The 144,179-nt window shown below is 37.4% G+C and overlaps 4 protein-coding genes across 8 annotated transcripts in view; all 4 read left to right on the forward strand.

Moving 5' to 3' along the window:
• ZNF770 (zinc finger protein 770) overlaps positions 1–6,113 on the forward strand; it is a 9,404-nt gene extending 3,291 nt beyond the window's left edge. Inside the window, exon 3 of the mRNA XM_021401052.1 lies at positions 2,005–6,113. Within this exon, the coding sequence (XP_021256727.1) occupies positions 2,137–4,032 (1,896 nt within the window). The 5' untranslated portion in view covers positions 2,005–2,136 and the 3' untranslated portion in view covers positions 4,033–6,113. The remainder of the gene's footprint in view (positions 1–2,004) is intronic.
• Positions 14,082–67,649, forward strand: AQR (aquarius intron-binding spliceosomal factor). 2 transcript variants are annotated; one of them, XM_021401050.1, is made up of 35 exons: positions 14,181–14,267; positions 14,777–14,833; positions 16,441–16,481; positions 17,380–17,415; positions 19,092–19,212; positions 21,082–21,222; positions 22,083–22,151; positions 22,622–22,722; positions 23,413–23,489; positions 25,313–25,377; positions 27,191–27,307; positions 28,096–28,209; positions 32,520–32,623; positions 33,136–33,238; positions 34,178–34,298; positions 35,180–35,321; positions 36,072–36,250; positions 40,424–40,591; positions 41,028–41,197; positions 42,011–42,252; positions 43,661–43,804; positions 45,238–45,307; positions 47,478–47,588; positions 49,446–49,555; positions 51,025–51,160; positions 52,438–52,647; positions 52,937–53,074; positions 53,981–54,052; positions 58,499–58,686; positions 59,709–59,880; positions 61,051–61,221; positions 61,930–62,015; positions 62,835–63,009; positions 64,046–64,159; positions 66,584–67,649. In XM_021401050.1, the coding sequence occupies exons 1-35, from the start codon at positions 14,181–14,183 to the stop codon at positions 66,827–66,829; spliced, it is 4,398 nt and encodes a 1,465-aa protein (XP_021256725.1). In that variant the 3' UTR covers positions 66,830–67,649. The 2 variants fall into 2 exon arrangements, with proteins under 2 accessions (XP_021256726.1, XP_021256725.1); XM_021401051.1 differs by lacking the exon at positions 28,096–28,209 and having other exon boundaries at positions 14,082–14,267.
• ACTC1 (actin, alpha, cardiac muscle 1) lies at positions 70,075–93,009 on the forward strand. Of its 4 annotated transcripts, XM_021401053.1 has the most exons (8): positions 70,075–74,039; positions 74,368–74,423; positions 88,756–88,904; positions 89,743–90,067; positions 90,716–90,877; positions 90,991–91,182; positions 92,168–92,349; positions 92,701–93,009. In XM_021401053.1, the coding sequence occupies exons 3-8, from the start codon at positions 88,776–88,778 to the stop codon at positions 92,842–92,844; spliced, it is 1,134 nt and encodes a 377-aa protein (XP_021256728.1). In that variant the 5' UTR covers positions 70,075–74,039; positions 74,368–74,423; positions 88,756–88,775; the 3' UTR covers positions 92,845–93,009. The 4 variants fall into 4 exon arrangements, with proteins under 4 accessions (XP_021256728.1, XP_021256729.1, XP_021256730.1 ...); XM_021401054.1 differs by lacking the exon at positions 74,368–74,423; XM_021401055.1 differs by lacking the exons at positions 70,075–74,039; positions 74,368–74,423 and adding an exon at positions 88,200–88,260.
• On the forward strand, positions 112,453–114,234 carry GJD2 (gap junction protein delta 2). Its single transcript, XM_021403269.1, has 2 exons — positions 112,453–112,584; positions 113,066–114,234. Exons 1-2 carry the CDS (start codon positions 112,514–112,516, stop codon positions 113,907–113,909), a joined length of 915 nt encoding a protein of 304 aa, XP_021258944.1. The 5' UTR covers positions 112,453–112,513; the 3' UTR covers positions 113,910–114,234.

The raw sequence follows: 144,179 nt of genomic DNA on the forward strand, positions 1-144,179 counted from the left end.
GTTATATAGGAAGCAAATAGAAAAGGAAAAGTTGACTTTTTCATCTGCTCCATAGTGTTAAGTCTTATCTTGAACAACTGAGATTAGATTACTCCTTGGTACAATAACACCTGCGTCTAAGGCACACATCCAAACGTTATTTCATTAAGTATCATGCCTGTGAGAGATGGAAAGATCCTACAAGATGACCAAGTTTCTTTTTGTTGAACCTAAGAAAAACCTTGGTTTATCATGTATTTTTATTCTCTTATGCATGTGTCTTAAATCTCATCTCTTGCTTTACATTGTAGTAGGCTTTTATTCTTTGGAATTACTTTAAATAACTTTTCAGGTATTTCAGAATTCTTAAAAAATAGGGACATCGTCTCTTTGGGAGGAGACAGAGCTTTTAGAAACACTGAATAAATTATTCTTTCTACATGCCACCAGAATTAAACAACTTGTGAGTTATAGTATCAAAATAAATTTTCACCAACTATAATTTGTGGTATTGTGTACCTTGAAGTTATTTCATGCCTTCTTAAGCTTTGTTTTGAAGTTTTGTTCCTTACATCCCTTTCCCTTTTTATTTAAGGTGATATAGGTAATTCCACAGAAGTATTTTCATGCAGTTATTCCAAACCACAACAGTAAGAATACTTCATCTGTCTTAGACACTGCAATTTAGGATGTGACCAATTGAAGTTAGTCCAGAGATGATTAATAACACCGATCAGTTCTTTCTTTTAAAAAGTGAACCTAAAAGAAACACTTGGGGGGAGGGGGAAGAACTTTGTATGTATTTATTTATTTATTTATTTTTGTAATAGAAGAGTAGTGTCAGGGAACAACTTCTAATTGTTTTCTAATGTTCATAGGGTGAAGAACAAAATAAGTAACTTTCTAGTAAAGAAAGGTTCAGCTGAGCACAAGGAAAGCTTGGTGAGAAGGACAAACATTGGACAGGGAACCCTGGTGAAGTTAACTCCCTTTGGTAGAAGTGTTTTAAGTTTCTTTGGAAGCTGTTTCTGATATGAGTGGAGGGCTTGAGCTAAATGGTTGCTTGAGATGTTCCTATGAATATTTTATTAAAGATGCGAGTAATTAAGTGCATGAGAAGTTTCTTATTTTCATGTCATTGTGCTTCAGCTGAGACACAGCATATTGCCTAAGTGTGTTCTGACTTGAAAATTTCAGGGGGATAAAACAGACTGGTTCATGACTTCGGTTTATTCTAAAACATTCACTACAATGATTTAAGATAATGTTTATGTTTACAATGACATAAGAGCGTATGCATGGTTAAGTATTGTAACTCAGATGTGCTAGCTTGGTTGTGGTACAGTAAACAGCCTGAGTTCCATCCGCATTCTGATGATATTTAACAGTTACATTCTGCTATACTCAATGGCTGGCTCTTGTATGTGCTATTCTGAGATAAAGCAAAAATGATTACTGTTCGTTCTGCATACAGAACACACAAAAGTAAATAGTAAGTCTGTGCTTTGTTTCAATGTCTTGTTTATTTTCACTTCCTACAAACATTGCATTCACTTAATTTTAATTTTTTTTAAGTCCAAGAATCCCAAGCTTTTACCTCTTTATATCATATTCATAAATTCCGTATATGGGATTTAGAATTCCTGTTGTAGGGAAGAAATTTACTGTAATAAGTTTTGTTGATTTTTTTAAGTATATCCTTTATTTGTAAATAACCTAAATGTGGTAATGTAGCTGAACTATAGGTAACTTAAAAATAACAGGTAGGATTAAATAATATCTGTTTTACAGCACTGGTTACTTAAACTTGCTTCTTCTGAAAAGTAGTCTAGATTTCAGTATTATGTAAAATAACAAGTGAATACTCTGTTATCAGGAAAGCATTTTAAACTAAATTAAATCAGGAATATTGTTCTCTGGATGCTTTTGGTCTCCTATGGAGAGGGGAAAAAAAAAAGGGGGAGAGGGGGCAATCAATCTTGTATTAATATAGGCTAAAATACTCTTTTTTTTTTCTTATTTTAGGGACCTGTGGGATCTCTGCTGAGAAAACATACTGCTTCTACAGCCTGCCACTTAAGTGCACAATTGATGATTTCACTTGAAATATTCACCTGAAGAAATTAACAATAGGCAAGGTATAACTGCTTTTTAACAATGTTAAGAATTCAGCATTGTGTAACAGCTAACAGGATACCCAAGAAAAAGCCATATATTTGTGACATTTGCTATAAGCAGTTTGAAACTCCATCAAAATTAGCAAGACATTATCTGATACATACTGGTCAAAAGCCATTTGAATGTCATGTGTGCTATAAAACATTTAGGCAGTTGGTCCATCTGGAGAGGCATCAGTTAACCCATAATCTGCCTTTTAAGTGTATTTTTTGTCACAGAAACTTCAAAAATGTAATTACTTTATTGAAGCATCAGCAGCTTCATAATGAAAATTATCAGAATAGTATCAAACAAGAAGAAAAATATGTGAGTTCTGAGCAGGACAGGGTCACTTGTGGCGTATTTCAACGTTCTGTGTGCTGGAAGTCTTTCTCAGCTGAAGAGAGGTGGATGCTGTATCAGTGTCAGAAGGCAGATCGTCTACATGGTACCGGAAGGAGAAAGAAAACTCACATTTGTGAATCATGTAACAAGACATTTCCGTCAAGATCTAAGCTAGAACGACACTTCCTTATTCACACTGGTCAGAAGCCTTTTAAGTGTTCTTCTTGTGGCAAATCTTTCAGACAGTCAACACATTTGAAAATCCATCAGCTCACACACACGGAAGAAAGGCCTTTTCGGTGCTGCTTTTGTCAGAAGGAGTTTAAAATACAGAGCAAACTCATGAAGCACAAACAACTCCATGCCAGAAATAAGACTGTCTCCAATATCATATACAAAGGAAAAACTAAATATCTCAGACTACAGAAACTGTCAGAAAGAAAGATGGATAGTTTTGAGAATGCTGACACACTCAAGTTGCTGGAGAATGACCCATGTGATGTTTATTCGATTTATGTCATACCGTTTCAGTGTCCAGAGTGTGAGCAGTGTTTTGAAACAGAGGAAGTCCTAAATTTGCATAAATGTTGTTATCTAAGAAATGAGAAAAGCTCAAATTGCACAACAGCACGCAGCTGCACAGTCAGCATGAAAAGTAAGATCCTGATGAAGCTAAAGTGCACTGGAGGAAAGGTATCAGATTTTTCTGTGACTGGCAGAGAAAAAATGAAATCAGGTCACTTTAGGAGTCCTGACCTGGTTGCAGTTAGAGATCACCATTCTGATAAGAATGTTTCCACTAAATCTTTCAAGGACTGCTGTAGCAAGCTTGATCTGTGCAAGGCAGTTAGTTGGATGAAAAGAAGGTTTGCTGTGCCATTATACGGGCAGGAGCACCTAGAACCTCTCAAAGTAGGAATTAATTTAAAAGGTGTGCTTACTGGTGAAAGCATGTTAAGCATCAATGATGCTGTGTGTAATAGGGGCGATGCTTTTTATGGTTCATTGGATGATGGCTTCTTTGATAATCCAGAAGTACTTCACTATGCTTTTTCAGCTCCTACTAAAGATATACATAACAGACACAAAGTGTGTAAATGTGACAGATGTGAAAAAATATTTCCATCTTCATCCAAACTTCAAAGACATTACCTTATACACACAGGACAGAAGCCCTTTGGCTGTAGTGTTTGTGGGAAGACATTCAGACAGTCAGCTCACTTAAAAAGACATCAGCTCACCCATTCTGAAAAGAACTCCTATCAAGGCCCTGTTTGCCAGGTAGAATTTGAAAATCTGAACAAACTTTTCAATCATCAGGAAGATCACATTGAATTTGAGTCTTCTCAGCCTGTAGGTTATTCAGGTTATTCTCAAGCACCTTCACAGGCGCCTGGCTTTCAAGAATTTGAGCTGACTCAGTCAAATCAAGCAGCTGAAATCAAAGTTGAAATTGAGTCAGGGGACATTGTTTTTGACACTGGCAGTAGAAACACAGAGCCTTACTTGTGTAGTAAATTGTTGGAAACAGAGCAAAGCTGTTATAGTTAGTGGCACGATTTTTCTGAAAGTATTGAAAAAAGGAAATTGTATCAGTGCAGTCTCTGCTTTAAGACATTTAAATCACCTTCTGAGCTTGAAAGTCATTACTTGATGCACTGGACAGAAGCCATTTGAATGTTCAGTTTGTGGTAAAAATTTCCGACAGTCTCCACATTTGAAAAGACATCACCTTACTCACTTTAAAGAAAGGCTAAAGCTGAGTTCCAGGCAGCAACAACCAAAGACTATATTGTTTTTGTTGAACCTGGACACTGTCCCCTGAAATTATACATTAACATTTTTGATTGCATGATTATTAAAAGGATTATGCTAAACTGAACAGCTGACTGAACAGGTTTATCTTTTTATGTTGTGAAGCCGACCTGATGAAGAGTTAATTTGCTGTTTTCAGAACTGCCCACTTGATTATAATATCTGGTAACTATGAGAAGACGGTTAAAAACAAAGCAATAAGAAAGCTACTTCATATTTCGTTTCTTAAAATGTATTTTTAAATACACATTTTTACTGCGTTGATGGTGTTGTGGCATTCTGCAGTGCTCCATACTTTTTCCTGTATAGTATTTTTATGATACTAAGCTGTTCAATGATAATTTTCAAAAAGTAAAGACAAAAAGGCAACTTCTGGAATACAGGAGAAATGGTCACACTTTTTTCTTCTGGCTTCCTGTACATTGCAAGCAAGTATTCAAATGTTGTGTACATTTGCTGTATTTAGTTCACGCTTTTTTTCAAAAAGAGTGAAAGTTAATTTTAGATGAACAAGATGCAGAAAAAAGAAAAAGCTGAAGAAGTGGAAAATAATATTTAATGAGGAAAAACTGTTGCCTAGCATTATAGAACAGTTAATACAGAAAAAAACCAACTCCACATTTGTAATGTGCTTGGAGATCTATGGGTGAGAAATTAGATCTTTTCCTTATTTATGGTAAAATGAATAGATAGTGCTAAACTAGCAGGGATTATATTCAATCCCTTTTACCACATAGTTATTTCCACTTCTTGCAGTATCCCTTTTCTATATTTTTTTCATTCTATATTGAATTATTTTTCTGCGAGCAAAAAATTATCATGGATAGTACACATGCAGTTATCTGTTCCTTCTGTTGTGCATATTGCACCAGTAAAAGAAATGTTCTCTAAGGTGTGATAAAGCAGGCAAGTAGTTTTGTTGGGAAATCGTGTTCTTGTTACATTAAATATAAGAGACTAAAAATGACTTTTAGCTCAGAATAAGTAGTTTTGGTTTTGTGAGTAGAATCTGTGGTTATAATTCTGGTAAGTAGAGAGCTTTAGCTGCTGTTCATGTGGGTCTGGCAAAAAGTGTAAGTGCAGTGGAGCTTTCCTCGAGAAAAGAATGAAGTTTCCTTTTTCTTTTTCTTTTTTTTTCTGAAGAAGAATCATAGAATCACAGAATGGCTTAGGTTGGAAGGAACCTTAAAGATCATCTAGTTCCAACCCCCTGCCATTGGGCAGGGATGCCATCCACGTCCCCATCCAACCTGACCTTGGACAACCTCCTGGGATGGGGCATCCGCAGCTTCTCTGGGCAGCCTGCTCCAGTGCCTCCCCACCTTCTGTGTAAAGAATTTCTTTGTAACATCTAACCTAAACTTGTGGTACATTTTCCTTTGTCATGCAACTCCTGAATATTTTAATCCTGAGGTTTTTTATCCTATATCTAAATTAACAGAACTGTAAGTTATGTGGCGTTCTTTTCATTATTTAAATATTTAAGTGAACTTTTTTTGTTGTTGTGATGCGATTTCTCTAGGTCTTGTCGTGGCGTAAGCTTTGTAGTAGTTGATATAAACGAAGGATGAACAGAGTTCTTACCATATTTTTGTGTGTGTTATTATTTCCCACTTTCAGAGAGAATGAAATAGTTACTCTGATTTTTATATGATGGGCTAATTCAGTATCATAAGAACGACTGTTGTTATATACTAGATTTTTTTTCTTTCCAGGTGAGTTGTTTTATACTGAAAGAAAATACTTCATAAAACATTTTGCAAGTGTATTGTAGAGCTCTTAAGATACTTCTAATAAACTATTTTATTTATATTGCACTTTTATTGTATACTTTATGTGTATGTCAGTGTGTTGAAACTATATAACATTCAGTATGCAGAGAAGTTAAACTAGATATTGGAATAATTTAACACTTTGCATGTTAGAACAAATAGGTTTTCTTTCAGATTTTTTTTGCTATATAAATAAAGTTAAATATTTTGAAAGAGTAAGTCTTTTTTTAAGAAGTCACAGTCATTTGAAAAATTATGTTTAAGCATAACATTTGGAGAAAAATTAACTTTGAATGTTTTGAAAATATCAATTTCAGTGAAATGGGGGAAAGATAAATATAGAAAGCTAAATTTGAGGGACAAGTAGAAGAAAAAGAATATTGACGTCTGATTCATTGGGTAACTAAGGTAATATTTGGGCTCCATGGGATTTTTAGAAGGGCAGTAATGGCCATTTTGCTTATATGGCTCTGTTATTTTTATCAGAAGTTTTGTGCTAGTATAAATTCACAGTTTTAGGGGAGTTGTAGCATTAACCAACTAGACATAAGTAAAAAGTCGTCTACAAGTCAGGGGAAAAAAAAAAATCTAAGGTTGAAATCCTGCCTCTTGAAGTTGACACTAAATTCTCCAAGTACTTTTGAGAATTTGAGCTAGAGTTGATTTTTCAAAGTGTTAAGAATAATATGCATGTTGTTCATTATTATATTAGTCATTTTCCATCATGCTTCCAGGCAAGTTCAAGCCATCAGTCTCTGAAGTATATTTGGTGGCATAAAGATTGCCATGGAATGAGCTGATGGATAGCAGTAATAACCTCACAGAAATGTAGTGGTTTTTTGCTTTGTTTGTTTTAAGAGTATGCACAAAACTAAAGCATACTGTAAATAGGAAAATGGTAGGTCCCCCTATGATAATAGTGAACTTCTTTCAGGAGAACTTACAAAACTGCATGGATTCAGCTGTGAGGAAGTTCTATGTGACATAAAAGAAGTAACAAATATTTTAAACAAAAGAAGGTTAAAGGGATTTTTTTCTAAGGCAAATGAAGTATACAATACTAAATTCACTGGAACTGCAGTACTATCCAATCACAGTCCATTTTCTGTCTAGGAAAACAGCTGTGGTTGATTTTAAAACAGTTATGATTTTATGTGGTTGCCACGCTATCCTTGTGATGCTTGCAGAAAGTCACAACTTGAATATATATATATATGTACAGGAAAAAAATAATTAGAAAAAAAAGAAACTGTAAGAAAACAGGAAAAAAAAAAACAATCATTTTTCTAGTTACCTCTCAGTAAGCAATTAGGTTTTCACTTGTCTGTGATCTCTCACTATTATTCCTATAGCCAAGAAGAAAAGTTAATGAGACAAGTGGGAAACAGATACAAAAGAAACTTAATTGAAGTTAATGAGACCTTTAGGCTTTGAACTGTGATGCTGGATTTAATGCTTAGTTTTTCTGGCTGCTTTCTAGCAACAGTACCTCACTTGAGTAATGCTTAGATAAGTACAGTTGGATGACTCTTAAATCAAACGGACTACAGATTTGATCTTTCTAATTGCCCCTGGTAATAATGTTCCAAATGTCTAGGTGTCCTAAATAACTAAAGAGGTCATGGTTCATGTTTCTAGCGCAAGGTTTTGTGGATTTTTTTAAATGCAAGTCTGAACTTAACAGCCTGGCTTTTATGGTCTGATGGCTGAGAAGCAGTTATAAGGAAAACGGAAATTACAGAAGTGACTTTTCTCTGCTCTCATATACCTTATGTTCTCCAGGCTGAGCTTACTAATTATACTTCTTTGTATAAGTCTGTCAAGCAGCTTTTACGCAGCAGCTTTTTTAGCATCTATTTAAAAAGTGAATCTTCCAAGTCCGTTAATGTGTTAATCATCCTTGTATCAACAAAGTCACACACAAGTAGAATTGATCATTTCCTTGTTCAGAAGCCGCTGTTCTAGCATGAACGTTTTCTGCCACAAGTTTTTAAATTCTGCTCTGTTTGTACACTCCACCATTTTAGTTCCCATCCTCTTCCTGGATCTGCTGATGTACGACTTGATTCTGCTATGTACCTGATGTAATTTTTTCCTCTTCACTGGAATTCTTCCAGTATACCTGATCCTAATGTTTATGGATCTGTGAAACCCTGTATGTGACTTCACAGAGTCATGGAGTTGTTTGTCACATACGTGCTGCCATGGTACGCAGAATAGTGCCTTGGGTACCTGTCCCAAAAAGCTCCACAGTTCTCTGATAGTCTAGCTACAGTGAACTATGAGGAAAATAAATGTTGGGGCTGTACGTGAGATGCATGAGTAATGAAGTAGAATATGGTATACAGAAGGTGATTAAGGCTTTTAAATTGGAAGAGTTTGTAGAGGAGATGTGTGTGTCTTGACAAGAATGTATGTGAAAGAGGTCCGAGGGCCCATGTATGGGTCTGAGGAACTGGTGAGTTTGGGGCCACACACTTGAAGGAGTGGTATGAGAAGCAGAGCATGAGTATGCCAGAAGGTGACCAGCCATGATGTAAACAGTGGAGCGTGTCCTTCACTGCAAGTGGTTTGGGTATTTAGGGTAGTTAAGAGCATATAGAAATGGTGGCTACCTAGCTTTGCCTCTTCCTGCTTCGCTTGATGTGGCACTGGAATGCAGAAAATTATTTTGTCACTATTATGAAAAAAAAAAAAGAAAATATATACCCATGCTGTCTCCCATGTATATTGCTAATGCATTGGACTAACTAAATTTCTACTAAATTCAAGGGAAACACTACTTTCTCAGCATGCAAATTTGTGTTATCTATGCTTTTTCTTTCTTTAAACAGAATATACATTTTAATGCTTTGTATTTGTTTGAAAACATAGCTTGCCGAGCTACAGACACTCAACTGATATCCTCAGTGTTTACTTCATTTTTGAAGTGGATCCAGTTTGTGACAATGAAATCCTACCAAACTTGAGTAGAAATCTGCTAAACCTTCTGTACACCTCAGGTGTCTGTCAATTTGAGGATAGTTTTTAGGACTGATGTTATGATTTTTTCATGACATTGCGAACATCTTTGAAGTTGTATCCTGGCTGCTTTGTTTGCCATAGCTAACTCTGTATTGTACTTTGTCCTGTATGTCTTAATATCAGCAGCTCCTTGGGTAGTGAAAATAGCATCATAAGAATTTTCTGAGGAATTTAATAGTGTGTCTGATGCCAGTGCAGTTAGCAGAGGAAAAGTCTTTGACAATAAGCTAAATTTTTTTTGTTACATAAATTGCTGTTTATATTGCAGTAGTTTTTTTTTTTTCCAGCAAGAGAAATTATTGAATTATTTTTCAGTATTACACCAACATGACTTGCTGTTTTCAGAAAGTATTATGTTTTATTGCTATTTTATCCTTTCTTAAAATCCTGCTGCCTTGCTGAAAATGTCTACCAAAAACCTAAAAAAATATAAAGGCAAAGATGAAAAGTTCTAGAAAGATATCCTACTGAAAACTCAAGGACAACTGGAGATAGCTCTCAGCGTCTTACAATTGTTCTCTATTAACTTTTATGGTACATATTAGACATGCTTCAGTTTTCTCTGCAATCTGTTTTTTCTATATTGTGAGAAAGGATATATGATTGAAGGTCTACTTTTCCATTGATTCTCTAAATAGGATCAACTTTCCATAACATTTTTCATGCAAGCACTAGCAAAAAGGAAATGATTTGCTTTTAGAATCTCATTTCAGTGATAAAGGTCTTGTGTTCTTCCATCAAACAGATGTATTTCTCATTAATTTTTTTCGTAAGAAGGAGGAATTGGTGCTGTAGCATTTGTAGGTTGGACAGGATACCACTTGCAATGCTGAACTGATAGCATTGCTTCTGAAAACACATCAAGGTGCATGTATATATTTCTTTTTCATTACTATTACTTTTAAATCTATGGTGTCCTAGAACTTCTTTGGTTAGAGTACTAGGAAAAAAGGATCTGAGTTGGTTACTGAGGATGTATGTATTACAGGAACTCAGTAAGATTAAAATCTTCCCTGTTAGAAATATTGAATCTGTGATGTAAAGGACTGTTTGCTCTTTGGTCTAGTCAAAATGCCATCCTGTGCCACAGTGAACTTCTTTATGATTAATAGCACAAAGTTGAGTAATCAGGAGAAGGCAAAATAAAAGACTTGATACTATACACAGATGTGGAGAAAAGCATATCCTGGACACCCTTAGTAGTAACTAGTGACAGAATTCTATGTTAGTGTAGAAACTTTGTTACAGGCAATCTAAGTCATATTTTGAAAGGTCAATCTGAAATTTTGTTGACTTTTTATGATACTGTAATAACTAAAAGTTTTTTCAACTCATATTTCACAGTTCTCCAAATCTTCTAAGAGGGTTATCTACCTTTTTGTTGTTGTTGTTGTTGTTGTTGTTATTTATTTGTTTGTTGGTGGTGGTTTTCTCCAGTAGGGAATTTTTACTAGATGCAGCATTTCTGTTATGAATATCTGGTTTCTGGGACAGATAGAGTAGCGTAAGTAAATGCTAAAAAAGAGAAAACGTTTTTGAAAAGCTATAAACTGTAGGTTTGAAGAGGTTAAGCTGCACTATAGATTTAAGAGGGAAAGTTCCCCATAGAAATGTTATCATATACCAGTCTCGCAGGATTTCTAGCAAGTATTTCTAGAGCTTTAAGTACTGGCCAGTGGTTTCTTATGTTTATATCACTGTTCTGTTCCAGTTGGTAGGAATCCAGGTGAAAGTATCTGAAGAGAATTATGGTAGCCCATTGAGCTGTTAGACAAATGTCTATCCACCAACAGAAAGCTAAGAGTGACATAAATTCCCATATTTCCCCATCTCCTTCATTAGAGGCACTGCTTGCTGTTCTGGAATATAAAAGCAGCTGGGCTGCTGAATTAGCCATATTTTTCTCTAGTCATGAGCTCAGAATTTCCATTGAAGTTACTGTAAGTTTTGCACAAAAATCAAGGGCAGTACATTGGCCAGAACGTGTGATAAATAAATATTTATACACAAATCAGAATGCTACTGATGGCTTCTTTACACTTTAGAATTCTAAATATTTTAAGAAGCATCTGTTACTAAACTGAGGCATCATTTCTGAAAGTACCCATATTTACTTAGTGGAAGTACGCATACTTGGAATTACACATATTTACTGAGATGAACATAGTGACAAACTCTTGGACTACAAGAATACACTTAAAATTATAAAAGCAATATAATATGATTAAATTAAAATTATAATTAACAGACTGAATATTTAGTCCATGCAAATATTATCTACTATGAAAGATTAATGGAATGAGTAACCCCTAATATTGTGCTAAACTTTTTACAAGCTGAAAGATTCCTGTGATCGATTTTTGAGAAGCTTTTCTGATTTATTTTTATATCTGAAAGCAAATATAATCAATACTTTTTTTCTATTACTTCACCAACTAAGAGTCACAGGAGTTTTCTTCACAGAATCATAGAATATTCTGAGTTGGAAGGGACCCATAATGATCACTGAATCCAACTCCTTTCTGAAGGGCAGGGTAATGACACTGCAACCTGAGGGAAGTGCTGATGTTTATTATACACTTTGCAACAAAGCTTTCCCACTGGTAGATACAACATGTTATCCACACCGAATCTGCATTCCTCTGTGCTGGGCTTTTTATTTCTAAGAACTGAAAGAAAAGATTAAAAGGTTTAATTCCTGTATTTGCTTGAAAGAGTAACAGCAAAAAGTGAAACAACTTTTAGATTAGAATACGTAGCTGCTGAATCTAATTTAACTGGTCAAGAAATTCTAGTCTGTGTGTATACTGCATCCCCACAAGTAGGGTGGTCATGGATTCTTACCCCTAGATGTTTCCAGTTAGCAAAATTCCACAGGCATGGATTCTCTGCTAGACTAATATATTAGTATGACTTGGAGTAAAACCAGGCAGTAATTCAAACATGGCATAGCGTGTGTATATTACTGAGATTCTTTCCCACTAAAAGTGAATTAAGAATGATATTTACTCCTTACATAATACATACAAAATTCAAAGCACTTTCCAGCTTTATAATGTCCTTGCATTGCTAATTAATGGTTAAATAATATATATACCAAATTAGCCTCACAGCCAAGATACAAGCCCACAAATTTATTACAGAAGTGTCGTCAAACAGCTGAATTGTTTTAGAGAATCAAAGCATCAGCAGTTTCCTGTGAATTAACTCATGTCTCACTATAGACCCTAGCATAACAATTTTAAAAGAATCAATATTTTAAACATTTATAGATGTATTTGATGGTGTGCTCCCTGCCCTGCCCCTCCCCCTCCCCTTCTTTCTTTTGTTCTCCCAACTCCCTCCTCTGGCCTTGCCTTGCACACAAGGCCTTGTACAGGAAGACAATCAGCAACAGTACTGGTAACGCTCTTGCAAAAACAGATCAACAACCACAAATCTGTCTCAAACAGGGGCTGAAAGAACTTACAACAGACACCTGGCTCAACAGCTGAGGGCTACTTAAGCATATGCCTTTTTTCAAAACGAAGTATGACTATGAGTCAATCATCCCATAAATAATGAGCAGCTCAAGAGCCCCTTAAGTTTTCCTATGTGGCAGCTTAGTGCACAATAGGATCCTCCCTTGAGCAGGGATGCCTTTCAAGGTTACATCTGCACAGAGATCCCTTACACGCTAATGTCAAGACACCTTGCCAGTACAGATCCTTGGTAAGTGACTAGTAGTCGCCACTGCTGAAACACACTCCTCACCGCCTCACTGTGCCGACATCCACTGTTTGATCTCCATAAATGTTCAGCAAGTGTCACTGAATGTCAAGAGGTGCCATTTTTCCCACATGAAGGAATTCAGTGACACACCTTTACTTCATACTCACTTCCATGTTAGATGCCAGTTTGTCAGACTGCTCCTCTGCTGCCATCTGTCACACAGCAACAAAATGTAATGGAGTACTGGAGGGAAAGTTCAACCCCTCCTGCCATACCATCAACCTCTGGCATTGTGGGCCAACATGATCAAATAGGAGGCATTTACTTTCAGAGCAACCCTCACATCTTAATTTGCTTATTTTTATCACAATTTAAGTGTCAGGGTACAATGGTGTAAGTGTATTTTAATTGCTTTGCATTTACAAATTTTCATTAATTGTAGATCTCTCTAAAGGCTTCAATCATTAGATAAGGTGGTGCTCAGCCCTTGTTCAGAGAACTTGGTTACCAGTACTTTTGTAACTTCTTTGTTTTACTAGTTTCCACACAGAAAACTTAGCTTTTCTGGAACTTTCTAACCGAAGGCATAAAGGAGGCATATTTATCTGAATACAGCCGTTCACCGATCCTATTCAAGGTACCGTCATTACTTTTTTTCCATTCCCATTGCACATTCTAATTCAACTTCAAAAAGAATATTTAGTTTAACCTCTGCTTGAAGAAATGAAATGGCGATCACCTTGATATCAAAACAAAGGAGGTCACGTTCAAACAGACTTCAGTGGTGTCTGCCTGCAAATGCTCAGCTGGCAGGTGCTGGATAACGAGCACAGACACAAAGCACTGGAACTTCTCTAGGGATTCTGCTAATTTCCTCCTTAATTAATTCATTTACCAAGTACAATAAGTTAACTGCTAACTGTTCTAAATAACTGCCAAATTGCTGACCTCAGTAAACTTGAAATTTTTCCCTTTTCCCTTGGCCTCCCGTCTGCTCCACGAGTTGGCTGAATGATGGGCACACGGAGGAGACAGACACACAGCTGTCCGTGGCTCTGGGTGCTGCCTATGTGATAACAACAAGAGCGGAGGTGCTCCGCAGCTCCTGGACCGCAGCGTGTGCTCTAAACAACAAAACACTAACGTTCAGGCTCCCCTTGTGGTACGCGGGTCCCAACTCCCGCCATCCCCGGCTGCAGGGCGGGGAGGGCACGGCAGGTGGCGCCACCGCCGCCATGGAGCCGCTCTAAGCGCCCTCCCCGCGCCCCGGAACCGCTTCGCGGTGCGGCTCGTTTCCGTTCCGCGCTGGCACGCAGCGGGCGCGTCGCTGCTGGGCGGGCCGCGGCGGCTCTGGCACTGCCCGGAGCTCGAGGCGCGATGGCGGCGCCGGCGGCCTCCGTAACGCCGCCGAAGAAGATCGTGGCACCCACCGTGTCGCAGATTAACGCCGAGTTCGTCACCCAGGTGAGCTGGCCGTGCTGAGCCAGGGCTTGGAAAGGCCGCGCTGGAGGCTGCCTTCCGTCCTCGGGAACCTGGCTGCGGCGTGGGGGCCTTAAGGCTGCAGCACACAGCCATAAGATAGCAGGTCTTGACGGGCCGTCTTTGCGTCTTGTCAGATGTCTCAAAGGGGAGCGTAAACGTTTGCAGCCCCTGATAGGTTGTGGTCTGCCTTTGAGGGATTTGCTAGAGGGAACTTAAGAATAGTAACAACAAAAAGTGTTTATTATATAGCTGCCTCTGCATCTGAAACTTCTACAGAGAATTGCGCTTCTGTTAGAAAGTGTGTAGGTGTAAAATCTTTAGTGGTGAAAAGCACTATTGTAAAAAGCACTGTAGTTACATGTAGTTATTGGAAGTTGTGATTAAACAAGAAACTAGTGTAATAAAATGTGAGGTTTGGGTCTGTTACAGAGCTATCCTGTCATTGCTGGAAAGTGTATATGCTTACCATGTTTGTTTGTTTTTCCATACAGTTAGCAAATAAATATTGGGCTCCACATGCGAAGAAAAAGCTGTCTTTTGATTCAAAGGTAAATACTTCCATTGGAATTGTACTGGGGTGATGATCAACCCTTTTCTGACACACTAACCTCTGATGGTGCCTATTGCATAAAAGTGTATGGAAGACTGTTTGGAAGGTCATCACTTAGCACACTGTAGTTACCGGTTATTTTTTTATTTATTTGTGGAATAAAAATATAGGGGCTATCATGAAAATGTGTTATAACAGTGCAGTTCTTTTGCGTCCTGTTTGGTTGGTTTATTTTAGCCAAGAAGTTGTGAGTTAGAAGATGTTTGGGATGAGGATACTCTTATAAATCAAAGAAGGGTGAAAGATATGTTTGACTGAATGGTAATACTTCTTAAAAGCTTCTCCTGAGGGTTTAGATTGGAAAACTTTAATACTGTTGTGGTTGCTATCTTTGTTTTTAATGTGTAAAACTTAGCTGTATGTGTTTGGTCCTGTGTTGGCATTTTGTAGTACAGGATCCTTTAATGTTTCTTTCCCTTGTTGTTATTTGGCTTAATCCCCCTTTTCAGCCTCTGCTTGCTTGCTCTTTGTAGTATAATGGTGGTAGTATTTGTATATGATTGAGAGAACTAATATGTAGATAAGCAGTTGAATTGCAAGTCTTTGTCATGTGATGTCAAAGTGTGCATATTGCAGCAGATAGAGCAGATTATTTTACTCTTGTTGGAAAAACTGGGTACAAATGGCTGGTTTTGGTTTGATGCCATTTAGAAAAGACAGCACCAAGACAAGCACCTATATCACCAGGTTGATACAGGCTCTACAGGACTGTTTTAAATTCAACAGTAAAACAAAGATTAACAGTAAAAAGACTTGCATATCATTTTGAATTTTATATAATACTCTGAGTGAGATGTAGGTAATTTCTTCTTTATCTCTGAAGCTTTTGGTCTCGCTAGAGCTGAGGCATATTTGGTATGACATATTTTATCAAATAGCACTAAGCAGAGGGTAACTAATTGTCAACAGTTTACAGGCCGTTTCAGCCCAGTTCCATGACTAATGGGGCAGGGAGACCCATGGACCCATGCCCCAGGAAAAGGGAAAAGGTGAAAGGGTAGGGAGATGGGCCTAAAAACAAAACAGTGGCAAAGACCTGAGGAGAAACAAACTAATTTACTAAATAAAGTATCGGAGTGCAAGGTAACACAATATCATGTAATATAATTGGAATTGAGGCTAATAAATGAAATAAAATGAGAGAGATACTGTCCAAAAACTGAAGACCTTACTCTAAAGCTGAAGGCGAGACGATTAGGGAGCACACTTGCTGCTGGGACGAGCAGAAAGGGAAAAGAGGGTATCTTGTGACCTGCAAACATTTTTTATCTTTCCCTCAGAACGGAAAACAGAAATGCAAATTCCTCTGGGGTATGTAGTTCTTCTCTTCTGAGACAGGTATACCTGGAACTATCCATGATCCATGGGACTGGAGCATTAACTCTTTAACTCCCAGTGCACTATATGATGTTATGATGTGGAATACTGATAATGAAAATCATAAAACCATGACACTAATGGACAGTAACTTGGAATGCATAAAATATCTGAATGCGTTTTCAGTACTTCTATGAAGTATAATTTTTAAATTGTTCTTACCCATAGGTTATTGAAGATGTATATGCAAAAGAAATTGTCAAATCAAAGTAAGTACACTGGTCACCCTCGGTTAAAGATGACCATCCCAACATTATGTGTATTGCAGTTGTTACTGATGTTTAACATAGTGCTTTCAAATACATTCATATGTTGAAAGCAGATGAGGATGACATAAATGCCTTGCAATATAATTATAATTATTATGTTATTTCAAAGATCAAATGTGACAAAAAGAAAGTTCATGAACTCATAGTCCTTGTATATGAGGGTTGGACGTAATATAATATTGTTTGGCAGCTCTTGTTTGATCTGGCACTGTATTGTGATTTATGTTGGTTTTGTGTTGTGATGCTTATAGGAGGCCGGTCTCTTTATTATTGTAATATATGTAAAGAAAAAACTCAGTTAAGGATTGTAGTGCCGCTAGCTTTTTGCTTTTTTTTTTTCTTTTTTTCCCCCTAGTTTTTGTAACCAGATTTGAAGCAAGAACCTTATTTCAAGTAATTTTAATGTTGAATGAGGGAGACAGGGAAAAAGAAAACAGTTCTTCTTTTACAGCTGTGTGTATAGAAAAGAGTGGTAACAATAGGAGTTGGAAGCTCTTCAGGAAAAGTTTGAGTTTTGAAGAGAATCTTCTTTATTATTGGTTTATGAAAGTACTCTAAAAATTGCCATGCAGAATCATAGCAAACTTGCATTTCCATTAACTCAGAAACAATGCTGTTACAAACAGAATAAACATATAGTCAATAGTTTTCCAGAATATGCTGTCAGCTTCTACCAGGTTATGCCTTCAGGGCTGTAGGACATGGTGTCCTCATACTTGAAGATCTAGATGGACTTGCTGTATATAACAAAACAAGGGGGAAAATAGCCACTTTCTGTGCAGCTGTGCACAGTGGGCTTTCTTTGCTATATTAATTGATTACTTTTCTTCGTTTTTAGGTTTGCAATTAGAAAGATAATGCTTCTTGAATTCAGGTAAGCTAAATGGAGTAAAATTTTAAGTTTCTTCTCTATAGAAACCCACAAAGATGGGAAACAAATGCAGAGCAGTGAATCTGCTTGAAGTTAGTATACTTACTTGCTCTGTTTCTGTCTCAGGTCTTATGAACAGGCAGAATTAGATTTTGGTTAGGATAGTTTAGTTTTTGGTTAGGATAGATTCTTTGCTTGAAGAGGCTGAAATACATATGCAGTACCGCTAGCTGGAAAAGTAGGATAAATTTTCATGTGTTTCCTGCTTCCTCTTTAGAAAATGCACAAGAAAAAATAAAAGCTGTGATTTTGGAGTTTGATAGAGCAATACCATGGAGTTTCTGTTTCAGTCATTTTTGTGAACATTCTTAATATTGTCAGTTTGTAATGTGATATAAGTACTTTTCATTATATAGCCGTATCTACTGCCACTTGTTCTGTAAGTCATTTTCTCTTTTTCTTTTTTCTTCTTTCCTTTATCTGTCCCTCAGGCTCTCCTGCCTTCACACACATGAAATTTTTCCATTCTTACTCACATAAATGTATCCTCACTTAGGAGCATAAAAATATATATTTTTAGATGTATTGAAGTTTGTTAGGATTCCTGGGTGAAATGAAGTATGGAACTCTCTCTGGATTTGGGAGAGGGTACAGGAGTCCCCTTCTCCTGGCAGATTTAAGCTCCTGGGAAGCCGTGTTCCATATTGTGTTCCATATTGTATGTGTCTGAAGTTCTCATTTGCTTTATCTGATGCTACACATCGTCTGAGGAATAAGCCACCGGAAAGTGGCTTATCTGACCGTTATTGAGACTTCTGCTCCTGGTTATATATACATACAAACCCTTGCCGTTTTTGTTTTTTTTTTTTTTTTCCTCACTGTCCCTGGCACTTGTCTTACCCAAAGTAACTGAATGGGCTCATGAAGGAGGGAAAAGAATGTTAGAGCTGGCATTAAGATGGGAATGGGTGAGCAATTGAATTAGGAAGAAACAAGAATTTCTGGAGGCGTAAGGTGCAAAAAAGCTGTTGAAAATATTGGATTTAGAGATTTTCTGCTTGGGAATAGCTATCTTGCGTAGCTTCAAGGGGTAGCTAGAGGAGGGAGGCAGCAGTGTGTTGAAATTGCTTCTCATCTCTAAGCTCTAGTTTTAAGAGATTGTTTTATGAGAAAGGTACTATCTTAATGAAGAAGAAACGCTTGTTGCTGGGTAGCTGCTATTTCCCATTGTCCAGTATTTTTTTCTGTTTTCTTGAATTCACTTAATAATTAAAGGTCATGTAATTATTCAGATAGTGTTACACAGTAGTTGTCCTTTGCATCTTATGCTAGAAGTGCTGCATGTGACATTCTTTAGTTAAGTAAATTTTTCTTTTCCTTCTGGAAAATCAATATGAATTCTTTTTCTGATTTTGCATTGAGCTATGTCTACTTACTGCATTTGAAACCACACTTAACAGTTTGTCTTCCTGATGAGAAACTCATCTGTCTCTTGTAGCAGTTATGTGAATCTGCCATTACCAAGTTTTGCTGCAGTGACCTGGATGAGAGTTAGCTTCAGGAACTACTCAAACTATAAAGATGACAAACCAACCTCCCTGTGGATAATTGCTTTTTCATATGAGTGACAGATTATGTGGGTGGCAGCAACTAATGAAATATTCTTTGTCTTTTCACAGCCAGTACCTTGAAAATTACCTATGGATGAATTATTCGCCAGAGGTGTCCAGTAAGGCATATTTAATGTCAATCTGCTGTATGGTGAACGAGAAGTTCAGAGAGAATGTCCCTGCGTGGGAGGTAACCAATTACAATTACAGCTAGAATTGACTTTTATCCACAAGTTGCAGTTTCTGCAGTGTGTTCTCTTATACTGATGGAAAGCAGTAAAGCTTTCAGCATTTAAAGTAAATGGTACTTCAGCTAGAATATCTCTTATTATATAGTGTGAGTTCTTTTCTGAGAAAGCAGTACATGGATGAAAGATCACCTGATTTTTTTTTTCAGTGCATGAATCTTTTGTTCTGCTGCCTTATATCAGTGACACTTTACTTTTTGGCACTTGAAAAAGTCTGGCACTTGCAGAGAAGTTATTTCTCTGATACTGAAAGGAAAAAGAGGATTTTTATATCTGCGCATGTAAGAAGACACCACTGGAAGTCTGACACTTTATCTAGTGTTATCTTGTGTAAAACCTGTGAATGTGGTTTTTGTGGCTATATTGCATGAAATTTTAAACTGAATCTCTTATGCTGCTTCTGTGTATTGTCTTATTTAGTAGTAGCTTCAGAAATATTTCAGTGTTTCTACAAGTGGTCCAGTTTTCATGGTCTGCCTCAACAACATGAGCCTACTCAGGAATTCTGTGAGGCATCACATTAGAAGCACTCTTACTCTGATAGTTACGCTGTTACTTAAGTACTGACAAAATGCAAAGGGTGAATAACTTACACGTTTGTCAACAGTTTACAGGCCATTTCAGCCCAGTTCCGTGACTAATGGGGCAGGGGGACCCATGGACCCATGCCCCAGGAAAAGGGAAAAGGTGAAAGGGTAGGGAGATGGGCCTAAAAACAAAACAGTGGCAAAGACCTGAGGAGAAACAAACTAATTTACTAAATAAAGTATCGGAGTGCAAGGTAACACAATATCATGTAATATAATTGGAATTGAGGCTAATAAATGAAATAAAATGAGAGAGATACTGTCCAAAAACCGAAGACCTTACTCTAAAGCTGAAGGCGAGACGATTAGGGAGCACACATGCTGCAGAGATGAACAGAAAGGGAAAAGAGGCATCTCATGATATGTGAACAGTTTTTATCTTTCCCTCTGAAAGGAAAATAGAAACAGAACAGTGAACAGTCCTCTGGGGTAGTTCTTCTCTTCTGAGAACGAGGTACCCGGAAAATCATCAATCCATGGGACTGGAGCATTAACTCTTTAACTCCCAGTGCACTACATGATGTTATGATGTGGAATACTGATAACAAAAATCATAAAACCATGACAGCGTTTGATGCCAGTGTCTTTTATTTTTGTCTGGCATAAGTACTGGAAGCAAGATGACCAGATGCAAGTTACCATCCATACAGTTTAGTTAGATCTGTTATTTGGTACGTGTTTCTTGTAAAGAAACAGTTTTATCTCCACAGTTACTCAGTTTATCTTTCCCTGGCTAAGATAGCTGAATGCACCTTCCACAGCTACAGTTAGTCTTTGATGTTTCTACTTGCTCACTTTTTGTAGATCACTAAAGAGCTGTCATGGTTTTGGTTAAAATCTACCAATTTTATGCATCTAAGGGAATTGTTCTAACCTGTGTCATTTTACAGTAATACTGTATAATCACCAGGTTGAGCACTCTCGGAACACAATCCACTGCACTTGCACTTGTTGCTCAGTTTGTCCTATGCGTCATCAGTGTTAGAGGCCAAATAGAATGCAGTAGTCCCTCTAAGAGCTCGCCCACATACTGGGGAATCCCTGATCAGGAGGTTATCATTAAGACTGTGTTTGTGTTGCCTGGTAAGAATAAATGTCAGAAAGAGAAATTCTTCCTTTCATACATTTGAATGAATCTTGAGATCTCAAGTTACGCTACATGAATGAAGTTTGAAATAATTTGTGTCACCTTGACTCAAGATTAACTTCCTTTTCTATTCCTAGACATTCAAAAAGAAGTCAGAACACTTTCCGTTCTTTTTTAAATGCATTCTGGAAGCATCACTGGTTGAGAATGACAATGAATTCTCTCTACATGAACAGACAGTACTCCTACTTTTCCTTGATCATTGCTTCAATAGTTTGGTATGTTAAATATTACTCTTATTATATTCCCAGTGGGGTTATGCCAGTCTGTGTTAACGGCAGTTTAGTTTTAGCAATTCCTTACGAGACAGATAAAGCAAAATTTCCATGTAGAGATGATGGTGATACTGGAGAGTTTTTAGCCTTCTTTTTGACACTCATGTGGTCTCTATCAACACATTTTTGTTGACACAAAGTTGTAAGAGACTCAAAATTTGAAGTAATGACACTGCAATTTAGAAGCATGTACTCAATTACATTTGAAATGGTGCTTAAAAATATTTTTATTTAAGAATGTTTTACCCTTAAAAACGAATTCCTTCCTACAGTTCTCTTAGTTTGGTTGCAAAATTGCATAAAACTATTTTTAACACATTGCTGCGTGTTATGATTTTTATTATTAAGAAAGATGGTAGTTTTTTCACCTTTGAAAAGAGATTTTAGGTTATAATTATATCTGCACTTTTTATATGTTAGTCCTAAGGAACTATTTGACCAGATTGTTCTAAGTCTATAGTAAAAGCTGGACGCAATTTCAGATTCAAAGTAGCAAGTGTAGAGGAGAAAAAAAATATATATATATGAAACATGTCTCTGTTAACTCTCTTGCCAATGGATGTACCGGACACAGGATATATTAGTCAAAATCAAGGTCTGCACAAGCAGTGAACGGTTCTAAGAGTTACTGGGGAGAGATACCACATAGTTTCCTGTTAGGAAGCTGTGAAATCTAATGCAGCAGCATACATTCAGATCGTAAGGTACATTGTTTATTTTGTGAGAATATACTTGCAAGACAGGCTCATCAGAAAGGATAGGAGTCCTTAAAAATACTTTTTATGTTTCTAACTTTCTAACAGGAGGTGGATTTGATAAGAGGCCAGGTGCAGCAGCTCATTTCCTTACCGATGTGGATGGCTCTACAACCTGTAAGCATCTTCTAGGCAGTATGCAAGTTCTGTAATGTGAATTGTATAGTGACTGTCCAGCATTTGAAGCTGTCTGCATTACAGTGGGTCTATATTTTTGTGTTCTTGGTAAAACTCTTTCCTGTTTGTTGCAAATTTCCATGTAATTATATTGTTCATTTGCAGTTGTATTTTTTTTTCCCTTCACAAATCTAAGCTTTATGGCTCATAGCTTTTTTGAAGTATAGTTTATAGACTAGGACATGAGAAAGCTAGGACTGGGAAATTGACCTGATACGTGGAAATGGAAAGCACTGGAGTAGGAAACTGAGAAGGGTTTATATGGTACTACTGAGGGAATAAAGTTTAACTAGGTGTGTGGTGTGTGTGTGTGTCAATGACTTCTACAGACATTTTTCAGAATTACTTGATATTATTGAGTTCTAATATTTGCTTTCTTTGTCATAACAAGAATTCTTTTACCTTTTCAGAAACGACTGGAACAAGAGCTGAAAAAAACACCAAAACTAAGAAAATTCTGGAATCTAATTAAGAAAAATGATGAGAAAATGGACGAGGAGGCAAGAATGCAGTATGTTACAAATGACTTTTTTCCTTCTAAATCCAAAGCCCAATGTATTCATCATTATAATTCAACTAAGTGAAGTTGTTATAATAATAATATGTGTAATTAAAAAAAACAAATGACCAATCAACAGTGTGTAAAGATCACGCGTAAGGATTGATCATATTTTGTTTCCTGGAAACTATTTTGTTTTCCAGTAGTCTTTATGCAAAATAATGTTACAGAAGCAAACATTTTATTTGAAGTGACTTTATGATTAGAAATTTTAGAGCCAGTGGATGAGAGCTATATGAGAATATTATATATTTACTCATGTATTTTTTTCATAACTTTAAGCAAGGACTTCTCTCTTGTGTGAATTAAAGTGCTTGAATAAACTTGTGTGTATCTTACCGAAGTTAAATGTTCCAATAACTTTTGTATTATAATGTGGTAAGGTGTAGGTGCTGTCATGCTTCTCTTTTACTCAGTAGGAGTATGGGATGTTAATGTATTTTTTGCTGGAAGTTAAAAACAGATTCTGCTAGTCTGTCTGCCTGAGTGGAAGAAAAGTTATCATCTGAGCAATTTAGGTATGCGTCAAAACAAATTGTTACCATTATTTATGTCTGAAAGCAGCTAACTTTGAATTTGTGAAAGATATTTCTAGTCTTTGTTTCAGGAATATTAATTTTTTTGTCCTATATTTGATTTTAGAGCGTATCGAGAGAGAAGATTTCTTTCACAGCTCATTCAGAAGTTCATTTCTGTGCTAAAATCAATACCTGTCTCAGGTAACTCTGGTTCTTGTGTTATTTTATTATCTGGTAACGTGTCTTAAATTCTTTTCTTTTGTTGAAAAGTAACTACTTAGGATACCAGCCTGAGGTTGGAGACCTTATCTATCTGGCGTTTTAATAATAAGCCTGTCTGCATGGATTTCGTGTCAAAGTTAGTATTCATATTTGCATATGCTTTAAAAATGAAATAGCGGAAAGTTACTTTAAACACCCTCTATTTAGGTTTAGTGCAGACTTAAAAATATGTTTTTGGATAGTGATACTCTTAATTGTGTACTTACATCTTCCTTATAATATTAAAACGTTTCAATGCATACTTAGGTGGATTGTTATAAATGCATATCATAAGGCTACATTCTGTCAGTAATGTTGATTTATGGTGGGAACAGAAACATAAGTGAAGTTAAATTCTGTGAAATTTGACTACTCTTGATTTATAAGAAGTTACATTGACAAGAAAGATTATATGCTTGCCTGACTGAGAAAAGTGTTTCTACAGAAGGGTATTAGCATTTTCGATAAATAAATAAACTGCTTATAATCCAATCACAATTTGGGTGACATCACTTCCCAGAATTCTGCTTTTTGCTCTTAGGAGTTGAAGCTTGCAAAGAGTTTATGTGAGCTGTAAGGGGAATTTCTGTTTATCAAGACTTCCTCAAAAAAGATACTTAACCCATCCATCTTCCCAGCTGTGCAAAGATGAGTTTTATAAAAACTTGCATTAACAGTATGCTGGAGGCTTTAAGAAATAGACATTCATTAAAGTAGGCTTTGTATTGTGTTCTGACTTGATCGTTTTAACTTCTTGGCAGTCCACTTAAAAACTGTACGCTTTGCTTTTGGCATTGTACAGTGTAGCTCTTGATGCTTCATTTTGTGAAGTTTCAGTGTAAAATGGATAAGGTACTGGTGAAAGTACTAATTCTTCGATCATATTGTTTCTTACTGTTTAGATCTAAGCTGGTTCATCTGTCTGCTTCATTTGAAGAAAGTCTTCACCCCAATCTCATTTCTCTTTCACACAATGTAATTTTTTCTTCTTAAGAGTGCTTCATTTAAATGTTTTCACAGGGTTGCAGAATAGTTGAGATTGGAAGGGACCTTTGGATGCTGTATATTCCAACCCCTTGATCAAAGCATGGTTAGTTAGAGGAGGTTGCTTTGGACCTTGTCCAGTTAGACTCAATTATTTCCAAGGAAATATAACAGACAGTTGGATGGTCAGTAAGGACTTTCAGCCAGTTGACCGCACTTGTCACATACATACCAGAAGTATTTTAGCTGAAAACATTTTAGTGGGAGTGTGGTGAGATGTGGAAAGAGATTTTTGTGAGCATAACATGGCTGAAAGATACTACGCTTTACCTGACTATATACACGAGACCATATAGGATGCAAAATAAATAGGTTGATCTAATGCAGCATTCAGTAACTTTGAATTTTGTGACAGCCTTTTGGCCAGACTTGACTGCAGTTTTTAAAAGGTAATCGATAATTTTTTTTAGGACTTTACATGAAAAGTTTTGAAGAAATGTGGCAGGCCTGGTGTCGTGATGAAAGTGAGCATTTTTGTGTGGCACGTTGTGTTTTTCAGTGGATAAATTCACTTCTAAAAGTCTGGTTTCATTTATTTCTTATATCAACTGTTTTCTGGTTTACAGTGAAGGAAAGCATTGTTTGAGGAAAAAGAGAAGAATGTGCTGGTTAGTTTTCTAATCTTGTTAGTAGCTGATACTGGTGTATTAGCAACGTTTTAGTATTTTTTAAAATATATTGTGATATGGATCAATTATAAATATTTTAATCCTACCTAGGTCCTGTTTCTATGGACAAAGTTCATTATTGTGAGAGATTCATTGAACTCATGATAGATCTTGAGGTAAGTTGATTTGTTTCAGCCTGTTTCTATGTGTGCTTCTAGATTTTGTATCATGAAGTTGTCATTTTAGCCTTATTACAATTAACAGGTAGTTACATAACAGCTGTGGTTTTCCAGCTGTAAATAGGGGGTTGTAGCAGTGAAGCTACGCTGGGACTTGATGTAGCATTTATCTGATTTATAAATGATTAGAGAAATCTAAGATCCTAGGTTGCTCTGTGAAGTCTGCTAATGAGAACAGTGATCATTTCAGCAATTGAGGAAAATGTGTGCATCTAGGAAGCTTCCTCTCAAAGCATGATAGGCTACTTAAAGTATCTTTTGTGTTGCGGATTATGTTCCCAGAAGGCATGGTAGTTCTGAAGTGCTAGCTATTCTTATTTGACTAGAATTCATTATTTACAAGGAGCAAATACAAGGAGGCCAAGTGAGGTTTTCTGAAATTTATGTGCAGATAGTGAGAAAATAGGACAGTTAAAAGCTTTGCAGTACCAGAATAAAAAGATATTAATTGACACCTTCGCACATGAATTACAACTTAAAGTGATTTCAGCCTGAGAAGACATTCTGGAATAGGACAGTTTGCTGAAATGTTAAGCACAGGAGATTTTAAATGACCTAACCTTGAACTCATATAGGTTAACTGTCCTCTACTAAATTCCTTAGGTAGCCTGTGCTTATAGCTGCATAGAAGAAAAAATGCTTTAAATTAAGAGGTGGTTGTCCTATGGACAAAATATATTTTCATAAGGGAATGATATATTTGATGTTAAGCTTAAATCTTGTTTCTAGCCAAACCACTTAGAGGCAGTATGTTTAATGTTGCCATTAGGTATTACAGGAGAGCTGGAATTCAGAAAGTTTATGAAGCCTGTTTAAATGACAGGAACAAGCATATGAGAAATTAGCTGTAAATCCAAGTTCTTTGCCTCTGTAGCATGTATTGTGTTAATGGATTTTTTTTTAGCTATACTGAGGTACTTGTTTCTATTAAAGTTTACACACTAAAATAAAAACTTAGTGATTTGGTAAGTTGGAAGGAACAATTTCTGTGAAAGTTCTTTCGTTAGTTGAGTTTGTTTTTTTGTAGTCATTGTACTTGACAATTAACGTTTTCTACTATAAATTCTTTTATTATCTTTATCTTAGTTCCAAAGGTCATGTTGATGTCTTTTGACTTTCTAAATTCATGTGTACATTCCATTGAGGACAGCTCCTTTTTAAACAGCTTAAACTCATTTGTAAAGCAGCTTAAACAATTTACATTGAAAATAAGTGATCTCAGCTTTTGTAAGCTTGAAATTATTAATAAAATTGAAAAATTATTAGATCTACTGTGCATACCTTATGAATAATAGAAGATAAAATACTGTAGATAGAAAAAAGACAGTTCTCAGTCCTGAGAAGTTCGAGCTTAAAATAAAAACAAAATAAAAAGACTGAAATGAGTATAGAATGTGCACATTTAAAACAGTATTGCAGCAGTTTGATGTATCACATGTAGCGCACGATGATTATGTAGACACTGCTTTATTTAATCTTCTTTTATTGCTAATAGGGTGTAATCTCACTCATGATGAATTTGTGCCTCACTGCCAGACTAACAGAAGTTCATAGCAGCCTACCTGCATAAAATCAGTGTCTTGGCACACATAAATGCTGCCTTGGTCTGAGGACCTCTGTTAGGGTATTAGATAAGTAAATAACTGCAGCAATCTATCTTGATCTGCCTTCTTGTAATAGAAATTTGAGAAACCAAGATTTCTTTAATTTTGAAGAATTGTTTGTACTAATATGAGATTATTTACTACAGGCTTTGCTTCCCACGCGACGCTGGTTTAATACAGTGTTGGATGACTCCCATCTTGTTGTTCACTGTTACCTGTCTAGTCTTGCCAAGAGAGAGAAGGAGGGTCATCTCTTTTGCCAGGTGAGATAAGAAGTTGTTTTTTATTCTGAGGTGACTCTAAATTTTGCAATTTTTTTATTTTACATTTGGTTGTTAAGACAGAATTTTATGAAAATTTCTGATGGATGCAAACTACACATTTATTGAAATCTTTCAGACAGTAATCCTTTCTTGTCTGTACCTACATGTGTCTGCTTTTATGTTTATGACTCTTTTTGAGTTTTGAAAAGTAGAACCTAGAAAGTGGTGCCATTTGTAGGTTGTTTTATCCCAGACATAGACAGTCAGTTGTTCACAGCAGGATCTGAAGATCTCTTTTCATCTGCATTTTTTGCTGTCTCCCATCTCTAGCATTTGTTCAGTGTCTCTAAGGATCTTTGTTGATGAACCAGACGTGCTTCTGGCTTTCTGTTCAGTTTTCTTCTTTTAAGTGGCATACTGTCATTTAAAAGTTTGAAGAATTCTAGGGCTGGCATGAGGGAAGGCAGGAATGAGCAAGACTTTTTCCTTTTGATAGCAGCAAGCCATAAATTGTCTCAGGGAACCTCTGGCTAGGTCAATTCAGCACACTTCATTTCTAGTATTGTTGTGTAAAAGAAATGATGTTGGCTGTTGGCTGTGCTCTAATTCCTATGACTGTATTTCAACACTATTCCATGCATCAGCCAAACTTAGATATCACTCCCTGATCAATTTCTTTAAGTACTTTGACAAACTACTGTTTGTGCATGGATTTGTTGTGTTAAATAGCATTTATCTTTGCGGTTGAGGTATTGTTAATCCGTTTAATTAAATGCACGATGTCTCAGCTTTTAGATATGCTTAAATTCTACACTGGCTTTGAAATCAATGATCAAACTGGAAATGCTTTGACAGAGAATGAGATGACAACGATTCACTATGACAGAATTACTTCTTTACAGGTAAAGTGTTTGAGGAAAGGAAGGGATGTAGTTTTGCTGTTGTAACTATTCTGTATACGAAGTAGAGTATTTCCCAAAGCATGCCTCTTATTATTCATTTCCAGTATCAGGAATGGTTTTAACTTGACTCTTTATACTGTGTGGAAAGTTTCAATTTATGGATGTGACTGTGACAAAATAATAGACTCTAGCAAAACACCACCACTTTTGAGACTGTTAAGGTGAACTGCTCCTGTTATATCTATTTAGAAGGGAATATTCAGTGAAGTTCAAATTTGATTTGGTTATGCGGTAGGTGGCACCATTTCATCAAGATCAGTACATGCGTGATAGCAGTAGTGATCCTTTGTACATAAGAGATAGAAAATGAAGATTCTCATCCTGTGTTCTATATAAAGATAGTTATACTTGTCAGAATTTTTCACATCAGATTTAACAACAAAATTCAAGGAAGCACGGTGAAAATAAACTTCTTCCTTGTTTTTCCTAGTTGACTAAAAGGCTACATGTCTGTCTCTTACGTTTTTGTTTTAATGATGGAACAAATACTAATAGGAGCTGTATCAGAAAGACAATATGTCAGAAACACAGGAATACCAATTATCATAGAATCATATCATAGAATCATAGAATGGCTTGGGTTGAAAAGGACCTCAAAGATCATCGAGTCTCAACCCCCCTGCCAAGTGCAGGGTCGCCAACCACTAGACCAGGCTGCCCAGAGCCACGTCCAGTCTGGCCTTGAATGCCTCCAGGGACGGGGCATCCACAGCCTCCCTGGGCAACCTGTTCCAGTGCGTCACCACCTTCTGTGTGGAAAAAGTTCCTCCTAATATCTAACCTAAATCTCCCCTGTCTCAGCTTAAAACCATTCCCCCTTGTCCTGTCGCTGTCCACCCTCACAAACAATCGATCCCCCTCCAGTTTATACGCTCCCTTTAAGTATTGGAAGGCCACAATGAGGTCTCCCCAGAGCCTTCTCTTCTCCAAACTAAACAAGCCCAGTTCCCTCAACCTTGCCTCATAGGAGAGGTGCTCCAGCCCTCTGATCATCTTGGTCGCCCTCCTCTGCACTCATTCCAAGAGCTCCACGTCCTTCTTGTGCTGGGGGCCCCAGGCCTGGACACAGTACTCCAGATGGCGCCTCACAAGAGCCGAGTAGAGGGGGACAACCACCTCTCTCTCCCTGCTGACCACTCCTCTTTTAATGCAGCCCAGAACATAGTTGGCCCTCTGGGCTGCCAGCGCACACTGCTGGCTCATGTCCAGCTTCTTGTCCACCAGGACCCCCAAATCCCTCTCCACAGGGCTGCTTTCAAGTACTTCTTCCCCCAGGTTGTATAAATACCTGGGATTGCCCTGGCCCAAGTGCAGCACCCTGCACTTGGCCTTGTTGAACCTCATTAGGTTCTCGTGGGCCCACTTGTCCAGCCTGTCCAGGTCCCTCTGGACAGCTTCCCTTCCTTCCAATGTATCGACTGCACCGCTCAGCTTGGTGTCATCTGCAAACTTGCTGAGGGTGCACTCGATTCCATCGTCTATGTCATTGATAAAGACATTGAAGAGCACCGGTCTCAGGACTGAGCCTTGGGGGACACCACTCGTGACCGGCCTCCACCCTGACACAGAACCATTTATCACAACCCTTTGGCTGCGACCAGCCAACCAGTTCTTAACCCACCGAACAGTCCATCCTTCAAATCCATACCTCTCCAATTTGGAGAGAAGGATGTGATGAGGGACCCTGTCAAAGGCTTTGGAGAAGTCCAAGTAGATGACATCCATCGCCCTCTTCCCATCCACCAATGCCGTCACTCCATCGTAGAAGGCCACCAGATTGGTCAGGCAAGATCTACCCTTGGTGAAGCCATGCTGGCTGTCTTGGATCACCTCCTTGTCGCGTATGTGCCTTAACATGTCTTCTAGGAGGATGTGCTCCATGATCTTCCCAGGCACAGAGGTGAGGCTCACCGGCCTGTAGTTCTCCGGGTCATCCTTTCTCCCTTTCTTAAAAATGGGAGCAATGTTTCCCTTTCTCCAGTCACCGGGGACTTCACCAGACAGCCATGATTTTTCAAATATGATGGAGAGCGGCTCGGCAACCACATCAGCCATCTCTCTCAGAACCCTAGGATGGATGTCATCCGGCCCCATGGACTTCCACACATTCAGTTTCAAGAGAAGGTCTCGAACTTGTTCCACTGTTACAGTGGGACAAAATCCGCTCCTCTCACCCACACCTCGAGGTTCAGGGTCCTGGCAGACACGGGGAGCCTGACCACCAGTGAAGACCGAGGCAAAGCACTTATTGAGCACCTCAGCTTTTTCCACGTCTGAGGAAGCCAAATCTCCATCCTCATTTACCAGAGGGGGAACACTCTCCTTGACTTGTCTTCTCTTGCCTATGTACCTGTAGAACCCCTTGTTATTTTTCACACTCCTAGCCAAGTTCAGCTCTACCTGTGCCTTGGCTTTCCTGATCCTATCTCTACACATGCGGACAACAGCCCTGTATTCCTCCCAGGCTACACAACCCTGCTTCCACTTTGCATACATTTCTCTCTTTTCCCTCAGTTTAAGCTGTAGGTCCTTGCTCAGCCACGCCGGTCACCCGCCTCCTCTGCTCGATTTCTTTTGCTGGGGGATGGAGAGCTCTTGCGGTCTCAGGAGGGTGTCCTTAAAGAGCTGCCAACTCTGCTCTGTTCCTACGCCCTTAAGGACAGTTTCCCAGGGGATCCCACCCAGCAGTTCCTTGAGCAGCCGGAAGTTTGCTCTCCTGAAGTTCAGGGTCCTGACTTTACTCTTTGCCAGGCCTGCATTCCTCTAGATCACAAACTCCACCAGGGCATGATCACTACAGCCCAGGCTGCCTCTTAACCCCTCTAATGCTCTCCTCCACGTTGGTGAGCACCAGGTCCAGTAAGGCTTCACCTCGGGTCGGTCCTTCTAATACCTGGACCAGGAAGTTATCCTCAACAGACTCCAGCAATCTCCTGGATTGTCTGCTGCCTTCCGTGCTGCTATCCCAGAAGATATCCAGGTAGTTGAAATCCCTCATCAGGACAAGAGCCTGTGAACACGGCATCTCCTGCAGCTGGAGCTAGAAGGCCTCGTCAAGAGGCTCCCCCTCATCAGGTGGCCTGTAACAGACCCCAACCACTAGATCTCCTTTACTGGACTGATCGCTGATTTTAACCCATAAGCCCTCAACCTGGTCATGGCTGTTACTCAGACACAGCTCTTCACAATCTATCCACTTCCTAATGTAGAAGGCAACTCCCCCTCCCTTCCTGCCCTGTCTATCCCTTCTGAAGAGCCTGTAGCACTCAATCAGAGTATTCCAATCGTGGGATTCGTCCCACCACGTTTCCGTGATAGCAACCAGATCATAATTTTCCGAGCACATCACAGTTTCCAGTTCCTCCTGCTTATTTCCCATGCTGCGTGCATTAGTGTAAAGGCACTTCAGCTGGGCTTTCCGGCACACTACCTTTCTAGAGGGGCCCTCCCTCAAACTTCCAGAAGAAATCTGAAGTTCTCCCCCACTGCTTCCTAAAGCCCCAATACCATCTTGTCCATGCTCCCGTGTTATCAAAGCCACCAACCTCACATCATCCCTTGTGTTCTTCCTACAAAAGGGTGCGTTGTCCTCCTCATTCCTCCCACAAGACTGTGGGATCTTACTAGCACAAGCCCCTCCCAGAAGCACTGGCTCATTACATACAGGGTCCTTACTAGTGACCCTGGTTTCACCCCCACCCCCCTTCATACCTAATTTAAAGCCCTTTCAATGAACCTTCCCAATTCCCACCGTAAAACCCCTTTCCACCAGTGGGATAAGCTATTCCTATCAGATGCCAGCAGATGCCATCAGATGCCAGCAGGCCCGGTCTCGTGTAAATTGAGCCGAGGTCGAAAAACCCAAACCCCTGCCGGGGCACACCAGGCTTGGAGCCAGATATTAATCTGTTGCCCCATTATGTTTAGTCTCTTATTATTCCCTATAATTGGAGGGATAGAGGAGGGATAGAGGGATAGAGAGATAGAGGAGAACACAACTTGTGCTCCCGAACCCTTGACCAGACGCCCTAAGGCTCTGAAGTCCTTTTTCATGGTTCTAAGGGAGGTAAGAGGTAATTAGGTGGTGCTAAGAAAAACGGAGATTTTGCCTGCTTTTATTTCTATCCTGGGATTGTCTACAGGATACTAGGAATTAGAAAAGTCTATTTTTTGTATAAATGCTTATATTGCTATTAAATTGTTTCATTAATGTGCTTACATTCCATTTTTTGGGGGTGGATCTTTTATAGAGAGCAGCATTTGCACACTTCCCGGAGTTATATGACTTTGCGCTCTCAAATGTAGCTGCAGTAGATACTCGTGATGCCCTGGTGAAGTTATTTGGACCTCTCAGGTAAGTCATCAAAATGATATTTAACATCAAGTTGATATTCTTTGTTCTCAGTGTGTTTTAATTTAATAAAATTCTAGCCGTTTTTCTTCATGACTTCTCATGTCAGTGAAATCAGTTAATATTTTTATATATATATATATTTTTTTTGTTCCTGTGTATCTTTTGAAAATATGGAGAAACTGAGTTTGGCTCCATTAGTATAGAATCATAGAATGCTACGAACTAGTAGTGAGTTACTGGAATTCCAGCATAAGAAAAATATTGTTCCATTTTACTAATGAGCATGAAAAGCAGTAAACTTCTGGAAAATAGCTAGCTGCTTTTAAAAATTAGAGGTTAATAACTGTAAGTTAATTACTGCTTCAGTGATTTTTAATTCTAGTCCTTTAATGAAATTTCACTGTTGAACTTTTTTTTTTTTTGAAAAAAAAAAGTTAACTATAACCAATCTTTCCTAGGCTTCAATGTAATTATTAATACAAAATGATATTTTTTACTTTGTACTGTTGCAGCTCAAACATGCTCCACCAGGTGGCATCGTACCTCTGCTTGCTGCCTTCCCTTCCAGATGGGAGTGATACCAGCTATGAGAAGGAGTTTCTGCTAGAGCTGCTGGTAAAACCATCATTCATGTAATTTAGCAACTACACTGTCCTAAAGTAGCTGTTTAGTACCTTGGTGAACCACCTGGGAACCACAGTAGCATTATAACAGTAACTTAGATAATAAGATGGAGCTTAGAGAGATACAAATTAAGTATTTGAAAATGTTGAAATGTTGAAAATGTTTCCTAAGAAACTGGTATGTGCATATTTGGCATAATTAAGAGGGCCAGTAAGCAGAGCCTCAGCAACAGTTTTAAGTTCTTTGGGGAAAGATGTTGTTTATATAATTACCTGTTTTTGTTTTTTTTCTTAAAAAGACTAAAAATGTTAAACCTGTTCAGTATTTGTTTGGTTCCTCAAGCCCATTTGTATTTATAATTGATACACAAGATGTTTTTTTTTTAAATATTCAGTGTATAACACTTACTGTAGACATCTAATCTTTTTACATCTTTCATAATTTTTTTTTGGATTGTTATTTCTTCAGAAATTGTTTGCATGATTTCATAAGGTTTAGGTGGTAGTAATATGATGCTTATTGATACCATAAATAGATATTTGTCCTGCTGACAGTATAGTAGTACTGGATGGATTTTTTTCTCCCAAAGGGGAAATTAAGATAAGCTATTACTGGATGACCAGTGTTACAGTTAACTACTGAACATGTATTCAAGACAAAAAAAAAAAAAAAAAAAAAGCAAACATTTTTCATCAGTGGAGAAACCAGATGTTTCTTTGAATGACTGATAGCTGGAATATATGCTTGCTCATCTTTCAGTGTCTTTCAAGGATTTAGTTGTGCTTGATTGGAGGAAAAAAGAAAAAAGAGGTTGTTAAAACAGAGGACATGGCAAGTGACGACCAGCATTCTTGTGGATAAATGCAAATGTTTTAAAGATAGCTTTATTTTCCTGTTTTGATTTACAGAAGTTTTTAATGCATCCTTTAGGTTTCCCGTCATGAGCGACGAATATCTCAAATTCAGCAACTCAATCAGATGCCTCTGTATCCCACAGAGAAGATTATTTGGGATGAAAATATTGTCCCAACTGAATATTATTCTGGAGAAGGTATGATTAGCAATTTAGTAAAGGCTGAAAGGTACAGTAAATGTCCAAAAAAGGAGCCTGTGCTTATTCTGTCTTCAGAGTTCATGCAATCATTTGATATCTTTTAGCGAATAGAGTACTTAAAAATCCAAAGGTTTGTGTTTATGCAAAGCCACTTCCTTACTTGTAATCTGTAACAGATATGCCATTATCACCAGTTGCTGCAGCAATACAGGAGTCACCTAGATATGCATGCTCTGTGTGTATATACTAATCGCAGGTATATAAATAAAGTATATAAACATACCCTAATCACAATATATATATTACTGCTGTTGGAGGAGGAAATGGAGTGGAATATCTCATTACACCTGTTTCTGTGCTGCTTTGTAAATTTTCAATAATCCTTTTCAGAATTTTTATTAATGTAAAATGTAATGTGAAACGTATGAAACATTTGTTACCTGTGTGTTGGTAGTGCTCTTGAGAAGTGTTTCTGTTTCTGTGAGGTGATTACAAATATTTTTTGTTTTTGTTCTCTCAATTTCAGCTTACACTTTCCCTTTTTAAACACAGTGTATTCTCCACCATTATGTTTCTTTTCTGTGTTCGTTAAGACAGCTAAATTTTTCTGTCAGAAGGATGAAAATTGTTTTAATCTTGTGCAGGTTCATCTAGAGAGAACTTGAAAATTTAGAGAAGGAAAGTATGAAAATGTGCACTTGTTAGGGAATTATGTCTACAAAAAGAGAAATTCTTGGAATCACCTATAATAAGAACTCCAGCAGTTATGGAATAATATGTTTATGTATTTGTAGTTATGTAGAACCAAAATATTAATTCATTTTCTTTTTTGTTTATTCACTGAATACCTCTTCTCTCCTGATCCTACCCCTCCTTAGGCTGTCTTGCGCTTCCCAAACTGAATCTACAGTTTCTGACTCTTCACGATTACCTGCTAAGGAACTTCAATCTCTTTCGCTTAGAGTCCACTTACGAGATCAGACAGGACATTGAAGATAGCGTCAGTAGGATGAAACCATGGTAATATTTATTAAATGACCTGAACCAGTCAGCTCAGCTTCAATTGTAAACAAAATGCATTTGAGAATGAAAAACGGATGTTGTGTATGTACTAAATGCCTAATAATGTATTTTAAATTATTATAAGATACTATGTTTTGCACTAACCTCTTCCACAAGATGTTTCCTTATTGTGGGATATGTTGCAAGAATGAGTTGGTATGTATACCTGTAGTCTTAGCTTGAAACTCTTAACACTAGATGTTAGATGTTGACAAACAATCTTTGTGGTGTTAACAAGTATGTGGTGGTTTTCTAAAAGTACTGAACATTGTCTGACTTTATGAAATACAGAAACGCGACCTCCAGTTCTTCAGTTATATAAAAAGTTTTATGGAGTGTTCTTGAGTCTGCTATATTTTGATCCTGTTTACATTTCAAGGGATCATTTGGTGTGGCATCTCTTATACTCAGTATTTGCTTTTTGTAATCTCACCTTTTTTTCTCTCTCTGTCTTCAGTTTTATTTTTTTAATAACACCAGCATATGTTGCTCATGTATCTTGAAATGTAAAAAAAAGAAATATATCAGTGCTTGTTATACAGCTTAAAAAATATGGGATTACATGAGTCCAGTTCAGTAGCATGTAAAATTAAGACCTTTTTCTTTGAGTTGACTTTGACGTGACTTGTTTCACGCTTCAAAAACTGAATCTGTTATCAGATAATAACTAACAAAACTTATTTCTTATTTTTTGTTTGTTTTTTTAAGGCTATCAGAATATGGAGGTGTGGTCTTTGGTGGATGGGCTAGGATGGCACAACCCATTGTGTCTTTCACAGTGGTGGAGGTTGCAAAGCCCAATATTGGTGAAAACTGGCCCATGCGAGTACGAGCGGATGTCACAATTAATTTGAATGTTAGAGATAGCATCAAAGATGAATGGGAAGGTACTTGTCATGTTCTGTGAAATAAGGTGCTCAAAATAACTGTTTATCAAAAAGTCCTTTGCCTTGATTTTATTTGTAAGAAAGATTTTGTGTCTGAGGTAGACTTGCAAAACTTAGTATGCTTCAAAAGTATGTTATTCAAGTTCCAATTCTAAGAAATCTAGACTTTTCTGAATATAAGATTAAGATTATTTAAATATTTACACTTATGCTGGGGTAAGAATATTTACCATTTCACAATGATGTCATTCGGTTGGTAACTCTGAAATTTCTGCACCTTAGAGGCAAAATGGAAAGGTAATTTAGCATTTGAAATTAACATGCATTCTAACCATGTCTTACTGCAAAAGTAGCAGGGAACGTGATATCTCTCTAGTAAAAACACAGTGAGCACTTATTTACTGTACAGATCACTGAGCACTGGCAGCGTTTGCCTAGAGAGCTTGTGAAGTCTCCTCTGTGGAGATCTTCAGTAGCCACCTGGACGTGGTCGTGGGCAGCCTGCTCTGGGTGGCCCTGCTTGACCAGGGTAGTTGGACCAGGTAACCTACAGAAGCCCCTTCCAACCTCAACCATTTTGTGAAAAATGAAGGGTACAGATCTTGATTTAATTCAGGGTAGTGCATGTTATTAGTATTCAGTATATTTAAATATATTTAAGAAGTGCTGACTGTACCAAATAATGTTTTTTCAAAGTATCCACAAGTGACACTTTTTTGCTTGAGGAGTTGAACTTTACTTGACCATGTTGGCAAGCGGCATAGAAGCATGTACTTGTACTTGGATTATCGGTAAATGTCACTTCCTTTTCTTTTGTAGAGAAACATAAGTTAAATGTGCTGGAGCTGCACAACGTGATTACAGGTCACATAGCAAAAAAGTAAAGTGGGAGCATATAATAAACAGATACAAAATATTTCCTTACTAGTAATGCTAGAATTATTATTGTCACATGGAGGATGGAAGCAAACTTCACTATCATGAAGGCAGTTAATGGCAAGTTTTAGGAATTTCCAGAAGCTTTGATCTGAATGATCAGTTTCAATGGCAACAAAGTGATCTTCAGCCTTAACATAATCAGGCATCCAGCTTCTTACGTATCCTTGCAGAGCATTTAAGGAATTTTTATTGAACTTGGTACAAATCCCCAGAACCTGCAGTGTTTTAGAATAGCTGTTCTACAGTTTCATTCTCAACATTTTCCTATCTTTGGATATATTATCCTAATCATCGTGAAATGGGCTTTAAAGATGATCCTGTTCCAACCCCCATGCTTTGGGTGGAGTTGCCACTCATTAGATCAGGCTGCCCAGGACCCCATCCAACCTAGCCTTGGGGATTTGTCATCCCCAGCTTCTCTGGGCAACCTGCTCCTGTGCCGCACCACCCTTTGAGCAAAGAAATTCCTCCTAACTTCTAATCTAAATCTCCCCTCTTTCAGTTTAAAACTATTCTGCCTTGTTCTAACACTATTGAGCTGTGTTTTTTTTGTTTTGTTTTTTTTTTAAAAAGTCAGTATCTTTCTGTTTAAAAACTAGAATGTCACAGTGAGGTTTTCCCAGAGCCTTCTCTTCTCTAAGCTGAACAAGCCCAGCTCCCTCAAACTTTCTTCATCTGGAGAGGTGCTCCACCCTTCTGATCATCTTTGTGGCCCTCCTCTGGACCTGCTCCAACAGCTCCATGTCTTTGTCTTGCTGGGGGACCCAGACTTGGACGCAGTACTCCAGATGGGGCCTCATGAGGGCTGAGTAGAGGGGCATAATCACCTTCTACACCTGCTGGCTGCCCTTCTTTTGATGTGACCTGGGATACCATTGGCCTTTTGGGCTTACACTTGCACGCTGTTAGCTCGCGTAAAGCTTTTCATCCACCACTTTTCATCCTTCTCTGCAAGGCTGCTCTCAGTGGGTTCTTCTCCCAGCATGTTCACATACATGAGATTGCCATGAACCCAAGTACAACTTGGCCTTATTATCTCATTAGGGGACCACTTTTCAAGTTTGTCCAGGTCCCATTGAGTGGCATCCCTCCCTTCTATTCTGTCTTTGTTTCTTCACAGAAACCTTCAATATATACAACTTCCTCTGATAGTAACTTCCCATTTTTATACTTAATCTCTTTGTATTTTCTGTTATAAGAATGATACAAATTATAGTTACTAATTTATAATTATTTTGAAAGCACAGTCTTCTCATATGCTTTGATAAGGTTTATAGTAAGTAGCTAGTCACCATTTATCTCTTTCTCTGTTAGGTCCGTATTTGTCAGTAATATTGTAATGTAATTATTTAGCCTGCTTTTGCTCCAAAATAATTTTATGTACTTTTAAGCACTTTTAAAATTAGGTTATATAGTTAAATGACTTGGATACATTTTTATATTCCATTATTAATCTAGTTAATAGGATTAACACAAAGAAATTTTATGTCCGCATATTCCAAAAAGCCAGTATTTGCCTCTAGCGTAGTTATATTTTTCCAGTGTTTTTCAGTTATTTTTACTATATTTATCTTTCTTTTTCATGTATAAGTATTTAATTGATGATAGTAAAACTCTGCTATTCAGTAACATATTCTGTCCTAAATATTGTTAGATTACAGAAATATTCCAGTAGCTAATGTCTTTTCTGTGGCTCTTTTTTGCCAATGTAAGTAGATTTATATAGTAGTTCTTAATACTAGTGTAGCCTCTAGAAGTTCAAAAGCAGTAATGCTTTAACTTAGGTAAATATTTAAAACTATTGCTGAATTAAGACTGTGGTGAAGAATTGATAAATAATTGTCTGGCATAACAAGGTCTTGATGACCTTGTTCAAAGACCTTCAAGTACCCTCTTCAAATACATTAAAGGTGATTGCAGTGAGAGCGGGTTTGGTCTCTTTTCACTGGTGACAGGACAAGGGGAAATGGCCTCAAGTTGCACCAGGGGAAGTTTAGGTTGGATATCAGGAAAAACTTCTTTACAGGAAGGTTTGTTAGGCACTGGAATAGACTCCTCATCCCTGAATGTGTTTAAAAACCATCTGGGTGTGGTGCTCAGGGACATGATTTAGCAGTGAGTTGTTAAGAGTTAGGGTAGTATGGTTGAGTTGAGATTGGATTTGATCTTGAAGGTCTTTTCCAACCTGAGCAATTCTATGATTCTGTGAAACTTAAGAGGGATAACAGTATTCCGTGAATAACAAGAGAAGTATCTGCCCCAGGAAAAAAAGATCCATCAAGATCTTGAAGGATTTTTTTCTTAACTGTGTTTGAAGTTTCTGCTAATTATCTAGGAGAATACTGTGTATGTTTACTAAATTTTGGAAGTCTCTCAGATATGTGTGAATTGGGTAGATATACTGGAAGAAAGGACTGATGTTCAAAAGGACAACAATGAATTGGAGAATTGACCTTTTAAAAGTAGAGTGTAATTTAAGAGAGATGAGTAGAAGATACTAAACTTAAGCAAGAAAATTAGCTCCCCAAGTACATCTTTTGAAAATAATTTGTTAGGCAGTAGCTGTGCATGAGGGAAAGAGTCTGAGTTCAATATGCTACTGCTGAGGGAAAAACACTATACCAGGTCATAAACTGGTATATATAAATATTTATATGTTTTATAAACTTTATATATATTTACATGATTTATATATATTTACATGATTTATAAACTGGAATATAACATGGAAAACAAATAACATGATTAAGTGACCTTCTGCCCTACTAAATAGATAACTAACTTTGTTTGGAATTTTGTGCCTTGTTCAAGGCGCTACACTTAAATTGTTGGAAAACAATTGAAAGTAGTCCAGAAGAAAGCAGCGAGAATAGGAGATTAATTTACCTTTCAGATACAATTAAATATATCTAGGTTGTGTAACTTAAGTAAGATTATTGGGAGTGCAGTAGTCTAGGTATGTGGAAGCTTGTTGTCATGAAAAGAATTAGTTTCTTCTCTTTGTATCTGAGGTCCTAGTGGATTTTAGTGTGTAAGAATAGTGGAAAAGACAACTGTTTCCTATGGTTCTGTATCATCAGAGTTAAAGGCATAGTTTGAAACTGAATACATTATGATCTAAGTAAGTGGATTTTTTTAATTAAAAAGTCAGATATTTGATTGTATATATTTTTAAAGAATGGGAGAGGAAAATGGCATTTAATCAATTCACTGAAAGTTCCTTTTTGGAATCAGGTCTACGGAAACACGATGTCTGTTTTTTGGTTACGGTACGTCCCACACAACCTTATGGCACTAAGTTTGACCGAAGACGACCTTTTGTTGAGCAGACTGGCCTGGTGTATGTTAGAGGCTGTGAAATCCAGGGCATGTTGGATGAGAAAGGACGTGTTATTGAAGAAGGTATGATACACCAAAACTTCTTTGAAATATGGTTTTTGGGTTGTTGGTTTTTTTTTGATTGGTTGGTTTTTGTTAACAGCATAGTCATTCACTTGCTTCTCTTTTGAGTGGTACTCAATGGGTTCATTATTTAATTGAAAAACAGGAATACTGATTTTATGAGCAGTCCTTGAGAGAGGTTATTTGTTTACCTCTGATACAAGTTGATATAATGAAATGGCATTCAGCACACTTGAGTTTTAGGATTAAAGTATCGTATATTCTAAAACACTCCTAGAAATGGGATAAAAACATGAAACAATACCATCCATAAAATAATTCCATTATATGAATACATCTAAAATCTGTTTCAAGAAAGATGATGGATGACTTATTTGAGTACTAATCTGCTTTTGTGCTATATCAAATTCCAATTTTACTGTTTCATTATGGGCAGGACCTGAACCCAAACCGAGACTTAAAGGAGACTGCAGAACATACAGAGTATTTCTGGACCCAAACCAGTATCAACAAGACATGACCAATACAATCCAAAATGGAGCAGAAGATGTATATGAGACTTTTAATATAATAATGAGAAGAAAACCAAAAGAAAACAATTTCAAGGTAAGGTACTGCTCATCAACACTTAAGCCATGCAGGTGAACAGTTATCCTAAGGATTACTGAGACTTGTTCATTTTAGTTGCATGTGGGTGAGCTTTTCAAATGGAGTTAGATCGTTTCAGCAAGTTACAGCTTGTCACCAGGTGATAATTTCCTCCTTACAGCTAAGTGTTAGAGTAATTGAAAATCAGAACCTAACTCAAATTGAGTAATAATAAAAAAAAAATGAAACATTAATTTATAATTTTAGTCTTTCACTGTGTAGCCTACAGTATAGTTATATTTGGCCTTTGGAGGTGGGGGAATATGTGGAATATAAGCCCTGCTTATGATCATATTGTGTAGACTTGCTGATCTTCTAATGCATTTCTATACAAACAGGATGGTCTGAGAGTCCTGGAGAAGGATACAGAGCAGAAATATTTGTAGCTATTGGCATGAGCTGGTAACTTACGATCCTTGAAATCCTGATTTTATAGTATCAGACACTATTTATTTTCTTTATAGATACTTGAACTATGCTTTTGTTGTTATTATTCTCCTTCTCTGAGTGTTCTAGAATGAAAACTTTACTGGTAATTATGGTACTCTTTGCTAGCTCTTTACGAAGAGGACAGTTTAGGATTTATACAGTTTCACACTGGTGTTTGTTTTTTGTTTTTTTAATATATACAGTACAAGTATACAGATATAGACTGTAACTAACCAAATACCCATAAGTGAATGACCGATTAGTCTTCTGTGTGTCATATTTACTTAGTTAAAAAGTCACTCTCCATTCTGTTTTTTTTTTCCTGTTTTTTCTAATTTTCAGGCTGTTCTGGAGACTATTAGAAATTTGATGAACACAGATTGTGTGGTTCCTGACTGGCTACATGACATCATTCTTGGATACGGAGACCCAAGTAGTGCACACTATTCAAAAATGCCAAATCAGATTGCATCTCTAGATTTTAATGACACCTTCCTGTCCATTGATCACTTAAAAGCTAGCTTTCCAGGGTACAATATCAAAGTGACTGTTGACAATCCAGAGCTACAAGTACCTCCCTTCAGGTGATCTCAAAATTTCAAATACTTGTGGTCTGGTATTCTTGCTGCAGTGCATTGTCAGATGGATTTGAGTTCATTGGTTGAAGGGAGATGCTCTTTCTTTTAGGAAGAGATATTCATATGTTAATATCAAGACTTAGTTATAGTGTATATATATATAAAACCATATATATAACTGTATAGTACAGCATTGCTTGTAAATTGGCCTATTGAATTTATGGGAAAAGAAACTGTAAAATGTAATCAAGACATGTAGTATTTGCTTCTCCATTGGTATCTAGCCTCTTCAAGTTGAACCTAGTAATTTTTAAGCTAAATAGTTTTTAGTTCACATTAAAGTAACTATAGCAATTTCATCATCCATTAAAGTTTGAGCTTTTGGAAACACTGTTCCGTCAAAACAAATAATTAGGTTTGATATTTCATTATGCTTACTTTATTTTAGAAATTATTTCTGAAATAAGATGCCTATCTTTGTGACCAGTAAATGAGATTTACATACTTCGTTTCAGTGGTGCTGTTGTTCAGCCCAGAACATTAGTGATTCATTTTCAGTTTTGAAAGTCATGTCCCTCATCGTTTGCTTCTTTATACTTATGCAGTTGAATTTTCCATTGTACATAGCTTTAACAGCTTTTTTTCAAATATTGCATGTGGAGTATATGTGGTGAAGGCAATAACGGTATATAATTTATATGATAGTAGTTTGAAGGAATCACAGAAAGATACCACACGCAATTTCCTGTGGTGAACTATTGTTAGCTTTCCCATTTTTTTCTGTATGAAGAAGTATTGCTGTATTTGTCGTAGAATAATACGTTATTGATGCTCTAAATGTCTCCATTGTTGTATCATGATGATTGGATTGCCATTGGAATTCCTCCTCCATGATTTGTTTCTGAATTAAACTATAGATGCTTGATAATATTTATTTACCATAGGAGGCTAAAAAAATAAAGCTGAAGTGAGAGGATGAAAGTCCTTGTGTTGGAACAGTTTAGAACACTGACACATTTTGTAAAGAAGGTGTTCATCAGTTCTAGAACAAAATCAGGTTATTACAGCTGACCAGACAGTGCCAGTGGCTTTCTGTTCTGTCTTGACTCCTGTCCCTTCCAGTTTCGTTTTTGAACTCTCTGCCATCAGCGTTCTTCCACTTGTCTTACAGCACTGCTCCTGTCTTTTCAAGCTATGTGAAGTACACTTTTGATGTGCTTCTTGTCAAATACACTTTCTTAGTCTGCTTAATCAATTTATTTTTTATTCCTTTTTCTTGTCCTTGCTTATACTTTGTCTGCATCTGTGATATGAAAGTATCTCAGTAGTGACAAAATCTTTCTGTATGAACTTGTAAGACAGTCTGGTGCCATAGTGCATGTGTTGAAGCTTAGATTTAAATCATATGTTGCAGGATAACTTTCCCAATAAAGGGAGGTAAAGGAAAGAAAAGAAAAGAGGATGGGAATGAGGAAAAATCTGAAGAAGCTAAAACACTGATTGTGGAGCCTCACATCATTCCAAACAGGGGACCATATCCTTATAATCAACCAAAACGGTAATAGATGTATGTGAATTTGGTTAAAAGGAACTGTTAGCACTTTTCAGAACTAAACACACATTTATTTATTTTTAAATGCAGTTGTGATTTCATTACCAAAAGACTTGAATATAGGACTATTTTCTTGGGTATTTAAATCAAATATTCTACTACAGTCTCTCTGTTTAAAAAAAATTCCATTGAAAAGCATTAAGAGAAATATTCACTTTTAGTATTATCAAGACTTTCAATATTAGTATAGAAAGTATAACAATTCATGTAACTGCCCTTGTTTTCTCCGCATTTTAATGACTTTTATAACAGCTGAGAGCATAGGAAAGAACATAATGGCTGAATATTTTTCTTCTAGAGGTATGCAAAATACTTATTTTTGCCATAACATTAGAATCTGAATCATGAATGAAGCTTCCATTAGAAGTTTCTATTTGTTTTCAATAATTTGTGTTAAAAGCAGTGAGAAATACAATAGTTCTCATGCTGTATGGTATTTTACAAGTTGTTTGTCTTGTGTCTGTGCATACATATAGCTCTATTAAACATATGACTTAAGAGTCTTTTGAAGGTTTTCACCTTTCCCATGTTGAAGATGGGGATAAGGGAGGACTGGAGTGGAGTGTAACATCCATTCCTAGTTGCAATATCTGCAAGAGTTTGAATATGTTGGGGAAGGAGGAATGCACGTGTTGGAATTCAGCAGTTCTTTGGAAAACTTCCTATTTCCCCTGTATGGTGAATTTGCTGAACAGTGCAAAGTAATGCTGATCACATTTGGACTGTTTTAATAATTAAAATAACAGGTTACTATTCCTTCTTGGTAGGAATAGTAACCAAATAGGTTATATTTTCCTTTATTGAATGCAAAACGATAGTGTCAGCAATAACTTGCTGCAATCAACTAAAAAGAAATCTATGTATTTACTTATGAAACTCTCTTGATATTGCTTAAGTGTTTAAACTTAGGTCTGCTCCTGCTTCAGGTTAGTGCCTTAGGTATGCAGAGTAGAGATGGCCTTGGTAGAACTCTTCTTGCTTGCAGTATAGCAGTTCTGGATGTGAATTTTTGACAGGTGTGTGTCAGATTGCCTTACTGAAGGGATAAAGAAGTAATTCAATTTTTCTCTATACCCAGGTAATCTAGTAATGTCATTTAACTTGGTATTTCAACATGTCACTATATTACTCAAGAATTAAAAAGGAAAATTATAGCTAAACAATTTTGCAGCACTCTCAGCAAAAAGTAACCAAAGACTTCATTTTAGGTGGATGATTTTGTTGTCACGTGGCCAATATGATTTAGTCTTGTTTAGAGGGATGCAGTTCTGGAGAAATGTGTAGCCAATTATATTAAAGCAAATTTGTTTTTAAAAAAATTACTGAAACTGTTGGCAAAATCTGTCAGTTTTCTGATCTTTTTTCTTGCTTTGTTACAGCAATACTATTCAATTTACCCATACTCAGATTGAAGCTATACGTGCAGGAATGCAACCTGGACTAACTATGGTGAGAATATTTTAAGCTGCTCTTGTTTATTTGATTCTAGCTTTTAGGTACATTCAATTAAACACCTGTAATGCCTTCTTCGGTAGCCTCTCTGAGAGTTCTTACTTATTAATAGATTAGAATGTGAGAAAATAATATATAAATATTTCATATTTGATCTCTGTATTTGGCTGAATCCTGTCTTAATGACTGAAGACTTTCCTCAACAACTGAATTTATTTTTATTTATTTTTCCAGTGGTTGGATTGATAACTTCAGACTTCCAGTTTTTGCCATGTCTGCCATTTTTTAACTGTTTTAAATTACTTGCATCAGTTAAAAGAGTTGTAGATTTGTTAGGAAAGCATTTTTTGATCAGTGAATTTCTGCACGAGTCACCAAAGCTTACCTGACTACAAGTGCCTGTATTCCAGTGAAGTACAGACTATCCCAGTATTGATTCGTCTGTGGAGTACTTGAGTGACTTCTCTGCTTGATGCTGTTAATCTCTTCTTGGACTATATGGGCATTAATGCTAGTTCTTAGGATTGATTTTGTTGGAACGTTTTTTTTTTGGCAGAAGTAGTATTCATTTGTACATATTTTTTACCGCTCTCTAGACACTGTGTAGCTCACACAGAATATACAGCTTGAAGTAGAAACTAAATTTCAGTAGAGTTGTTGCATGCCTTTTCCCTTTGCCTGATTAGGTGTGCTGAAACTAGTATTGTCTTGATCTGTAACTAGAAGTTCCTGAGTTCACAGTGTTTTTGAGTGTGGTGTGTTCTCTATTACAGCGCAGCAGAGCTCTCTGGTTGTTGATAGGGTACCGATTTTGAGGCTTATTCATACATGAAAAGTCTCTTTTTGAATGCTGTAAAATGCCACAGTGACAAATTTAAATTTGTTTTTTTAACATTGCTGGGGGGTAGGGATTTTTTTGGAGTGAACTCGATGATCTGAACTGCTGGGTTTTACATAACTAGAGTGTTTGTTTAAGAGCACACACAACAATGAATAGTAGTATTGTTTCATTTCAGTATTACGGTCAACAGAATGAAGACTGAGAATTTAAGATCTTTATTACCATTTTTGACTATATAATTAACACAAAATACCAGAGCCAAGGGGAAGATTATATTCCTATCACCTAGTTTCTTCTTTGATCTTATTTTTTAAATAGCATTGCACACTGTTTATTATTATCACTTAATATTAGTTGAATATAAATGACTTTCTAATGCGACTGTGTAATGCATCATAATCTACCACATGTGTCATGTTTGGGGGGCTTTAAAGTGGTGATGTGCTATGCCTAATAATCTATCACTTTACGTGAATCTTTGAGAAGATGGTCTTTATACAGTTCTAACTTCACTGCTAAAAAATAATTTGTTAATTTTTTTGAAAAGGAGTCACAGGATGGAGTCTGGTAGATCTAAAGGGAAATCAATGGCAAAGCCATTCTCATTGGAGAACTGGGAAAACAATTCTCAAAGCCATTCATTCTCAGATTTCTCAGTGTTCTTACAGTTGTGGTTTTTTTATTAAAACATCTGCATTATTTTCTGGAGAGAGTGGAAACAGGCTGCTTGAGAAACAGTTATACGATATAAACCTATGCTTTATTTTCCGTCTTTGTCACTTGTTTCTGTCAAATATGATTGTGAAATACCATCCAACTTGTTTTTAAGCCTAGCAATTAATGGGATGCTCTGTCTGAATAAAATATGATTTTCTGCAGTTTGTAAATTTTATATGTAAATATATATGAAACGTGCTATTCTTTCTTCTGAAAAAAATATTTTGAGGTAGTTTATAATACCTACAGTGTCTTATGTATAAAATTTCTTAAAGCTGATGGTATACTTGAGCCTATAAAAACATTAATTCTTGATATTGTATCACCAGTTATAGGTTTTTGAGTAAGTGAAAAGAGTGAAGTCTGTCTAATATTCTTTATCTTATCTTGTTTTTTAGTTATGTTTTCTTATTGTTTCCTGTATGTGTAGCCTGTCTTGAGGCTGAATTGAGTGGGTTTTTTTTTTGTTTTTTTTTTTTTTTCTTGTATGAGGTCTAGTGAGATTGCTCTGCTCTTCCTGGCAGGCTAAATTTCTGTCCTGTGGAGTATTGTGTTAAATTGTTTACATTTTTTGTTTTTCATGTCCTTATTTTTTTTGCTTATTTTTAGGTAGTGGGTCCACCTGGTACAGGGAAAACTGATGTTGCAGTCCAGATAATATCCAATCTCTATCACAATTTCCCAGAACAACGAACTCTTATAGTTACCCACTCTAATCAGGTAAGAGTAATGTATGAAATTTTCCTGTAGTTAAAATCAAGAAGAGCAGCAGATGCTCTCAGATTGCTCTCTAGAACTGCCTGAAAGGAGGTTGTGGCAAGGTGGGGGTCAGCCTCTTCTAGCAGTGATAGGATGAGAGGGAATGGCTTTAAGTTGCGCCAGGGGAGATTCAGGTTGGATGTTAGGGAAAACTGCTCAGAAATAGTGGTCAGGCACTGGAACGGGCAGCACAGGAAGGTGATGGAGTCACTGTCCTTGGAAGTGTTCAAGAAACGTGCAGATGCAGTACAAAGGAACATGATTTAGTGGACAATTTTGGTGGTAGGTGGACAATTGGACTAGATGATCGTAGAGGTCTTTTCCAACCTTAATGATTCTATGAATTCTATATTGAGATCAGTAGATTTGAGGCTGCAGTTGCCTCTTAGAAGTGAAATCTTATGATGGCTTGTGAGCAGTTTTGCCAATTCTAAAGTATGAGATGGAATTTTTGAATTTCATGTGAGTAACTGTGAAGTATTTAGCAGAGGTTTTCAGGGTATTTAACTGTTTAGGAGATTTGAAATTAGGAATTTTTTTTTGAGAGGAAGGAAGCGTATCCGCAGTTTTGCAGTCACAAATATACATATGCCAAACTTGACTTCAGCTAACTAGTTCTCTCAGGCGGCTTTTACTCTGCTTCGTTCTCCTAAGGAAAGGCATGAAAGTTAGCATGGTGTATTCAACTGAGTGTTTGCTTCCCGTTCATAAAAGATGGAATCTGGCTACATATATAAAATTATTATTATAGCCTTAAAGATTATTACTCTAAAGCTATCTGTAGTTTAGAAGGATTTGTTTTGAAACTAGGGTTATCCATCTCTTGGTCTCCCTACGTAGTCTATACTATCTTCTTTATCAGCTGTCTTAATTGAGCTTACTTTGTTTCATCTTTGTCCATCAAAATAACATCGGGTACCTCCATTGATGATTCATTAGTCAACAGTGTAGCTTTGTTTTGGTGATAACTTACAACCTGGAATAATGTAGGCCAGCGTACGACTAGTTGCGGGTGAGTAACAGGTATTAGAGTTGAGACCAAGAGTTGAAAAAAGAAGAGACGATTTCTGAGGCAGGTTGGAGAGTCTACTTGGAGACAAAGCTTACAATGAACTTATTTAGTTGTATTTCTGGAAATAGACTGTATATATCTCAGCGGGGTTCATTTCTTGTGCCTTAATACCATACTTTATTGTGTTTGCATGATTTCCAGTTGAATTAAACATGAGCAAGCTCCACTTGTGCTTCATTCTTAGTTTCATAGTTTGTTGACCCTGTACTTACAGACCTTGTGTTAATACTAAACTTTAGAGGACTGAAGAATTTAAGGCAGGAGTCATAGCTCTCCCTGAAGTTTAGCAAAATTCATTTATCCCTATGAAATAGTCACAGTTCCTGCCAATCAGTACCAGATTGCACTCTTCGAATTTACAGTAAAAATTAAATGAACAAAATTGGTTCAAAGTGATCTAAAAAAAAAAACAAAAAAAAAACCCAATGTTTGCAAAATGTAATTCTTGAAGAAAATTTTGTAAATTGATAGCTTTATTAGCTAGGTTTTTTATAACTAAGTGATTTAATCAGAATGATAAATAAAAATGTGTAAAGCATGCGAAGACAAGAGTTTCAGTAGACTGATTTCTCTGTTGCCATTGTCAAGATTAACAGAATCAAACTTCAGCATTTACCTCATGTTTGCTTTGGCTTTCATTATACCATAATAGGCATTATTTCTTAGCTGGTCTACCAGTCATTCTTCAGTTTTCTCTACAAGAGCTTCTAAAAATGACCTTTTCTCCTGTTCTTGTCAATCTTTAGGCCTTGAACCAGCTGTTTGAAAAAATCATGGCTCTAGACATTGATGAGCGCCACCTCCTGCGTCTGGGTCATGGAGAAGAGGAATTAGAGACAGAGAAAGATTTCAGCAGGTGAGAAAGAAAGTGCTAATGATAGTTTATGTAAGTATTATAGCTGCGATGTGTGTGTTGTCCATTCTTCTTCCCTTGTAAATGAGCAAGGAGCTGTGCTTGGCAAGTTTTTCATAGTGTTGAATCCCAATAATGCAGTTTTCTTATTTTCAGAATAGGATCAAGTAATTTTGATTCTTACTCAGTAGCAAAACTGTTCTCTTGAGAATCCAAAGGCAAAATCTGGCAGTTACTTGTTCACATATTCAGCTGCTTGAATGCTTAGAACTATGTTCTAGGTGCATACGTATTTTATAAAGTTAATTTGTTTTTTTGGGAGAAAGTTTAATAAAGTTAGGTTTTTGCAATTAGGAATTTTTGTGCAAGTATGATATCACCTCTGTGTGGTTGCTGAATATTGTATGCACATAAAGAAGAAGGAATAAAACTTTGTGCTTCTTGTTTTCAGAATACTAAATAATACTAAAATTACTTATTTTATTGATAATATATTTTGAAGAATACATCTGTAAGGCAAGCTATGAAGTGTGCATCAGTACAAAGAATTAAGAACCTGTTCTTGTAAATGCTTTTATGCTTTACGTTACATGCCAGTCCATTTGATGCCGGTAGGATTACACACATTCATATATGCAAGCAGGAGATGTAAGGGTCATGCAATGGAAATAACTGGACTGTCCAGTGCTGGATTTTTATAGCAATACCGTGATGTCCAAAAGATGTAAAAATTATATATAGTCACGAGAAGTTAATCATGCTGTGTCTTAGTAAATTGAAATCACCAGTTTTAACTTCTCAGACTCTCATAAATAAGACAGTAGAACCCACTGAGATCCCAGGGATTGCCTTTTGTTTCTCTTATTACAACAATTTTTACCATTTGGTGTCCTACTAAGAAAATGTGATAAATGTGATACTTTTTTGTTTGTTTGTTCTTGTGCTGCGTCTGTTAGGGAAAAAGTACATAGATTAGGGAAGGTGATCTATAAAGAGGGAAAAAAGGGAATGAATTAGGTTAGAAAAAGCAGAGCGTAAGGAGTAAATTATCAGATCATCAGAAATAAAAGGTTTTCAGTGAGCAGCATTGAGTAGAGGAGTATCTTCCTATGTATGGATGCAGACATGTCTGTTTTGGTGGGCTGAGCGCTATTGCAATGCATTTTGTATATTGCCAAAAGGAGTTAGACTTATACAGAAGCTTGGGTTATCAGTTTTGTTCCACTTAAGATGTTCCATAGACTTGTAAAACTTGCACATCTGTATATAACATACAGCATACCACGCAACCAACATTCTCTGCTGATGTTGTGGGCTATCATAATAACATAGAAAGCATTACTTTTGGTGCAGCCATCGTACTTGTGGTTTTGGGGAAAGTGTTTGTGATCTCTCATTGTGATACTTACATAAACCACTTGGAATTAAATAAATCTATATACAAACTTGGTAAACCTTAATTCATTTTGTAGGTATGGAAGAGTGAATTATGTTCTGGCTCGAAGACTTGAACTCCTGCGAGAAGTTGGGCGATTGCAAGAGAGTCTTGGTGTCCCAGGAGATGTTTCTTACACTTGTGAAACAGCTGGCCACTTTTTCTTATACCAAGTAAGGACTAAAATACTTTACAGAGGCTGCATGACCTCAGTGTGTTATGAAACACGCTATGAAAGTCAGTGAATTTTTCAGAGTCAGGCCTTGAAAAAACATTTTCTTTGGTGATTCAAAATACAAAATGTATAAAGCCATAATTATTATTTATTTATATTGCTATTGTTTTAACTCCTGCCTGCTGGCTCATTAATTAAAAGGCTAGCATTCTTGCTCTTCATGACTGCTGGCAAGATTTCTAACCTGGAGTTTCCCCTTCAAATATGAAAATCAGTGGAGGAACATTACAGCTGCTACGTAATGCTCCAAAAGAAAGCTTTTCTGTTTGAAATCAGATGCATAGTCTACAAAACAGTGATTTTCTGTATACTGTACAGTGATTTTCTGTATATCCCTCATTTCTGTTTGGTACAGACGCTCTGCCTTCTTAAGCATGTAATGTGGCTTAGGCAGGCTTGTAGAGTGGTACTTAGGAACAAATCTCCACACCATACATATTTTGAAAGAAGTTACCTTGGGTTAGGTGTAGCATTTTTCCAAACATTAAATGAATCATTAGGAGTTGGAGATTGCTAGGATAGGAGCACTGATAAAGTTCATCTTCTGGTTTGATTTTCTCCTGAAATAATCCAATTTAGTATTTAAATAAGAGTATTTTAAGTAAAGATAATTAGAAAAATATCAGGATGGGAGGTAACGTGAGAGAAGCAGCCTCATGACTATCAAGGTCAGTGAATAAGAAGAGGAAGGAGGAGAGGCTTCAGGTGCCAAAGCAGAAGTTCTCCTGCAGCCCTGGAGAGGACCGTGGTGAAGCAGTTTGTCCCTTTACAGCCTGTGAAGGACAACAGTAGAGCAGATCTCCACACTGCACCCTCTGGAGGAGCCCATTCTGCAGCAGGTGGATGTGCCCTCAAGGAGGCTGGAGCTCATGAAGAGCCTATGCTAGATCAGGCACCTGGCGAGAAATCTTTTTCTGAAGGACTGTACTCCGTGGGAAGGACATATGCTGGAACAGTTCTTCAGGAGGAGTGAGGAAGAGGTAGAAGAGTTGGGAATAAAAGTGTGAAGCCTCAAACATCCTAATTTACGTTAAGATTAAATGCTAGTTCAGACATGTTGGTTTTGTAGTTCAAAATGGTTATTTTATTTAATAAAATTTATTAAACAATTACATTAAATAAAATAACCATTTTAAGTGCATATACAAGATGACACCTATCCAAACGACTTCATTATATAAAAACATATCTGTATGACACTTTTGTTTGCCATAGGTAATGTCTCGTTGGGAGGAATATATCAGCAAAGTGAAAGTTAAAGGTGGAAAATTACCAGATGTTACAGATGTGTCCAGTTTCTTTCCCTTTCATCAGTATTTTGCAAATGCTCCTCAACCAATTTTCAGAGGCAGATCCTATGAAGAAGATATGGAGATTGCTGAGGGGTGTTATAGACATCTAAAGAAAATATTCACTCAGCTTGAGGTAAGGCTTGTATCCGTTAAAGGTAAATAATTCTGGCAAATCCTAAAGAAACTTCACAAAATTCCAAAATTCTTATTTGTCGTAAATCCTAAAAGTAGTATATACTTCTAGGCAACTTCTTTAGCTTGCAAGGCATCCAGGTGAGCATTTCTCCCTTCAAATAATTTAGACATGCTTTGCAACAGGGACAAGAGTCTAATCTGTTATTTTGAGCTTAGGAAGGACCCATTTTATGTGCATTTTATAAGTTTTATATATAATTTTTCTCTCAATTTTTTTTCTACCACAGGAATTCAGAGCATTTGAACTTCTCCGCAGTGGCCTGGATAGATCCAAATACCTGTTGGTGAAAGAAGCAAAAATCATTGCTATGACTTGTACCCACGCCGCTCTGAAACGACATGACCTAGTTGAACTAGGTTTCAAAGTAATTATTATATTTGTAATAGTTCATGAATAAGGTTTTTTTTATATATTTTTTTGTTTGTGATGTTGTCATTTCCCACCACCACCACCTTGTTCAGAGCTTTCATCTGTCTTAGGTCTAAGCGACTGGATTATTTTAAGTTGCATGTTTTTACCAGTATGTTTCTAATTGTAATTTTTTGAAGAAAACTTCTAACAGAACCAGAAGTTAAAGATGATAACACTTTTAAGCTGCATATATTGAAGTGCTTGAAAGAGCATGCATATTTAAAAAAAAAAAAAAAAAGTAGTTTTGCCATATTAGATGAACTGCAATGATATGTTAAATAAAGGATGAACTGGAAAAAAAACAGCTTTATTACAACATTGCTTACTTAAAAAAATGAACAATCTGAGAAGAGCTATGTTGCAGTGCTGTTTTTGCTCTGCAATGTTAACCACTGATATTCATTTACTACAGATTTCTGACAAAAATGAACAAATTCCCTCATCTCTTTCAGTATTTTTCTCTTATAATGCACTAGATCGCAGCAGCTTTTCAGTGCAAGAATATCAAGTTAGTTTGCCCCATTGCAGCAAGCTTTTCCCTTGAGGGTGAGTTATGGCATATGGAAAGAATATAATGTAGTTCAGTTGTGGATTGTATATAGGTCTAAGAGCTGATTGGTACAGATATGTTTGCCGTTGATGTAACGGGATTTCACCCTCTGGAACTGATTTCAGTAGTACTAGTATTCTCCCTGTAAAGGGAAATCCTGCTCTGTAACTGTCCTACTGATTAAATAAATAAAAGTTCTGGGTTTTTATTCCCCAAATAAGCAAGTGATGCTTCCTTTTGGTAGGTTGAATGACAACCTTAACTTGTATTATTTGACTGATTAACATCTCTGTACTTTTTCTTTCTCAGTATGACAACATCTTAATGGAAGAGTCTGCACAGATTCTGGAGATAGAAACCTTTATACCTCTCCTGTTACAGGTTAGACTTGTATTCTAAAACATGCTGCAAAAAAAATGAAAATTGAAAGTCTGTGTTCTTGAATAATATAGAATATTAAAAGGAAAGTATCTTGTGTGGAAGATAAAATAGAACTGGTATTTCCCCTTTTGCAGATGCTAAGAACTTTCAAATTATTCTTCATTAGTTGTTTATCCTGTGTTTTACCCTGTGTATCTGTGACTGTTAGGATTTCCCTTTCAAAACATGAAGAAATGTGATGAACTAGTACCTTGCTTTCACATTTTTTTTTTTACTTTTTTTCTTTGCTATTTCATAGCTATTGTTAAATCTTTAGTAATCTTAACAGTTTTTTAAAATTAGCAATTATTGTGAAATAACTCTTTTTACTGTTTCCCAAGAGTATAAGGCCTACATAATTGCTCTCTGTCATCCCATCTGTCACTGTTTGGCCAGTTGTAGTTAAAAATTAAGGGATGAAGTGGATGCCAGTTACCTACAACTTTGAGGAAAACTAGAGCCTGGTAGAGATAAGACATTTGAACTGATGTTACAACACCACCACAGGTGTGTGGGAGGGGAGGAATAGAAATTGGTTCTATTTTGTCTGCTTTTGACCAATAGTTGTGCAACTTTTGTCTGGCTGAATTGGTAAATGTGTAGCTTGGAATCAACTGTAGCTTGTATTATTTGTCAAACCTAGAATTGGTAGAAGAAAAAGGAATGTGTATGTGATACAGTTGAATGGAAGTCTCGTAGCCAGAAAGGTGCTATTAATATTGGGAAGAAAGGAAGGAAACTAAAGCTAGTGTGACACGGGATGTTTATAGCACAGTCTTTAGAATCCTGCATAGCAAAAGGTCTATTTGCAGAAGATTATGTCCCTTACCCTTGTAATGTAAGGGATTGTTGTAATAGAGTACTAATGCTGCTACAGTTACAGTCGAGTGCCCAGAGAAGTGGTGGATGCCTAGTCCCTGGAGACTTTCAAGGTCAGGCTGGATCAGGCTCTGGGCAACCTGACCTAGCTATGGATATCCCTGTTCATTGGAAGGAAGTTGGACTTAGATGTCCTCTAAAGGTCCCTTCCAAGTCTAAGGATTCTATGATTCAGTATCTTTTCCTAAAAACGTTTACTCTGATTGTTCCAAACTCAGTGGGTTTAGTCAGCCTGTCTTTAAATTTGTTGTGCCTCAGGTGAAGATTGTTGGTCCAGCTCTGGGATTGCTTTTAGAAACCTCAACTTGAGATGCATCACTTCCTTTTTTTAAGAGCTACAGGCCTTCAGAAAAAAAGCAAATTGTGCTTCTTGCACATCTGTGGCTTAAATTACAGTTTTCAAGTTATCTCTGTGTGTCATACTGTCATGAAATAAAATTTCTCCATTGGAAGTAAAGTGTGGATTCTCTCAGGAAGTCTTTAGCTGCAAAGCAGAAAATGATGTGTGGTAAGTTAGTGAAACTAAGAGCCTATGTTGTTCATTTGATTCTTACTCTAGAAAGAATTTCTGAAAAATACGGACTGTGTTTGCTCATTTTCTAAAAGTGAGTTTCCTTTCTGGAAGTTTTGGAGCAAATATTTTCATTGAAAGCCAGTGATTTAAATTCCTCTAGCAAACTACATCCAAGCTCTTGTTTTCATAAGAATTTTAATAGAATCTCCATGAAATATTTGTATATTTTAACTACAGCTCATAATTTTTCACATAGCTCCTTAACAATAGAGGATATAATAGTCACCAGAAGGTAACTCATTATAGGCCTGGTGCACAAGAGGATGCGCATGTCCAAGAATCTTTCTGCTGTTAAAGCCCATGTTCTATGCTCAGTTGATGCCAAACTGCAAGCTTTTTCAGTTTGGGAAACACTAATGTTGCTTTTATCACCTTTTGGTTGTGGTAAAGACTGCCAAGTTTTGATAATTCTGAGCGGATAGTCAACTGATTGTTTACCCTCTAGACGCTAATGTGGCCTGAACAGGAGCACATCTTTCTGTCATTTTGGGAATGTCTGGGGAGCAAACAAACTGAATGAGTCTTCTTGCAAATACAAGATTACTTTCTGTTTAGTTAGGTGTTTCTAAATGACAGAAGGGAGTGTAGGCATAAGTTGTAGTTTAGGTGACTTCTCGTGCAAGCTGGTTTTTAGAGATTTAGCTTATTTAAATCTGTTTAAAGACCTGTGTAACAGTTACTCTAGGATGTTGTTTTTGTCTTTTGGCAGTCTTGAATTTAATGCTACTGCAGTGCTGTGTAACAAATGATTAAATCCTGCATGGCTCTTAGCATGGTTTTCGTTGATAATGAGATTATTCCATTTAGTGAAGTAATCATAGCTATTTCCTACTGTTTGAGTACTGGATAACCTGATGCATCAGGTTAGCAAAAGGGAGTAATGAGCATGTAAGAGCAATGCAGAAGCTGAAGGCTTTTGTAATTAAGGTAGACCTTTTCACGATAGAGCTATGTTCTATAGGAGATCTTAGAACAGCTATCCAAATAGTCATTAAAAATTCAGGTTTGTTTGCTTCTGAGGTTTTTTGTTTGTTTTATTTTGTTTTGATTTAAAAAAGAACTAGGCTTGTGAACTAGTAGTACTTGATTTCTTGTGCTTGCAACTCAGAGTAAGAATCGTAGAATATCTTGGGTTGGAAGGGACCATTAAATTCCAACCCCTGTGCCGCAGGAAGGGCTCCCAACCGCTAGATCAAGTACTAGATCAGTTTGCACGGGGCCCCATCCAACTTGGCCTTGAATACCTCCAGGGACAGGGCATCCACAGCATCTCTAGGCAACCTGTTCCAGCACCTCACCACCCTCTCAGTAAAAAAACTTCCCCTGGCATCTAATCTAAATCTCCCTTCCTTCAGTTTAAAACCATTCCCCCTTGTCTTATCACTATCTACCTGTCCAAAAAGTTGATTTCTCTCCTGTTTATAATCTGCCTTTAAATATTGGAAGGCCATAATGAGGTATCCCTGCAACCTTCTCTTCTCCAGACTTGAACAATCCCAGCTCCTTCAGCCTGTCTTCATAGGAGTGGTGCGTCAGGCCTCTGATCATCTTCATGACCCTCCTCTGGACCCTCTCTAAAAGCTCTGTATCTTTTCTGTGTTTGGGAGCCCCAAACCTGGATGCAGTACTCCAAATGGAGCCTCACAAGGGCAGAGTAGAGAGGGACAATCACCTCCCTTGCACTGCTGGCCACTCCTCTTCTGATGCAGTCCAGGATATGGTTGGCCTTCTGGGCTGCAATCACACACTGCTGGCTTGTGTTAAGTTTTTCATCTACCAGGACCACTAACTCCTTCTCAGCAGGGATTACCCTGTCTAAAGTGTACTTGGCATTGTTGAACCTTGTTAGGTTCACATGGGCCCAGCTTTCGAGTTTATCAAGGTCTCTCTAGATGGCACCCTTTCCTTCTGCCATATCAGCTGCACCACTCAGCTTGGTGTCTCATCATCATTGTCACTGATAAAGATGTTAAAGAGCACCAGTCCCATGACAGACCCCTGGGGGGACACCACTCATTACAAGCCTCCACCTGGACATAGAGCCATTGACCACAGCCCTCTGGCTGTGACCTTCCAACCAATTCCTTATCCACCTAATAGTCCACCCTTCAAATCCATATCTCTCCAATGTAGAGATAAGGATGTGTTGGGGGACCACATCAAAGGCCTTGCAGAAGTCCAAGCAGGTGACATCAGTTGCCTTCTCTTTGTCCACTGATGCCATCACTCCATCATAGAAAGCCACAAAATTATTTGTAGAGCTCTTTGCTGTGTGAGCTTGAAACTACTGATAAGAACAAATTATTATACAAAATACTTGGACTTCTCCAAATCAGTAACTTTATTTTTTGAGAAAAAGAAATCAAATGTTTCTCTTAGCCATTTAAAATAATTTTCATCCTCTTACTAACTTAATAAGGTATCTTCTTCTGTCTTGATGAGGTGGACAGAATTCAGTTTTCCTTCCTTGCTCCCTGATTAGAGAGGGCTTCAGAGCTCTTCAACTGGCAAGAAAAGGAACTTCAGGCTTTCTCCTGAGCATTTCTCCTATGGGGAAATATTAGAAGAATGCTTAAGATGTGAAGGATATGAACAGTAGAACTGGCAGGCAGAAATCTTCAGGATTCTGATTCTTGGGTCGTGTTTCCCACACAACTGTTTGTTTTATGTCCATCTGTTAAAATGGTCCTTCGTTCACTCTGTCAGTACATAATATAGGTGTGCAAAGAGTCACAGATAACTAGGAACGGATGTACTTAACATACTGAAGAGCTGATCAGATAGAGAGACTGGAAAGAAGATAGTTGTCTTCAAAAGATTTTAACTCAGTGTAGTTTAAGAACAAATGCTGAAATAGCCTTAGCCCTATAAGACAACCAGCTTTACTATTAATATGTTTTAATTGAGTGCCTTGATCATATTGTACTACTTACAGTTGTTTTAATTGATTTTAGAACCCTCAGGATGGATTCAGTCGTTTGAAGCGGTGGATTATGATTGGTGACCATCACCAGTTGCCACCAGTCATTAAGAACATGGCTTTTCAAAAATACTCCAACATGGAGCAGTCGCTTTTCACACGCTTTGTTCGTGTTGGAGTGCCGACTGTTGATTTGGATGCACAAGGAAGAGCAAGAGCAAGGTGAGTGGAATAAAATTGCATGTCTACCAGTTACCAGGTTAAGAATTGGAAAAGCATGCTTACGGCATTGGAAACTTTGGATTGTTAAGACAGGGGTCTGTGCAAAATGATGGTTTAGCTGTTTTGTTCCATTGGTTTCAGCTTAGACTAGAAGGCAATTTTTACTTTATTGAAATGCAGTAAGATGTATTTTTTCTTTTATATGGTAGTATTGGACATCTAGTCATGAAACTGTAAGGCTATCACATCACTGAATGGCATGAGATTTTTTTTCTGCAGAATCACGACTATCCAAATGAATGATGATTTTTTTAGTCTGTTTTATTGAATTAGTGATTTGCTCAGCCTTCAAAACAAAGTAAAAAATGGGGAGTATGACAAACTTTTCCCCCAAATTAATTTGATATTAGTTTGGAAGAAGGTAGATTTGCATTTAAATAAGATAAAGGAATGCAGTGAAGGAATTAAGTGTTCTAAATCATGAGATAGGTTAGTGGCAGAATGTTATTCAGGTCCCAGAGTAATACTCTATATAATAGTATGCCTTTTACTAAAGGAAACAATGTGTAAAGGAAGGTAGTACTTAAGCAAGAGAAGTGTTTGTGTGAAAGCTAGCAACTTAATAGTTTCCCTTTCTAGTCTCTAGCTCAAGTACCAGGGTCCAGTTCCACCCAAGTTGTCCTAAGGAGATAAATCGCACTCTGTTGCGGAATATTCATCCACAGATAAATTGAGGCTATCTGTGGCAATGTTCTGAATTGTTACCACAAAGGAAGTTTGTGGTAGCTGCAGCATTTAAAGAAAATTGTCAAAATCCTTTCTGAAAACTTTGCTATTAGAATGTTTGTGTCCTTGTTCTCAATTTCAAAAAATGGAATATACTGTGGTTCTTTCAATTCAGCAGTTCTTTGAGTTTCCTGTGAGAGAACTAGACAAAATCAAAAATTAAAATAGTAATAGCAATAATAATAAAATGTTGAGTTCAAAAACCCATGTTAACTGCTTGTGTGTTTTTTGGGCAGTTTGTGTAACCTCTACAACTGGCGTTACAAAAATCTGGGTAATCTGCCTCACGTGCAGCTTATGCCTGAGTTCAGAACAGCCAATGCTGGGTTTTTGTATGACTTCCAACTTATAAATGTGGAAGACTTCAATGGTGTGGGAGAGTCTGAACCCAATCCTTATTTCTATCAGGTAAGAGAAATATTGAATGTATACTTCATTTAATCTAGGTATGGTTTATTGAATCTGCAATGAATCAAAGTACTGTAAGCCAATAGTTATGTTCTCAGATTTTTCATTGTGTTTATGCATGATTTTTTTTTCTCTCCTTGTAATCAGTTTTGAATGTTGAAAAGGATAATTTGTTATGCCTTTATGCTCAAAGTGAATGACTCTGCTTGCTATCTCTATTTTCTTGAAGTCATTGGGGGAGGGAAATTTGGTACATAATTCATTATGAAACATTTTGGCCTGTGGCAAATTAAGGATGTTTAATTCTGCTGTACTGTCATGACAGTGAAATAAATGGTAGCATTCCACTGTATAAAAGATCTAAGTTTGCTCTGTGACACATACTTGAGTTTGAAGAGTCAGTGTTTTGATTTAATCTGTATATAAGAATGCAGAAAAGTGCATTCATAAAGTAAACCCTCCAACAGCCAGAAGAATGATCTGGGACTGACAATTATTAAAATTGGGGAGAAAAAAAAAAAAAGGAAATGTATGTACAGTAACAGTCGATCATTTGAGATTGAATAGCCATGACCTAAAATAGAAATAACTGGATTTGATAATTGAGAAATCTATCTAAGAATTTAATTATTAGGAGTTAAAAGGAGTTTAATTATTTTGGTTCAATTAGTTCTTTCTTTTAGCATACTGGAGAGTGATTAATTGCAGCTTTTTTTCCTTACTTCTTTTGAGCCTTATTAAACTAGTGCTAAGCAGGTGCTCTTTTTCATTTCCTTGTTTTAAAATCCTTCCATTTAAAATACTAATATCTCTATATTATCAACTTTTAATACTTAACAAATTATAGTTCCACAGTTTTACATAAGAGATGAGTTTTTTGTACGTTAAGACAAATGTTGTATTGGGACTTGTTGAGTTCTGTAATATTATATTGAGATGACATTCCTTTGGGCAGACAGCTGTAGGTATATAAATACACTTAGGTGTGAATATTTAAGATGCTGAAAATCATTTAAATGTTTAAAACAAATATTATTATATTTCATGACTAATATTTAGATTTTAACAGAAACAAAACCGTACTTCTTGTAAATACTAGAAAGCATCATTCAATGCCTAACAAATTTACAAATGAATAAGTTTCTCTTTCTCTGTCCTTTTAAACTTTAGAATCTTGGTGAAGCAGAATATGTTGTGGCACTTTTCATGTATATGTGCCTGCTTGGTTATCCTGCAGACAGGATAAGTATCCTGACGACATACAACGGACAGAAACACCTGATCCGAGATGTCATTAACCAGCGTTGTGGAAATAATCCACTGATTGGACGGCCAAACAAGGTAACTTTCAGAATATAATGGGCATTGAAGTGGTTCCGTTTTTTCATGGTTATCATATTGTAGAACTGATTGAGTACATTCCCTGCTTTTTGTGCAAGTATTCATTGGCTTATAGCACGTATTTATTAATACATTCTTTGGAATTTCACAGTCATATCATCTTTTTTGCCTGTTAGCAACTAGTTGCACAAAGAATCTGCGAAATCAGTCAAGTTCAGTATGTCATGGACTAGATGGGACAGAACAATTCTTCTCTTTATCATATATTTTGTCCTCTTTTTAAAAAAATAAAATAAATAGGTCCACCTAGAGAGGATGTAGTTTGGATTTGATAAAATACATGATGAAGAACATTATGAAACATACAAACATATATTTACATAAGTCTGGTGTCTGCAGGTTAAAATACAATGTTATAAAATTTGATCATTTTCCACAAACTTTTGGTATTAGCTCCCCAGTGTTAATCTGTCTGAATTAAGTAAAAATAGGAAAGAAATAGTATGTAGAGTCTCAACGTCTCCCAGGAAGAGTAGGTTGATGTTTTTTAATTAGAGGTGAACTAAAACAGAATCAAACATTTTTGTCTCTCTTCCCATTTACTGCAATCTGAATCGGAAGTTGGTGCTAAAATTTTGATGCCATGCTGTAGTTAAAAGGGCAAAAGTTTAACCTATGGAGTTTTTTGTTTTGTTTGTTATTCTCTAGGTAACAACTGTGGACAGATTTCAAGGTCAACAAAATGATTATATTCTCCTTTCACTAGTGCGTACCAAAGCTGTAGGCCACCTTAGGTATGTAGAAAAGTACTCTTGCACCATTATTAAAGTATATATTTTCCACATCAGAAGAACATTTATTATACATTGCACAAAGTTTCAAATATTTCAGTATATAGTAAAACTGAAGTTTAATGCTGTGTATTGAAGGAAGTTCAGACCTGGTTTATTTTTACAGCTCTCTGCTTCCCTCTTCACAACCACTTTATCCTTTAGTAATGGCTATTACTCCATAAGAAGTTTATATTACTGCAGGTAGTCTGAATTTGAATTTCAACATAGTAGAATAATAGGAATGTAATTAATGCTTGTCGGATAAATGCAGGCTTAAACTTTCTCAAATTCTTTTCTGTAAGTGAGCTTTCTTTGTCTTGTATCAGAAGTGTTTGAACACTTTGTAAGTTGTGTTATTCATAGTCTGCAACGTTTGCGCTTCAGTTTTGGAGTGAGGTGGAGGAAGACTTGTCTGTTTAGCAGTAGTGAGATGAGTTTCAGAACCTATGTTTTCTTATTCAGGGATACAGAAAGGCTATTATGATTTGTTCCCAATATAAAATTTAACTGTTTTTCTGGGCTTTAAAGCTAAAGGGTAATTTTCATGTCATTAACAATAGAGCAACCCTTTATATAAAAAGGTTCTAGGATTTTAGTAGTTATTGTAACAGTATGTAGGAAGAAAAATTTAAGACTAAATAGTGTTCTAGCAGATACATTTGTATTTTCTTTAAGTAAGACTTTAGCGTGATTCTTTCATCTTTTATTGAAACTATGGAATCAGTGAAACAGGATATGATTAATTTGACTGTTTTGTTTTGGTTTGTTTTTTTTTCAAAGGGATGTCCGACGATTAGTTGTTGCCATGTCAAGAGCCAGGCTTGGGCTTTATATCTTTGCAAGAGTATCGCTCTTTCAGAACTGTTTTGAGCTAACTCCAGCTTTCAGCCAGCTCACAGCTAGACCACTTCACCTCCATATAATTCCCGCAGAATGTTTTCCAGCAGCAAGACAGGTAGGAACAACTGCTATGAATTTCAGTGGTGTACTTGTTGCCTGTCTTTTTTGAGTGGGCTGTAAGACATGGAACTGCAATGTCTTCACTTTTAAATCACTGCTCCTTGGTTAATTATGTCCCTAGAGTTGACTTAGATCATAATACACTAGCTGCGTTTAACTGATTTTTCAACAAAACTGATCTACCAGTGTAACTGGTCAGTTTTGTCTGCTTTTTTTAAGTTCTGCCTGTGAAAGTGATTCTGTATTTTTATTTCAGGATAGATATGTAAGGTTTTGCAGTGTGTTATGTATTTTTGCTCATTATGAAACAAAACATGATTTCTCAAAAAGGAAGTACAAAGCTAATTTCTGCTTGTTAAAAAAGGTAAAATTGCATTCAACTGAACAATTCAGGATAACACAAGTATTGCTGAACTAGATGCCTAGGTATAAACATTATTTAACACTGCACTAGTTCTTTAGCATTTAAGCACAAGACTCACAATGAATAGGATGCTAAACAAATAAGAAATGGAGGAACATACCTGCTTTGCTACCTGGAGTTTTGACAGGGGTACCTGCATGAATCCAAAACTTCTTTAGAAATCTTTACCTGGTCTTAAGTGCTGTTGACAAGTTTGGAAGCCTTTCTTTTGAAACTGGTGCACTCTACAGCAAAGAATAGAGTGTGAGTGTAGGCAAGGAGAAGCTGGGCTTTGGCAGTCATTTACACTAATCTGAGCTGAAACGAGTTATATTTTTAGTTAAATCATCCTTGTGTCCAAACTGTACTTTACGGACTAAGTACTGGAACCCAGCCTGGCCTTTTGAAATTAAATTTCTTCATTGGACTGCAGTGTCGTGATAAATAGAGTTGCCCAAAGTGCAAGACCTGTATTTCCTACCTTTCAAAAGAATTTTGCTATTTCTTTCTTTAAAAAGCATTTTTTTTAAATTTCTTCAGTTTATGTTTCCTAATACAATTAAATAACCTTTTGAATAGTGGCTGTGTTTCTTTGCTTGCTCAGTTTCTACTCTTTGTGCTTCTTCAGAATGGGGAACCACCATCTCACCAAATACATGTTATCAAGAATATGCCTCAAATGGCTAACTTTGTTTACAACATGTATATGCACACTATACAGAGTACTCGCCACTACCAACAGGTAAGGACTTTCTAACTGTTCAAAGGTATGCATACAAAATAAAACTTGTTTTGGTAAGTAACCAGAAATGCTGTTGTGATTTGAGACTGTTACATTCAAAATTCAAGAAGGTTTTAAGGCTGAGTGTGAGAATATTGTAGTCTCTAAAATGTTGCAGTAGCAAGTAATTGAGAACACAATTTAAGGCCCCCTAAACAGATGTTAAAAAGTGGTGAGTGCTAGACATGATTCTGTCTGGGTCCAAAAGTTCCTTGTTAATGCTAAGGTACTAGCTTGTCCAGCGTTTAATTGAGGTAAACTTGTGTGTTATATTTCACTAAGTGCTGCATGGCGTAATAATGTTATGTAATAGATACTTTCTTGGCATGGCTGCAGCCTACAGAGAGGCTAGGTCATGCCTTCAAACCATTTTAATTGAGTTGGCTCACTGTATTATCCAGTCTGGTTAGCAGCTGTAGCACTTTCAGTCTGGAAGAATTTTTTTTTCAGTGCTGGTTCAGCACCACACTTAGTAGTACAGTGTTAGAAGTAGTGGTAGATGACTTTCTCACTTTTTGTACTTAGTTTTGTCACTGCTTAATCCCTGGAGCAGAATTCAGAACCGTAGGAACACCTTGACTCCTTGTTGTGTATGTGAGCAGGACTTTAAAACAGTTTAAATTGTATATAGAGTTCTGCTTTTAGTCAGCGTACTTGGATCTGTAGATGCCTAGAGATAGTTGACAGCATAGAGGCCTTTAATGCTATCCCTGAACTGCAATACGTTCCATTTAATGTCTGGATATATCATTGTGTTACCTATAATGTAATCTTACACGGTATACTCCGTTGTTGGTTTTTGCTCTTCTGAAGAATTTCTGAAGGTGGAAAATACTGATGTAAAAGAAGATCTGATTGTGCAAAGGGTGTCAACATGATTCCACTTGTCTGTGAGATCTAGTTTCTGTTCTCTAATGCAAGGAGGTTTGCCTGACTCCTTAACTGAATGTGCACCTGAAACTTCTGCTAATACCAGCTATTCTTTTTAGCATCCTAGTCTTATGTTGCTAGCTAAAATTAGGGTTTTTTTTTCCAAAAAAAAGCACTGGTTCCCTGCTGTGGCAATGAATCATGCTACTGCAGCAGAAGCCAAAAAGTGAAATTAAAAAAAGAAAAATGCAGACCAAGTTTTTCTTATTCTTTCTGATATTTTTACATCACGATATTTTTCCTTTTCCATTGGTCTTAATAGTAGAGTCACAAAGCACAGTACGAATCTAGCTGCATTGCAGAAAGTCTGAGTTTGTCTCATACTTTGAGGATGTATATATTTTTGTTGTTTCAAAATGAGAGCTCTTTTAATTATTCTTTTTTTCCGTGAACAAATGGATTATGGAGATCGGCATGATAACTTCAAAGTCTGTAAAAAAAAAAAATGCTTATCTCTGCTGATAGTCACAATTGTTGCATACATTGGCCCATGCTTGTCAGAAACTTGTAATATTAATGTCATCTAGTTGAAGATAAGACTTTGCTGTAATTAAACACTTAATTTGTCATGTAAAACCAAGTTGCCTTTAAGCAAAATGTAACTAAACAACCATCCTTGGGAGATTTATCAAGCTTCTATTTCATTAAAATACTTTACAGTATTTTAAGGAAGTATCCATCATGTCATTAGATAATGTCAGGCTGCAGAAGTATAAGCATTTCTATACAGCCTGAGGTTGAATAGCTTTATCATAGTCTTCTGCTCACTGTATACTTAGTATCTTTTTCCAGGTCTAAAGTGGTTGCCACTGCTTTTTGTAAAGCTTTGTGCTAGCAAACCATGTTCTCGGTTGTGCGCAAAGCACTTTGAATGCACTAAAATACTTACACAGAAGTATTATGTGAGAAATATCTACGCATTACCTTATCTGTTACTGGAATTTACATTTTTCCACGCTTAGAGCTGTGGGTGAAACTTGTATAAATACAGATAATGTACATATAACACTTTATAAGGTGTTTCAAGGGGAAATTACTGGAATAAGTTATTAAAGACACTCTTAAAAAGGGAGTCCAGTTTATCTAGGAGTATGTAATGGTAATAGATGAGGTTATGGTAGGAATGTGCTTGTTGCTCCGACAGCACTGTAGTCCCATTGCTTGAGTGGCTGTTGGGATAATGAAACGTGTTTGAAATCCTTGAACTGGAAGTACTGAGTTTTAACACCTGCTTTTTATGCAAAAAAAGACCCATATGTGAAACAAGATTATTCATTTTACTTACATAGGAGTAAAATGCCTACAAATGATTAAGACTTCTAAACTTTAAGATGTTACATCTATCTAATGCAAAGCCCTAAATCTAATGTGAGCAAACAGCTTGAGCTACAGTAGGAATAGATGCCAGAATTATACATTTGTTGTAAAAACTGAAACCTTTTTTTAATCATCCAGCGTTTATTGCCCCCACCTGCCATGGTTGAAGAACCTGAAGCTACTCAAATTCAAGAGTCTGAAGCAGAAGTTGAAGTGCAAGGTATTCAGGAAGATGCAGAAGAAGAAAATAAAGTAGCGGAAGAAATGATAAAGGAAGAAGAATTGAAAGTGGTAGAAGTGGATGAACATCGAACAATGCCGGAACACCCTGGAAGAGACAGTGATAGTGAAGACAGTGAACCTGAGGATGAGAATGAAAAGTGATCTAAGTGATGTTTGTCCTCTTATTTGTACTTTGGAAAACAGATGGGAAAAGGCAGTTAGAAATATGATTGCTATTTTTACATTGACTTTTTTAAATGATGCCATGTGTAATGTAACCTTGTTTTGTATATTTTCACTGGATGCTTTGTGGACAAGTAAGATGACTGGCAATCGTTTTACTGAATTCTTCTTAGTATCAGTAGTGTAACTTGTTAATTCACCTCAAATGATATACATATCTTTTTCAGTAAAGATGCTTTTACACAAATTTGGAATTTTTTTTCTTAAGTCATTGGCTTTTAATTCATTTACTAAGTTAGCCATTAAACTTCACTGATTACCTGTATTTAGTATTGGTCAGACCCTATAGTTTCCTTAATATCTCAGTGGAGAGTTTCTTACACAGAACAGTGTTTATATACACTGAGGTAGTATTTTAGGCATTGGCTTGTGTGTAGTAAGCAATTTAATTGCAAGTCTGAGAAATGGGAATTACCATGGGACTTTGAAATTTTGAAAGAGTTTTATTGAATTGGGCATTTAGTAGGCTCTCAGAATGTCCTAAGGTCCAGGTACTTGTAGCAACTGTTTCATTGTTGACCACTGCTGCTGTTACTTACTTGATTGTTCCTTACACAAGAAGTAAGAATGCAACTTCTAAAACAGCATTATTTTTTTAAGTTAGTATCTTGAAATAAGATCTGTTTCATTTTTAAGAGGACAACAGGTTAAAGCCCCATCAGGAATGCAAATTAAAGGAGTTCCTTGAATGCAGGATTCTCAAAATATGTAATATCGATATTAAAGATGTAATGGGTGAGTGGGTTTTCTTGAGTAATTTCTAAATGTACATCTTCCATAAACTGATCAATGAATGGTTTTTCCCTGGTTTGTTTAAGAATATCTGCCAACTTGTCAAATTATCCAGTGATTCAGTGAGATTTATGAATTCCCAAATTTAATTTTCAAACAAAACAGTAGCTGTAGGATCACCTTTGCTGACAAAGGGAAAATATTTGATTTTCAAGTGTTGTGGTTCTGAAGTTGCCAGAAGAACTTCTTCACCAAATTGACCAGAAATTCATTAACTCGCAAGCATTTATTACTACGTTTGAAGGTCTTTATCACAGAATTGCAGGAGTGGCAGGGATCTCAAGATTGAGATCTCTTGCTAAAGCAGGTACCCTACAATAGGTTACACAGGTAGGTGTCCAGACGGGTCTTGAGTATTTGTTTTTAATATTTTATTTACACACAAAAAAAGAAAAACTACTCTTTTCAGTGGAATTGCATTATTTCATTACTTGTTCTGTGTGGAAGGTAATGTAAATTCTCTGCCGTTGGAGGACAAGTAGCAGTGTTTTTAAAATTAGGGTGGTGAGCTTAATGTGGTAACATTCATGTGTTCAAGCAGGGCAGAATAATACTGGGCCTTCAGGCAACACGCGACAAGCTCTGCTGACATCTGTCATCTTTGTTTCCCAAACCATTTTTTTAAATAAATATTTGTGAAGACAATCATTTATTACACTTCAAAATTCTGGGAAAAAAAAATAGTAAAGGTTTCTGGAGGATTTTTTGTCTAAAATGAATGGTTTATTGACAGGGATTCCATCAGTAGATTCTACAGGGAAAAAGCAACCGAATCTGAAAGAGACTGTAAAGATGTTGATTTGTACATGGTTTGGCGAAATCTTTCTGTTGGTGTATGAGTATGCCTAGCTTGTGTAATGCTGTATTCCATGTGCAAGCCTATATATCTGGTCCCTTCTGACTCACGGGGTCCTTTTAGAACAGCCAAGTTAAGAGTCATGAAATGTGTTGCCCTAAAATGGTTAGTGGAGTCGTAATGGAGCTCATTGCTGGCTAGCATGAAGGCAGAGTCAACTGAATAAAAAAAAAATCGCAAAAACATTAACAGCCTTAATATGCACTTTTCTGAAGGACCAAGCACTGCCTGTATTAGGGATGGAAAGTTTTGCAGAGTTGACCTGAGCTGAGCAAGTCATTGCTGCTATTTTCCATGTGCTGAACTTTACACTTTTCAGTGATGTGAAAGTATTTTCAAACATGGAGTATTTTCAAATGTGGAAAATCATGTTTATCATGTAGCAGCGGTTGGAAAGTTCTTTGTACTTATGGAATACAAGGTTAGGTTTGGGGATTTTTTTTCAAAATTCTGCATTTAATTTTTGGTAAAGGATGAACTTCGTCTTTTACACCAAAATATGTTTAGTTTTGGTGTTTTATTGGCACTTCCTTACAAGAAAGAATTGGTGGGCGAAGTGAAACACCCTAAGAAGGTAATTTTGATCTGCAAAGTTTGTTAAGGGGAGATGACGCAAGCTGGAGGTCTTAATGAGCAGTTTACAGTATGATGACATCCATAAACTCCTTTAAAAAAAAAATTATTTTTCTCCTAGCCCGCTCTGAATTTGCATTATTAGTACTATATGGATGAGGTTTGAACTTCTTCCAGAAGGTAAAAAGCATCCTGCCCCTTCACCTCCTTCTGAGAATGGGTCTTTGCTGTTTCATGAGACATAGAAGGATATCAGTCCTTGAGAAAAGTATTCTGATGAGGAGTAGAAGTTAGGCATTGCTGACACAATGGCTTTGCTGACAGGACAAGTCATTTTATTCTTTGAAATCAGACATTTAAGAAAAAAAACCTGCAGGTGATTTTGCTCACATTACTGGATAAACAAGACATACAATTCTATTGAAGCAAGAGTTAGATAACACTTGGAGTCTCACAGAGCAAGCAGACAAAAGTAAATGTCCTAGCCAACGAATGAATCACAACCCACAGCAGTCAAGAAGCTGTGAATGCCATTAAGACATATGGCAGTGTAGCTCCCCTTGCCAAATATGGTAGTCTCCCGCAGAATCAATCAATACAAATTTAATGTTTTCAGGGGAGTTTCAGAGGCTGTTTATGTGTTTCTTGTTACGTGGTTTTTCAGTGTAGTTTTCTTACAGTCCTTTTTCTCAGAGGATTGATTGGTTAAGTACCTGACAAAAGAAAATCTCTGTGCTGTAATGCTAATGAACACATTTTTAAATAAAGCTATTAAAATTGTGAATTTAAAAAGAACTTCCTTAAATGATTTCAGCTCAGCATCTTCTGTAAGTCCATGTATTTGCCTAATTTTTTGTGGATTCTGAAAAGGTACAATTCTCAGCCCTCAAAAATTCTTCCTTACACATACGCGTATCTACACAATCCTTACCTAAAAAGGATACAAGAGGAATAATCAATACCTGCAAGGCTACTTGCTCTCTGTTTGTAAATAGTTCCGTTTCAGAAAACTAAATACTATTATTGGGATGAGAAAATCATCTTTTCCTCGCTCCTATGGTAGGTAACAAGGGAAGATGATTTCTCCAGGCCTTGTTCTGGAAGGGCTTTAATCAGCTTAATCTAGCCCGTATCAGGGATAATGTAATATGGTGCTATTGAGAAAAACAGGTGCATTTAATTTAGTTTCTGTCAGAATTTTCATTCCCCTTGGAAAAAGAAAAATGACAAGGATCTTTGAATCAAGTAATAACATCAGTGTAAAGCAGAGAAGCCTGTTGTTTTACTGTTGCATCTGGAAAACAATAAAAATTAAAGCAGAAGTGTTATTTCAGCTAAAAGTAAGGAACTTTCCAGAGTTCAGGCATTATTATTATTATCTCTTTGCTTGAAAAACAATATCAGAACAAACAGAATGTGTTTCTATATTAATTAACTTTTAAGAAAATGTAGATACAAACACAAAGTTGAGCCAACTGTTGTAAATTACATAGTTCACCTGTAATGTCAGTGAAAAAGTATATACATTGCTATATATATAAGCTATACATATAGCTACAGTGTATATTTGCCTAATGAAACATAAGAATTTTACGATTCCAGAGAATGCCATAAAAGAATAAGTTAGAGACCCAAAGAAGGGTCAGCAATATATTGGTCTTGGCACTGTTTGCAAGAGATAAAAAGAAGCCGCCCTTATTGCATTTATCAAGTGTGAATTCCTAAATTGCCACAATCCAGTGTAAGAGAAGCCCTGCTACGCATCCAGAGACGCTTCAGCATCCTGATGTGCTAGTCTGACATCTCTTGTGTGTCAAGAGCACTTATTTTTAGATGGGACAGTCATTAGGGACATAATGTGTTGTAACTACTGTAAAGGAAGTAGTCTAGAGGCAGCAGAAGCGGATAGAGAGAAGCTCGGTACAAAGACACTAAGATTCTCTTTCTGACCTTAATCCACAGAAGTACAGACTTGCCCTATTTTTGGGAGTGATTTTTGGCAACAGCAATCATGTCCTATTGGGAAATACCATGTTTTCTAAAATGAGAAATTCCATGTTTTGCATGCTGAGTCAGAGAAGGGAGAAAGCGCCTTACCAGTAATCCTCTTTAGCTTGAGGACACATGTGAGAGCACTGAAACAAGACCTAGGGAAAAAGAGAAGCCTGAGAGCAGAAGAGTTGTCTTACTGTTCGTCATGGCTTGGGTTGGGATAGAGTTAATTTTCTCTCTAGATGCTCATATGAAGCTGTGTTAAAGATCTGTGATGAAAAGAGCAGTGATAACACACCAATGATTTTAGTTGTTGGAGAGCAGTGCTTACACAGAGTTGAGGCCTTTTCTACTTCCATTTTCATAGACTCTGTCTTCAACTCTCTTGATCTCTAACATAATATGAACGAATCACTGAATCATATTTCAGTGATGGGGCTGTTGTCCTAGATTGCACCTTGCTCCTGCAGTGTTCACCCACCAGCTCTGTCATTTTGAGCTGTGTAATGAAATGAGACACACAGGACAGCTGCTAGTTCTGACTCATTTTGCTTGGTTCTTGGTCCTATGCACAGTAGCTTCCTGCAACACAAAGCTGTAACAAATATAAACTGGACAGAAAAACTTAGCAAACGTGGGGGGTTTAAATGCTCCAGATGAATTTCAGGGGAACACTCATGGAAATGTTGTGTATCAGTAAATTTTTACAGAGAAAAACAATTTATAAGACAATTCCTTACTTTAATAACAGATGACATATGCTTGATTTTGTCTGTACAAAACCTGATGTTTTACTTAATATAAGGTAAAGACTACTCAGTAGGCTAATAGTTTAAATGAGAACTTAAAATAGTTTTGGTAGTATTATAGTATACAGAGCTATGAATGAACATGTGTCCATGCTCTATTCCTATGCTCTATTCCTATCTCCATTTCTTTCAATTTAAAAAATGTAAAGCTTTTTTTAATTTGCGTTTTGGTGTGTTGCATTTCTCCAAGAAGAGTTTGTTCTGCAAATTCAAAATTACTCTATCTCAATTTATTTTACTGTGTTTAGTAACGATGTCTTACACTGTTCCAAGATGAATATAATGGAATAAAGAGCCAATGTAGGTTATTGCTGATGGTCCTGTACAATGTAGGAAAAGGTCTGAAGAAAGCAACCTGTCTGAATTCCACTAACAAAGGTGAGTACTAGAGGAGAGCATGTTCCATCCAAACTCATGAGGATCTGAGTCGAATTTTCATATTACTTTTCCTAGGCCATAGCTAAAAGTGCTAAGGTTACCTGCATACAAATATAACTTTATCTGGATTTGGGATATCTCAAATGCTGATTTCAGTGTCCAGTCTGTAGCTATTTCTTCTGTTTCAAAAGAATCAGAAGACAACAGTGATTCCATGAAAGTACTGGAGGGACTCAATGCTATAAAATAAGGCAAGCATCCTGGGGTCAAAGAGATCTCCATTAATGTATTCATTTGTTACAAATACCCTTAGCCTTTCCCACAACTGCTTTGATGAGGTAACTTCCCATGTGGCACATGTCCCACCTTCGGCAGCCTTTCTCCTATAAGAAAGTAGAGAACAAACTACTGCTCATAACTTCTCACACTCATTCAAGAGAAAAGCTGTCTTTCTCAAGCCAGCCAGTTAAGCATTAAGCAGGAATCTCACCCCTGCTCTCCATCTTCTGGCATGATTTCATGATCTCAGACTACTGGTGGCTGGACCTTTTTCTTTCTACTTGGCAACTTTTAGCTGGCTGAGTGTCTCTGCTTTTTGCAATCTGGTTACATTACAGGGGGTTGAGGGGAAGGACACTGGCCATATTTACATCCTGAACTGGATACTGTATGGCTGTGAAAGATCTAACATGAAAAAGAGTCACTGTCCATGCAAGTAGAAATGTGTATTAAGAGAATCTGCCTAAACTGCCAAACTGCTGGTAACCTAGTTTGTTGCTGCCCAATTCTGAATTTAGACCACCTATATCAATGTCTCCCACGAGCCACAGAATCTGTCAGGAATAGGTGGGAGCAAAGTACAAATGTTTCAGGTTATGGTTTTAGATTTCTACATCGACATTCCATTATGGTCTCAAAAGCCTTTTTTTTCTTTTTTTTCCTTTTTTCCCAGGTCCAGCTCTAGGCAGCATAGATAAGAATAGATGAAGAAAATGCAGTGAGTTGTGGAGCACCCTTTTCAAATCAGTTATCTTGGGGACAAAGAACAATTAGAATGATTTTTTTTTTTGTAATTCTGAGAAAAACCTTGAATGTATTCCTAGTGTTTCTATTAAATTTTGTGGGCTATCTACATAGTAAAGTCTGCTCAGAATAGGAAAGTCATTCAATAGAACAACTGAGACCGTATTTTCCTTTCTTTTTCTGGCTTGAAGCCAGATTTAGGATGGGTTGGATATATTAGCACCTGAGATGTCTGCAGACAGTTTTAATTAGCTGTTTACCTAGTTGGTTTATGAAAGATGATAGGAGACTGAACACCAATTCATGAGATTATTTCGGTGACTACGTGCTCAGAGTGAAGATTTGCCTGTTTTCTATTGGGAGAAAAACAAAGCTTTACAACAATATTAAGAACTTGTGTAGCAAGGATGAGACTGAAGATATAATACTAGTGTTTGACTATGTCCTGTGCAGTTTCTTTACTTGAATTTTCTCTTTAGCTTAAGTTCACTGGCTGTGTAAAGCTTCAGCTGGCTTTCCCACAGCGCTAAAACTGGGAACCTCAGGACACTGGTGCAGTTACATTTTTAACTATGTTCAGTTACATTTCCAACGGCCGCAGCAGCAAAGTGCTGGCAGCAGGTGGTGCTGAAGGGAGCAGAGGTTAAGAGACTAAGCAGAAAAAGTGTGCATCCTTCCATCTTGGTGAGCAGAGGGTCTACACCAGGTGAGTAGGCAGCCAGGTTGGCCTTGGCAAGGCAGAATTCCCTGCTTTGGGGAGGTGGCTGAATTGCGGCCCTGAGGACCTGCCCTCCACCTCTGTGGGTTTTGCACACCAAATTCACCCAAGTGGATGAAGTGAGAGGGAAGGGTATTTGTAGGGATACCTGAATTTGTGGAATATGTTTTGTTTTTTTTTAGCATTGTTCTCTTCTGTATCCCGTGTAAGACAGAAGCCACTGGCTGAGGCCATGTCAGTTACTGCAGGCTGGTCATGTTCAGGAGGTAAAAAGGGCTTTTGTAAAACTATGTGCTCATCTTGATTTCTGTTTTAGTGAATGCCTGGAAGAGAAAATCTGATCATTTAATGCACCATAGTTATGTTTTAAAGGTAAGGCTCTTGTCTGTATTTTTCTGGTCTTGCTGTTAATTAAGTAATAGTACGTTTTTCAGTACAATATCATGAAGCAGCATAAATTCAGCAACTAAACACATGCCGTCCTGTCCTGTGCCTTGCTGTTGTCCCAGGAAGTATGAAATATTAGTATGAAATTAGTTGATGAGCCGCTCTGTCTACCTACAGTTATCTTATTGAAGAGCACATTCTTTCTGGTCCTATTTTATTCTTTCTGATTATGTTTTAATGTTTTTTAAATAAAACATTGCTAAGTAAATTGAACTGTTTTGGCTATCCATAGATACAGCTACTGTTATTTCTCATGACACTGCTTACTCTTCCACAATTTGAAAGCACTGCTTGTTGCTATATTGTTCGTTTATTTTATAAGCATCTGAATTAGAGCAAGCTATCCAACTCTGTAACACTCTACCACCTGCAGAGTGATCACTCACTAGGCAGAGTAATAATACTTTTCAGTACCCTAACTTGTGGTTATGTATTCACTTTATCACCTACATACATATATCTAGGTGGTTAGCAATCCTTTTATGAACAACATGCACACAGTAATTGCTTATTGTAAAAGAATTTCCATAGTATCTAAGCAGTTTATATTTAAAAAAAAATGATTACAAGTAAAACCAGGAGAAATGGCCCAGTGTTTCAGGTATGGAAAATTTATTTTTTTCATTGTCTTTTTTTTTTCTTTGTTTATTTAGCTTCTTCACATCTCAGAAGGCTAGCTGGAAATGCTAAGCTGTGTTTTGGACTGTGTTGCATTTTCATGTATATAACTAAATCTGTGTTTTCCCAGACTGCTGAAAGAATGAACAAAGCAGAAAGAAAGTTTTCTGACAGCTCACAACACTTCTCAGTCATTGGGGAGATAACTGTTAATACTCTTGTTGGATAATAGGCTTGATGGATCCATTAAAAACAAACAAAAAAACCAAACACATAGTCTTAAAGCTCAGCAAGTAAAAATGAAAAGGACCAGATGATATGTGAAAATTAAGCTGGTTTCATTGGTGTGCAACCTGTTTCTCATTAAGCCAGAGGATTAGCAGTGGGAAGTGTACTCCCTCGGTTGCCTGCTGACAACATGTGAAGTTCTACAACTTTATGGGCTAGCCATTTTCTGCACCTCAGGATTATCTGATGTATTGCGTTATGTTCTCAACTTCAATTGAGTTTTTTAATTAATAGCCTAATTTTCTTATGCATTAAAGAAACACTGCATCTTGTAGAGCTATTTTAAGAATTTGCATCCAAGTCATTCCAGTATACAAGACTACTTACTGAAAGGAATTTAATATTTTCCTTATCTCTTTAGGATGTTTCACAGGAGATATACATGACTTGGTTTTTGCTACATTAGACTTTTGTTAAATGTAAGAAAAAGATTTTTCTTGACTGGAAATATCCTTTTTCCTCCCTCAAAATAAGATTTCCCAAACAAAACAGAGTAATTGATTTCTATCTAGATATTTCTATATATGTTTGCAATAAAAGTTAACCCTTTTTTTTCATGTCACTAGGATTCAGACGATGAACTGCAATTGCATAGTATGGGGATTCTTTTGGCTCATTGTGCTGGTGTTTCTTGGCTGGCCCATAAGCATAGCCTTGTGTGCCCTCCATTGATTCCTTTCTCCTCTTGCAACTTTAATAGGACTGGATGAATTAAGTGAAGTGCTGCTGAAGGGCGCATGTCTGGGTAGGCAGTGTGCTCAGAATGTGCGTAATGGCAAGCCCCTCTGTTAAGCAATGAAGACAGCCCTGTGTAAAACAAGCATTCACCTGTATGCTACAAGATTTCAAAGTTTACTCTGTGAATCTTACATTTTTTTCCAGTTCCAAATAATTTACTATTTTTTAAAAAGTTTTTCATTGTGTATATTTCTCTTGTGAGTGTCTGGAAACATAAACAGTTCAGAAGTTTGTCACTGAGAATTTACAATACAAGTTGCAGCTGTTGCTTTGAAAATGGGTAATGACACTGTGTACATGGAGAGGGTAAATAAGTACGTATTGCAAGATTTGAGCTGAGTATCAAAATCTATTTAAATGGTAGAAAATGCTGCCTAGGATGTGGAATGCACCTAATGGATCTGACTATGACTCTTGAAGAGTGGATTCTGAACTGGAAATTTATTTTTGTGAATATTCTATTCTACAGTGCACAGTGTTCGACAGTAAGAGATGTGAGATTCTGATCTGATGTCTTCATAGCATGTATCTTTTCATTTTTACATGTTTCAGTTCTCTTTTACTTTCTTTCCTTAAAAGAAGCTCCTTTTGTACTATGATCTCACTTTGTATTAATTTTCTGTGAACAGCGGCTTTTCAGTGGAACAGCTTTACTGATGTGGGTTCACTGCACTGATTTCAAGTATATTAGATAAATAAAGAATTTCTGTAAACGCACTTACTCACTGAAGCATCTCCTGCTTTATTCTTTTTTTTTTTTTTCCTTTCTGTGGCCCATGTTTGCTAGTTGTTATCTTTTTATTATAGTTTGTTTGTTTTCCAAAAGTATACTTTCTTGCTTCAAAAGGTATTACATAGACTATAGTGACCAGCTGACAGTGTGACAGTGATTTTACATTTTTCTGTGTATTTATAGAAATGTTATAAGGTGATACAACCTATAAGGTGGCTTAAAGAGTTTTAATTGATGGCATGGATTGCAGTGGCATCTGGAAACTGGCCTTGATAGTAAAGAGAACGGCTCTATTTTGCCAAAACTGTAACCATTTGAACAGAGATTTTTCATGTAAAATGTAATCTGAAAAATCTCATGTTGGATATTTTGAAAAGTCCCAAAATTATATAGCTATTTTTGAAAATGAAATCAGAAAAAAAATAATGTATGCTGTAAAGATATGTAAGTAGAGCCAATTTGTTGAGAAGTTCCAATCATTCCATTATTTACACGTTTGAAATTTGATGTAGGGAAGTATAAGTAGGATGGATAATTTCTTTTGCTATTTTCAGAACAGAAGAGGATTACCTATAATGTTTACCAGCGAGCTACTGCAATAAAAAAAAAGACATTGTAAAATAAAGTTTGCAATAACTGAAGTCTTTTTCATTTGTTTCTTTCAATCAGAACTGCAAGAGGCTCGAGCCCTTAAAAGATGGTTTCAGGGTATGAATCCTAGCTAGTAAACAAGACGACCTAAGCTTTGGCCAGGAGTAGTGTTTCCAAAAAAACCCTTGTCCTCAGTTGGCCTAAAATATCTAGCATCATCTTATGCTAATTTAGGTGATGATATGTAGAATTTTAATGTTAGAGGACAAGATCAGAAAAAAAAACAATGCTGACTAAGGAGATTTGATGTGTGTTCTTGGTTTGGTTTTGTTTGTTTGTTTGTTTGTTGTTTCTTGCTAACTTTGTTGTCTGAAACATTTCACTTCCCCAGTGTATTATCATTGAACTGAGAAGCTGTGAGTTCTACTATGGCAGAGTAAATAGCTGAAATGTATAAATTAGTTCTAACATCTAAAGGGCATTTTAAGGTAAAAGCTGGAAATACATGATTCAGACTGACCACAATATGTGTTCTGAATATGGAGAGTGAAGGTGAAATAAATGCAAACTCAAACCCTGAAACTATTTGTTCATATGATGGATTGCCGGTAGGACAGAAGAATACTTTTGTGTTCAATCTACTCAGCACAAACAGAATTGCTTGAATATTTTTTTCTCTTTCTTTTAAAGTTCCCCATAAACATTATTGAAATAAACTTTAGATAAAAATCAAAATTTTTGTTGAAAGTTCTGAAATATCTGCCTATGGAAATCTTTTTCTTGCACAGACCTGAGCTTTTTGAAAACAATTATAAATGTTACTGTGTGACCTTCATATACTGACTTTCTTCTCACTTCTTTCTTTCTTTATTTCTCTCAATGATCTTTCTGAACTTCTGTAGTTAATGCCAATCTTTCCTCTGTTTGGATAGTTAGAACTCACTAAGCTAGGTACAGCAGTGAGGTAAATAGTGTAGGTAATTCTTACAGCATCAATACATAAGATGATTTAGGCACTGGAACATGCCAGAGAAAAGCTGAAGTAATGACTAGACCTTTAGCACTAAGTCCTGGAATATCTCCGAAACCCCATTCCTCTCTGGAGCTAGTTTGCATCAATTGCTGCAGCTAGCATGAAGATAGCCTGCTCATTTGGGAGCCAGAACCTGAAGTTCTTGAAGAGATTATCTGTATCATTCCCTCCTAAGAATCTAAAAAGGACTTACTCCTTATTTCTTCTGTTGGATTGTCTTTTTAGGTGCACCTGGGTAAGGAAGAGTAGGTGGAGGTAGAGAGGAGACAGCTGCTTCCCCCTTTTGTTATAGTTACGATTCTGTTACAGTTCTGATGCCTGAATAGTCTCCTGGGATGTTCTGTCTTATCAGCTGTTAAGTTAGCATCCTAAGCACCATAATGAACTTTTTATTCTGAACACCAGTGGTGCCTAAGACAGCAGACTAAAACTGTATTTTCAGCAACATTCTCCCCACTTGACTTCAATGGTGAAATTTTGCCTATGAGATTTTCACTGATGCCATCTGGTATTTCTCTGATCTTGGATCACTGAGATTTTAGGTAGTTGACCTGCCATTTAAATATGCATTTAACCTTTCAATTCTAACTTTCTTTTTTAGAAGTCCTTCCAGGTTTTTTAATGGTTCAACCCCACACCTACAGCCAATCTTTTCTCCCAAATTAAGGACAGTTTCTGTACTGGCCATTCTTTACAGGAAGAATGACAACAAACACAAATTATAGCTATGCCTGAAAGGTATTTTAAATGCAAGTGCATGTTGCTGCTATCTATAACTCCAATTTTATCAGTGGGACACACTGAACAACTTTATATGAAATACTAATTCACATTTGACTTTTAAACAGTTTAGGATTATTTTCTTTTTGTTTGATGTGAGGTCTTAATCAATCTTAACACCTACCTAGTCTATTTATAGCTCAGGAATAATTTACCAGAAAAACAATGTGATTCTAAAATAAAATGTATGATTAGTCAGGATAAAGAAATTCAAATATTCTGTGTAATTTAATTGTCTTCAATATCAATAAATTAGTATGAAAGAAATTACGAATCTGACCTGCAGATCCACTCAGTGTTTATCTAGTCAAATTCAGGAAAAAGTAAGGGATAAGTTGGGATAAATCTGTAAATAAATTTTTAAAATAATGTTGGCTGAGAAATTTTGTTCAGGTGAAACATACATGAGCGTTACTTGAAAACATGATGCCAGCGTTTCAGTATCTCTTGTCACATTGGTAATATCTCACAGTTCTTTTGTTTTATAGCATCTTTCAAATATTTTATCTCAACATGTTCAGTGAAGGAATATCTCTCACAAGTAACATTAACATAGTCCACATTTTTGATTGGTGTCACTGCATCTCTGTCGAAGTCCTCTGAATGGCAGGGAAATTAAGTGTAATTTTATTATAAGCAAGACAGTATGAAAACAAGACAGCTAAGGGGACTTGAGAGCAAGACAAATCAGACTCAGTTCACACCTTGATATCAAGCATAAGTATTTACTAAATTGACCTTCTATGTTAAGGATGGTGGTAACTAGAATGAAGTATTCTACTAGATTTGAAATCAAGCATTCCAGAAATGCAGCTACAAAATATTTCTGTGATTTTAATGAAGCCCCTCAAGCAAAGAATGAAATCCATTGATTGGTTACAGGAAATGTATGGAAAAGATAGTAAAAAACTTCTTATTAATGCCTTGGTAAATGCTTAGCCTTGTCTGAAACAGAGCTTCTTTACATAAAAAATGAAGTAGACCCTGCTTTGTTTTCTTCAGTAGCTAAAATAATACTAGTAGATAATATTTGCCAATGTTATTCTATACTATTTTTTGGAAAACTATTAAAGTCTAGAAGTAATCCCCTTTTGGAGCCTTCAAATTTTTTTTCCATCACCAGGCATTTCAGAATGGTTCAAAATGTGGTTTTGCTATTTTCATGTTGGTTCAGCTCTGTTTTGTCTCTGTGGTACTTTTTTTACCCTGTGTGTATGCCGTAGAACTAGCTTAGTAAACACTCTCTGAGATCTGAAAAGCATGTTATGTACATATCAGTACTGTTACCGTGTTACATATTTTATTGTTAAAATGGAAACCGTCAGTCTGTTATGAACTCCTTTTAATTGTAGGGAATGTATTACAAGAATGTTGGATTGAAATGAAGATATTACTGATATTTAACACATTGTAGGAAACTGTTTCTGGAAACATTTGTGTATTCTTTATAAAACACAAAATACAATTAACCATTTGCAAAATTGAGTAGAAGAAAAGTATCTTAGCCATTACATGCACAAAAATATTATTTATATTATGAAGGCACCATTAAACTTTTTGGTCCAATATCTGACTGAAAATTTGGAAAATTTAATCAGTAGATGCAACTGTTTTCTTCCCTAAGAAGTCTAGACTTTTGGATGAAGCTTTTTCTCTCACTCTCCTCAATTCCAATTGGACATAAGGAGAAATAAATTGTGAAAAGCAGATAAAATTTGCTTTTGCAACATGATATGTAGTCAAAATATGTACGTTCACACTTGTGTATGTTTTTATATTACCTGAAGTCTGTTTTAAAGCTGCTTTGTTGAAAAAAAAAAATAGCAGTTTTGTCTCCACTCCTGCAAAATTCTAGCTAGATCTTTATAGTCAAAGCATTCTAATGGCCGGCACGATTCCAGAGAAACTTCATCTTGATGACCAAAGTTTTAGCTTTGATTAATAAACTGCTATGTGTGAGGTAATTTTTTCAGCCTTTTAAAAAGGTTAGATAAAAAATTTTTTCTAATGAATTTGGCTAAAAGGTAAAAATTCTGAAAATACTCAGAAACAGAATTTGGAAAAAAGAATAGTTTCTGTCCTTTCATTAAAATGTTTTGTTCACAATTCAGATACAGTTTTTCTGAAAATTATATCTGTAGCTTTCTTCCCTTCCCTTCCCTTCCCTTCCCTTCCCTTCCCTTCCCTTCCCTTACCTTCCCTTCCCTTCCCTTCCCTTCCCTTCCCTTCTTTTCTTCTTTCAGCCCACAGGAAAATGAGATGAGCTGATTTAAAAGCATCCTTTGAAAAACTGAGTGAAATGTTTCTGTGTTAAAAAGAAATAATATGCTTTTTTTTTTTTTTTAATGAATAGAAATAATTTTGCCAAAAGGTTCTGAGCCAGTCTCACATATTCCACTCCTGCTTTTTAATTCCCTTACTACTGTGGTGTTTTCTCCATAGAGTGGTCTAGCTATATCTTTAGTTAATAATTCATATGTTTTTATATGAATTGTCTTACGACTTTGCAAAATTGTAGGTTGGAATCATTACATTTTTGTCATATTCATCAAGTAGCTTAGTGTTCCTAACAAAAACAGTAGAATCCGCCAGTCTTGTAAAATGATATTTCTTAGGATATATTGTGACAAAGTGTTTCTGTGTACACAACAGATTCAGAGAGCCCTATGTATTCATATTTGAAAACAAATTCATTAAAAGTTAATTCCTTAGCTAAAATGCAATTAGAATAGAATGCTTAATTGCTGCTTTTCCTATAATTCTGAGACATCTATCTCTGATTCTGAAAAATAGAAGTCAGCTGAGAAACAATCTGGAAAAGCACACAAGGCTTTGCAGCAGCTGCCAGATTCAGGTTCTTTTTGTTTCAGATCATTGAACTCACTGCAGTGGATTTCAAATGAGAGCTCATGATGACTGGTGAGGAATGGGGTGGGTTATAAACAAGGAGAGTCCTAGGTGATAAACCGGTAAAGACAAGATAGATGTATTAGATTTTCTCTTCTTAGAACTACATGTTATTTGGGGAAGAAAACAAGGATGTTTTTTGTTTCTTTTGAATTAGACTTACAAATATACTCAAAAAATGGGTATTGCATGAGGAGAGTGATGAAATAGAAAATGAGACGTATGTAAACTGTAAGTAATGGAACTTCATGAAGAGGAAGAATATGGGAAGCAATGAAGAAGGGAAAAGATCTAATTCCTAGTATGTTACAGCCTGAGCAGTTCTTAACAACTGACTTTGACACAAATTATCATAGGTGATTGTGACTTGCAAAGAGCTTACAGCAGAGAAATAGATATTTAAAGGTTATGGCAGGGTGCTAGAAATGCCACCAGTTGGGGTCACTGGTAGCAGGGGTCATTTGCCTCTGCTTGTGGCACTGGTCTGGTAGCAGCTGTGATGCTAAATTTGAAAAGCAATACACAGATAGGCTATGAAGTCCTGATCACTTTCTTTAGACCAGGACAGGTGCAGAATCTATGGCAAAGAAACAAGAGTGCAGTATACTTGTGGTGGAGACTGAAGGTGGAGTAGACATAAATCAGGGTGAAATGCACTTGCCTGGCATTTCTGGAGTCTCTCTGTTTCTTCTTCCTCTCTCTCTTTGTCTGTCTTTAATTGATCTTCTCTGACATCTTTAAGTATGTAGGCATTAATCTACATAGCTTATATTATGAGTGAAACATCTGCTTGCTGGATGTTCTACAAATTTGAGCTTTTTGCAGTCACATATGAGAAGGGAATTTAGTTTAAATAAAAACAACCACAAAATTCAATTGGCTGGGTAGAATTTAGCCTTGAACGTTGTTGTTGTTGTTTTTTTCTTTTTTTAGTTATACCTAATATAAATGATCTTCAAACCAGCTTTGCTGCATCTAGTAATTACCCATTGCCTTTGGAATTGTTATTTTTGGTGCTGTGCTATCAGCCAGACACTCACTGATGATGATGGGGTGATACTGAACGAAGAGACACACAGGTGTTCTTCACGTCCCATCTTTCATGGTGTTTAGGTCAGATATTTTTCTAACTAAAAAGCCAAACAGCTGAAATGAGATGTGGAGTCTGCTAGAGAAACTGCCTGTCAGCATTCTTGTGGAAGGCAGGTAATCTCTCAGAGACTGCACAAGATCAGCAACCAAGATAGAGAGGCTGGAAACAGCTGAAGTGCTCCAGACATATTTCTGTCCTCCTAAACTGCTCTGTGTCCCTCAGTGCCGATGACAGCCTGAGGAGCCTAAGATGCAGCAGCTTTCCTGAGCTGCATTTTATTTCCAAGCAGCCTGCAGTCTTCGCACAAAAAAATCTGGCATCCTACCCCTGTCACGCCTGCTATGCTGCAGCTTGTGGAAGAAGGACAGCGCTTCTGGAAGCGAGAAATTCCTCCTGTGCTGGTCCCATGCTCATAGAGTCTCTGGGATCTCCTTGAGCCCTATTTCTGCTGCAGAGGGTATTTAATGGGAGCAAGAGTCTTGGCTGTTCTTTGCAAGTGACAAATGGTAAATAATGTCAGACTCACAGGCACACATTCCTTTCATCTCCATTGATGTTACCTGTGCCTACTTCTCTCAGCTTCCTAACATGATGGTTTAGCTACATCTTCTGCTCCCAGTGCCCACCTCATTACTCCGTCATTTCAGAGCACACTTGAGATGTTTAAGGTTAATTATAGATGTGCTGCAGTACACAAGTGAGTGAGAGAAAGAGACACGGAGAGATGATAACAACAGCCTGCAACTATGCAAAGGCTTTAAATGCTGAGAGAACAGGGAAGGTATTGAGGGAATGTATTAAGTATGAACCACGGGCTATAACTAGGGTGAATGGGGCACAACTGAGAAAGGGAAGTATCTGATGAATTCTCCTGACAAGTCTGCCTGACAGTGTGGTTATTACATTGGGAGACAGTCATCTAGCATGAGAGGAGGAAGATTTCTCACTTGGGAGTTTCAAATTCTGATTGTAAAAGTGTACTATCGGGGTTTAATAGGGAACAACTTTAGGTTGCTGGCAACTGCAGAACTGTCATTTTTGTCTTCTCTTCGTCTATCTCCACGTGCAGTCACATTCATAACTACACAGATGTGGATAACCATGTATGACTTCTTTGTGACAGTGACTCAGTAATGACAGTGACATTCATGATATATGTTGTATGTTTAACATTCTCATCTCATCAGGACTCCTGCCCTTCAGTAAGACTCTACTGTGATGCTTCTTATATTTCTAAAGCACATATTGCTCCAAACAGCTGTCATGGGACAAAATAAAACCTGCCAGAGTGATATTTGCTTCTTATTTCTACAAAAGTAAAATTTCTTCCAAAGATTACATTGGCCTGAGGCTTAAGAGAGGTAATGTTCAGCTCTGTGCTAGGACAAGTTTTACATCCCATGATTCATTGGATTTGGAAAAAGTAGATTTTAAATGAGAACAAAAGTCTTCTGTTCTAAGACATACACTGTACTTTTAAATCAAAATAATGCTGTGGTTGATGTGTTATGAAAAGTTTATTGTTTTTATGGGAACATCTACGGATACCAAAAGAACAATGTGCAAGACAAAAACGAGAGTGATTCTACATGTTTTAATTTTCTAAGTGCAGTCTTACCTACTGTAAATAATCTGAAGTTGGTGGTAGTGTTTGATACTTTAAAGTTTTGAAGGAATCAAAGCTTTATCTTTCTGCTAAATATCTTTGTTTGTTTATTTGTTTGTTTTTCATCCAAAAACCAAATAGCAATTGAGAGGATTTCTGGGAATCATAAAACCCTGGGTAACTTTTTTTATTTGTGGTTTTGGTATGCACAGAGAACTCTACTTGTGTTCTGCCACCTCGAGTCCCAGTACTGTCTTGTCAGCTGGGAAACACATACAGCTTTGCCTGTGTTTCACAGACAGTATTTGTGCTACGCCAATAACACTGTGTAGAGAGCTTCCCAGCATTCAGGCTGTTTTGAGGTATGTGCTGCTCAGGTTTGTTGCATATTTGCCTGCACACCCCACACTGCCACTTGTTCCTTTGCTGCCATGGTGCTGCCAGTAGCCGTGTCATGAGAAATGCATACAGCATGTGGGACCCTTGCCAGTCAGATGCTAGAGTGTTTTTCCCCTAGATGACATGCAATGCATTTCAGTAGGTTCTTGCTTCTTTGTTTGTTTGTTTTGTTTATTTGAAGTTCTGATAGCACTTTGGTGCAGAAAACAAGGTGAATTTGGCCACAGGTGTAAGTTTATCTGGGGACTTTTCAAAGGGCTGTGAGGAAGCCGAAGCAAATTTTGAATTTATGTGCATTGAGTGCTACCCTTTTTGTTTGACCTTGCAGTATGCAGTAAGGAGAGAGAGAGAGAAGGGAGAAGAGAGATTGATGAGCTCTGAAGTGCATCAGGATCCTAGATGTGAGTCCTACTGGATTAGAAATCCAAAACTTGAGGAAGGCATAGAGAAAGCCAGTATTTAGTTATAAAGGAAACAAGAAAATACAAACTATTTTGTGCAGCTTTTGCAGCAAGAGCTGGCTCTGTCTCAGTTTCAGCAGTCTCTTGAGCCAAAGGGAATGTAGGATGTGACAGGAGGGTCTGATTGGAGAGGAATTCAATGCAGCTATCAGCAGTGAGCTTCTATGTAAATACTGTAACACCTCTGCATGGAGGAACAGCTGAGATAACATTGTAAACTAATCTCTAGTGCTAGTGAAGCTGGCCAATCCCTCACATTGTAAGGTTTCTGTAGAAAAGATGTGCTAGAAGAAAAAAAAAAAAAAAAAGGCAAGCAGATGTGGCAACTTACAACAGAGTAAAATGTTCTTATCCTTTCTTATCCTCTTTTCTCCTTCCCTTCCCTTCCCTTCCCTTCCCTTCCCTTCCCTTCCCTTCCCTTCCCTTCCCTTCCCTTCCCTTTCCTTTTTTCTTTTTTTAACTGAAAACAGTGTGTGGTATTTTTCTTTGAAATGGTACTCTCTGCACACATAGCCTGTGCTACAGACTCTGGCATAGATACATGAATTCTTACACAAATAGGCACTGCTATCACCAAAATATTTTCAACTCTTTGTTAACCTGTATCAATTTAGATAAATACATACGCACTTGCAGACCTTATCCCATCACCATTAATTTTGGATGATTTTTCACCCATACCTAGACAGTGAGAGCTGAAGTTTGCCCAGAGCAGTAGCACTGGCGCTCAGTCCTTCCCTGCTATGACCTTTTTAGGTCACTATATTTCACAGCCCTACACCCCCCCTTCTCAGGTTGCTAAGGAAAAATTATATATACATATTTTTTTTCTACATATATACATGTAGAAAATACAGACACACCTTTACACGCATATAGTGTCTCACCTGAAATAGGCTGTGTCTCCCCAAGGCATTTACAGAAAAGCAGGAGCTAGGAATGGCCGAGAACTTTATTGCTACATCTGCTTCAGAGTTATGTTCATAAGTGGGCAGAACTTCAAGACAAACCAGGGCTGGGGTGGATCTAACCACCTCATTAATTCTGCCAGAAGGAAAATGATGCCACCATCTTTGATTTGAGAAGAAATTAAAGTTTAGGAGCCCCTGACGCCCCTTTTGGATATGATTCAGCAATATGTGGCAGTTCCCAGCTTTGTACCCTTTGTCAGAGTCAAGTCACAGCACAGACAGCTCTCGCAACAAAGCAGTTCCAGGTTGGGATGCACTCACAAGCTCTTTGCTCCCACCTCTCTGAAGCTGCATGCAGCCATATGGTGGAGGTGACACCAATAATCTCAACCTGCATGAAGCAGTTGATGCAGCTGGCTGGGTTCCCTCCTCGACTGTTTGATCCCCTCCTTGCCTTTTGCACCAAATCTCCATTCTTGTTCCTGTTGTGCCTTTTGCAGGCCGGTGCTGGGCCATAACACACAGCACTCCCAAGGGATGAAGGACGATGCTGTTCCAATGCAGCCTCTCTGGGACTTGCGCTGACAGGCTCTGCCTCGCATACCATGCCAAGCCCACTTAAGGGATGCCTCTCCCATCTTTCTATTTTTAACTAACTGGAAAAAAAAAAAAAAAAGTGAAGATAAGATGGATTTTCTGGGTTCCACCGTTGGAACAAATTATTGACGTGGATGTTTCAACAACTGAGTAGGAAAACAACTGCCACATTGCATTAATAACACAGCTGGTTTTTTTTTGTCCGAGCTATTCCCATCTCTTCTTCTCTGCTTTATGCATATCACTATGCATTACTGATCCAGTGAGGAAAAATGGGGGGTTTCAGTACACACATTAATGTGAAGGAACAGCTCCCATTTTGTGCCATAGATGTTGTCAGCCAAAACTAGAGAGGAGCCCCATTTTGGCCTGCACACGCTAATCAAAGTTTAAAAGAAGCTGGGCATGCAGGGCTCCCTCCTGTGGCAGTGCAGATGCTGTCCACGTGCAGTGGGGACACCTCCATTGCTGCTACCGAAAGAGCCTCATGGGTCATTGACTACACAGGAGACAGACTGGATTCTGGTTTCCGCTGGAAACAAAAACGAAAAGGAGGGTGGAAAGGTCACGCCCGCAGCATCCCCCACCACCTGCGCCATGCCTCGTGCTTCGACGCGCCGTGGTGAGGTGCCACCCGGGCTGGGCAGCGCCCTGACACCTCGGGCCAGGCACGGCGGCTCACGCTGCCTCGGAGGGAGCATGGAGGGCCCCAGGAGAGCTCCGAGCCTTCCCTCCCACCACTTCGGCGGGGTGCTCCCTATTTGGCCATGCGGCGGCCGGACCGCGCTGCCCAGCACCTGCCTTAGATGGCCGGGCGGCCGCGCCGCGCCTTGCGCCATTCATGGCCGCGCTGCGCCGCCATGGCGCCGAACCGGCCAAATAAGGAGAAGGTGGCTGCCCCGGCCCGCGGCCCGCCCGGCCCCGCCGCGGGCTATAAAGCGGCAGCTTCGCGCCCCGCCGGCAACCAGGCGCTTCTCGGGTAGTCGCCCGCCGCTCGTGCTGTTCCGGTGAGTGGTGCTGTAAGGCGGGACGGAGGGATGGAGAGAGAGAAGAATGGATAGGGGGCACCGACGGGCTCAGCTCCTGCAGGCGTTACCAGCGCTTTGCCTGCTCCTGCCGCGAGCACGGGGACGGGGACGCCGCCCTCTGCCCTTCTCCAGCCCTCGGGAGCGGCTGCGGCTCGACGGGGCGCGGTGCCCCTCCGTTGGCGGAGGGCGTTGGGCAGAGCTGGATTCTGCGATACCAGGCGCTCTCTCATCCACTTTGATCCGTGCCCTGAGGGTACCGCTAGTGATGCCCTAATTTAGCGTTGTGGGAGCCTTTTGAAGCGCGAAGGCAGAGGCTGACGGCTCCCGTCGGAAGCCCTGCCCGAGCGTGGCCGATCCCCGCGTGACCCGCCGGGACCCGCCGAGTCACCCGCTGCCGCCGGGGCCGCCCGTGTCCCAGGGAAGTGCCTCGCGGTGCCCGCAGGGGTCTTTATGCGCCGCCGCTCTGTCTTGCAGGTCCCTACCTCTCAGCCAAGATGTGTGACGACGAGGAGACCACCGCGCTGGTGTGCGACAACGGCTCGGGGCTGGTCAAGGCGGGCTTTGCTGGGGACGATGCCCCCAGGGCCGTGTTTCCATCCATCGTTGGCCGCCCCAGGCACCAGGTAAATTCCTGCCCAAAGATAGGACCAAGCTTCATCCTCTTGCCAGGAGTCAGCCCCACTCCTCAGTTCTGTCCCTCTTCTGCCACCCCAGCCTTCTTGCCCCTTGTGTCCCACTGACACTTTTTCTGTTGTCTGTGCTGCTTCCCTTTCATTTCAATCCCCATTACATTTTCCACTTTGGCTCACCATCGTCTTATCTCTGTCATGGTCACACCTTGCTCCAGCTCTTTCCAGTTCACCAGCATCCCTCCTCTCTCTCCCAGTGAGTCCAAGCCCATTTGCCCCTGGAGCTGTTTCCCACACCATCCTCTAGGCCAGACATATGCTGCTGGTGTTGGTTCAAAGGCATCTCCGTGGGCTGAATTTGTCCCACCCATCTAATCCAATGTCCAACATATCAAGCCTTTGCATTTCCTCTGCTGATTTTGTCTGTCTCTGACTTTGTCTTCTTACCACCTTCTAAGCCTCCTTTTCTGGGGTCCCATTTCATTCTCCTTGTATTTTCTCACAATTTGTTCCACGTGCAGAAAACAGTACTTTTTCTCTTCTGTGGGAAAAAGCTTATCATGCTTTTCATTGTCAATTGAACTTCTGGACCAGAAAGAGGTAGTTGAAAATAAAGGATATATTAAAAAAGAAGTGGGAGAAGTCCTTTGATCTGATAAAAGGAAAAACAGTTTTAAGAGAGAACTTAAAGTTCTGCTAATATTTTAATAAACAACTTTAACAACCTTTTAGTGGCATTACTGTTCGTACCTTTCTGAAAAATAGCATAGTAAATCTAGCTCTGTGATGCTGTCTCTCTCAAATCATGCATTCCTGTATTTTGTTCTTTTAGGGTGTTATGGTTGGTATGGGTCAAAAAGATTCCTATGTGGGTGATGAAGCACAGAGCAAAAGAGGTATCCTCACTTTGAAATATCCCATTGAACATGGCATCATCACCAACTGGGATGATATGGAAAAGATCTGGCACCACACTTTCTACAATGAACTCCGAGTGGCCCCTGAGGAGCACCCCACCTTGCTCACAGAAGCCCCCTTGAACCCTAAAGCTAATCGTGAAAAGATGACCCAGATAATGTTTGAGACCTTCAACGTACCTGCTATGTATGTGGCAATTCAGGCTGTCCTGTCCCTGTATGCATCTGGTCGTACCACAGGTAAAAAAGACTTTCCTTTCAGAACCCCCGAACCCTCCTTCCTTCCCACTCCAAACACCTCCCCCTCTCCCCCCCCCCACACACAAGAAAAAACAACAACCTCAAATTCAAATTTGCAGAAAACTATGCTGTTGGCTTACTTTTTTTAAGATTATATTTATTAAAGGTAACTTTAACTAGCAGAAAAGCTAGTCTGTGGAAGGAATGATAGGAATTTGTCTGCATTGGTTTAAAAGAAAGCACAAAAGATCTGATTTTCCTGCTGCTTGTCATGATGTAAACAAGGAGACATTACTGCAGTTAACACAAGTATTACACCAGTTTGAGTTTAAACTGGGCCTGAGAGTTGCCCTTTGCTGGATCACGGCAGTCACTGCCATCAATATACTTGCTGCTCAGTGTAGCACTGGAAGGCTATTCGTACAGATTTGTTAAAAAATCTGTAGAGGACAATTTTTTTATGGGGATTGTTTGACCAAACAGGAATATCAGGTGTTGACAAGACCTGTATGGAATTAACTGGCTAAAATAGAGCCATGCTACTTTATACTACCTGAAAAATGCCATGTTCTGTTGTCGGTGGTACTGCTCACTGTGTTGTAAGGTTTCTCAGGTGACTCCAGCTGGTTTCTGACATTTCTCTCCCAGGTATTGTTCTTGACTCTGGTGATGGTGTCACCCACAACGTGCCCATTTATGAAGGTTATGCTTTGCCTCATGCTATCATGCGCCTGGATCTGGCTGGCAGGGATCTGACCGACTACCTCATGAAGATCCTCACAGAGCGTGGCTATTCCTTTGTGACAACAGGTCAGTCCTTCAGCTTGACCCTCTTCTGGATACCCTCATGTCTCCCTTGGCCCATCTTCTTTCCCTGGTGTTTTGCTTCTCCAAAACTTGATTTGATTTCTGTGTACCTGCAGCTGAACGTGAGATAGTTCGTGATATCAAAGAGAAATTGTGCTATGTTGCACTGGACTTTGAGAATGAAATGGCCACTGCTGCTTCGTCATCCTCCCTGGAGAAGAGCTACGAATTGCCTGACGGTCAAGTGATCACAATTGGTAATGAACGTTTCCGCTGCCCTGAAACCTTATTCCAGCCATCCTTTATCGGTAAGCGCTTCCAGGAAATTCTTCTTTCAGTAGGAGGTGCAAATGAATCAGAAGTTCTAGAAGGTGTCCCGCTCCCCTTCCTGTTTATCTACATTTTGAACAAAATCAAATGTAAACAGGGCATTTGATTCTCTGCTCCCTGTTAGGTGTGCTTAGTGTGATCACTAGCTAGTAATTAGCCGAGCTCTGGGCTCCTGTTGCAACTTTTAGGCCAGCTTTTAAGCTTACAATTTTTTAGTGCTAAAGTGTGCTCTTATGATGTTGTGAAGTCACCAATGTCAAGAACAGCTTTCAGTGCTGTATTTGTACCACTTGCACTTCTAACACTGATTCCATGAAGAAGTAAAATATCTGGGAGAGAAAAAAAGATGTAACGAAGAAGTGTATATTTACATGCATTGAAATTAAACCTTGCCATGGACAAGATGGCTGGTTTTGCTGTGTGTGGATGCAGCTGATGGATAACAGCAAATGCTTATTATCTAATCCCCAAGCAACAAATGCAGTTGTTCATCAGCTGACGTGTTACTGTGGATTTAGTGTCAGTTCTTTCAGGAAGCACCTGTTAAATTATAAATTGGAATGCAACCTACGAACACTTGCTTCTGGTTTCTTCTTACTTATCACCAAATACTAACATCCTGGTCCATGTCTTGATCTTGCCTTCATGTTTATAAATGGCATAGACTCACAATAAATGAGTTTATCTTATGTGTCTACCTCTTCTCTTACTGTAGGTCTTGTGTCTTTTCTTTGCACATGCATTATAATTCCTAGCTTTTCTATCAAATATTATTAGTTTCTAAGGTTGTCCTATAGTTTGGGTTGTTGTTTTTTTTTGTATTTTTCTATACAACTTAGTGATCAATAAGCAATATTAGAACAAAACAATAGAAGTTCATATTTGTACGGACAGGAAATGCTGAGTGTCGTTTTCACAAAGACTTCTTATATAATTTACTGATCAGCTATCTTTTTTCTCAAGGTATGGAATCTGCTGGTATTCATGAAACTACCTACAACAGCATCATGAAGTGTGATATTGATATTCGTAAGGATCTGTATGCTAACAACGTCCTCTCAGGTGGCACAACAATGTACCCTGGTATTGCTGATCGCATGCAGAAAGAAATCACTGCACTTGCTCCTAGCACAATGAAGATCAAGGTGAGGACTTTGACTCTACTATAAAATATGAATAAGGTTGGGGAAAATGTCCATATCATTAAATTAGGATATAGGAACAACTCATAAATGAGATCATCAGCTGATGGGCAAACGAGAAGTATTTCCATTTAATTAACGTAATGATACTAAAGACAAGCAATTATTACAAAATGGGAAAATGGGACTGTAGATTTACTTAAAGAATATTACATTACCAGCTGCTGAAGACCAGTACGTTACTATATTTCTTACTTAAAGAAACATCTCGCAGTTTGGTGTATTGATGATGTGGGTTAGTTGTGCAGGAATTGAACTGTTAACATAGGATTTTGTTGTTTCTCTTCATCCTAGATCATTGCTCCACCTGAACGCAAGTACTCTGTCTGGATTGGTGGCTCCATTCTAGCATCTTTATCCACCTTCCAGCAAATGTGGATCAGCAAACAGGAATATGATGAAGCTGGTCCATCCATTGTCCACCGCAAGTGCTTCTAAGCACTTTTCCCTACATTTACTTCCCACTCAGGATGACGACAGTATGCTTCTTGGAGTCTTCTGGCAGCCCTTCCTGAAATCCTCAGTCATTGTACAGTTTGTTTACACACTTGTGCAATTTATTTGTGCTTCTAATATTTATTGCTTTATAAATAAAGATCTGGGACTTGCAACCTACAAATGTTTCTTATTGTTTTATTGTAATTATTATTTGGTTAAACATGAGTCTGTGAATACCCTGGGATTTGCAAACTCCCATCAAATTTGTCAGTAGCTTCACTGCATGCATGTCTAAGTTATGTGGACATGTTAGGTCATACTTCATACTTCACAAGAAAGTAATGTTGAGGGTAGACCCAATGAATGGAACAAGTAGAAGGAAACCTCTCACATTCACTCAATGGGCTTAGGATTGTTTTTTTTTTTTCCATTGCGTTAATTATAACCCAAGTAATTTAATATCAACTTACTGAAAGCCAAAGCCTCTCAAGAAGGATTATGCTAATATGCCTAGAATGCAATTTATAACTAATTAACTCAGTACTTGAGAGTCGTACAGTTTTTTTCTGCGGGTTATAAATATTTATGACAGAAAATTATTTCTGGCAGTTTACTCATTTTCATCCATCTCCTTAAAGCCAAAAGCCTTAGTTGTACTAATGCAAAGAAGCAAACTGTTGCTGTGTAAACATACAACTGTTACAACCCTGATTAGTTGCACATCATCATTCATATGTCTCAGGCAGTTTTTAATCCATAATCTTTGCTATTCTTACTACTTGACCTAGATACGCTTTTCATGGGCTTTTGTGTTCCTCACCATGACTTTTTTATAACTGTGCTCATTGTTTTTAAAAAATAATACCTAAAAGGTGAAGAGCCAGAATCACCTGGGAGATTTTCATCAAAATGCTGGAACTGGTCAGTATCATAGCTTGAACTACGTACAGGCTGGAGTTAGTCTAAACTTGATTTAAGAAATCAATTAAAGTATGTATCAAATTAGTACATGTAGTTAGGCACATGCTCAGCTAGGGACCATTACAGGTATTTTAAAAAATGGTATTCTAATTTTATACTCAAATTCTAATTGAAAAAAAATATAGTAATAGGCAGTTTAGATAGACGAACAGAAACTTTTCCTCCCACCTCTTAATCTTTGGAAGGCCATTTAAACTGGTCATTTGGTGGGATTTGCAGTTAAGCACAACTGATCTTACTTTTTGACTAATTTAGACATGCTTACTACTTGTCTCTAGTTTACTTAACAACAGAAGCTTAGGTACTACTGTAATTGCCTACCATTGACACGTATTTGAAATATTTAGCTGCTTCTAGGTATTTATTTGATTTTGGGCATAAAAGGTGGCTGGAATTGTTAAATATAAATAAAATTTGAACATAAATCTGAAATATACTGCACAAAATATCACTGAAATCCTTCCAGTAACAGTACTTTTCACAGTGCAGTACAGATTAATTGCCTGCAAATCTCTTAAGGCAAAGTGAACAAGTGTTTTCAAGAGGTTTCCAGAGTAGGACATTAAGCTGAAATTCACATTATTGAGGAATTGTATGTGTTTTGAAAATACAGGAACTTCACCAGATTTCTGAACAACGGAAATTCAAATATTCAAACTTAAATGAAATTGCACTTTTCTTGCTTTGTCTTGCTTACTATTTGAAAGATTTGGCTGATCAAAGAGGTCATCTCAGGTATTACTGTGAATTATTGAGATGATACTGGACATAAATTGCAACTAATTGGAGCTTAAAAAGTTAAGCAAGTATGCAAAGGGCGTAGGAAGTCAGGCCCAGTGGATTCCTGACTGCCTGGCTCCAATAGGTCAGGAATGGCAAGCATACGGCTGGCAGCACTGTTGTGACTGCGGTTAGAAGTTTGTCCTTAAGCCTGTGGGCATAAGAAGGGAACTGAAGGAAGCCACTGATTCCATGACTGGTGAAAAAGTTATTTCCATAGACAGTTCTGGCTATGTAATATACAGTTTATGGTGATGGATAGGAGCAGCAAAGATTACGTAAAAAGATGGTATGCTTGACCATAAGTAGGGTATGATTAAACAGTACTGGCACCTTACCCTTTTTCTCTTCTTAAAGCATGTTTCCAGATATATTCAGTTTTAATGCACTTATCCCATATTTTTGCCATTATCAAATATGCATTCACAGGCAGTGCAGTGAAAACTTGAATAATTCAGTGGAATAGGAAGTATGATAACTATTTATGGAAACAAAACTTGGGAAATTTTTAGAACTTTTAAATACAGATAATGCAACTGACCAGTTTGATTGAGAGGAATTTGGGTCACATAAGCTAGGACAAAATTCTGCTAACGGAACACATTGCTGAAATTTATCCCATTTACATTTTACAGCGAGCCTCAACTACAGTTGTTAACATTTTATACGGTAAATAAAGATCGTGGAATGCGTTTAAAATGATGGCTTTTTAACAGGAAATAAGGACATGTTTCAGAAGTTTCTAGTTAGTACTTCAAGGCTCTTTTAAAAAAAATGGTACAATAGTCATCATAAATGTGATAGTTGTCTAGTTTGTGCTAATCTTCTCTAAAAAGGATGTTTCATCTAAATCCTTAAAAATGCCACCCTGGGGCTAAGCACTAATATGAAAACTTTTATCTTTAGAAGAATTTAGAAGAATTGAATCCCGTAGCTTATGTGTGTAGAATAAGAGAGATTTAAATTTGAAAATTTAGATAACCATAAGTATATGTGACAGTCAGATTAAGCCACAATAAGCATGCAATAATAGAAAAAGATATAGAAATCCCCTTTCTTTGCTGGTAGGACAGATTGAATAAGACAGGAGAAGGTTGTTGCTTTCTTTAAAAATAGTTAAATCCATGCCAGAGTGTCTCAACTCTGCGTTATTATCATTATCTCTGCTATTATCAAAACAAAAGACATGGCAAAAAATATATATATATATGTTGTAGTGGAGCTGCTTAGTCATGGCCTGAAGCAGTGATCGAGCACCTGGTGGGAAGGCAGGGCCAACCCAGGGGACCTCAGGTACATGCAATGTACCTGAGTGACTGGAAGGGGTGGAGCCAGGATCCACCCCTTCCCAGACCTCATTTAAGGGTTGGCAGTGGAGGTGAGGGTGTCTCTTGCTGCATATCCTTGTCTATTAGTGGTTTTCCAGAGGTAAGCAGCTCTTTTCTTCCATTTCTGCATCTGCTGCATTTGGGCTTGTTCTCATTTGCTGTAGCCAGAGACTTTGCCAGCCTGCTGTTATCATGGTACCTTCCATCTCATTATAGCATTACACTTGGCAAGCCAGGTAGATACTTATTTGTGATGGATTACCTTAAAAAAAAAAAAAAAAAAAAATTGTGTTGGATGGTCATTAGGACCCCAAATACATGCACACATGTGCAGGACACAAATAATATGGCACACTGGTGATACTCCACCAGTGGAGTATCACCAACCACTTGGAGGCCATCATCCAACAGGCTGCCCAATTGGTGGCTGATCTAGGGGAGACAGAGTGTCTTTGGACCAGGTGCAATATCCAAATGTTGGAAGGGGCTGAGGTCCTCCCTGTAACTAAAACCAGGAGACCTGCCCCACGGACTCCCCAATCGGGACCCATATGGGTATCCCGAAAACAAATGTTTAAAGACTTAATCCAGGCTGGTGTTCAATTTACAAAAATTGATTGCCAGCCCAGTCGTTTCCTCCTCCATCTATTCATGCAGCTGTACCCAATATTGCCTCCCTGATGGACACATTGAGTAGGGAGATAGAAACCTACCATTGTGTCCTAGACTTAGCAGATGAATTCTTCAGTATTCCCATTCATGAAGAATCACAAGACCAGTTTGCATTCATGTGGGGAGGCAGGCAGTGGACCTTATGGGTCCTGCCACAAGGGTACGTGCATTCACCAACCTGTTGTCATAACTTAGTGGTGCGTGACCTAGCAGAGTGGAAGCCAGGATCCACTCTTTCCCAGACCTCATTTAAGGGTTGGCAGTGGAGGTGAGGGCATCTCTTGCTGGAGATCTCTGCCTACCTGACGGCTTCCAAATGTAAGCAGCTCTTTTCCTTCATTTCTGCATCTGCTGCATTTGGGCTTGTTCTCATTTGCTGCAGCCGAAGGCTTTGCCAGACTGCTATTATTGCAGTACCTTCCATCCCATTATAGCATTACATATGTATATGTAAATAATGAGTGATTAGTAAATCTCACTCATTGGACTCAAGAAAGAGGCGATTCAGACAGCCAGTATACCACCAGTTATCTTTGCTTTTTCTCTTGAGCATGGTTATGACTGTTGACAATTGCAAATTCAGCATAAAAAATGTTAATTATTGGGGAAAAAATGTTGATATGTAGTTAAAAGATAGCTTTACTTTGTGATTAGGCTGTCCTGTGTGAAATCCATGAAACTATCTCAGCAGATATTAGCAAATATTTAATATACCTGGTGATGATCTTATTCCTTTATGATGGAAAAATTCACAGATAGCCAACTATGGAGAGTTGAAGGAGAGGCAGAAATTCATGTCAAGAATTGCTCTACTGCTACTGCGACTAATTTTGGCTGTCTTGGAACAGCTGAAGTTGCAGACACTCTCTAAAGCACAGTTCCTCAGTTTCCCTTTCAGCACTGCCATTATGCCAGACAAATTCTGAAGGACACTGCATAGCTTGTGAGGCAATTGAGACCCTTTGGAAAGAAAGCCAGCATATTCCTGATTCTCTTTGACAGTACTCCTTCTGGTGATCTGTGCCTGATCAGAATAGACACAGAACTAAATTTAAAGTACTTCCTTACTGCCTTGCTACCTAAATTTTATCAGGTACCTTCCCTGACTTACTATATTGTTTATATGTCATAAACGTTCATCTTCAATTTGTCAATAAATCTTTATACTATTCCCCATCAGTGTTTCCCCCTGTGTATCATCTGACAGAATATAGTTAAGATAATGTTGCTAAAACACAATTCCCCCTCTCTAATAGAGGAGAGCATACTACCCTCCATTTGATAGTCCTTGGATATACCGTAGGTACCTCAGATGAGTTGGGCAGTGGGAGAAAAAAAACATTTTATTGTAAGGAGGAAGGGGTCTGGAAGCAACATGTTGCTGGGACAGTCAGGGTGGGGAGATCTTCCACAGCACCTAGGTCCATGGGGGCTTACAGCAGTAGATCTCAAGAAAAGGAGGAATTAAGCTGTATTGTTACATTTACATGATAGATGTCTTTTGGTATTGCATATCATGCAAGTTCTCTATTTCTTTTGATTATATAAAATATTTCCAGGACACAGGTTCTAACTTCAAAAGTTAACTTTCTATTTAATAATAAATAAGTAAACCCTAAAGAGTAAGGAACATCAATTTTAAGCAAGAAAAATGTCCATTTTGGCTCATGTTTTAAAAATATTTTTAGTTAGTAAAAAAAAAAACTGTTAGATGTTTTCTATCTATATGTGAAAAGCCTCATATTTTGCACAAAATTGCTTCTTTTGAAAAGCCAATGCAATACAGTTTGCAGTGCTCTGATTTTCTGGTAAGCTGGAGGGAAGTACAATTATTACAGAAATACAAACCTCAGCAGATTTTTAAACACAAAGAACACAGAGCATAAGAAAAAAGTACTACTTTTATATGAATTAAGTCTTGAATTTACCACCTAAACAAGGAGATCCCTCACTGTCAAGGGACAAGGAACTCCACCTGCAAGAAAACATTGTTTTCTATTAGTTAAACCATGCAATTTTTATGGCTTAACTATTTTGGGCTAAAGATTAAATGGAATCATCTCCTCCTCTGTCTTCTGTTACACTCTTAACTGAAAACACCTTCCTTGTGCTAAACTTTTGACTCTGTTATCTGTATTAATTGGATAACTAGAATAACTGATGATGTAAATATCATTAATTGATTTGGTAGATCTTCACTGGTTGTGAAGTCAACTTTATTTGTTGTTTCATTCATAATTAATACACTAAACACACAGCAGGTAGCCTGTGTGTATGCATGATGTTGATATTCCTTCATTCTTAGCGATTGAATAAATAAGAAATATGTATTAGTTTATTTTAATTGTGAGTCATGTAATAATACCCAATAACTCCAACAGTAAAGGAGTTAAAAGAATTCAACTACTTGAAAGATAACTTCCCCCTTTTGCGTCTATTAATATCTTTGACACTCATAATGCTATATATCTTGCAAAGGAAGATGCGAATTTTAAGTGAAGGAGAGATAAAATTATCATGCTTTTTCAGATCACTGAAATCTTGAAAGAGTTTCTTGCAGCTGATTATCTTGGGAAGCAATTGTGAGAAATGCAGTTTGTGGTTATATGCTTAAAAATATTTAATAAGTTATTTGATCTGTACTTAAATCATCTATATATACATACACAGGAAAGAATATTTATATTCTTATATAATATTTATGTTTTGGTTTAGTGGGGTTATTGGTGGTAGGTGGATGGTTGGACTGGATGATCTTGTAGGTCTTTTTCAACCTATCTAATTCTATGATTTAGTAGGAATTTAATGTTCAATATGGTTTAAAATGACTAAATGTCACAATCCATTACAATGAAATATGAGTTACCCAGATATGCTATAAAATTATCATTTTTTCTATTGTAGACATAGAAACCGCTAATATGTGATGAAGAAGTTTACGAAATGGTCCTAGGATTTACAACACTTACTAGTATTGAAATGATTTATTTGGATTGGAGCTGTCCTGTGCATCTCAGCTCTATATGGCAACCAGACAAACCGCAGTAATGCAGCAGTAGCTTTTGGACTTTTGCCTGTAAAATTTGGCAGCTAAATTTAATGGACTTTGAAAGAGACTTAGGTGGTACTGGTAACTTCATTGTTCATAGGAAAATGAACGATTATGTTATTGCTGGTGATAGTCTCTTGCATTTGGTTCTGAGTTCTCTGAAATACTTGCATTTCCTCTAAATCTTCTCTTTACCTTCTCTTTGCAGTGGAAGAGTGCCTCTAACTAAGAGACAATTCAGAGTTCATGTCTATATAACATAGCATATGAGTATCTCCTCTAGCAACATAGCATCATGAATGTTGGAAGGACAAATATTTCTCGCCTGAGAATTCAGAGACATTTGACTAACACGGAACTGCTGAATTCTTGTAGCCTGGATTCTAAGAAAGAACTTAAATTCCACTTTGATTTTCTGCTTGAGGTAAAATCTCAGAACTTTGGAATTTTGAGAAAAGATCGGAATTTGAGTGTTTTTATTCAAATGTGACTTACACTCTGCAGTCAAAAAGCCACAGAAATGTGCTCTTCAGATGTAGCCTGAATACATCACATACTGCTGGAAGTGCAGAAAGTGCCCAAAGTCACTTAAGAGAATGTTTGCTGTGTCTGGTGTCACATTTAGTGTTCTCAGATCTGCAGCAATAGTTTTGTAAAATTTTTCTTTCTACTAAAATGTAGCATCAGCCACGGTCATCAGCTGGCTAGACAAATTTACTTCCTTTTCATTTTAACTGAGATAGTAGACGCCAGTACAATGGGCAGAATTCACTAGAAATGGGAATCTGTCTTCTGAACTTATTTTTGTAAATAGAAAGATTTATTAAATAAACAGGAATAGTACCCTGAAGAATTTTCCTTTTGCCAAAAGGTATACTTTGCTTGTTCTGTCTATGTCTATTACACAAAGAAAATATAACATCATTTTAAGTGCTAAAAACACAATTTCTTTTACAAGTAATAATCTGAGAAGACGATTATGCAGTCTCCAAATAAGGTCATGTGGTGATAGGGAAACAGTGGGTGCTATTAAAAGCCTGACACTTATCATTCACAGCGGTTAAATTTATCATGGTATTTGTGGCATTCGCCAATCTTAGTATAGAGAATGCCACAAATACCACGGAACTGATAAATGCTGATTTGTGGGTGCTGTGAAGGTTGGATGCCGTTTTGGGCATAGTGATCATGAATTAATGGAGTTTTTGATTCTTGGAAATCTGAGGAGGAGAGTTAACAGAACCGCCTCCTTGGTCTTCCAGAGGGAAGACTTTGGTCTGTTTAGGAGACTGGTTGAGAGAGTCCCCTGGGAGGCAGTCCCTAAGGGCAAAATAAGGCTGGACACTCTTAAAGAAGGAGATATTAATGATGCAGAAACAGGCCACTTTCATGTGCTGAAAGTTAAGCTGGTGGGGAAAAAGGCTTACCTGACTGAACAGAGCTTTGGCTAGAAGTGAGGACAAAAAGAGTTTGTGACCTTTGGAATTAGGAACAGACTACTCAGAAGGACTACAGATATGTCATGAGGCTATACAGGGAGAAAATTAGAAGATCCAAAGCCCAGCTGGAGATTAATCTGGTTGCTACCATTAAAAGCAATTAAAAATTCTTCTATAAATACATTAGCAACAAAAAGAGGACTAAGACTCTCCATGCTTTGTTGGATATGGATATGGAAGGAAGTATAGTGATGAAGGATTCTCCAGGCTCAGAGGGTGAATATGAACTGCTGCTCACAAGTCTACAGCTGCAGGTGTGATTCTGTCCCTCCTTGACTGAGGAGGTTCTATGGTGATTAACACCATGGGTGTTAAGTTGCATAAAGGATCTTTTTTGTTATAGTTTAAAAAGTGTAGCGAAAAGCTGGAAGAATGTGGTCATAGTTGTGAAGAAGGGGCTTAAAAGCCCTTTGTTAGATAATGTCACTTCATGGGGTTGTTAAGGCTTTGTCTTTGATCATCTCTTAAGTTATAGAATGCATCTGGTTACAATAGATGGCACTGAAGAGTGTATAGTGAAATTCTTGGGCTGGAGACAAAATTTACAGCTCAGGCCCGTTTTCCATTTCTGATATGAGTTCTTCACCTTAATTTAGGATTCTCCCTCAAATTCCTTGCTATTTCCATGCACACACGCGCAGAATCTGTGTGGTGAAAGCAGTGGAGGGAAGTATACTAAGGAAGGAGGGTACTATATCCAACTTCAGTCATTTATATAATATTTTACTATTTCCCCAAATCATAAGTAGGTTGATATCTTTAAAAATCACTTGAAGAGTGGAATGTGTTTTGCGTTGGTAAATGATATTTTGGAAGACTGTAACTACAAATGTAACTTAAATGTAGAACAAAAAAAACCACTTATTCTTGCATTGATGATAAAAATACTAGGGGCTTGAATAAATTAGAATATTGCTGTTGTTTCAAAGACAATGATACTAGCAGATTGTCTAAAGCAGGTGAAGGCATGACTATTTTATTGAAGCTGTTTTAATTACTGTGCTCTAAAACTATGCATACTTCTAGTCAACCATTGAATGTGGTGGCTGAAAACAAGGAAGTGGAGAAACTCTTTGCTTTAGTTTTTTCAAATTGTGTGTCTTGGGCCTGATCCTAGTACAACTTGCTGCACATACTGAGAATTAACATCAATGCTGGTGTGTGCAAGCTTTGAATTGTTTATTATGCCCATAAAAATGCTGGAGGTTTATGTGTTACATTAAATGCAGTGATATGTATCTTCACTTCTGAGAAGATGATTTTTATAATAAATGCCAAATAAAGAAACATTATTTAAGTAAGAATAAATTGTTGCAAGACAATTTATAATTTGAGTGATGTACAACTTTTTTTGTATTTTTTTTGTATTTGTTTTTTTTCTATGTATATTATAGTTTGGCTTTCCTACTTACACATTTGCGTAATTAAAAATAAAAAAAAAATGTAGTAATGAGCTATTCATAGATATTGTAGCAGTGCACCAGATTTGCTGCAGAGCCAGCTGTGATATGACATAGTATCTCTGCAGGACAGTCATCTCTGCCTTGTGCTGCAAGTACGCTAACACTTTCTAGTACTAGAAAAATTGCTTTCCCCTGCAATTGGTTTTCCCTAGAGAGAAGAACAATCAAAAATCTTAAAGTATGCCTAGGTATATTCACTTAATATATTTCTCTGACCAACTCTTCTCAATGAAAAACAGAATATATTTCTTATTTATCACATCAAAGAGAATATCTTGCTAAACATTATGTATTTTTTTCCAAGATGATCTTAAAAACTGAAGAAAACGATACTGTTTGATTTTGGAAGGGGAAATCACAGAAGGAGAGGAGAAATCTTTTAAAAGGGGAAACTAATTCTGTGTTCTTTTCTTAAGGATGTTCCTGTCATCATGGCACACTGCCGCCAAACTTATCTTAGCTTGTTGGTCTCATTGTCTAGCACAGTGAAACATGCTGCATTAAATGCATTTTCCATTCAACAGCAACTTGGTCTGCCTGTTATCTCTGACTCATCCACCTGTCTAGTTGGTGTTCTTTGAATTAATTGATCTATCTTTGAACTCATGTTTTCTCTCATGCCTTGTTTGTCTTTGTGGCAGTTCTATTTGTATTTCACACATTCAGTTTTGCTGTACATACTGCCTTCAAAGCCAGGGAACATTTTGAACTGACACTTCAGGTACTATGACCCAAGACGATAACTTGTTGGTGTAATTAGTCTAAATATGCCTTGCACATTATTATAAGAGCCCTGTGGGGACTTCAATTTTTTTCTCTCCACCTGGACTAGCCTTCCTGTAAGCTCTTTCTCTTTATAATACAATTCCTGCTCCAAGACAGATCCTTTCCTCAGAAGAAATACATGAAATAATGAAATGTGTTGAAAAATATTAATGAAACAAAACTAATAATTTATCCATGTTTTCATGTTATATTACTTAGTGACATATTTAAATAGGCAAGGTCTTTAAGTGCTTATCAGCAAATATTTGAAGTAATTTGCCTGGTTTTTGTTCACAAAAACTCTAGCATGAATGTCCTTATACAATAAAATCCAGTGAAATAAGGGCTGGGAACTACGGTTTCTTCAATATCAGAATCCTCAAAATGCTGTGTTTCAGAGTTTTGGAAAACACTGGGTAGCTGTGTTGCAATATGAGACCTTGAAATCCCTGTCTGAAAATGCTAGAGAGTGGAGGCTTATAATATATTCTAGTCTATTTTATGAGGAAAGAAGATGGGGCCAGCTGAGATGTCCTCAAAACAAGTGTTTCATAACAGAATGATTGTTTTATCTGCTTCCTAAATCTGAGAAGTTGCACTGCGTTGTTGATAATAAATTGCAGCAGGTATCATATTTTACGGCCAGGATTTCCCCTATTCTCAGCTTAAAACATAACTCCCAATTATCTATACCAGTTACCCAGAGCCTGAAAGCTCTCCTGACTTCCTGTGCAGGAGGGTAAATGTACTCATGTTCATATGGCATTTGGCCACAGCAAGATTACACTGCATTCCCTCAAATGCTCTGGTCCTGTTTTATTGGCTATCTATAATTTCTTATTTGGCAGATTGAAGCCTACGGGATAAGACAAGTTTTCCATGGATCAGTTCCTAAACGCTTCCCCAAGACAGTATGTTCTGTTATGTGCTGTACAGAAAAGAGGAGAGTAAATCTAGATGGGGAAAGGGAGGCTTATTGTCCCCAAGGCAGGATGTTTGGACACAGCCTGAGTGAACCTGTGCTGAGGAAATTTTGTGCAAAATGGAGAGGCTGACTGAAGAAAATAAAATTCTGTGGTTTTTATTATGTGCCCAGCAGATACAGACACGTGCAAGAGGAAGAGATGCTTCAAAGCCTGGAAAATAGAAAGTACAGATAGTACAGAAAGTGTTCTTTACAATAAATCTTAATAATTGATACAAAATTATAAACTGATAAAAATGTACGCATAAAATATTCACCCATTTGCATGCAAGTGTAAATCTATTGCACTGTTCTCACTGCTGGAACCTTTGGCACTCACTTGACTAGCATTTTAAATGACAGGAAGTACAGAAAAGGCAGCTAGCCTGGCAAGTAGTGGTGATGGCATGTTCTAGGTCCCTTGCCACCCCACTGGCTGAAGAACAGTCCTGCAGGGGTTTCTCCAACAGCTGCTGGCACTGCTATGCACAGGCCACCTGCTCTCACCAGTCCCTGGCCTCCAGGGAATGTCATGTAGAAGGTAGGGGAAAGGGAGGTACTTCTTGACATACTCATCTTTCTGCTCAGTAGGGCAGACACATCTTTCAACTAAGGAAATCATGGGGCAAGCTACCAAGATAATTTTTTTTTTCTTTCTTCTAAAAATCATTGCTACTTTGGATATGTTCCTCTCAGGAAAACAGACCCTCATTTCTTGCAGAGAAGTGTGAAAAAGATTGCAAAGAGCTGCGAAGCAGAAGTTCTAAATCTCAAATGAAAAGTAAATATCTGGTTAAAAATGAGGTCAGATTTGCATAGGATATGTTCAATTCAGTGCAGCCCTAGAGCAACTGTGACCTATGTGAGAAATTATGCAGGCTTCTCCATTGTCTAGAAAAATAAACTGTAACTTCCAGTATGATAGTGACATTATGCAGAATGAAGATTTTTTTCTTAGAAACACAGGAATAAAGCATGCACCGTTCTACAAAGCTTTATAAATTACTGAATTTATTTTTTTTCTCATTTTTTCCCCCCACAAATTCTTTTTTTCAGAAATAGTAAAAAATAAATGAGTTTTGTTAGATTCTGAAAAATATAGTAGTTAATGGAATATTTCACAGCATTAAAATTAGGGAAAAATCTGTATATAACCTCTTCGATTTAATGTGGGGTAGAAGAAATTGAATACTATAATCACATCTTTTTAAAGCTCGGTAATTTATATTTGTAGAACATTTTGATACTCCAAAATTGATTTTCCTTCATTCTGAAACAGAAACATAACAAAAATTTAAGGAGTATCCTGGAAATTTTTTTGCTTAGGAGAGGTTAACAAATAGTGTTCTGAAAACATGACACTCTGCCCAGCACTAAAAAGATGCAATGTGTTAAAGGCAGTTGTGCAAGTAATAAAAAAGCCAATTTAAATCCCCTCTTGTGAAACTCCAGATGTGCACGGTTGGAGTAGCTCTGGGAAGACATTCTGAGTCTATGAATTGGTATTTTTCGGTGTGTAGATCTGTAAATGATACTGAAGATTCTAGACTAAAGACTTGTCATTATTGAATACTTATGTATCACACCACCATAAAATTATAAAATTTGAATTCACTTGAATTTTTTTAATATTACATGAGCTCTTGAAAGTATATCAGCTTATTCCATTAAACTGTATATTCTGGATCCATGTGAACTGAAGTAATTGAAAGGATAACTTGATAGCTTTCAGCTTGGGATAAAGTCTAAAATCACATGGAATTTTAATGTATCCTCCCCATACAGGCCTTTTAAGTTGTCCCAAGGATCTCATAGAAAAGGATTCCTAGAGAACAGGCATTCCTATGGAATGCTCTAGTTCATATTATTTCATATTTCTTTGTGTCAAATGAACTCTAATTATAAACACTTATAGACATGTGTTTCAACGTGTGTACATATGTGTATCCATTTATGCTTTATATATTTTTAATGAATTCCATATCAAATATATTTCACCCATTTTTATGGTAACTGCAAAACCTCTGAATGACAGAGGGATTTTAAAAATTCTGCATTTCTTACTGAGCTTCCACTCTTACTGAGTTTTCCACTCCTGCTGACATAGTTTACCTCTGAATCAATCATTTGCCTGCCCTAGTTATTTCAGGGCACTGCTTCAGCATAGCTTCCATTGGGATGCTTTAATGTAATTGGAATTCCCTTTCGAGACTGGTGAGATGTGGAGAGAGAGGAGAACAGTGATGGGCACCAGAAAACCTGAAAACACATGGTGGTATGGCAACCAAAACAAACGAAAGTAACTCTGCCGCAAATGACATCTCTGAATGGAAAGCATCTGGGTATATAAGGATGCAGCATTTAGATAAAGACAAATGTAGAGAAGGCAAAGCAATAGGTCTGAAAAAAGTGCTTGATGTACTCCATTCATGTTGAAATACTGAAGCATGACTTCCCATAAATGATTATTCTTTTTCTACAAAATAGAAGAAGCAAATGCTGCTTGCAGTTCCAGTATACAGAACTTGGTTCTTATTATTAAATCTTACTTTTTGCTATTCTTGGTTTTTTTTGCAACACTCACTTTCTCATTATTAGCATTTGGCCATTAGTGATATTAAAATGTCCTGGTATAAATAAGATCTTAAGAATTTTTGAATTATGACTACACAAAAGTCAGAATTGTCATTAGTAACACAAAAGTTGATTACCAAGGGACTGAGATAGTATTACACAAATTGAAAATAAATGCTTTTGAATGTATTATTGTCATTATATTTAAGTTTCTTCTGGTTATTATGTATAGCTCTTTTGATTTGTAAGAAAAAGAGGAAAATAAGGTTTGACAAAAAGATCTTGCCAACATTCTGTATTGGTTCTGGTATGGTGGTTGTATAATTGGCTGTTATTTTACCATAGAGTGCCAAACCTTTATATAGGGCTGCATATCTTTTTGAATTTTTCTTGAAATATTATTTCTTTGAAAGAATAGAGCTGCAATTAGAAAAGTGAGATATATAAAACTTGTTTTCTAGTTAAAACAGTTGCACTTATGTATTTTAAATTCTTTTAGTTCATAACATTATGAAGTACTTACTTAATGCTGACCTGCCTCATGAATATTTCTTGTATTAGCTCCCAGCTGGCGAGACAAATTGTAGAAATTCAGCATGACATATAAGCCCTAACATTTATTCCATTTTTCCTAATAGAATGCATTGATTTGCTGAAGAAATTTTCACTCATAGCATTCTTCAGTAGTAAGCGTGGACCTGAGACTGATAAGAGAGTCTTGATGTCATTATTAGGATCGCTATTTTCTCTGTTTACTTGTTGAGGCCCTCATTTCTGTGCAGCCAGTACCTTGCTGTTCCCTAGCATGGCAGACACAAACGCAGGCCATCTTCCATTCTCACAACAATGAATACAAGTGCTTGCCTTGATATTGGCAGTTTTGATACAAATACAGTTGTCTACAGGAGAAGAATTTGCTACATGTTTCTCAGAATCAAAGTGACAGTGTAGTGGTCTGTTGTTGCTTTCTCTTGAAAGCAGATGACCTCTGCCAGGTCTTGCACCTTTTTGGAAGTCTTTTTTTCTTCAAAGGCACCCTCCGTGGTGTGAAACAGAAATTGCCTTTTGTAGAAATTTCATAGAAGAAAAAGCACAGAAGATTTCTGATTAAAATGCACAGAGCAGTTGTGCCAGGGTTGTGCTCATACAGCAAGGGAAGAATGTACACACAACTGTTCATTTTAATGAGGAAGTGTAGGTGGAAAAAGATGACCTAGATGATTTTATGAATAAAAGATATAATCTGATGCAATCATTTCATTAATACACACATGGCATCAAATGAAAGCAGAGTGTAGCAGATGGCCGTGAGAGGTCTTAGATAGGCGTTTTCAGTTTAGTAGCTAACTACTTCGATTTTCTGGATTACACCAAATGCTATCAGAAAGGAAGCATTCATCACATTGGTCTTGAAAAGAAAGTACTACAGTTTTATAAAAGCAATGCAGGAATATCTCTCTTTTGTGACACTAGCTGGAAAATGCAGTCACAAGGCTGATGTGGGGCAACATATTTCACAAATACTTCTGAAGGAAAAGCCTGTTATTTTCTTAAGAAATAGCTTACAATTTTTAATTAAAAGCTGTTTCTTTGCTCTCAGTTTTCTACAGTTGGTGGAAATGGCTTTATAATACAATAATTAAATACAGTATTGTCATTCAAGTTTCAAATCTAAGCCTGGCATTTATGTATTTGTTGTAATTATGGATCCACCATGAACAACTGCAAAACAAAGATCGCCAAAGAAGGTCCTTGGGATAGTACCAAAAATGTGGAGAATTATTCTGAGATAAAATATATGGAAAAAAATAAATCTGTATCTTTAAAAGGATGTAGTATTTGGAGGATGCTTCTGTAAGATCTGAATCTTGTTCTCGCATGAACTGACCTCAGCACAGAGAACAACAGGGTGGGAATACAATGATTCTGTATACAGAATCTGACAGCAGGTAGGCAGCAGCCAGGTGGCTGCTTTGCCCTGCTCAAGTCATGCCATCGGCACTGGGCTGTGGGGAGTCTGACACCAGAGCCAAATGTGTCAGTGCAGGCCCTGTGTGGTCAGCCCTGTACAAATGCATAGCCTGAGAGATTTGTCAGCTTCCTGGCCTTTTGCAAAACCAAATCAGGGCAAAAGGGCTGGATTTCTTAGAGAGAATCTGTCCTATCGCTTCTTAGAGACAGATTAACCTCGGTTTGGCATCTGAACTGAGGACACACACAGTCTCATTCTCCAAATCTAATCCAAGATCAGCTCCATCTGTATTATGTTAACATGAATTAATATTGAGGCAGAGCCATCTTTGAATGCGTGTGGGAGCTGGAGTTCTGATTTCTTTTTGCAAAGGTTATTTGAGCTTGGTTGCTGTCTTGACTTTGGTGTGGGGAGTTCCTTTGCTGGTGTGAGGTTTGTGAGGTTTGTGTGATAAATGTACATACTGAATTTAATCTGCAGAGGAATGCTGATTCTCTTTAAATGCAGAGCAAACCAAATACAAATACACCCTTTACTCCAAAGCCTGCACTTGGGAGTGTGAAGCAGACTTTGTTTCCTTTGTATATAGCTGACAAATTTATTGAACTGGGCAGGCCTGTCCCTGCTGCTTCAGTACGAAATGGTTCTTTGTAAGCCATGAGCTTTATAAGACCTAAAGCGCTGATAATCCTGAGTGCTTGTGAATGAAATATACGCACAATTTTCTAATATGACTATCATATACGATGCTGATACTTCTGTAGTGTTCTTGGCAGCCTACTACTCTGCAAATCTTGGCTTTATCATGGGCTGAAATATTCAGGAAAATGGTGGGAAATCTAAGTAGAATCCTGAGAAGTTGAAAATCTTAAGTCTACTGTTCAAACCCCGAGCACTTCGTAATTTAGATATTTGTCAGGCAAGTAAACAGGTTGCTGTTACGCTTCTGGTGAATTATGGGAATGTGAATAATTACTTTCCAGTCACTTAAAATATGTGTTAGCATCAAGAAAGAGACACTCAGATTGAAATTATTATCTTTTTGCCCACATTCACAGAGGTCTGAAGTCCAGTAAACTTTTTCAAGTGTGAGAACAGTTGTTCTGCATGTGAATAAGGTGGTAGTGTGGTATATGAGGCTACTGATAAAAAAGGAGAGGTTGGCTGTTTCAGAATGAGATAAAACTCCTGCAAGAGCAGATGTGAAATATTTGACTTTAAAACACAAATAAAAAACTATTTCATATTAGTGTTTACATATCTGTAGCATTCATGTGTTACCTCCCCTTCATGTTTTCACAGGTGGGCTACCAGCAATAGGTAGATCTCATCACATACAGCAAATTTTGGTTAATTGTTCATCAAAAGCTCAGTGTTCAATTTGATCAGAATTTGATTCCTTTTTGTTTGCTGGTCACAAAAACTCAGATACATATGTTTTCTACCCTGAGGCTATATAACAGCTTCCTTTTGTAGGAATGCTTATACTTGACTGTAGACCAAATTCTCCTCCGCTCTCTTCAGTAATTTCTGTCAAGGTCTTTCCCTCTCTATTTGGTTCTCCAAATAGGATTATCATCATTAGCTTATTAGCATACTCCCTGCCCTCTCTCCTTCTGCACATGCATTACTGCTTCCTTTACTGTTTTGATCTCAGTTATTTTCAGATCCCTCTCCAAAGACATACTTTGGGGCCTGTATGAAACACTTCTTCGTGGTTGGTAGATAGATACTGGAGTCCTCTTAAAACAAAAGGAACAACCTCTATTTTTTTTTCTTTACTGTGTTTCTGCAGCAGCGGGTTTTACAAACACACACACAGACTGCAGGAAGTGTGAGATTCAGGTTTAAAGAAGGATGCAGTCAGGATTTAAAGAAAAGAAATGGTGTAGGAAAGAAACAATCCAGATTACTTCTTAACAGACTCTTGATTGGAAAAGATGAAAAATCTACTGTTTTCTGTGCAAACAGAGATATTCACTTTTCTTCTCATATTTGATACTTTCCCATTTTGGGGATCTAATCAGGCAACTGACCCAATAACATGTGAATCAGAGACCATCTGCACACATCAAATTAAAAGACAAATTTTGAGGTGTCTAAAACACACCAATGTCCTCAGCATTGATGAAGCTTGGTCCCATTTATTTAGAGAACACTTCACATCATTAACGCAACACAATATTGTTTCATGAGAATGCTGCAAAGTAAACAAAAGACCACACTGTTTACAGCAGCCTTAACAGTTCTGCTTTGGAAGCAGATTGATTTTACTGAGTTTGGCAGCAGGATCGTTATGGTCAGACTGATTTGAATTTTTCTTATGTTCATTTTAATAAGATCAGTTGAGCAGGAAAAAAGCTATAGTTTATCTGTATGGAAATATAGAGAACACACTTTAGGCTTCACCACCAGGAATGAGTCAATCCCAGCCGGTGTTAGTGCTTTGTCAGGGTTTGTTTGGTAGTGTCTCAGGTACAGTCTCTAAGGATAGCTGTAAAATAAAAAATATTTTAAACATACTGTAATAATTCGGGGGGAATATGTAGATGTTTTATAATGAAGGGTAGTCTTTGAGTTACTTTATTCTTGTGCTGTTTAGAGATGCTTTGAGTGAAGGTTTGGCATCTTTTCTAACTTAAATCCAATCTTGGTCTCAGAATTGTCTGAAATAGCTATACATGTTCACTTTTCCTTAGTGATTCTTGTATTATATCCGTGATCAGAGGAGAGTAGCAATACAGTTTTAAACCCGGTATCCCTCAAGGGTAAGCGGTTGTACTAGACGAGATTACTGCTGCATGACACTGCTGTTCTCTCGAGACTGGGGAGCTTGCAGAGCCCCACAGCCCCTGAGACTGCAGCCAGGTGCAGGGGCACAGCATCCCGGAGCAGCGACCGCGGGCCTGAGCTGGCTCCCCGGGCGACGCTCCCCTGGGGCACGGTCCCAATGGACCGGAGCAGCCTGGCAGCGAGTAGGGTGGGCTCTGTTAGGGAGAAGAGCTGCTCGCTGGCAAAAGAAGCCTCGTGGCGGCTGGGGCAGCTCTTCCTTTGCCCTCCCTCCTCTTCATTTATTTACTTCATTTGTTTTATCGCATTTATTTATTTATATTCACGGGAATAATAAAAAATGAGAAAATCCTAGCGCTGCTTTTGGCTGCTCTCCACCAACCTGTCAGTGACGCAAGCGGAGACTACTTAAAGGCAGATTAGAGGCAGCAAGACATTAAAAGCCAACCTTCCTCCATCCCCGGCGCGGATCCGCCGCACCGCGGCACGAGCCGAGCGGGCCGGGCCGGGCGCGGCCGCCGAGGGGCCGCGAGCAGAGTCGGGCCGGGCCGAACCGGGCAGAGGCGAGCCGGGAGTCCTCGGAAGGGCTGCCGCGTCCAGCCGCCATCCTGCTACCGGACTGCAGGCTGTAGAGAGGGGGTTATCTCTTGTTTTATTTTTTTTTCTCCCTCCATCCCTTGCAACTCAACAAAACAAAACAAAAAAACAAAATAAAATAAAAAAAAAAAAAAAAAAAAAAAAAAAAAAAAAAAAAAGGGGGAGGACGAAAAGGGTAGGAAGAAGTGAAGAGAACCCCTCTGCTTGCAAAGTCTTTGTCTCCGGATGAACAGCGATGGGGGAATGGACTATTCTAGAGAGGCTACTGGAAGCTGCCGTGCAGCAGCACTCTACTATGATAGGGAGGTAAGGGTGACGGGGCGCTGCGGGGGGCGCGGGGGTGCCCTGCTGCTCTACAGAGTCCTGGCGATGCGGGCAGCCTGCGCGGGGCTCCTGCCGTGCACGCCTGGAGAGCTCCTGTGTGCAGGCGGCAGGGTCACGGCGCCGCGGCACAGGACACGAAGCCGCGGAGACACGGCGCTCGGCCCGACCCCGTCCCCGAGGAGTAGGGGGGCGGCGGGCAGACATTGAGGGGATCCCGCCGCCACATCGGTCTCGCAGCTGGAGCTTCTCCGCTCCTCTCTGCGCGTTCGGCGGCTGCGGCCCGCGCGGTCGCTGTCGTTTCTCCCAGAGGGGCCGGGGCAGCGCCCACGCGGGGCTGGGGCTGGCGGCAAGGCACGGCCGCTCCCCGCCGCGCCGAGGCGATACCGCTCCGGCTGCGGAGCCCCGGTCCGATCAGCACTGGACAGCTCCCGGCCGCGCGCACTGACGGGCTTCTCTGTTCCAGGATCCTGCTGACCGTGGTGGTGATCTTCAGGATCCTCATTGTGGCCATTGTAGGGGAGACGGTGTACGATGACGAGCAAACTATGTTTGTCTGTAATACGCTGCAGCCAGGCTGCAATCAGGCTTGTTACGACCAGGCTTTCCCTATTTCTCACATAAGGTATTGGGTGTTCCAGATCATCATGGTGTGCACTCCCAGCCTGTGCTTCATAACATACTCTGTTCACCAGTCTGCTAAGCAGAGGGAACGGAGGTACTCCACTGTCTTCCTCACCTTGGAGAGAGACCAGGATTCAATGAAGCGTGACGACAGTAAGAAAATCAAGAACACAATTGTCAATGGGGTGCTGCAGAACACTGAGAACTCCACCAAAGAGGCAGAACCAGACTGCTTAGAAGTGAAGGAAATCCCCAATCCTGCAATCAGAACTACAAAATCAAAGATGAGGAGACAAGAAGGCATTTCTCGATTTTATATTATCCAAGTGGTCTTTCGAAATGCCCTAGAGATTGGATTCTTAGTGGGGCAATATTTTCTGTATGGATTCAATGTCCCTTCCATGTACGAATGTGACAGATACCCTTGCATTAAAGAAGTAGAGTGCTATGTCTCTAGACCCACTGAGAAGACTGTGTTCTTGGTGTTCATGTTTGCTGTCAGTGGCATTTGTGTAGTGCTCAATTTGGCAGAACTGAACCACTTGGGCTGGAGAAAGATCAAAATGGCAGTGAGAGGAGTACAGGCAAAAAGGAAATCCATATACGAAATCAGAAATAAGGACCTGCCAAGAATGAGCATGCCTAACTTTGGCAGGACTCAGTCAAGTGACTCAGCTTATGTGTGAGGCTGTGACAGAACTGAAACTTGGTGCCAGGTGGAACAGACCCAGACACCACTAGAGAAAGGTACATTGCTTAGGCAAGCATTTTATCAAACCACCAAGAAAGCCATTAAGGTATTGGATCTGCACTTACTGAACTAGCTGCAAAAATGCAGTGCTATGTAAAAGACTGAGAAAAAAAAAACAACAGCTATAAAACCATGCTTGATCTAGCCTTACAGCTACTATTATTACTAATTTTCTTTCTAATGATTGGATGTTATCTGTTGGTGGAGCCGGCTTTTTGGTCATCATTAGGATGAGTTTACAGTTTGGACTGTCTGACTAATCTTTGTAAACATGTAGAATGTTCATATTAAAAATCTGCAAGGATACTCTATATGGGGTGGGATGGGGTGGGGGAAACTGTTGTGATGTGCAGATGTAAGCATGTTTTAAAAGGAAGGTAATTGCACTGTGACCACAGCTCAGTCAGGACATCTGCTCTCACCTATCTCACAGATGCCTGATGTTATTTTGCTTGTCTAAATCACAGAGTTTATTCCTGGTGTGTATTACCAGCAATTTTTTAACATAGTTTGTGCATCATTTAGTTATGCTAAACAATAAATGCTGAATATAATTTTGCCATTTATTGTTTGCCTGTCCTCACACACACCAGAGACCTTAATCATCTTATGTTAGTTGTGATCTACAAAATATATAAGTACAATTCAGTTCATTCCCTGATATGTGCATGAATAAGATGGAGTTGGTTCATGCTGGCCAAGTTACATACTTATGTACAGTTACCTAAGGTGACACACATACCAAAGGAACAGAATTCATTGCTTTTAACTGTGATTATATCACCTTCTCTCTGCTCTTATTTATATAAGTGCCATACTTGAAACATCCAACTCTGTACTTAATCAGAAGGTTGTCTTGGAATACCAGCTGGAATAAAGTGATTTTATACTCTCCTGTGTTTATTTTATGCTCTTTGTTTAGTCATTGCAATGGTGTAAAAAGCAGCTAAAGTCTCTATTCATAAATAAAGTATTTGCCTTTTTTTTTTTTTTTTTGTAAGCCAGAGAAGTTTGTTCTTCTTTATTATTGTATACAGTTGTAGAAATATACAAGGTCAAAATAGTTGACTTACAAATACTCTTCAGGGTTTAAAGTGTCTTGTTGATACTCTGAACTCTAAGTGACAAAACCTAGGAAATCAGGACTATTCATTGTGTCTATTTTCCTCCTTAAGCAAGCTTTCTTTCTTTAAAGCCTGATCCAAAGCCCACTGACATCAACAGCCTTCTTTCTGCTGACAGTAAGGACAACACAGTTGGCCGCCAAGGTCACTCTGGAAATAGCAGGGTGCAATTACCTTGAAAATGAAACAATTGCAGTTTATCATCAGGGAATCCAAACAGTAACCTCAGCTTTTCTGCTTTACAGCTGATTCAACAAATACACTATTCCTGTCCCCTCAACTTACTGGTAAGCCACTGGGGCAGTCAGAAATAAATCTCTATTAATAGCAATGATTTTAATATAGGATACTAAGTTTTGATTATGGAACTTTATTCCCACTGAATTTGACAGAAAATATCTCATTAGCAACAGTAGGACTTGGATCAGGACTCAAAAACCATACAAGATCATTCTTAACTAAATGGTATCTGCACTTTAAAGAAAAGTGCCCAAATGGTGCTGGAAAATCTGCGGATAATTTATAACACATGAAGGAGATGAGGGCTTGAAGCTGCAAATGGCCTTTTCATTATATTTTATTTCAAGCCTGACAATGGATTTTGTTGTACTTTGGCCTGGAGATAATGCATATAAATCTTTCTTTTTGGATTAAAGTTAATAATTCAACATTTAATTTTTGTTGCTTGCCAGTATTGCCACAAACAAACAAACAAACAAAGGAAAACCTACAAAAGTTATTGGTTCTTGGATAGTGTATTCAGGATCATTTTCATTTATGGGCTTTTTTCTTCCACAGTGAAACATAAAAAGACTTTGAAATGTGTCATGTTTTTAAAGATTTCTAAAATCTTTTTCCTTATGAGTAAAATGGACAGTTTTTACAGTTTGATTATAGAAGATAATAAAATGGATTTGTCAAATGATTCTCTGCAGTATAAATGCTCACTGATATTGCTAGTTGACTGCATGTTCACTGGAAAACTGCCAGTTATTTTTAGAAAGGCAACATGGCAGCTAAAATCTCCATCTGCAATATAACAAGCTTCTAAAGATTACTGTTTGACACACAGATCCAAGCCTGATCTTCATTTTGTGGACTCATGGGGTGTTCTGCAAAATTTCCCTTTGAATGTATATTGAAGTGGAAAATGTTTGACAGTCATAATGATTGTTTTAAAGTTGAAGAAGTAGGAGATTTTTTGCAAAGGGCTTGATCCATTGCTAATTAAAATTGAAGGAAACAATTTGTGCTGACTTCACTGGGTTTTGGTTCAGGTTCAGCGTGATTTCCTGTCAGGCAGAAGCCCTAATGCAGGTTATTTCCTGTGGCTGCATAGGCAGTGTTCAGTCAAACTCGAGTGAAGGTGCACATCTTGATAGCTGTAAGGTTTTAATGCTTTAAATTCCTTTGCATGCGACACAGAAAGGATCTGTTTATAACAGTTAAAGCCAGTGACTCAGTTCATTCAATTACTTTATGCAGTTGCACATTTGTACTCCAGTAAGCTGGGATTCTTCAGAATTTTCATAAGAGAAATATACAAGGAAATGCAGATGTTGATTTATTCAATAGGATCAGTGATAAAGAAGGCAAAGGCTCATAATTTGGTCGACAGAAATGCAATTCCTCAATTTTTTCAGTAATTTCAAAATCATTTTTGTATTTCAGAAGAGAAATGAAATGATGTCAGGAGATCAAATGTTCTAGTCTGCCTTTTCAACTGCTGCTTTTCTATTCATTTCTTACTTATGACTTATTTGTCATGAGCAAGAGAATTATTGGAAACACGTTTTTCAGTCAATGTATCATATGAGAGTCATATAATTAATGCTAATGGACTGTTTGCATGAAAGCTGACCATTCATTTACAGGATAAATGCTTTAAAATTATCACAGCAATGGAAGAGCGTGTTAACTAAACAGAACTGAATGAACACAGGCTGAAGCACGCATTATAGCCACTTAGACCTTGCTCCTGCCTCGCTGAAATGAGTGATGCATATATATATTTATATATAATATATATTCCAGTGATATATATGGAAGAATAAGATATCAAATATGAAAATTCAGTCCATCTTTGTATTATTCATTGTACACCCTGTTTGGTACTAGTGGACAATGGTGCATCTCATCTTAATGAAAACAAATGTTATGATCACTAAAATTTTATGGTACACTGCAGCAGAATTGGATATGGTATTGGTTTCTATAAACAGGCATAAAATAATGATGTTATTTTTTGCATGGTCTTGATCTTGTTCTCCTTAAACCTGTGTGGATTTCTAAAATTATTTGTATAGGGATTTTGTCTCGCTAGGTATATTTAAGTTGAAATAATATTATATAATTTTTTTTCTTTTTAATTAGGAATTGCTTTTTTTTATTTAATAATAAAAACTAACCTCATTTTTACATGGGGAAGCTGAACTGTCTGAATTGTTCCCATAAATAGTTCAGCTTTATAGGTCATTGACTTAGAAGATATGTAAAGACTTTCATCTTTCTTAAAGAATGTTTGGAGAACAAACAGATCAACTAGAATGAATAAACGAATGAAGTGGTAACATTGATTTGGGTTTGTTTTACACTAGGGAAGTCAGAAGCACTTGGCTACTCCAAAGAGGGCTCAGATTTTGCCCTGCATTATATCTGACAGAGTGAGACATACACAACCTAAGCAGTGCTTACATTTCCTGTAGAGAAAGAGGATGGACGAGATAGCTACTGTCCCAACATCCTTCTGGCTTTATTTGTGTGAATATAAATGTCTGTGCCCTCTTACTCCTCCAGAGAAAGGGGTTAAGAGGCTTTTGATTTGCTTGGTGTACAAGTGTAGAAATGGGGTCAAAAAAGTGGAGAATTGTGAGGGAGAAAACAGACATAGATTATACCTTGTTTAAAGTCTGATATTGTTCTTCATGAAATGATTAGATTTCACTTTCTGTCAGACCAAGACAAATCCCAAATGAAGGGAACATCCCATTATTTGCTGAGATCAACAGTGGGGATTACACTTCTTCTCTATTGTCCACCCATTCTCTGGACATTTTGGGATACTTTTCCCAGAATTTCTATGTTATTGTAAGCTTTCAGAAAACATGCTAGGTTGCTATCAGCTGGTATGCTTAACACCAGATCGTAAATTATATCCCTCTCTCTGTGAAACACTGATAATATTTCTGTGAAGAAAAGCAGAACTAGAAAATACTTCATATTGTGCCTATTAAAATGCACTAAGGAAGTCAGGAGTCAGCTGCCTGCAAAGTAAGTGCAGTCAGATGGTACTTATCCATATCATTCCATAGAACTGCAATCATAATAAACCATACACACGTGTACGCACACACACAGAAATACTTGAAAGATTGTTAAGGAAATTTTCCTTAAATTGTATTACTGTGTTAGAGACTGAATTTCAGAGGTGTATACAGAAGAAGGCAAATAATCGTAGACACTGTTAAAAACTAAGTGCAGTCTTCTAACTGAACAATTCACATTAAAAAAAAAGATTACCTTTTTTTTCTATGAAATTATTGTGCTATGGGCTATGCTAATAGCAAGTTTAACTGAGCAACTGCATACATATGTAAGTTATAACTATAAAGATGCTTGCCTTCATTGTATTAAAATCTGACAATTTTTTCCTGGTAATGACCAAAATACAGATGATTATTGAATACATACGATTTCTCTATAAAAATGCATGGTATAAGATGAGATGTAAGTTTAATTTTTAAAATATTTTATGGTGTTTCTGATACAATTGTGATAACTTTTTTTAAAAGTAGTTAAAATATTGCTTCACATTTAAGGGTACCTTGTGATGAGTAGACTTTAAGAATGGACTTATAAATGGTCTGAAGAATTTGAATACAAAGGGATTTCCACATTTCCACTGCATGTGATGTTTTAAAAGCATAGGTCTTTTGAAGAAAGATAGCTTTCCTAGAAACTTCTTAACTTACCCCTAAAAAATATCCCCCTGCTCTAGGAATGTCCTTTGTATAAGAATGCGTGAAGCTCTGTGTATGCACAGCTTCCAAGAGGGAAGATTCCACATCTGACATTGCTGAATGTCCTCAATGTACTTGAATTATATGTGTTTATAAGTATAAAACACATTCAATTCTTTACTTCAATTGTCTCATTTAAAAGTGGGAATATAGCTTTAAGAGCAGGAAAATAATTTTAACTGTATCTGTCATGGCTGTTATATGTTTGTCACAATTTCTCAAAAGTGAAACGCTTCATATTTCTATTTAATGAAACTATTGAGGTTTCTCTATTTATAAATGGAGTGGAATCACATTCTAAGTAAAAGCTGAGAAATCCAGGAAAAAAAAGATTTAACTTGGACATATATTTCACAGCATTCTTGGTTTTATTTATTTATTTATTTATTTATTTTAGTGAGGGGAAAATTATCTTTTCTTTAAATCTCCAGTTTAATATTGCAAATTATGCCTCCAGAGAAGTGTTTTTGGTTTTTTTTTTCTCTTTTCTAATCATCATAATGAACTGAGATTCTGTGCATATTTTAAGGTATTGTAATTTTAAAACAGGGTTAAAAAATATTGTCAGGTTTTTTGCCAAATTTACATAAGACAGACTACTATGTATCACTATAATTATGTAATTGTGAGCCTGTTTTGTTTTTATGAAAACAAACAATCCAACTCTTTTTGCTGGGCTTTGTTTAGCTCTTTAATTATTACTCTATTTTAAGAAATTATGAGTTCTGTGTTTTCTCATGGCATTGTCTTTGTCTTTAAGTGTATACTGAAGATTTCCTCTACCTTCAGCAATGTGATATGCTCTTCAGATTTTGGCTTACTTTTAGATCAGTGAGATTAGTGTATGAGCAATCAAGGGAATCAAAATGATCAGTGGGACACGCAGAAAAAATAGTGGATTTTAGAATTACGCTGATCTTAGCATACAGTAAATTAAGTCAGTCTCCGTGGTATTTTGAGACTTACATAAATAGATATTGTGTATCATACACTAACTTATCAATAAAAAGGCAGTTAGAGACTACTGAGGGACTCTTGTTTTAAAATCACAAGTTTTCAAATGTCTCAAATTGTTTAAAACTGTCTCAAGATGCTGTATAGATTGGAATGTAATTGTGAAACTGCATATACAGTTCAACTTTGCCTTGCTGGTAGTGAAGAGAGAATGGACTTTTAACTGTACAATTTTTATTACAATGCACTAAAGGCATGGATAGATAAAACATTTCTACTATGATTTATGAATTTGCCAGTGTGAATCATAAAAATTTACAAGTGGTATGCAGCTAAATCTTAGTTCATTAAGCAGAATATATTAATTAATCTCTGATGTTTTCTCAATACCACAAACTTTCTACAGTAAACTATACAGTATTTTGAATTCACTTTAATTAAACTTCGAGGCCCTCCTGTATGCTCATGAGAACACATATCAGGGGGAAGCTAGTTTGTCAGGATGAGCATATGGTTATCTAAATTTAGCCTATTTTATTGAAAAGGTGTCAAATTTGATAAGTTGAAACCGTCACACCATTGGAATAGCAGTTTATGCTTTGCAGTATTACACGCTTTGTAATGCTACAGTGAGCCAATTAGCTGTGCAGTACTGGATACTTGATTCCTCCCAATACTGAAAAGCCTACAAATTTATTTTCTCTGAATTTTCTTTTCCAGTGACCTTCTGCTTTGAATAAAATAGACAAAAAAGGAATCATGACAGAAGCATGGTCAGGAGGTCTGGCTATGGTAAGGAAATACGTGTAAGATTCTAAAACAAAAATATAAAAATTGAATGGTGTGTGGACCATTACTCATAGCCAAGCAGGACTTTTGCTCAGAAACACCCCCTGCTACTCTAGTATAAGTCTATGAATGATGCTGTAGGGCTATCCCAGCTACAGTACAGCTGCTGCACTCCTCTGTACAAATATTTAAATGTAATTAGCCCCTGAGTGGCCACTGGTCTGAGTGCATGTCTAAAAGATACTCCATGGCTTACATACCTGCTAAAGAGTTAAAACCCCTGATTTCTTGGTCAGCGTCACTATGCAGATATTCACCGTGAAATAAAAGACATTCATTGAAGTGAATGTGTTTTCTCAAAGTTCATCCTAGGACAGTAGATCATATTCTCAGAGGAACTAGAAGTACAAAATAGACACAAGTCTGTTCAGCAGCAGCATAAGCAAAACCATGGGGGAGAGAGAACAGGAAGATCTGGCTTTGCCAGTTTTCTACTGCTAAGGAGAAATGGGGAATTAAAGCTGTGATTACAGCTTGTCCTTGCCTTCACCCCTGTCTTCTCTGCTCAGAGGCAGCTGTCACCTCACATATGCAGAACTTCCCTGGCCTTAGCAGCTGTGGTAACCTCAGTGGCAGTGCCTGTTGTTGTCCTGCCTTTGCAGAACATGTAATGGGCCCAGCAACATAAGAACCTGGTCAGTTGGCAGCTCTTGCTTGTCCAGGGACAGCTTCATTCTTCTTGTGCAAGACAGCTGCCTGTAATATCAAGTCTTGCCTTGGGCATGATTACTCATCCATTCAATCCATAGCGCAAAGAAGAGTCTCACAAAACATGAGAGTTATTGTATGACATTAAAGCTGCAATTTCTCAGTGGCTCAGAGATGTACACAACAGAATTCTTTACATCAGATAATTCATCCAAAAATTCTGACTCATTACAGAACTAATCCATATTTCAAGTTAAATTCCACCTTTAGAAGTGTGAGGGCACTTTTTCCAGTGCCATTTGGAAAACCTCAGAGTAATCTGAGGAAGAATAAAATGTCACATGCAAATTAATGAAGAGTAAAAAATAATAAGGTCAACATTTTCTATGAGTTCATTTTTATTTTAAAATAAAATGCTAAATAATAGATATAAAGTGTCTTCCTTACCTGTGATGAGTAAAGTGTGTGTCTCCTTGCTATTTTTTTTAATACTTTTAATAACACTTTCTTCTGGCACTCAGCACACTCAGAGCTTCAGGATAGTTCTATACTGAGATGAATGTATTTAAATACATAAATATCGCCAAATGAAAAAAGATAAAGTTTAAGGAGTCTTCCAGAGAATAAATTCTACTGACTATACTCCAGAAATCATTTGAATTGCTTCTAAAAGCAAAATGTATCAAGAAAAGTTTTAAACAAGTGCCAGGATAGACTAAGTTAAGTGAAAATGGCAAACATTGCTGGCAATAGAATGACATAATTCAATATATTTTAAATCCCTATTTATCTTTATTGTTTTAGATGATACTGAAAAAATCTTTGTGTAGTAGCAGTGTGCACTTATAAATCCATGCTTAAAGAACTGTACTTGATCTTGTCATATTTACAATGGCGTTGCTAAAAGCAAGGGCACAACTTTGTAACGTGTAGTTATTTGTACAGAACATATAGCCAGTGCTATTGCTACAGCTGATAGGACAGAATCGCTATTAGCATGTCATCTGTGGAAGATTCCTAACTTTTTTATCCAATTTTTTCTTTGCAAATAAATTGACATTTTGGGTACACAAGACAGAAGGAAAGACAAAAGAAGAAGAGACTCCATAGTTCTTAAAAAGACTTTAATGCTAGTTTTCGGTGTATTAGCAACTCTAAATTCCCCTGGTAATTAGTTGCATTAAAGTTGTGTAAAGAATAAAGAGTGTGAGTTAGGGTATTGACTAAAACTATTCATCACCTTGTTAAGTGAACGCTCTTTTTGCTAGATCTGACTGCCCTGAGAGAGGCAAGCCTCCTGCAGCAGGCCCAAGTCCAACCAGTAGAGGTTGAGTATGTGTTCTATGTATGTGCACAAAAACAGCACATGCTTGTATATGCAATATACAAAACAGACACAGAGAGCATACATGGCACAGCAGCAGCAGCCTCATCCTGCTGCCCTCTCTGGCAGCACCTTCACCTCAATCAGGGCATAACAACCAACAGGTGCTTCAAGTTTTGCTCACTGGGGCTGAGGATCTCCTGGGATAGCCCTGGGACAGACCTGGGCAGAATGTCCCTCCCTGAGTCTTTAATTTTGGTTTACCAGCTACTTTTGTGCTTCTGCTCTCCTCTGAGCTTGTGGAAATGGCTTTTTTGTGGGTCATTGCTCCTGTGATGGGCTTGGAAGAAGATGGTTGAGAGTATTCCACTTGCTATTGTATCTCTGTTCTTCTTTTTAAGCGTGCAGATGAGCTTTTAGCACATAAAATCTTCTATCGCATTTATCTGTGGCTTTTGGAATTTTTACCATGCCACTGTGGGAGCTTATGACAGAAGCACATAAAAGGAAAAGTACTAAAATCTCCTTTGCTGTATCCATGCAAGATCCTGCACCCTACTGCAAACTGTCAAGGTTGTTTCAACTAACACTGGTAAGCTTTGTAAGAAGAATCTGAGCTGTGCAAATACAGAAGTTTTTATTTATTTTGCAAGGGTTAGTCAGCCACTTTATACCTGGGATGTCATTTCTTTCATCAGCTCAATGAAAGAGTCTCAGAGTAACCTAAGTGCAAGCTGATGTCACAGTTGCTAAGAAATTCACCCCAACGTCTCTTCTCAAGGGGAACTGAGAGCTGGGGTAGGTGACCTCTTAAATCATCTTAGCTGGTTCTTCTGCAGTACTGGTCAGCAGCCTTAGATCTGTTTTTCAGTCACCAAAGAAACTTCTGTCCTTCATAGTGTGTGATAAATTGTTTTTCTGGATTGAGACATTAGGTTCTGTAGCCCTGCTCCAAATCTATTACTGAAATCAATGGGAAGAACACTATAACTTCTGTACAAACAAGGGATTTTTATGAGCTAGTGTTCTTTTGATTAGACATAAACCCTACAAGTTTTTATCTAGAATTTTCATCTTGGAAATGTAAAACTTACCCTTTTATCTACATTGCTCTTCCCATGTTTTTTTTATTCACAACTCTGTTATTGACAGTATATATTTAAAGTTTTGACTGCTCTGTTTCTGATTTCACACATTTTGAATGTGTGAAAATATATGTGAAGGTCTTGTTGGTTGTGTTTTGTTTCCATTCATTTTGTTAATCTGATTAATTCAAATACTAGTTTGTATTTCAATCCTTACATTTGTAACTCAGTTTCTTTTTCTTAGCTCAGTGGTTGTTGGTAGTCATGGGAAAAACTAGTTTAATGCAAAAAAAAAAAAAAATGCCTCTTACAAATGCTCTGTTAGAACCTCAGTAATCATACATATGGTAAATGTTGAGTCACGGTCTGAACCACTGATTGAGAACCTGGGGAAAGAGCCTGGTCAGCCCCCGGGTACACAGGTGAGGCTAATTCACCTGTGCAACCGGAAGGGGTGGAGCCTGGCTCCACCTCTCTTAGTCCCCATTTAAGGGCTGACTGCCACTCTGGGAGGATCCCTTTCTGGAGATCTCTCCTTTGTGGAGTCTTCCCCTATGAGCCTAGATCTTTGGAGACAGGTGAGTAGTCTTTCTTCCTTCCCTTATAATGCCTTTCTGTTGCCGTAGTTTCTCTGCCATTACACTTCTTGTATCACCTTTCTATTGTGTTGATTTTTCTGATTGTTACATCATGTATCTGAATATTTTTCCCTGTTTTTTTTTTTTTTTTTTTGCAGGTGGCAGGTCTGGGCTGAAGTACTGTGCAGCAGGCAGCTGCTCGTTATCTGTCCTCTTGCAAAGAAAATGCAAGAGATGCGGTATGTGCTGAGCAAATATGAGGACGTAAACACTTGAGTAAAAAAGAATGTGTAGAAATATCGGCAGTATAGCTTGCCCGTGGTGGTCTTAACCTTGCTTCCCTTCACCAGCATGCAGATTAGTTTGTAGACTTGGTTCAGACTCTCATTTTCACAATGTAAAGTGAGAATGGAGTCAGGTGCTGTTTTTACAAGTAAGCAGTATCAAAGAAAATATAATTCTGATTGAATTTATTCTGTTGTGCGAATCCTGCAGCTGCGTGTCAGTATGAACAGTATGGCACTTCAAAATGAGTATGACAGCTGTCTTTTTCTTTATTTCAGTCATGTTTTTTGTCGTCATGCTAGTTCACCGTTGAGTTATATGCATAAAATTATTTGTGTTTGTGAAGATCTGAGGTTCTGTCAACTCTCTTGGTGTGTTTAGGCTGCCTTTTCAATCTTTACAAAAGGAGATGGTCTCAAAGATCCTTCTTACTGTACAGATTGCTCCCCTTCCATGTGGACTGCTCTTCAATAGCTGGTTAGCCATGGGATTATTTTAGCTTCATTCAGGTGACCTTAAATGGTAAGGACAAAAACACTCACCAAGCAAAGTAAGTGGCTCAGCCTCATAGCACAGCCGAACATCTTGTCATAGCAAAATTTAGTTACCTTTAATTCAAGAATTGCATTGTGCAGCTCCTTCTGCTGAATTTAGCAGTTACTCCTATTTATAGTTACTCCACTGACCTGAACATACCCTGAGAAAACGTGTACCTCTCTCCCTGTAAGACGTTTTCTTCTAGGCCTTGCTGTCACTCACTGTGAGGACTACTCCTATGCTGCATACACAGGCAAGCTCAAACACTGTTATGAGCCTAACACTGGTGCCAAAAAAACTCAGAGCTGTTAATGTCTGCCTACTACCATCCTCCTGAGGCTCATGTGTTCAGCATTAATAAACTCAGGTTTCAATTTACCCTGCTGCAGGCAGTTTAGGGATGCCATCCTCCGATCTGTGTGTTTTCTGTGAATCTTTAGATCTTGTGGTGGATCTACACTGTCATAAATAGGGGAGTTGTGGAGTAAAGACTATTTTCTGCCCCCCTCTCCTGCAACTAAATCCTCCTGATAGACAATGAGGTCTCAGTTTAATTTTTATGAAGATATTCTGCGTTGTACATTACAATCAAAACTAAAATAATAAGCTCAAATATGTATGCCCATTTACTGCAGCATATTTTAGCTGCTTTTATACTTTTTTTCACTTTGTTTCCTTCCATGAAGTTGTGGGAATGTGGTTGATTGTTTTTTAAACAAACTGTACTGTCCTTTGACATCTTGTATGCAAGTAAAAGTCCGTGGATGATGTTGGAAAAAAAATAGCAAAGATAACTTACAAAACATGAGGAAAATCTGCAGCACAGTCAAGAATAAAGCTTATAAAAACATTCAAGCCCTAATAATAAGGCTAAAGGTACAACAGTCTGTCTAGTGTTCTGCTCTTAATGGTGAGTGAATCCTTGTTCTTCATAATTCCCAAGCTATCCAAGCATCTGTTTGATAGCTGATATGTGGACTACAAAGATGAATGGTAATGAAATTGGCCAAGCTGGGTTAGTTAAAGTAAGTGACCTAGAACTCTGTGACTGAACCACATCAATATAATTCAGTCTCCTACTATCTAGCATCCTTGTAACAAAGCAAAATGACCAAGAGACTTCCTGTGGTGTTTCTTAACAGCTGAGAGCCGTTTGAGATTTTTTAAATGTAATTGATTCAAGTTTCCCTAAGTCAAATAGCTCTTTTAAAAACTGGTGCTCTGAATCAGTTTTTTGAGGTTAAGAGCTTGTAATTAAATGAATTTCACTCATACTACCCCAATCCTCTGTCTTACAGTACTGAAAAAAAAGGAGTGAACTGAAAAGAAAATAGCACCAATTCTTTCAGCTTTATGCTTACACAGGTGATTATGACTCTACAAACACCCTGTGAAAATGAGATGAGAACGAAGAGAGAATTAAACACATAAATATGTTTTTTTTTAAAAAAAAAAAGTGATGGAGAGACATGGGGAGCATTTCTTGTTCAGGATTTGTCACAGTGGAGGATTATCATCTAGTCTTGGATGAGGCACGAAGTTCAAAGCCTGACAGCCACCTGGGAACTGTGCTACCAAGCAGAAGGTTAGCAGAAACTTTGAGCTGGGAAGGGAAATACTGAATTCCCTGAATTGTTATATTCTTCCTGCATTATGAAACTTGTGAAAATTTTATAGAACCCTTCTGCATGGAGCCAGCTCTTGATGTTGAAAATCATTTGATTTAGGGTGCAGAATTTGCTTCAACTTTGTTTAGAACTTGGTTTAGAAGTCTGGAGGGTACGACGACTATCTAAAACGCAGGACAAAAAGAATCCATTTGAATCCTGGCTCATTAATTGGCTCTAATCCTCTCTGTGCAACCAAAGGATGCTTTCAATACAGTAATGTGTAATTTCATCAGCTATCCTAAGCAGATGAATAGAAGTGAATATTTTTATGCAGAAATCTTGAAGGTGAAAGAATGGAGCATTCCTAAAATATTCTCCATATGTAGCACTGTGACACCTGGGAACTTGGTATCAGGGGTAAAAGTGAGATATGCAGCTGATTGCAGCATTCTGTAATAACAATTTTAATCAGTAGATTACCATTTCACAGCTTTGCAGATCCACCTTTTCTAACTGCCAAATAAAGTTTTGTTCCTAGGGATTAATCAGTTGTAATCTTTAAATTCCTGTCTTTCTCTTCCATTAAAAACACAGATATAAGGTTGTGTGAATACTGATTTTTGTGTGGAAAAACTGCAATTTTTCAATGGTTGTGAAATTCAGTTTTCATATTTCTAAGTGACTGTTCATTCAGTTGAAGATAGTCTTTCCTTTGTTTTCTTCTAATTGCTTTCTATTTATTTATCATATTTTTTATTTGGGATGAAAATTTCTTTTGTTTGTATAATCTTGGAATAAATTTCAGCCTTCCTCCACAGATGAAAATATATCTTTTTCATAGAAAATTCCTTGTGTAATGAAACTGACCAAAGTACTGGATAAAAACGTCTTTAGTTTGAATTTTGATTAGGTTCACAGAAGAAATATTGTTAGAATTAAATTGCAGGAATAAACAAGGTGGTGAATATTGATACCTATCCTTGATGTGGCCATGAAATCATGATTTTCTAATTAAATTATACCTTGATAAAATTCAAGAAGTAGACAATGATACTCTACCATGTATACAAGATACTTGTTAAGCATAGCTGTAATTTACATCTGATTACTTTTTGAACACGTATGTTTGTACAAACCTATTGATTTTCTGTTGCTATCTGTGGGTGTCTTAGAGTATAATTTGATCTGGTGACTTCGTTTGCTGCCACAGAAGGTAACAAGATTATTTTGATAGGAAAACCCACAGGGAGTAAAATGCATATATCTGTCTGAATTAATGTAAGTATTGAAGGATGGGATTTAATGATGAAACGCACTCTGTTCTCCGGTAAAAACAGGTACCAGATGGTATGCATAGCAAAATATGTTTGCTCTATACCTGTGGGTTTTACAGTAAAATGCAACCTTCCTAACAGCTGGCATACCACCTCAGGACATCTGAAAGTGCAAAAAGCAGACAGATACTATCAGATTACAGAAAACTACTTTGAGTAGTTTTTAATCTTAATTTTGTATTGACAGTGGCATGGAATAGTTAGGAACACCAACAACATACCAGAAAATACTGTCTTCATCCAACATTTTATATCTAATTTGTATATTGCTGGCTGTGCAATACCAACTTTCTTAGAATAGCTACAAATGTCATATATAATTTATTCTGTACTTTCCATTGCTAGATAGAAAAAAAAATAGTTATCTAAAAATGTGTTGACATGCTAGCTTATATATAAATAATAAATACTTTTGTACAATTTCCTAAGGGAGTTGTCAGAAGAAAGTCAACAATAACCTACAGTATCCTTTTTCAGTAGAGGTTATATATACAGCATTCATTGTTTCCATTGAACACAAGGTCTAAATAAGCCTATACTATCAGTAACTCAATAGAGTTAACATATGGAACTGCATGGATATAATTATATATACAAAGCTGTATTTGAACTTTTGGGGAAGTTATGTTTATAGTAGTAGTACTACTAAAATGTAGCAGTAGCAATACTATAGTGAAAATAAGCCTAATTTTCTTGGGCTATTTAAGATTTGTTACAAGGACAGCCTTCATCTTAAAACTTAATTTAGCTTAACGATCTCCTCAGAGCACTTTAAAGTGCTGTGAGACTTTTATTTACAAACTGGTAAATTCTACAGTATACTCAGTTCCAGCTTAAAAGTTCTTAAAATGTCCAAATTCTATTCTGTACAGACTGAAGTGGTTGTAGTGATGTGGTTACATTAGTTAATATTTTTCATATCTGGCATCTGTCTAGAATATAAAAGTATCTCCTTTAATTTAGGTAACGGATTTCTTCTGAATAAGGAAAGCTGGGGTTTACTTGATGTATTGTACTGCCTGGTTAAGTATTCTGTAGCTGGAAATGTGGTAGAGAGGCTGGTGACCGTGCTCGATTGATTTTTTATTTTTTTTTGACTCCCTGTTCCAAATGAACAAACAAGAGCAATTAAGAACTAGGTGAGAGGAGACAAAATGCAGCAGTAACTTTAGTGCCACACTGGTTGTCCTAATGGATCTGGTGGAATCTCTGCATGTACCTTCTGAAGAACACATATACCAATTGCCATTCAAGTGGCTTGCGATCTGGTTGTGGATTATAGTTTGAAGACCCTCAAAAGAGACAGAAATATTTGGTCAGAACAGCTGCAGTCTTTACCCTACAATTGTGTCTTAGTTCTGAAGAGATTGGTCTGAGATAATGTCATGCTTTCTTTTTTTTTAGGGACATTGAAAATAATATAGGAAAATGGAAGGAACATCACTAGACCAAGGAAAAATGAAAGCTCGAATAGGAATATTTGCAGGTTAAATATGCTGCGATACTACAGCCTGTGAATTTGGATATTTATTTAGTTAACCTTATTAAGCTTAGCAGGAGCTAAAATCTCATTTTCTTTCATTAACATATTTTGCTCAATGGAAGACTTTGGGGAGGCAGTACCACGACATTTATAAGAATTATTCCTTTGCAGCAACATTTTTCACATGCTTAATCTGAAAAATCAAAAGCCTAAAAAAAATCTCAGCTTTAGATATGCAGTTCTTGGAGCATGAGTGTTATTTAGACTGTCTCATTTTCTCCTTAATCACTTATGCCTGAAAATTATTTTTTCCTGAAGAAAGTTTTTGCTCTCTTCCTTGTACTCTCAGGAGACGTAGTTTCTTGCAGTTTTGATGATAACACTTTTATGGATATTATTATAATACCTGTTGCTTCTAAGCACAGCAGTCAACATTCAAAATTAAAAAAAAAAAACAAAATGAAATGATGTACCATTCTCAGATGAACCAGTGTCTTAGTTCAGCACATAACCTACTGAAAGATCATGCTGCACTTGTAAATCTTTTCTTGATTCAGTCTCTAAATGAAACAGTATTCTTTCTTTCCTTCTATATGAATACATAAAATAGGACAGCAGAAATTTACTACTTGAAAACCTCTTGTTTTTGTACGTTTTCATATATCTTGGTCACTAAATAGGCTGTAACAGTTTTTACTTTTTTATGCTAAAAATCAAAGCTGTTTGGTCAGAAGCCTGGTTCTGCCGAATTCAGTACAGTGTTGATCAGGAAACCTGCAATTCTGCTAAGAATAATTTTATGGTCAGTCTAACCTTGCATCTTGGGGGCAGATGGACTTATGTGCCAGAGCACTAACTTGCTAAATCGCATACGCTAGTTCTCTGTGATATGTTTTAAAGACTGTTTTAAAACATCGTTTATTCAAGCAAGTGATGTAAATAATTAATAACGGGGGGGGGGGGAAAAGCAAACACGGGATGGGTGGGTGAGGGCACAGGCAGGTCAGTAGACTGAGATCTTCCTTCTTGACAGGCAGTTAAAGCCCACTGAGACACAAAGAAGCAGCCCAATGATCTTTGTTCCTTTTGGAGCCTCCTATCTTTCTCCTGTCTCAGTGAGAGAACGCTGCTCATCTACACAAATGAGTAGATCTGGGGGGGGAGGATGCTTGTTTGTTTAAACCAGATTCTCTGAAGCACTATTCTGAGCCTGGCCAGAGCAGAGTGTTACTGTTTCTATTCAAATTTGAGGAGTATGAGGGGCAAGTTAATTTCATACTGCAGGTTGTGCTGCTTCCTCAGAACTGTCAGGAGCCTTGTGGCCTTGCAGGTAGGTGGCAGATCTGATTTGATAACAACTGACTGAAGAAGGGCAACTGAAGAGGTAATGACAACTCTACTCCCACCCTTTCAGGTGGGAAAATATCTCTTTGGGGAGGAAATACTAACTTAAACTGATTTAATGTTTTCATTGTTCTTGTGAGGAAGGGGTTTTAACACCTGTGTTTTATTGGTATCTGGAGGAAAAGAAAATCACTATGAATTTGGCCTCTTAAATGACTGAATGTTACCTTCAAGCTGATAGTATAAGGATTGCCAGAAAAGGTGAAATGCAGTGAAGGTGGAAAAAAAATCCTGTCCTGTTTTACTGTGGACAAGAACATCTCGTTGCACTTCATGTCAGTGCAATAAACAAAGATTCTGTGCTTAACTTTGGAGCTAATGTGCTCTTAGTACATAAAAAATCAAGACTTCACAGGCATATTTGGCGAGTAAGGGTTCTACATCAGTGGTTAAAAAGGGAGGAACTCAACTGTTACCTCAATTCATTCTTCTGAGTAAAAATAAACTGTTACATCAGTGTTTGTAATTAATGTCACACATGCATATTTACTGTGAAATTCCCACATCATTCATCGTCTAAAAGAAATTGAAATATCCTGAAATAAGAGTACACTAATACAGGTGTGGAGAAATTCTGCTGCTTTGCAACAGAAATAACAAGGTCAAGAACAGAGGTGTGGATTTAGTGGTCCTTGTAAAGAGAGGTCCCTTGTCACTCTTTCTAATGAGCTGGATTGTTGGATAAAAGTTCTACCACAAGTATCATGCCCAAACTAAGCAACAAACTTCATACAAATTATAGTGAAAGTATATGTGGAAGAAAACTTTACAATTAATGATCTAACATACGAAACACACAAAGATAATCTTATCAATTAAATAGTTCTGTGTGAATTGGAGCTGTAAGAAGAGTATCTGGAGTTTTCTGGGACTATCAACTTTCCTCCTGCAATTTCAAAAGCTTCTCATATCCCCTTCCCTGATAATCTTCTCTTTGACTGTGGGCAATTGAAATGTTTCAGATATACACTTCAGTAGCTATAGATTCCTCTGAAACATCATTTATTTTAGAATAATTTTTGCCTTATTTGGTAATTCTTTTTGTGTCTTTCTGCATACTAGTATCTGTATCTAGATCTGAGACTTTGACTCACCAAAATAGCCTGCTGGTAGAACTTCGATTAATCTGTTTCTCCTCCCACAATATCCCAAAGCTAGTGTTATGAAATATTTCAACTGAAGAACTTCTCCAAACAATAGGAAAACACAAAATATGCTGAGAACTACTGAGAAAATATATTCTGTGAAAGAAGTTTCCTTTTTCAGTATATCAACTTCAAAATTTCCGAAACATAGAAAGTTCAAACAACTTAAAATATTTTGGATTTAAATGTGTCTGTGTAGAACAGTGTAAAAACAACTGAGGTAATATAGTGGAAATGTTAAGTTATGGCCTGAACCAGTGATTGAGCACCTGGTGGGAAGGCAGGGCCAAGCCAGGGGAGCTCAGGTGCAAGCAATACACCTGAGTGACCAGAAGGGGTGGAGCCAGGATCCACCCCTTCCCAGACATCATTTAAGAGTTGGCAGTAGGGGTGAGGGTATTTTGTTGGAGATCCCTGCATAGCTGAGGCCTTTGAAAAGTAAGTGGTATTTCTCCTTTTTTTTCTGTGTCTACAGCTGCTTCATTTAGGCTTATTCTCATTTGCTGCAGCCAAAGACTTTGTCACTCCTCTATTATCACTGTGCTTTCCATCACCTTACAGCATTACAGGTTGAGATTGTGTGAGAAATGTAAGTCTCCAAAGCAATCTATATATGTCATCATTCAGAATTCAACATCTAGACACAAAAACATAAATCCACGCTATCTATAGTGATCTAGAGCTTAAAAAAATCAGTGACTTCCAGTGGTTTGAAAGAGGATATGCGTAACAGGTAAAGGTAGGATATATTAGGAAGAAAGCACCTGTTAATGCTGCTCATAGAGATAAGAAAATCCAGATCATGAAAATTAGGTTCTGGTTGTGATTTCTTGAAAGGCTGAATGCAATAGATTGCACCTTAGCAGTAGGTACATTGGGACCGTTAGCTAACTTAGAGTAGCTAATAAAGGAAGGAAAAAAAAAACAGGAGTTGTTACATGTGAGACACATCAAGGAATTTTGTAATATCACATTGTTAAAATGTACTTAATCTGAGAGTAGCCAAAGCATGAAGAAACATATTGATGATGAAACACAGCATGAGTCTGTTTGTAGAGAGACAGGTTTTCATTCTTCCTTCGTGTAATATTCTGCAGGAAGGAATTAAATTTAAGATATGTTTATTGTGCTAGCATGATTTAATATTTGTTTTAAATATTTAACATTGAGAGGCCAAACTGAATAAAGCAAAATAATCAGAATGCAAAGAGGGCAATGAATATATAAGATCCAGGCTCAGCATAACAGATAGTCCAAGGCCCAAAGGAGGATGATACAAACTCCTTAAAATCTCTGGTTTACACAACAAATTTTTTGTGTGTTCATTTGAAGAAAAAAAAAAAGCTGATTCAGCAGGATATTAAATCTCTTCTGCAGTTTAAAATTATGTGCTATTGCACAATTTCAAGTAACTCTTAAACCATCTTTATAAACCACACTGACTGAAACAGATGGATGTGTAATTCAAATAATGAGCTGGATCCTCTCCCTGTAGCAGTCAATTATACAGGTTTTTCTCCAATACAGTCTTCAAGAGACTAAGATCTTTCTCTATGAATAGATCACCTGAAATGACCTTGCTTAGGCAGTGTCAGAGCCAGAATGGGACAGTAGGGTATATATCTTGCTACATTTAAAAAGCACAAAAATATTGTTTAAGAACAATTGTATCTGACAATGTTTACGTTTAATCTGTCCTCAGTACTTATTACTGGGGTCTTTGAAAGTTATGCTTTATCTAGATAAACTGCCTAGAGACATCTGATATCTAAACATGAATGTCGTGCGAAGTATTCCAGTACCCTTGTACTTTGCTGAGAAAATAAGGACAATGAAGGCAGTAAACTCCTTTCATTAACAATAAATGACAGTCTCTAAGCAGTAAGAACTCATGATAAAGATTTAATTTGCATCTAACACTGCACATGAAATCATCTAAGGACCTGTCCAGAAGTATGTGTAGAGTGTTTGTCTAAGGTATATCTCTTCCATTGTGCTTGCTAAGAAGAACTCTGAAAAATATTTGAGACAGGACAAGATAAGAGAGTAGGAAATTCTATCTGTAAAACCATTTGGCAGTGCCATAGAAATTTCCCTGGGCTCATGGTGAGGCATCAGTAACAAAATTGTGTGAACTGTATCTGAAGATGTGGATACCTCATTAGACAAGTGAAGCAAACTTGCTAACGTTGGATAGGAGCTTCAGCACTCTTCATATATGTTAACCGCACCAGGAATCACTGAGGGGAAAAAACCAGGCTGCTTGTCTTTGGTTTGCAAAGTTCTCTTAAGGGTAAAATTTGTGTAGCTCATGGAGTAAGTAAATCCTAGAAAACCTTGTGAAGGCCGTGCTGTAGGCTGAACCTTGTCAGGAAACAACTTGCCTGCCTTCCAACAGAAAAATTCTTGCCCACCACGGAGCAGCTCGAAAAGTGAGGAACAAATCAATTTCTGTTCTATTTCATATGACCTACTGGTATGTGAATATAAACATCGATTATATGTAGCTGTGGTCATGATGGTGTGTAACTCAGGAGCAAGAGGAAGCTGAAAACTAGATGCGCAGTTAAAACCAGACGACCAGATGAAATTTAAAGTTGTTTTTTTTTTTTGCAAAGGGATGGGATATAAAATGTTAGACTTCATAATCTAAACTTATTTAAATTATTTTCTTCATAAAGAGACATGAAAAGTCTGTAGAACTATTGTGTTACATGATATCTGTGAAATAACTTTTTTGTATAACAGTTTTGAAATTGTTTACTGATTATGAAGCATTCAAATGTGTTGAATTGATTAAATAAAACTATGGATATGCTCTGACTCATATAAATGTAATTAACGATTGTATTAGTGCATTCTGAACATACTATCATTTTTGTGTACATTCATGTTCAAAAGGATGCATATCAAATGAAAACAAAATCTTTGTAAATGATGTGGAAAAGGATTTTTTTTTTTTTTATTTTGGGATGAGAGGCAGTGCTTTCATTTCTGGCTCACTGGAGGATCATTACTTTACTTTTCTCTTGATATCTTAGTATTTTATGTCATTCAGGACAGTTAACACTGCCAAGTAATACCTTTTGGAGCTCTGAGCATTGTCACAAGGTAAAAAGAATTTCTGTCATTAAGTGCAGTGAGGTTAATCATAAAACATTGTTCTCTGTTCATTCTCCTTGATTCCATACTGGGGCATTTGTCTTGGATCTGCTGGAACTGAAGTGAAGGCTTTGGATTAGATTTGGTGATTTACAGTAGCCATATCCTCGACTGACCCCTTCTCTTTCCACAGCTTGTATTCTCTTTATGAAGCAATTGGTTCAAATTCTACTCTCCATCTGGTCTCATAGCTGCAACTGTCTCTCAGGCATCCCTTTGGAAGACATTGGTTTCACTTTTTCTATATTCTTCCATCATATCCAGGATATGCATGAGTGTGTTCTCCAAACTTCTCATTGCCTTCCACGCTCAGTTACTGTGCTTTTCTCACTTCTGGATTCTAGATGGGATATTCTGCATGTTTGAAAATATTCTCTATTTTCTTTCTTTTTTTTGGTAACACTTTTCCATGCCTAGAAAATGTAATATTCAGAATGGTGTTCTTCCTATACTGATACAAATTATTTCTTAAAACAGTAAAAGAATGTTTTTCCCAGTCATCAAATTGTTGAGAATTGAAGAGTTCTTTAATTTATTCAGCAAGAACTTAAGAATATTAAGCGCAATATTCAAGAAAAGACTTACAGAACAGAATAAAATGCAAAGTTTTGAAAAAAATGTTTATTTTTTATTTTGACAACACATGAAATTCATTAAATGAAAAAGTGATTATTTGAATGATTTACATGAAGTAATTGTATATTTCACTATGTAACTGTTGAGTTTTTGCCAAGAAATCTTTTTATACCCAAAATATAATGACTTTACAGATTTTGAAGTCCCTTGGTTGGGACTATATTGGTCTATCCTCTAGTTCAGAACATCTTTAAACTGATGACTGCTGGAAATTGAGATGATAAACTGGGGAGGTTTAGCTTTAGTATTCTTGCCCTATTTGTCTTACAAAGGCAGATGTGTTGACAGTCTTATTTGAGACAGTATGACTGTACTTAATAAGAACGATCTTTTATACTCACGTGCAAGTATGTATGCGTATATGTATAAAAATGCTCTTCCACTAAAATATTTTCTGACGTAAATCAATATCAGCAATGTTTTTCCATAATTTATGCTCCTTTCTTCATTTCTTCCATGGTCTTTATCCAAAACTCAATCTCCATTTGCCTCCTGCTGTCTTCTATGCTACAAAGTAGCATAGATCTTATCATCTATGCTACAAAGTAGCATGATCTTATCATCTATGCTACAAAGTAGCATGATCTTATCATCTATGCTACNGATCTTATCATCTATGCTACAAAGTAGCATGATCTTATCATCTATGCTACAAAGTAGCATGATCTTATCATCTATGCTACTCATCTATGCTACTCTTATCTATGATAAGACTTGCACTAAAGACCACCAGCTGTTTGGCAGTAAACTCATCTTCATGACATGCTAGTTAGTCATCTTTCAGGCTACTATTCTTGTTTCCCTGAGGTTTCAGTTTCTCCTTCCTCCAAGTTCCGTGTCATCTCATTCTTCAAAGTCTTATTTTTTTCCTAGGCTTCTGTTTATCGCTCATCAATAGGTGTTCTTGAATTCCATCTCTTTCAACACCCATTTCCACAACTGTCTCTACTCCCTACAGCCATCTGCTACTAGAATTACTTTCGAGCCATAATTGCACACCGAATCACAGTCTACCATCTTCGCAAAATATTGCCATTGAACTAAATTTCTGCTTCCTCTTGAAAAGAGGAAAAGAAAGCTAGAGAAAGAAACAGATTACAAAATATATATCTCAACCTAATACAATGTAAATTAATTTTCAGAATTAAAACAGAGCCTTGGCTTCTGGACCATGACTTTTGTTCTAGAGCTGAACGCAACTTCAAAAAGAGGAGTGGAGTTCATACTGGCTGTAAGAACAGTGATGGATGTCAGCCTATATCAGAAGAGCATCGCATGCTATCTCCTTAAAATAAGTTGTTAGAATATGGTTGGCTCTGTCATGAGTCCATATATCTTGTGAATTTTTTTGTACATATTCTCTGCTCTTCTTGAAAACTCAAAAGAAGCTGAGTCACTTTCAGCTCCCCGGGGAAGGTAAGAAGCCTTCAGTGCTACTGGTGACCTGAGATACCATCCACTTTCATTTACTATATTATTCAGCATTATTTTATTCTGTACTATTATGCTTAGATAAGACTGCCACCTCTTTAAGATTCCTATTAATATCCTCTTATTTTCTGGCTCTGCTTATAAGAATAAATTAAAAGAATAGAATGTCTGCATGTTGGTGACTACTGGAAATGATACCTGAAAAGTTTAACTCCAGAGCCACTCCAAATTAAATGTGCCATAGCTGTCTAATCTAGAGAAAGGAAGTATTTCTTATCCTGATTTTCTAAAGACAGTAGACTTCTACAATCAAAATTTCTGTCTACTGAGTCACCTGTTCTTCACGTAACTGTTTTTGACTCCTAAAAACAATTTCAAATAAATCTGAAATATAAGTAAATCTCAAATAAAATTAAGCTTCTAAAAGTTTTAAGAAAATTAGTGGAGGGGAAGTGGCAGAAACAAAACTAAATATGAGCTCTCACTGATCACAAGCTCAGATGCTTTACTCTCTATTTAAGAACTCCATGACCAATCAGTGCAAATGTAGTTGCTAACAAGCTATGGCTTGTGCTGTCTTTCTGCCAGTGGAGGTTTCAAAGGGAGACAGAAGGAGTGTAATTACTATAAAAGTAATTGGCTAAAGTTACAAGCCTACTGGAAAATATGCTTTCTTGGTTCTTCTGTTCCTGGGGCAAATTGCCTCTCTTGCATTTTAAGTTTTTACCTTTCATAAGAAACGGATTGTTTCTGTGGCTTGTTTCTATCACAGTTTCTCTTACAATTGTAGGTGCCAAATCTTCAGGCGTCTGTATGTGCTTCATTCATAAGAGATTTCATGCAGACATTTTCTTTCTGACTGATAGCTCTAATATATCTGTAGCTACAAATAGAGATAACATTCCTGTGATACCATGGGATAATAATTTCCAGTCCTGGACTATATGTAGCTGCTGTCATGATTCTTAGCTGTAAACAAATGACACTGTTTCTTGAGGACACAAGATGGTGTCTTAAGCTATTTTTATTTATTGCTGTAAAGTAAATTTTAAGAAATATCAAGAAGTCATGCAATGTGAAGTAGACACATTGCAGATAATGCAATAAATGACTGAAAATGTAAATAGCTGAAATAAAGAAAAAAAGATCTGGTTTATGAAAAAGCAAGACCTAATGATGTTAAATTCACCTAACAGGAAATTTCTTCAAACTAGAGATAATCATGGAGAGCAGAGAAACCTAAAACATAGCAGTATAGAAAAGAATGCAAAAAATGTGAAAATAAAAAATAGAAGCAGCAATGTACTTAGAACACTCTTTTTTGTAATAGTACTGACACTAACGTAGCAAACAGAAGTAGATCCTAAAGTTTTACAGCATGTCAAACACAGGACATGAAGACTGACTGTCTCAAATTCCTTCAGTAATTTCAGTAGAAAGTGGAATTGCAACAGAGTTACTGAGGATTTGATCACATTGGCTGAATGTTGGGCAAGGGGACTCCATGCATTCAAGTGCATTAGCATTCACACAGTCTGCATGTAATGCTGCCTGCTGCAGCCAATTCCTCTGGTGACTGTGAAACCATAGAACTGGGCTGCCTTTTGTCTGATCGATATTTTAAGTCGTCAGTGTACTAATTTCATGATGGAGGATAAAAATAATTGCAGAGAGAAACTGTGATTTTGAGAGGATGCAGAGCCATGTGTTCACTATTTCTTCACTACAGAAATCATAGTCATTCCCTTTGGCTTAGAGCAAGGGAAAATGGCTATGAAATGCACAAGTATTTTCAAGTATTGTTTGCCTTCAGCTATAGAAAGAGGTATCTGAATCTTGGAATACAAGTTTTTAATTTGTTTTAGGTCATTTCAGAAGCTTTCAGAGGGGACAAGGAACCCAGGATTGTTCAAGATTAGGTTTAAGACCTGGGTACGCAGCCAGGAAGCAAGATACAGCTTTAAGTCATGATAGTCATAAATGGTACGTTTTTAAATTTGTTCTGAGTGCATTTAAAAAGGTACCTTGTATCACTATGGAAAAGAAGCTAGGTTAAGACAAAATATGCCCCTTTTTAGATATTATGTTCCACATAGACTTGACTTAGTGGTCTTGCATTCAGAAAGACAGAACTGTAGAATCTTGGACAATTTTTGCAGTCAGAATAAGACTAGGAGTTGCAGCTACAGTAGAAACATGTTTTGGTCACTATTATGTATTGCCCAAACAGATTTTAGAGAGAAAGCAAAAATTTGGATGTGTAGAAGAGATTCAGGTTAGTAGCTGTTCAATAAATGGGCGAAAAACAAGTTGTTTTTATAAAGAGGATTTAAACACCTATAACAGTTTCTGTGATGATTAGTAAATATGTCTCTAACCGTCTGCTCTGAAGGAATGGCTGGTATGGCATTTTCTATGTAGTTTGCCACATGAACCCACAGGAACAGCTGAAAGTCACAGATCTGGGCTTGGCTCAACAATCCACTGGAATCCATGTGGAGTTGTGGAATGCTTTTTTTTTTTTTTTTTTAACTGCCCTAGGCATTGGCCTGGTGAATTGATAGCAGGTGGAAAAATCATTTCTCTTTTCTCACCTTGGAATATGAGAGACTTGCTCAAGAGGAACAAAAAAACAGCATTACATTTTACTTAAAAAAGTTATGTTTAAAAGATCTTCAGCAAAGACAAAACAAGGACAAGGGTTGGGGTTCCTAGACTATTTGTTAAAATATAGCAAGCAGTAGCCAAAAATATTAGGCTGCTATGATTTCTGTCTCTGTCCAGCAAAGGCAAACTCTCCACCTCCACAGTGAAATTCTGTATATTTTTAATAACTTTGTAGCTGCTGTGATCTCTTGGTTGCTGTTTAAATTTGCTGATAAACCTATTCGAGAAGGAAGGACAGTGGTAGTCTCCTGGGAAGTGTGAGGAGAAAGGCAGAGGCCTCTCCCTCCTTTCACCCATGCACTGAATGATTTGGATTTCTTTGTAATTTAACCCAGTGGGACACAACCATGTGTCTTGAGGCTCACTGATCGCTTTTTTTTTTTTTTCCTAACACCCTCTCTGCCCAACGAAATTCTCTTTTCATCGTCAGCAGGCAGTGAGATCAGAATGCCATGTCATCTAGATTTACTTAATAGGAGTTTATGACCCCAGTTTGATTTGAAACATAAAATCTCAGACCAAAGTACTGAGTCTGCCTGATTTTTGTATTAGTTTATCAGATTTTTGTATTAGTTTGGCTGTGTTGAATGGTTTATTAAACTATCCTGCCTCTTGTGCTGAGGTCTGAGTGTGTAAGCCCACATCTTTGAAAAGGGTAAGTGAACACAAGCTCACTGATGTGTATCTCTCGTAAAACCTTACAGAATACAGGAGGTAATCCTTCTTGTCTGTTAATACACCTAGCTATTGATGGAATGAGAATGTTATATATATGGGAAAAAAGAAAGTAGTTTAACTGAAAGGTACAGCAGATGCAACAGTGCAATAGAACAAGTTGTACCAGCTTTCAAATTGTGAATTCACGCAGTAGAAATCTTAGAACAAAATTAACGTTTATTAATTAATTGAGTCCTATCAAATTTACTTGCTGTCTCATGTAAAAACACACACAACAATCCAGCTAGGAATCATGGTGTTCTGTTCAAGCAGTGCACCTTCTATTCTAGATGATGAATTAAGATATTGTCTCCATTCTAAAATAGGATCACTGTGTCAGCTTTGCCTTTGTCATTGCATGGCTCAGCTGTAGCTCTTGTGTGTTCAAGCATTTCTCTGTAGGACACAGTTGGAGTCAAGGATCATGTTGACAGAAACATACGCGGAACTATTGGCCATTAAATCTCTCAGTCAGAATTTTCTGGCAGACACAGATGTAAGTTGTAGCAAGCTCTCTACATTCTTCACAAAAACAGAGTTCCAGGTCTATATGGGGCTTAAAACACTGAGCAGAACATCACATACTTTAAGACAAGATACTTGGATTTCAAGTACTCTTTCAAACATATTCTTATTAACCCACTTTTTCAGTAGTGACTTAACATTTATGGAACTAAGTCCCAGTAGTTAACTGCTCAGTGGTGAAAAATACAATTTCATGTGCTAGTTAAATCTTCCTTAAAGACTTATGCTTACACTTGAATCTCTCTGTGGTATTTCTGGGAGTCTTAACAGCTAGAGTTCTCTTTTTGACTTTGAAAAATCATTAAGTATCACTATGATTTTGCTTTAAAAAAGTACTTTGCATGCTTGCCTCCTGCTTAAATGGCTGAAATATATTTAAAGTGAGATCCTCACCTTATTTGGTTTGGTAGGGTTCTTCTTGTTATTGACAGCATAAGAATGATATTTGATAAGCTGATCAGAATCTACTGTTTATATGGCATAGCTCTGTGAGCTAGTTGAATACCTCACATTAGTTGTGTGTTCTGCTTGAGATGGATAACAGTGGGATGAACCACAGTGTCTCTGAATGGTTGTGCATTATGTGATGTAGTAGTACAGATTTACAAAAATATATCTGTTTGGTCTGATTCAGGTGCTGGGTAATTATTAAAATACTAACACAAGACCAAGCTCAGAATGCTACACTGTTGAAAATGCAGGGATGAGCCATGAATCTGAAAGGCAGAGAGCCACTCAGAACTGGAAGACAGCTGGGATTTACATGGCTATTTTTGTTTTGTGAGGTACTGCAGGAGGAGATCAATTTGTGTGGACTTGTTTCTTTTCTTTCATCTGTGCTGCAAACTTTAAAAGCCAAGAAGGAATATTTTCAAGGTGGCAGAAGTTGAGTGGAACTGGGGCAAATTTAACTATGACATTACACATCAAAAAAACTCTGACACTGACTTTAGACCAAGCAAGTACAGGATGTTCTGATTAATGAATAATGTGCATGCTCAGACTGAGTGGACTGTCAAGTAATGTCTTGAACTGGATGGGCTTGTTCATTTGTCAGTCAGAAAAGAGAACTTAACTCTTGCTGGGCATTTATCACTGAGCAGCCTGGTAATCATGCCAGCTACGTAACAGAGCAGAAATGTTTTCTCTTTCTCAACTGAGCATTTAAATGGCTGCCATTTATGATGGGTGGTGGTGCCTAGAACTGGACATCTTTCATAGAAATAAACCAGTACATAATGTAACAACTGTTTCAAAGAAAATGTTTTTCTTATTATAGTGGGACCTCATGACACTACAGACAACAGGTGGTCCTTATATTCTCTCTTTTTCAGGGTGTCTTTGAAGAACTTTTTCCACAGTCTCCATATCAGCTATTCAAAGAGGAAGAACTGTTAACAGAGTGCCATGTCAGTCATATCAAAACAAAGAGAAGCAAAAGAGGGCCCTAAGCCAACCAGTTGCTTTTGCAGTTGGCCCAACAACTGGATGTTAAATAGAAAGTGACGTTAAAAATGGTACTGTGTCTCAGCTTTCTATCCACGTTGGTCTTTCCCTTTTCCTTTTGTTTCAAATATCTTTGATTTCTCAGCACGTAGTGAAAAATATACATCGTATTTTTATGTTAAATTTTTTGTGATAATCTAGACAGTATAAATTAGTAATAATATATTTGATATACACAATCAGTACATTTAGAGATATTTACTTTCAGTGTAGAGTCAGACAAGAAATTGTACTTCTCTCAGTGTAGATGGAGATGTGTGTGATCAGTTTAGCATGTCATTTCATTTCTTTTTTTATAAGTGAATCTAAATATATGTGCACTGACTTTGAAACTGTTCATGAGTTTCCAGTATTCTGAAAGTGCTGAAAGTAAGTTGAATACAGGGGAGTAAGTTTTCCTTTATCAAAGTTCAGGAAGCATATCTTTTTTTTTCTCATGATAGTAATTAAATCTTTGGTTTCAAGGGTGTAGGCTTATGGCTCTTATTCAGGAAAGTACATAGTTCAAACTATCCCTTTTGATCCAAACCTGCCCTGGAATACTACTGATGCCATGGTTGCATATAAGGGTGATTTATGTGGGCTAGGATCTGATGTGCTGTTTCTAGGTAAGAAAGAGAAGAAATAATAGTTACTAGATTGTAAGAACTTGTGATATGTGATTCTGCTGAGGTCTGATGATTCTGTATACAATACTGACATTATGGTCCCTTTACCTTTAGAATCTGGATGTTCTGTGAATGTACTAAAACAGACACAAAGCTGCCATGTTTCTATATGATTTTGGAAATAATAAAACTCAGAGAATGGAACAGTAAAGCTAGTCTTATTAACAGACATTCAGGTTTAATTTATGCATGAGATACCATAAGGATTGTTAGGCTTGAGTAAAGCTGTAATGAAACAGAATACCTAAAGCAAGACTTGAGACAAGGCAAGGATGCTGATGAGACAAAGCACGGAAAAAATTACATTTTACAAATGATCTGGTTCTGTGAGAATGTAATATCTTCATGCAGACTCTTAGAAGCAAGATTGCTTTAACTCCTATCTTTATTAGTCCACTAATACTGAAAACTCAGTATCTCAGAAAAAGAGAATCTACCTCCTGTGGAAGAAGGGACAGGCAACTCGGAAGGAGTACAAAGAAGTTGTTAGGATGTGCAGGGAGAAAATTAGAAA

This window comes from Numida meleagris, chromosome 6 (assembly GCF_002078875.1).
Source record: "Numida meleagris isolate 19003 breed g44 Domestic line chromosome 6, NumMel1.0, whole genome shotgun sequence".
Lineage (NCBI taxonomy): Eukaryota > Metazoa > Chordata > Aves > Galliformes > Numididae > Numida > Numida meleagris.

Excerpts from the sequence above, each read along its gene's own strand:
- ACTC1 (XM_021401053.1), top strand. The coding sequence starts at position 88,776 with ATGTGTGACGACGAGGAGACCACCGCGCTGGTGTGCGACAACGGCTCG. Across the intron at positions 90,878-90,990 it reads CTATTCCTTTGTGACAACAG|CTGAACGTGAGATAGTTCGT; the intron begins GTCAGTCCTTCA and ends GTGTACCTGCAG. Across the intron at positions 91,183-92,167 it reads ATTCCAGCCATCCTTTATCG|GTATGGAATCTGCTGGTATT; the intron begins GTAAGCGCTTCC and ends TTTTTTCTCAAG.
- AQR (XM_021401050.1), top strand. The coding sequence starts at position 14,181 with ATGGCGGCGCCGGCGGCCTCCGTAACGCCGCCGAAGAAGATCGTGGCA. Across the intron at positions 34,299-35,179 it reads TGAATATTATTCTGGAGAAG|GCTGTCTTGCGCTTCCCAAA; the intron begins GTATGATTAGCA and ends ACCCCTCCTTAG. Across the intron at positions 58,687-59,708 it reads CAAGGAAGAGCAAGAGCAAG|TTTGTGTAACCTCTACAACT; the intron begins GTGAGTGGAATA and ends TTTTTTGGGCAG.
- GJD2 (XM_021403269.1), top strand. The coding sequence starts at position 112,514 with ATGGGGGAATGGACTATTCTAGAGAGGCTACTGGAAGCTGCCGTGCAG. Across the intron at positions 112,585-113,065 it reads CACTCTACTATGATAGGGAG|GATCCTGCTGACCGTGGTGG; the intron begins GTAAGGGTGACG and ends TCTCTGTTCCAG.